Here is a 144,179-nt window from a genome sequence, read left to right on the forward strand (position 1 = left end):
CTTATACCCTGAATCTCTACACTTTCAAATCCAAACTCAAGACATATCTTCTTTCCAAACATCTGTGATGTTTGTTTCTGTAAGCGTTCGATGTGAAAATGCGCTAAATAAATTGAATTATTATTAGCATAAAAATAACATCAGACAATGTAGAATGATACAATCTGACAAATTGTGCGTTTCCACCTAATCAACAGTATGGACAATGTAAAACGTGGACAAGGCAATCCATTCAGTCAGCTACACGAATAAACTTTGGGATAGACAGGTTTCTCACCCTCTTTTCTCACTACCTTTTTATGTACTTCTATGCACATAACAATTGCATCTGCATGTTGTTTTATATTGAATGCGCACTATACCAGTAGTAACATGTGTTCCTTTTATTATTTCAGTCTTTTTATGGCGTAATGGTAGGGCTGCGCAATATAACCGGTTTACCGGTATTTACCGGTTCAGACATGAAAACGATACGTATTGCGATACGCTGATCGAAACCGGTATTTTGACATGCATTCGGAAAACGTCGTAACACTCGGAATTTTCGGATATTTCCTTGTTTCATTTGTGCCAAATATTATTCACATTTTTATTTTATCATGATTAAAATTTGTTATTAAAGCTTAATCAAGCATAGTGATTTTGTTGTGTTTTTGCTCTATAAATCAAGCAGTAACTCGATTATAAGTAGTTTTTAGTTTAAAAATACTTCATGCAATATATTGCAATGCATATCGCAATACATGCTTTTGCATCGCAATATATCGCAATATGTATATTCTCTGCAATACCCACCCCTACGTAATGGTGTCACTCGTACCCTCTTCCATCACTCTTGTTCACTTGGCTGTATTCACGACAAATTAAGTACTATGACATTGGATGATAAGTAGACTCGTGGTGATCTATTTGATATTAGGGACACTCGGGGGAGATTCTCTATTTATCGTAATAAAATGGAAATATAATGCATCTGATACTTGCGGATATGAATTATGCTTCTTCTTCTTTTACGTATCGTGCCATTCGAACCTGAGCCTTAAACTGTACGAACATCTGTGCAGTCCAGTGTATTTATCATAATAAAATGGAAGTATAATACGCCTGATAGGTTAGGATATTATTTATGCTTCGTGTATATGGATGTATGCGTTTCGGCCGATGTGTTCATATTTCCCTTGGCGTTTCCAATTAATGACTTGCTGCTTATCATTGAGAGAGTGTGGGATGTTGTCCTTTTATACCATGCTTTTGGCGTCATGTCCCACAAAAGTTTGTTTAATATTACCACGATGTATTACATCTTTGTATTAATGCGTATTTACATATGTGAATATGCACCTTTGAATTGTTGAAATTGTCGTGTCCTCGGGCGAGCCACAGCTGCAATTTCCTTCAGTGAAGGTCATTCTCCTTCGTTTACTTTCTAACAAAACAAATAACGTTAGGTCAATATTTAAAGAAAAATGTATATCAATTCTTGACTTTATTTATTAAGTTAAATAAAGAACATCCAGCTCGATGTAAATAACAATGACATCTGCATGTTGTTTTATATTGAATGCATACTTTACCAGTAGTAACATTCGTTCCTTCTGTTATTTCAGTCTTCCTGATATAACTGAGAATATCGTGGATGTAAGTTAGAATATTCATCTCATCTTACTGCAAATGTTCTTCTATCGTGTGAAGTATGTTTCATTGTAAACTATGAGAATATAACGCGCCTTTTCCAGGCTAGATATCCTGCTAAAAGCGCACAATCTGATTATTATTACCCCGGATAACCCAAGCTGGCTGTGAGGCGCTAGAAGGTTAATAGTCTCTCGGCTTATTTCACCGGGTACCCATTTTCTGCTAGGTGAACAGAGGCAATTTTGAACAAACTCACTCGTCTAAGATGAGACCACATGTATCACCTGTGCTTCGTTGTGGGGCAGGACTGAAATCGTAGAAACTCTCAAGAGTCAAGCTGCCAAACACGGTCACCCATCCAAGGACTCTCCGCACCCAACGTTGCTTAACTTCAACTGAATGTGACCTGAGCGTTCTACAGGGACCGTTGTGAGAACAACAATCTACTCAACAACGTAAATTCCGATTGTATTACGTTTCCATGCATTTGTATGTGCCCTTAATAGGTATATCCCAGCATAGTTACTGAACTGACGCATCAAAATGTAACATTTGGCATCTGCAATAATCTATATATATGCAGATACACACACATGCATATATATTATAACTTGTAATTTTAGGACTAGGTAGCTGGAGACGACAGCAGTGTCAACTGCAACATGGCGCAGACGACAGCTTCGTATGACTACGTACGGTTCACATTTCCCGATATCCACGGACGGTCGAGAGGTAGAGTTGTCCCTAGTCGTCACGTCGAGCGTTGTCTGAAGACTGGTGTTACTATTGGAGTTGGTAAGTGCACAGACATCTTTCCCTAATGTCCGCGTCGCTGTATCAGAGATATAGCTTGATGAGGTGTTCTTGTTGTTAACGCTGCAGTCAGTAATCTTCTCTCTGACGTTGGTCTGTAAATAATTGAAATAGCTTGATGGGGTGTTCTTCTTGTTAACGCTGCAGTCAGTAATCTTCTCTCTGACGTTGGTCTGTAAATAATTGATATACTGACTGACTGACTGAGTTTGGTTTTACGCCGCTTTTAGCAATATTCCAGCAACATCACGGCGGGGGACACCAGAAATGGGCTTCACACATTGTACCCATGTGGGGATTCGAACCCGGGTCTTCGGCGTGACGAGCCAACGCTTTAACCATTAGGCTACCCCACCGCCCCCAATAATTGATATAGCTTGATGAGGTGTTCTTGTTGTTAACGCTGCAGTCAGTAATCTTCTCTCTGACGTTGGTCTGTAAATAATTGATATAGCTTGATGAGGTGTTCTTCTTGTTAACGCTGCAGTCAGTAATCTTCTCTCTGACGTTGGTCTGTAAATAATTGATATAGCTTGATGAGGTGTTCTTGTTGTTAACGCTGTTAACGCTGCAGTCAGTAATCTTCTCTCTGACGTTGGTCTGTAAATAATTGATATAGCTTGATGGGGTGTTCTTGTTGTTAACGCTGCAGTCAGTAATCTTCTCTCTGACGTTGGTCTGTAAATAATTGATATAGCTTGATGAGGTGTTCTTGTTGTTAACGCTGCAGTCAGTAATCTTCTCTCTGACGTTGGTCTGTAAATAATTGATATAGCTTGATGAGGTGCTCTTGTTGTTAACGCTGCAGTCAGTAATCTTCTCTCTGACGTTGGTCTGTAAATAATTGATATAGCTTGATGAGGTGTGTTCTTGTTGCTTAATCTTCTCTCTGCGTTGCAGATATAGCTTGATGAGGTAACGCTTCTCTTCTGACGTTGGTCTGTAAATAATTGATATAGCTTGATGAGGTGCTCTTGTTGTTAACGCTGCAGTCAGTAATCTTCTCTCTGACGTTGGTCTGTAAATAATTGATATAGCTTGATGAGGTGTTCTTGTTGTTAACGCTGCAGTCAGTAATCTTCTCTCTGACGTTGGTCTGTAAATAATTGATATAGCTTGATGAGGTGCTCTTGTTGTTAACGCTGCAGTCAGTAATCTTCTCTCTGACGTTGGTCTGTAAATAATTGATATAGCTTGATGAGGTGTTCTTGTTGTTAACGCTGCAGTCAGTAATCTTCTCTCTGACGTTGGTCTGTAAATAATTGATATAGCTTGATGAGGTGCTCTTGTTGTTAACGCTGCAGTCAGTAATCTTCTCTCTGACGTTGGTCTGTAAATAATTGATATAGCTTGATGAGTCAGTGCTCTTGTTGTTAACGCTGCAGTCAGTAATCTTCTCTCTGACGTTGGTCTGTAAATAATTGATATAGCTTGATGAGGTGTTCTTGTTGTTAACGCTGCAGTCAGTAATCTTCTCTCTGACGTTGGTCTGTAAATAATTGATATAGCTTGATGGGGTGTTCTTGTTGTTAACGCTGCAGTCAGTAATCTTCTCTCTGACGTTGGTCTGTAAATAATTGATATAGCTTGATGAGGTGTTCTTGTTGTTAACGCTGCAGTCAGTAATCTTCTCTGGTCTGTAAATAATTGACGTTGGTCTGTAAATAATAATCTTCTCTGATTGGTCTGTAAATAATTCACATAGCTTGATGAGGTGTTCTTGTTGTTAACGCTGCAGTCAGTAATCTTCTCTCTGACGTTGGTCTGTAAATAATTGATATAGCTTGATGAGGTGTTCTTGTTGTTAACGCTGCAGTCAGTAATCTTCTCTCTGACGTTGGTCTGTAAATAATTGGCCATACAATCCCGTTATAGATATCATTGGATTCGATCTACGCATTTGTGATACAATGATGGCATCAACCAAGCCAGCGAGCTTGACAACCCGATCCCGTTTGTCGCATCTTACGACAAGCATGGGTTGCTGGTGACCAGTTCTAACCCGGATTTTCATGTCTTTTTAGTAAATTAAGAAGTGTATGTGTTCAATCACTTTCCGATATTTAACTGTAAAATACAGATAACACTGATGATGTTAAAAGAAACGATAAAAGCCTTTCCACTTTCGTAAGATGTATCTGCTAATATGTATTGTGAAGAATGGGTGGTTGGTACCAAATGTTCCAAATCGCCACATTGTGTCTGTTAGAGATGGGTATAATACGTGCATGTAGTTAACAAGTATCCACAAAATTACGTGGGTGTTTAAGTAGTAAACGTTATGCTTAACACACAGTTACATTCCAAACATAGCGATATCGTAATATCGATGTAGCAAGCACGACAAATATTGCCAAGAAGATGAATAGTACGTGTACTCAGTATGTGGAGATTTAAGAACCAGATCGCATTGGCCACTCAAGATACACCCACGAATATTTGCTAAAAGGTGAGGATCCTCCGTTTTGCATCCCTTGTGATGAGAGAATTACGGTCAAGCATGTCCTGCTTGACTGCATTGATTTTTCCATCACAAGGGATAAATATTTCAATGTTAAAACTGTGAAGGATCTTTTTAGTAAAATTAATTATCATTTAATCATTGAGTTTTTAAAAGAAACAGAATTGATTGATAAATTTTGATTCATATGTTTTGTGAATAGATAAATGATATTTTATAATCGGTAGAATAAATCAGCAGCTAAGATAGTTAAATTATTGTCCTGAGAGAGGGTACGTAAGTCCCAAAACTTCCCAAGTCAATTTAGTTCTACACACCTTTTTAATCGTAGAATATTTGTTATTTTATTATGGCTACATATCAGTACAATCGCCAGTGGCTGAAGGGACGATATAAATCCAGCTAGGGTCCATGCAGGTAGCCAAAGTACTGTAAGTCCCCATGGTCCCTAGAGTGGTGATCTACCTTCAGTTGTTGGCGATCCTAGCCTTATTCTATATTGTATTGTCCTAATTTGAAATCCTATTTTAGAGATATACGCTAGTTGTATTTCCTATTACTATTACTATTACTATATATATTACTGTCCTTCGTCGGCAGAGTTTTTAAATTTGCGCATTTGTCATGAATTTATAACTGTCTTAAATCACGATATGGCTGAAATACTGCCGCTGTGACTATAAACTTTAACTCACTCACTCACTCACTCACTCACTCACTCACTAAGAACCAGATACTTAACCTTTCTTACGAGTACATACAAAGAAACTATGTACAGTTAATGAACAGCATCATTTTCAACCTTCTTCACAGACATGCATTTTTTTGTCAGTATAATATTTGAAAGAATATTAAAAATACTAATAAAACGGCGAGAGTGACTGCATTCACGAAATAAAACTTTTTAAAAGAAGTCATATTTTCTTTATCTGCTACTCACCTACTTATAAAACGCCATTCAAACAGTTCGTGACTCGGCTGTCTCTAAATATATTGTAAACATTATTCCGAAGTGAGATTGTAGCATCTTCCATGCACAGCAAACAGGTTGGGGTAGAGATGAAGCCCTTGGCCGAGGCCTGTACAAACAAGATGGTTGATGTAGTGTTCTGTTATGGTGTGTTGCCATAGTGTATTATTCTTCTGAAGAGGAGGTGGTAAGTTGATGGGATGCAGTAACCAAGGTTACTGTTAACGGGGTCACTATAAAGTACTGATTCTTTACAATACCTGTTTCAGATGTGCTCATGCTTGGAGAATGGCTTGGAAAGGTGCAAACAAAACTGATCGATAGAAACAACATATGCATAATTGGTATCCCTGACCTTTCAACTTTGAACGCCGTCACGTGGGATGGTGATGAGAAGTTCAAGGTTGCTGAGGTCATCTGTGAAGGCTACTGGTTAAAGGACAGAACGCCGTTTAATGTTTGTCCTCGGTATGTGGCCAAGAAGCAACTTCAACGTTTGTCGGACCACGGATACAAAATGCTGTCAGGTTTTGAAATGGAATATATGTTGTATGATGTTAACAACAGTCCCATGTCAGGCCTCAACCATATGAGTCACAGACTTCACTCAAAACACAGCCGCTTTCTCTTTGCTCTTGAAAATGGAATGCATCATGCTGACGTGGATATTGAAAATTTCCACTGTGAATGGAATGCTGGTCTCTTTGAGGCTGTCATCAACGCCTCCTTTGGCATCAAAGCTGCAGATTCGGCATTTAAATTTCGAAACTGCATTCACGAAATTGCCGATAAGGAGGACTATCGAGTAGACATGACGTCCAAGCAGCCAACAGGGGAAGTTGGAATGCATTTAAACCATTCTATTTGGTCTGTCAGAAAAGGTGAGAATGTTTTTAGTGATCCGAACTGCCCAAATGGATTGTCAGATTTTGGAAGATGCTGGCTTGCTGGACTGATGGAACATGCAAGAGCATTAACCGCCTTTTGGTGCCCTACAGAGAACTGTTACAAACGGCTACATCTTCCTAGGAAACCAGGGACAATTGACTGGGACTTTGACAACCGTCTGTCTTCTGTGAAAGTCAAGGTAGATAATGAAAACCGCGGGGTCTACCTGGAGAACCGCATCCCAAGTGGCATGACCAATCCTTACCTGACACTAGCAGCCACTATAGCTGCTGGCTTGGACGGCGTCCTCAAAGGACTAGAGTGTCCTCCTCCTCGTCCTGAACTAACATCTGACAATCTACCCTCAGCTACAGCTCTACCGTCCTCTCTGTCAGAGGCACTGCATGCTCTAGAAGCAGATAATGATATGGTAAACATCTTGGGAAAGGATCTTGTCGATTGGTTTGTTCTCCTAAAATCTCAGGAAGTCAATATGAGAAAGGAACCAAGTAATGGCTGACAAGTGGCATTGACGTACAGTGCATCTTTCCTGTGGGGCGCACATCTCGCCAAGTTCCAAAGGTTCTGACTGTATATATTATAAAATATTATTCAGAACCAACCTCTTCCGTTGTAATATTTCTGGAGATTATCAAGCACTCTGTTCACGCATCTTTATATACAAGTGAGAAAGTATGGATTTACGCTGTTTCCAGCAATACTCCAGCAATATCATGGCTGTCGACACCAGGAATGGCACATATATGAAGACATCAGCACTAAACAGTATGTTAGGCTGTGATATGAACTCATTTGGAACGAAAGTAAACATGGTCAACATCAATGCATTGAGTTTCCCGCATCCAAAAGACTACGGTCAAATTATATTTAGCAACAGAGGTGCGATGTTCTTTGACTCGGGTGTTGATGGGTCGGGATGTTTCACCTATGTAGCATTGTCCACAATCACAGTCTATTTTGTAAATAACACATTTCGGGTTGTTGTTGTTGACGGTGGGTTGTTTTCTTCCGTTGGCATGGAGGAGGTTGTTGAGGCTGGAGGACGCTGAGAAGGTAGTGTCTATTCCTGCCTGTTGTTTCAGGAGTCGGCTGATTTGGTGTGATGGTTTTACCAATGTAGGGAATGGATATCTTGATGGGGGCTGATTCTAGTTTAGACCTTTTGGCAGGAGGTGAAAGCGTTGCTTCGATGGTTCTATTGACTATTTCAGGTGGGTAGTGGTTGCGTTCCACAAAGACTTTCCTCAGGTGTTCAATTTCTTCCTGTAGGTTTGTTGAGCAGATGTTTTTGGCTCTTCTGGTCAATGTAGAGATGACGCCGGTCTTGACTTTAGGTGGGTGGTTGGAGTTGTAGTGGATGTATTGATCCGTATGAGTTGGTTTTCTGTACACGGAGGTCTGGAGTTGGTTGCAGGAGGTGCGGGACACAAGGACATCAAGGAAAGGTAGTTGGTTGTTCTGCTCTGTTTCAATGGTGAATTTGATGCGGGGATGTTGGCTGTTGAGATGGGCGAGGAGCTGCTTTGGATCTTGCTGAGGTTGGAGGACGACGAAGGTGCCATGCCAACGGAAGAAAACAACCCACCGTCAACAACAACAACCCGAAATGTGTTATTTACAAAACAGACTGTGATTGTGGACAATGCTACATAGGTGAAACATCCCGACCCATCAACACCCGAGTCAAAGAACATCGCACCTCTGTTGCTAATTCCGACACCAAATCAGCTATCTCTGACCACATCAAAGCCAACCCCAATCATCAAATAGAGTGGTCCGACATTACCATTCTCGCCAACAACCAAACGGACTTCACTAAACGCAAGCTCACAGAAGCCATTCACATCAAACGCCACAAGCCTACCATCAACCGTGACCAAGGATACTTCATTCCATCTGCTTATGATCCACTCCTCCACCAAGCCCAGTCTATTGTATAAACATCGCATCCATTGTATAAACATCTCATTGTAACTACATCTCTGGCTTCCTCTCACTATCCTTTATGTACTTACTGGCTTCATCAGCTTACTGCTTAGCCAATCATGGCAATTATGTTGTTTCCTTTGTCTATTATGTTGTTTCATTGTTATATACAGTATATATATGCAGCTCCTACACTTCATGTATCACTCTTGCTTGACAACGGTACAAGAATCTGTATCGAAACGTCGCACTCACGAAAATAAAGAAGTTGTTATCCATAAAACTTGTTATATATTGTCAAATTATATACTTTCCCAAAAAGGAAACGCCGACGTTCCTAATCATTAACGAGTAGCTGCAGTTCGAGCAAGAAGACCCTAGTTTGGCCCTGTGCTGCGACGACTAAAACGACGTCAACGGGTCCAGAGGTGCAATAACATTCAATCCTGAAATCTACACAATTGGCGACGTGTATGGTTCAGTGAGAAACGCGCTTTCTGCTTCAGTGCCGTGACGGAATAGTACGTGTGTCCAACGTTGCGCGCCTTCAGAGCAATTTAACTGCTATTCGGTACAGAATCTTTCACATGGTTCCGATCACTGACCGCCAGGGGGAGTTGCTCCAGCAAGATAATGTCAGGCCTCACACAGCACATGCCACTTATCTCTCTTCAGAATGAGAACATTACATTGCTTCCATAGCCTTCCAAATCGCCCGAACTCAAACCCAATCGAGCATTTGTGGGATGATCTCGACCGAAGCGTACGCGTACGTGAACGTCAACCGGCGCCCCAGACATGAGATTCCACACGGTCGAATTCAAAGGCTTATTCCGTCCATGCCGAGACAGTGCAGAGCAGTTTTAGGGGCTTATGGTGGCCACAACAGATATTGAAGACAACGCCCAATCGGGAACGGAAGCCTTCACCTATTGAACTTGTTATAGGCTATACATATTAACAGACACTTGATATTTCATACTGTGAAATTCGGCTGCCACTGATCCATGACCCAGAGTTACATGTGTTATCTCACTTTCAAGTTAGCAGATTATATGTGTGAAAATACACCTATGCGTTTCTTTTTGGGGAGAGTATACTATTCATTTGTTACCTTTCCTTCAGAAATCATTGAGACTGTGCAAAGTAAGAAGAAGACTGTACTCTGAGATAGTGAAAGAAATTAAACGACTCCAAAGACGTTCGCTCATATGTGGATCTGCAGACGAATAGCGCCCACAGTATCAACTTGATAGTAATGGTCTTAATATTGCTTTGACACGTTTAACCAAACCAGAAACAAACTCAACTTACTTAGACTTACTGAATTTGACATTTTCAGACAAGGAAACTAATGTTTACAAACTTTATGGACAACTTTCGATACAGATTCTTGTACCGTTGTCAAGCACTCACACTCACGACGTTGTCGCACTCACGAAATAATGAAATTGTGATCCATAAAGTTTGTCAATAGTGGACTTCACAACCTGTTCAATATCACTCGAAAGAGGTTATGGGAAGTGATGATTGAAATTGAAGTAACATTCTGAGACAAAAAACAATTTCCCCAAATGTCCAACAATATATAAAACAAGAGGAATTCGAGTATTATGTGTTATTTTCATTATAACAATCGGAATGACAATTATTTTTCTCGTTCTTGTGAGAATTTATCATGGATCACGGCAGACTCAGACCCTTTGCTATTTCTAAGGTAGTATCTGGCATTTGTGATCAACAACGTCACCCGTCTCGGTAGTGGTTAATTGCCAACATTGAGGTGTCTGTGCATTGTTCTCATCATGAACACAAACACATATCATACGAATCGCAAATCCCTTCTACTTAAGAAATACACTTCGCTCTACCACCATGTAAAGTGTAATAAAACACACTTTTGCCCTGAACTAAACTGAGGGGCAAAAGAAACGTCCCCAAAGTAAAATTGTAAAAAACATTTCTTCTGTTTTCGTTATGACGGAAATTTATTTAGGAACACATCTCCCGAACGCATCCCCACGTCTCACAGAAAGGAAATCCACGTGGAGTTTTTTGTAAGCATGAAAATTGCTTTTATTCACGTTTTTTGCATGCTTCTGTGGAAACATACCCGTATGAAAGTACAGTATAAAAATTATGCTCGACTGTTCGAATTCATCACTTCAATACGTTGGACACAAAGAACATGCCTCTGACTCACGGCAGAACAGAGAGAACGAGCTATTGGGATGTGCTGCAGCTGCGTGCTTCTCACAGTCACGTTGCAAGAATCATGGGTTGCAGCAAGAAAACCATCACCAGACTGATGACACGCTTCAGAACAAAGCAGGTCGGACTGCAGACAGGCCTAGGACAGGGGAGACCACCCGTAACCACCCCTCAGGAAGACCGCCATTTACGGGTGCTTCAATTTGCGCAACAGATTCCTGACTGTGACAGACGTCATCAGCAACAACCAGCCTTACCCATCCAGTCAGTAGAAGGACCATATCCAGACGACTCCGCCGATTCGGTATCAGAGCCTACAGACCATTCCGGGCGTGACGTTAACGCGTGAACATCGACGTCGTCGATTGGCTTGGGCACGTAGAGTTCGGCAGTGGCAGCCGCGGAACTGGCGCCAGGTACTCTTCAGTGACGAGCCGCTTCCAGTTGAACAAAGCTGATGGTCGGGTACGAGTCTACAGACGTCGGAACGAACGTACAGCACGTTGTTTGCGTTCAGGAAGTTGAGACGTTTGGCGGCGGTAGTGTGATGGTGTGGGGGGGATTTGTGGCGAGAGGAAGACTGACTTGTTGGTGATAGAGGGAAACCTGAATGCCCGTCGATACATTGATGTTGTTTTACGACCTGTCGTGTTACCCTTCCTCCAGCAGAATCGAGGCGTGTTGTTTCAGCAGGATAACGCTACTCCCCACACCGCACGTGTTGTTACCCGGAACTTCCTGAACAACAACAACGTAAACGTCATTCCTTGGCCGCAAGATCCCCGATTTATCACCTATTGAGCACCTATGGGATCATCTCGGCCGTCAGGTTAAGCAACGTCAACATCCCCACAGACAAGAAACGCTTTGGCTCAAGCTCTACAGGAAGAATGGCGTCGCATCCCATCACGTGATCAGACGTCTTGTGCACTCTGCACGACGTCGTGTGGCAGCATGTATCGCTGCAAGAGGTGGACACACTCGCTACTGAGGAGTTGACACTCAAAGACACTCTGTCAGTACTGATGTGCATGTGTTGTCAAGATCGAAAACCGGACATTTGAACCTCCTGTGAAAAACGTCACAAAACTCTACTTACAGCAAATTGTTTCAATTGTTCTGTAATGACAGTCTGCATAATATGTTCAAAAATTATATCAAACATTTCAACATTGAATTGCACGTGTTTGTATCATTTTATGATACAAAAATGATCGGGGGCGTTTCTTTTGCCCCTCAGTTTATTATAGTTAAAGCACGAGGACGCTTGCGTCCGAGTGCTTTAACGTTATAATAGTTCAGGGCGAAAGTGTGTTTTATTACACTATACATGGTGGTAGGGCGAAGTGTATTTCTTTTCTAAGATGCCAAATTTTAATACTTTCTAAAGATAATTACGATTAATTTAAGGCAGAAAACAAACGACGGTGTCGGTGACCTAAATTAAGAATCCTCGCACAGGGCTAACTGGCGCGCTGTTCTATTGATGTGTCTGCCCCCTACGTTAAGACGAACGTTACCAGAAAAAAACAAATGATAACAGTTTGATGACGGTTTACGTTCGGATTAAATATCTTCTCTTCAGTGACGAGAGCCGCTTCCAGTTGAACAAAGCTGATGGTCGGGTACGAGTCTACAGACGTCGGAACGAACGCACAGCACGTTGTTGCGTTCAGGAAGTTGAGACGTTTGGCGGCGGTAGTGTGATGGTGTGGGGGGGGATTTGTGGCGAGAGGAAGACTGACTTGTTGGTGATAGAGGGAAACCTGAATGCCCGTCGATACATTGATGTTGTTTTACGACCTGTCGTGTTACCCTTCCTCCAGCAGAATCGAGGCGTGTTGTTTCAGCAGGATAACGCTACTCCCCACACTGCTGTTGTTACCCGGAACTTCCTGAACAACAACAACGTAAACGTCATTCCTTGGCCAGCAAGATCCCCCGATTTATCACCTATTGAGCACCTATGGGATCATCTCGGCCGTCAGGTTAAGCAACGTCAACATCCCCCACAGACAAGAAACGCTTTGGCTCAAGCTCTACAGGAAGAATGGCGTCGCATCCCACATCACGTGATCAGACGTCTTGTGCACTCTGCACGACGTCGTGTGGCAGCATGTATCGCTGCAAGAGGTGGACACACTCGCTACTGAGGAGTTGGACACTCAAAGACACTCTGTCAGTACTGATGTGCATGTGTTGTCATGATCGAAAACCGGACATTTGAACCTCCTGTGAAAAACGTCACAAAACTCTACTTACAGCAAATTGTTTCAATTGTTCTGTAATGACAGTCTGCATAATATGTTCAAAAATTATATCAAACATTTCAACATTGAATTGCACGTGTTTGTATCATTTTATGATACAAAAATGATCGGGGACGTTTCTTTTGCCCCTCAGTTTATACATTACGAACGTTACCGTGTCGCTGAAAACTTGTGAGTCGAAATGACACATTTTAACCGTCGTAAAACATAAACGTAATGTTTCCACCAGTGATGTTAGCTGCGTGAAGCAACAGCAAACCCAGAAACTGGATGCAACGGTGTAGTTTACTGTAGGAAGCCGTACGAGGCGATGACAACTGACATGCATCGTGACGTCGCTTACATTGTGACGTAATGTAAAATGGTTCGATTACGAGGGGGCACACTAGAATGGCGCAGTGACGGGAAAACGTCATTCAATTGTTACGTCATCAAAAAACTATACCTTTATTGTCTGATAATGTATTTTTTTTTCGATTGTTCTAACCGCTAGGCATCTTAGAAAATCAATTAACCCCCTGGATGCCACAGGGACATATATGTCCTTCCCCTTCAACCCTCAATTTGAAGTCGAATAAAACTCAAAGTATCCCACGCACACAAATACACTTCACAGTTTCGAATTCTGCGGGAAATGTCCTGTTTCTTGATACCATCCACCATTATTTTAGACAAAGCTCAAGTGCTGAAAATGACCTTTCAAAATAGGCTTCATCGAAAATGGCGACATTTTTGACACAGTATGAAATCGCGATTCACAGCGTTATTTGCTGTATGTTTTGAAATGTGAAAATCGGATAATTACTGTGAGTATTGAATTTCAAAAATAACATATTTATGATCACTGATATCAGTTTTACATGATTTCGCTAATTATAATTCTGAAACGTTGCCGATGAATCTAGAATCGGTTGGGATGTTTTCGAAAATGCACTTACACGAACACCGTAGAGCGCTTTCCGCCATATTGGATAGTGTTTACAAAATCACGTTTCGCGAAGGCCGGTATTGAGACGCCTATTACATCACGTATATTTGATATTCAGCTTCGAAAAATGCATCACTGAATTCCCCATACATTTTAGAATCAATCTGAAACTGGTCTGTGTCACCAATACCAACTGTCCAGATAAAATGAGACGAAACATATTTGGGAGTGAAAACGAACGCTGTGCTCGAAAGACTGCGCTGGTTCGAAATGTAAACAAAGACAAATTCCGATTTTACACTGCGTAGCATTTTCTGAAATTTTTCAACATTCATCCGTCTATTCATTGCTTGCAATGGCTCAATACCTTTAGAATATACATGGAAAGAGTATCGTAGCAAGAAATAGGAAATTATAAATAGATACAATGCAATGATTTGATAATTCATAAGAAATTGTCAAAGTTTCCGTGCAGCGTGACGCCATGACTGACGCAGAACGACAACGGTAATTATCTGCATTTCTGTCCTTTTCTCTTACGTGTAGTGAAAACGATAAAAACATATAACAATACACAGATAGTCAGAATCATTCTGATTACTTACATCTCATATTTATGTACAAACGATCCCTGAATCAGTGGAAGGGTCCTCGCAAAATCCTGTGTACCCTTGTCAGCAAAGCCGCCATTTTGTAAGAAATCGGTCAGCGGTAGTGATGTCATACGTCAACATTGTTCTACATATTAGGCAATTTCTTTGAGGTGAAGGTCGGTTGAACAAGAGTAAACACAATCGCCATATCCTTCCGATTACACTGTCAGTATTATGATGTATATTTTGCGGATAGTTCGGATACTTTTTCATGAAACTGACTTCAGTATCTACATTTAGCCTTGTTCAATATCATATCATACGTGCATATAGGGTTTACGGTGTTTTATTCTTTGAAAGTTTTTGATTGTTTGAATCATATTTACATAAGAAATTGACATATTTATTGCAATACACCATACTCTAAATCTTTACACAAGTGTTAGAAGATCAAATGTAGCCATAACTGCAACTACTTTAGTTCTTATGATGTACAATATTCAATTTATTTGGACTAATATTGCAATTTCATATGGACAGGTTAATGAACAGTGATATAATTCAACCTTATATGCAAAACTGATAATATTAATGACAATGATTTATATATGGTATGAAATGTACATGCACACATATTTAAAGGAATTGTCTTGTTCATTGCATAATTTTGTGTCGTTTTATAGACAAAGAATGATGCATATATTAGATCGGCAAGGTGCGCGTTTGTTGAAAACGTTTTATGATTCTCTATCATTGTTTTCGATAATATATTCAATTCATATTCGATTAAATAATATTGTGATGACAGGATATCAAACTCTAACTACTTATAGGAAAATTGTTGAAAAATATATATACCATCTCATGTGTTAATTCGGACAAATCTTATATCCATATTCTAATATATAGTTCCATATATAAAAGCTATCTTTTGCATCTTTCATTGCATACGTATGAAGAGAAATAGCTTCATAATCATAAACAAACAAAATATTCTTATCCCAAACAAAATATTCGGGTGTTGTGAAATATTATTTTTATTTACGTTTAATTGATGCCAAACAGGTGCGCGTGTTGTTCACAATAAGATACACTGTCAAACCGTGTAATTGTTGATATATTCAGGACACTATTTAAATGGAAAAATCAGTCATTTTATGTTTTGTCTAAAGAGTGTTAAATTCTGACATAGAAGTCTAGACCTTTTATACAATTAATGGAAATTAAGTGAGATATATACTAATCAGCATACCAATGTCGTCTTTTTCCGACGTCGCAAAATGCATAAAACAAGCGATGACGTCAACTAAAATGTTGTATTATTTTCAGCAATTTCGTTACATTTGAAGATATGGCTAGTACTCTGGTAATAACGATGCAAAATTAGTCAAATTACATCTACACAAACGGGAGAATATGGGAATCTAAGAACTAACTTATATATCGGATAGGGCCATTCAAATCGCTATTACGTGCTTTCACATGTAATACGTTGTCATCTTTTCTTATAAATTGTGAAACTACCAAAGCGCATCCGTTCACATTGGGGAATTTTGAATTGGAATAGTGTTGTTCATCATGAATATAAAATAACGAAAATATAGCGTCCGTATCCACGACAAATTCTCTCCAAGTGATCTGGGTTACATTGACCTAGTGTTACGCATAACGGAGTTATGCCCCCTTATCATTATACGTGTATGACCTCTCTGTCGTCGTTTGACGTCATAGAAGAAAATACATTTTTGACATTTATTGCGAGTCATTTTTAATCTTGAGCGTATAACGTTATGCACAAGCACATAAACCCAATTCATATACACTTATGTCGTTCAGATCTCAGGCTGTATTTTCTTCGCTCACACTTTCCGTAAAGATGCCCCATTAAAAAATTCGTAGCACAGTGCTTTTATCGGTGCGCGATAAAAAGCGGAGAAATTTACTGTTTTTTAACGCATAACAAAAATTTGGACAACATTTAGCAATGTCTATTTCTCAAACCGCCAAGGTAGTTGCACTTATATTTATACCAACGGATAGGAAATTTAATATTCCACATTTCTGTGTAATTTTATAGCCTTACGTAGATCCAGGACCACGCGAGAGCAATTCTCGCACAACGTTCACTTTTCAAAGCGTATGAAAATGTGCGCCTGAAAAAAAACTCGGCAGCCAGGGGGTTAAAGCAGGCTATTTCACTATTGGAGTGGATGTATATGTCCCCGATCTTCTCCAATGCTACAAATGTCAACAGTTCGGCCATGGTTCCAACTCTTGTCGCAACTTTGAGATTTGTCACCATTGTGGTGACAGCCAAGAGGCCACTCGCTGTAAGAAAGATTTCGAGTGCAGGAACTGATGGCACACATCCTGTATAATCCAAATCTTGATTAGGGGCAAAAGGAATCCAAAATAATAAAACTGAAATGCAAAAAAACACGTCTTACCTAGAGGCAAAGAAACTATATACATCTCAGACCATCACAACTCCAAACACTATATCCCTCTCTCAACCATCAGCATCCATATCGTGTCAAAGGGACGTGATATAGGCCTAGTCAAACAACATTTTAATACAATGTTAAATATTTTTAATGCGATACAATTAGTAGTCTGCTTATTTGATGAGAGGTCTTGCCAATGTAGGGTAGGGTAATTCTGATGGTGACAGGTCAGTTTGGGTTTGAACTGGTGGGGTTCCGAGATGGTCTTGCAAATCCTCCGTCAGCGCATCTCCAGCCTGGATCAACCTAGAATCCATACTATGTTAATGTGCTGTTTGTCAAAATATACTATGTACATATTCTTCTCATCACTTGGTTGTAGTCACTTTTAGCTTGATAACGATGTAAGAATCTACATCGAAACGTCGCTCTGTGCAATAAACAAGAAGTTGTCATCCATAAAGTCGTATGTTTCATTTTGACTAACCAACAACTAGATTACTAATCAAGCAATTATTGTCCAAATATATTCTATTACCTTATACTTTTACATCCTCTATCCATTTATGTTACATCATTGTTAGAACCGGCAGAATCATTCTCAGCGACCGGACAAGCGACTCTGGGAGATTATTAAATGCTTGGTCCCTGTTTTTGTGTCCCAAACACACGACGCTTATCGGCTTAGGGACTTTGACGCTCTAGTCACGGCTGGCTAAACCACAACGATTAACAAAGGAAATGAACACGAACTGTAACAACTGCAGCATTTATGATCGGCTGTTAATTAACCTTTTTCTTTCCTTGGTTATCCAACCTTATCACACTTGCATAATATCCAACTTGCATGATCAAACTTGTATAGTATGACCAGCATGGGGCCTAAGGTATAAACACAGGGGTAACTCGCCACTTAGTTATTCCTGCTTTGCCTGAGATGCTCTCTGTTTGGTTTTGAAGGTAAGACACTTTTATTGTTACCTTGTCATTTCGTTAAAATTTGCTTAAAACCCGCCTAACTGTGCTGCTCTATTTGAACAATGAAATCATCTTACTTTAATTTAAAATGCTATTCGAATTTACCGTCCAGTCGCTGTACGTTTATTATCAAATTTGCATAATATTCAAGGTACTTTCAATCAAGATTTCGTTTTCATTGAGATGTGATTGTTTATATACACACACAATTACGATAACTTGTATTTTTAGGTTGACACAGTGTCAACAGCAACATGGCGAAGACGACAGCTTCGTACGACTACGTGCGGTTCACATTTCCCGATATCCACGGGCGGTCGAGAGGTAGAGTTGTCCCTCGTCGTCATGTGCAGCGTTGTCTGAAGACTGGTGTTACTATTGGAGTTGGTGAGTGCACAGACATTTTTCCTCAATTTTCCCGTCGCTGTATTAGAAATATAGCTTGATGAGGTGTTCTTGTTGCTAACGCCGCATTCGTCAATAGTCAAGCTATATGACTGTGATATGTAAACAATTCAATCTGGACCAGGCAATCCCGTGATTGATATTATTGACATCGATCTACGCATTTCGGATACAAACCAACTCGGCAAACCGTCTGTCGCATCTTACGAGTGAGTGAATATAGTTTTACGCCGCTTTTAGCAATATTCCGCAATATCACGGCGGGGGACACCAGAATTTGGCTTCACACATTGTACCCATGTGTGGAATCGAACCCAGGTCTTCAGCGTGACGAGCGAACGCTTTACCCACTAGGCGACCCCAACATTCCCACATCTTACGACAAGAATGGGTTACTGGAGGCCTGTTCTAATCAGGATCTTCATGGGCGTTTAGTAAATTGAGAAGTTCATATGTCAAATCACTTTCGGATATTTAACTTAAAATACAGACAATACCGATGTAAATAGAAACGATAAAACCCTCTTTACTGTCGTAAGATAGCTCTGCTAACTTGTATTGTCACGAATGGTTGGTTGGTACCAAATGTTCACAATCGCCACATACCAGTTCCCTGTTAGAGATGGGTGTCCAGTCTATATGTTTACGTGAGTGTTACATAAGTTCAAATGAGGAAAACGTTAGCCTTAATACACAGTTACATAGACATTCCAAACACAGTTAGATAGACATTCCAAACACAGTTACATAGACATTCCAAACACAGAGATATTGTTACATCAGTGCAGCAACACTGCAACTATTACCACGTAGATGAATAGCATGTGTATTCAGTACATGGAGATTGAAGAACCAGATACCGACCTAACTTTTATTACACACAAATAAAATATCTACAGCCAATGAACAGCAAAATTGGCCACCTTCTTCTCAAACGTGCAAGTTTTCTTGTTAGTAAAATATTTAAAGGAATATTTAAAATATCAATAAAACGGTGAGAGTGATTACACTCACAAAATGAAAGAAGTTGGTATACATGAAATTTATCTGCTACTCACCAACTTACAAAACGCCAATCAAACAGTTCGTGAAATGTATTGTAAATATTATTCCGAAGTGCGACTGTAGCATCTTCCATGCACAGCAAACAGGTTGGGGTAGGGATGAAGCCCTTGGCCGAGGCCTGTACAAACAAGATGGTTGATGTAGTGTTCTGTTATGGTGTGTTGCCATAGTGTATTATTCTACTGAGGTGAAGGTGATAGGTTGATGGGATGCAGTAACCAAGGTTACTGTTAACGGGGTCACTATAAAGTACTGATTCTTTACAATACCTGTTTCAGATGCGCTCATGCTTGGAGAATGGCTTGGAAAGGTGCATACAAACCTGATCGATAGAAACAACATATGCATAATTGGTATCCCTGACCTTTCAACTTTGAACGCCGTCACGTGGGATGGTGATGAGAAGTTCAAGGTTGCTGAGGTCATCTGTGAAGGCTACTGGTTAAAGGACAGAACGCCGTTTAATGTTTGTCCTCGGTATGTGGCCAAGAAGCAACTTCAACGTTTGTCGGACCACGGATACAAAATGCTGTCAGGTTTTGAAATGGAATATATGTTGTATGATGTACACAACAGTCCCGTGTCAGGCCTCAACCATATGAGTCACAGACTTCACTCAAAACACAGCCGCTTTCTCTTTGCTCTTGAAAATGGAATGCATCATGCTGACGTGGATATTGAAAACTTCCACTGTGAATGGAATGCTGGTCTCTTTGAGGCTGTCATCAAAGCCTCCTTTGGCATCAAAGCTGCAGATTCGGCATTTAAATTTCGAAATTGCATTCACGAAATTGCCGATAAGGAGGACTATCGAGTGGACATGACGTCCAAGCAGCCAACAGGGGAAGTTGGAATGCATTTAAACCATTCTGTTTGGTCTGTCCAAAAAGGTGAGAATGTTTTTAGTGATCCGAACTTGCCCAAATGGATTGTCAGATTTTGGAAGATGCTGGCTTGCTGGACTGATGAAACATGCAAGAGCATTAACCGCCTTTTGGTGCCCTACAGAGAACTGTTACAAACGGCTACATCTTCCTAGGAAACCAGGGACAATTGACTGGGACTTTGACAACCGTCTGTCTTCTGTGAAAGTCAAGGTAGATAATGAAAACCGCGGGGTCTACCTGGAGAACCGCATCCCAAGTGGCATGACCAATCCTTACCTGACACTAGCAGCCACTATAGCTGCTGGCTTGGACGGCGTCCTCAAAGGACTAGATTGTCCTCCTCCTCGTCCTGAACTAACATCTGACAATCTACCCTCAGCTACAGCTCTACCGTCCTCTCTGTCAGAGGCACTGCATGCTCTAGAAGCAGATAATGATATGGTAAACATCTTGGGAAAGGATCTTGTCGATTGGTTTGTTCTCCTAAAATCTCAGGAAGTCAATATGAGAAAGGAATCAAGTAATGGCTGACAAGTGGCATTGACGTACAATGCATCTTTCCTGTGTTGCACACATCACGCCAAGTTCCAAAGCTTCTGACTGTATATAATAAAACATTATTTAGAACCAACATCTCCGTTGTAATATTTGTGTAGATTGTCAAGCAAGTCTGTTCATGCATCTTTATATACAAGTGAGTAAGTATGGATTTACGCTGTTTTCAGCAATACTCCATCAATATCATGGTTGGCGACAACAGGAACGGCACATATATGAAAGACATCAGCACAAAGACAGTGCGTTACGCTGTGATATGAATTCATTTGGTTCGACAATAAAAACGCCAACGTCTATGCCAAATTATACTATTCATTTGTTACCCCTCAATCAGAAATCACAGGGACTGTGCAAAGTAAGAACAAGACTGTACTCTGTGTCAGTGCAAGACATTAAACCAATTGGAGACCAACGACGTATGCTGAGAAGTGGATCTTCAGAAAGCGCCATCAGTATCAACTTCACAGTAATGTTCTTGGTGTTGCTTTGAAACGTTTGGCGAAACCAGAAACAAACTCCACTGACTTAAATGTTACTGAATTTGAAATTTGCAAACAAGGGAACTGATACCTGAATTTGAAGTAAACTTCTGAGACAAGAATCAATTTACCCAAATGTAAATCTTAAAGGAAGCACTAACAAGACGCTTTCATGTAAACGTGTAGCACAACTGACTGACAATACATGATGTTTAGTGTATTACTTTCGTGGGGTCGTAGTTGTGACCGCCATCAGATTACAGATATCAACTTCCAACCGGAAGGTCATATAATCAAAATTTATCAAGGGACAGACAATTTCAAGTCCAAGTGTTCCACCCCCCAGAGTATTACAATCAGGATCAATTGTTGTTTGATTAGAACAATCTCATCAGTGCAAATATTGATCAAAATATTAGGAAAACACAACTAAAAGTTCCGACATATATGCCAAAAATGGTCAAATATTGATATCAAAATATACTGGTCAACAATGTTATAATATTCATTCTTAATATTGTCGAAATACATATTTGGATGACCAAAATGGTCGAATCATGAAACCGAAGGCTTCTGCCGAACATATAGATTAATCTTATTTACACGGACCCAGAACAAAAAAATAAAAGTCTTGAGGAAGCCACGTTTGTTTTTCGACATTTATATCACCTGATTCATACCAGCAGGAAATACAAATAATAATCTTGATTATGAACCTCGTGCATAATATGGCTAGAGAGGGGGATTTTTCTTGGGAGGCAGGGGAAATCAATTTTGTACATTAATATTAAAGTTGCTTAAAAATTATGGAAAGGGAAGGGATGTCATCGATTTTGTACAAATAATACAATTTGTGCGTAAAGTTTAATCACATTGTACATGCTTCTCCATGAAAATTCATCATGTTATGATCAGACCCTTTAGACTTTCCTTGGCAAGTAGTTCCAAAGGTATTTTTACTTCCATAAGTGCATACCAGTTATATTTCAGCAAATATATCCAATTAAGATCGCAATCATTTCAAATCACTGATGGATCCTACAGGCACTGAAAACTATGAATTACCCACTGATTTGTTTTATGTATTTGTAGAATCATACAATATCATTTCTTGCCACTTGCCAACACGACATCGTCTATTGCCGGTTACCTTGTCATGTTGCTACTGCAGGGAATACAATGATAATTGTTTTCTCCCTGTAAATGTCAATACAGCGATATATCACCCTACTGAAGTCTCGAAGATGTTCAGAACAGTAGTAGCAGTGATATGGTTACATTTCTGTCGTTTAAACATCACATCTGAAGAATAGAATACTTGATAGTTAGTGGTAATGCTGTATAGCAAATTGGATGACGAGTTTAGGTTGACCGTAAATCGTTCAGCAACAGAAAATGAAATCGTTCACTATGACCAATTGTCTGGGTTCTTAAATCGTTCACTAACAGTTTGATGGTGATGGTCTTTCGAGGATGAAAGTTAAAAAAAGGCTTAACTATAAGCATTCAAATTTGGCATAAAGACAGTTCGATAATTACTCTAAATGTTGGTGTATTTTGTTTTTCGTTTATACAGTAATGATACCTTAAATTTTGATATGTTTATGATCTTTACGGAAACGTAGCCGAAGCTGGACAATGTTTTATGGGCTCATGGGCTTGTATGATGACGGAAATGGAAAGATATTTGGTGGAATTACGCACATGTGTCTTCTATTTCACAGCATGAATTTTGGGGACAGTGTGGCCTATACAAAGATAGATATTGACATTTTTCCTACCTACAAAATAGAACCTGCTCTCCTCTCGCGTGATAAATCGTTCACTTCCTGCTATGAAATATTTCCTGCCGTTCACCGCTCCTACGGTGTGTAGTTTAAAGCACACACAAATCAAAAGCGGGAATCAACCAAATACGCAAGAGAACGGTTAAACTCCACAAACAATCTCTGTCCAGGTGAAGCTTTATATAGTGTCTGCTATCATTCTGAAAGCTGTTAAGCATCTCAATTTTATATATTTAAATATTTTTTAAAATAAACAGAATTTATTTCCCACGGCAGAAGACAACAATGTCATCGTTGGAGGCTTTCGAGGTGGGAATCTCAGTGGCGACGCACGTTTTTCGTCAAATTGTTCCAACATTAGAGTCAACGATAGAAACAAAAGTGATTTCGGGTCTTTGCGATTTGGTGTTCAACACGTGATTTAGGCAGTCAAGTCTCAAAAGCAGAGTAACCGTGGTTTGATGAGATGATCACGATTAACTAAAACGGATGTAAAATATTCAAATACACTATTACATATTTCAAGGAACTGCCAATCTCTTCGAGCTTTGTCTGCCTTTAACACAAATAGCTAGAATTAATCAAGTGACAAAGTGCTTACAGAGCATTAGCCTGTATTTAGAAAGTTGAGAGTTGAAATTCGAAAAATAACCGTGTACACTCCAATAACTTTATAATTAATTTGCGCCAGGCTTTCAATACAATGGATTGTAATTCTCACTTTCCTTTAGAGAACCGTAATGCTATTAATTTACTCTTGAGTAAACATACCAGTATATTGAAGATGGGTCAGGCGATAACATGAGCATCTGACTAATCCACTGGAGTGTCGGTGACATATATCAGCCCGGTCACACAACCGACCCCCAGGATTCCATTTTATGACTGTTGTGACAAAGACTGGAATATCGTCTGTAAAGACAGCTGTAATAGCCTCTAAGATAACCGCGTTTTCTGAACACATGCGATTTATGGATATTTGTGTCTCACAAAGACTATATTTTATTTTACTTTATTGAAAGGAACAGAAGCGGATACCGTTGTTTTCAAACAGTCCTGATTTTTTTCTGCAACATATATTATATTTGGCATTACACTTTCTCAGTAAAGTACAGCTTCTAGAAGGTTTAGGCGGCTGAGTCAGAATCTTTACTTACTTAGAAAGTGTAATCCCATATATACCTAATTAGCTGCTAATCAATTTCCTTTCATCACCTACTCCCCATATGGGTTGTTCCATTAGCAAAATAGGTATTATCACTTTCTTCCGGGAGTTTATACAGCAGTTTTGAGATGTAGAAGTTTGGGGAGGGACACCTATTTCCTGTTCAGTTCACGAGACAAGAATACTTGGTAATCTTCATCCCTCTGTATACAACAATGCCCAGCTCCAGTGAAGTTTAGCCGCAAATTTGTAGACAAAGTCGTTTTTCTCTTGTTCGTTCACCTGAAGCGATACGACGTTGTATATTCAGCAGCAGGAAACTAGTTTGGTGATAGTGTAACTTTCACATAATATCCCTTCATAATGAATCTGTATTCTTGTTCAGAAATACGACGTATCTACAGTCACATACAGTAGATATGGAGAAAGAGTACAATGAATACAAGAAATCAAGGAAATTAAGTACTTTGAAGTATATTTATATTATGCTGTTGCTTGCGGTTAATGGTAGTCCGGTTTCATCTATGCCTGTTCTGCCCGGGTCTTAATAACAAAGTCTCGCGAGATTTCATGTTGCCGTGGGGACAGCGGAAGTGTCAATATGGCGCCGATAATTTGTAAACATGAAATGATGCTATAGATGCAGGTTCTCGTTGGCGTCTTAGACACGTGTTCTTAAGTAATTGTTAGTGATGTGAATTATTAAAATATATTAGGGGCTAATTAAAAATATAGGTATTAAACGGTCCCAAACTCTTATCGGCTGTAGTCGGAGATACTAAACAAGATGCCGACTGATCTGAAGATGGCAGAAACTAGAGCAATTCGCGTTGTGCCAAGCGGAAAGGTTTACCGTCAGATGTTTGATGCTCAGGTAAGATTAGTTTCCCAATAAAATTATTGGGTTTTTTTTAGTACCGAGTAAACTGTTCCAAATAGTTATAGAAGTTTCTATCCTCGTGATATGTGCTACCAATAAATTCTAAATATTAGCTAGTTCTGCTGAGGTCATTCATTTACTTATTGTTTTGGTCAGTTTGTATAACATTTGAATAAGATGTGTGAATAGTTAAGGACTTCCTATTATATATAGCTGACATTTACATACTGATGCTGTTATGTTCTCAATCCCATCTATTAGATATAATAACATGACGCACAGAAACAATTCTAAGAAATTCAGGAAATGATTTATCATGGGACCCTCTATTATCGCGGTAGTTAATGTTGTCGCCATCGGGATTATGAACGGCTACTGACATTTAGCTTTTTATATATATTTTCAGTTGACTGATGTTTAATCTTCATTTTTGTCACAAATAATGTGACACATAGTCGCAACTCGTTTAATACCATTGCGGCAATTCCGATTCTCTCGTTTCACCCGGGAAATTGAAGCAACTCTCTATTATCGCGGTATTGCTATTTTCTTACTATGGCACGCGGTACAAGCAGATGACACTGTGAAACGTTTACTAAGACAAGTAACAAATCTAAATAGTTTGATCATTAAAAAATATTTAGGAATTTCATTCACATTAATAATATCATCATGTTTTTAACCCAAACATCTGAGACTTCTATTCATTTGGATACAAGGTAACAATAACATTACAAGATATTGTTTTTCCGCCTTAAAACGTAGGATACAAGTTGCTGCTGTGTGGAGAGTGAAGTTGCATAATACGTCACTTCCTGTTATATTTTTAGCACAGAAAATATGCAAATGACCTTATAGTTGTCACAGGATTACTCTTGACAAAGTTTGTTTTGATTCATGCTAGATGTAATGGCAGTAGGGGTCATACTAGTTTCAAAATGTTCTAGAACTTACTGAAAAGATGAATGCTTTACTATTTCTACGATTAGACATGACATTCCAAATGAAATAAATGACTTTTTCAAGAGCGATGAATATATTTACGTAATTTGCATATGTAAACAGCCGATGCGGGCCGTGGTGTTTCTGCTTTCCCGATGTTTTCGCGTGCCGCAATAACAGAGGGCCCGCGATAATAGAGAGTCCCAGTATACAATCAAAACATGTCTCAGAAAATAGTCCTTAATCTAGATTGTTCAAACTGTTGGTGATGAGTATCTGAAATGTCTGACACCTGTATCTGAAGATTTATTGAATAAAATTTATGTTCGACCCAACTTTATCTAGGTACACATTAAGATCAAAATCTCATCCATAAATTTATCAAAGCTGAATTATACATATATGTGCATTCATCAGTCATAATATTTAAATTCTCAGATCTGTATCATAACTTTTAATATGGATGATGAGCAAATGATCTTGGAGTACTCTTAGTTTGATGACATCAAAACCCAGAAAGCATGACAAATAACAGTATTGTATAACAGGCAATGATTTTAACATGTTTATCAGTGGTGTCAAAAAGTAAGCATGGTGACAGACAGCTGTCTACATTCATAAACCAGTACTAAGCAGAATTTTACACGTTTTGTGAAATGCTTGACTTAGCATACGTATATGTATAAAAAGAGTAAAAAAAACTACATTCTTCATCATTTTCATTGAGAATAGTATATAATGTTTTGTTAAAGTTGAAAACAAATTCATGTGATTAACTGCCTTACGTAACTTGTAACTTAGTTGTATATTATGATGTATATTCATGAATACTTTTCCATGGTTATGTGTAGGCGGGTATATTTTCCTTTGTTTTGTGGGGCATTTTTATGGCTTTTCACTCAATCAACCATGATAACCTGTATTGTATTTGAATCTAGGAAGTCACTCATTATTTAGCTGTTAACTTTACAGTTACATAAGACTTGGTTTCAGTTCAGGTCAAGGGCACCAAGTCTCTCAGATTTGTACTTAAACACTAATTACATCATGATAAAAAATTTCACATATCTGTTTGCTGTCCCCAGGTACAACTTAACAAGAGTCTGAGCAGTGTTCAGAGGAAAGAGCGTATACCGCATCCCCCGAGAGAGGGCACAGGAATCCCTACAGTGCACTTGAGTCGTGATGAAACACAACACGGTATACTTGCAGATCGACAGAAGACCTGGGTGGAGAGCTTCCCAAATGATCCACATATGGAAAACCCTGTTCTTTACAAGTGAGGAAATGACTTTTCAACATTGAACTGGTGTTTGCTTCAGACATCAAAACTTTTGACAGGACAAAGAAGTAACTGGATAATAGATACATGCAGTCTTGAGTCATTCATTGTGATGCTCTGGTAACTGTAAATACTTTATGTATACTGACACCATTAGTCCAGCTAGTCTGCAGATTTTACAGACTAGTGCTGTGTGTAAATTCACTAGATTTGGGAATAACACAACCAGAACATACTAGTCTTGGAAACTTGTATCCATGTTACCTCTAATGCATTTGGCCAGTTTGTTGGTATTCAATTTCTTGTCATGTAAATGAAACTTCCAGCGATGTAGGAAATATTGTTTTTAATTTCAGACAATTCACAGAGTTTGTAAATGCTCGCCGTAAGGAAACAGATGGAAGCTTGGCCAGTAAAGAAGTCCGAGGATTACCAGATGTTGTCGGTGAGATTGCCTCTCAGTAGTACTTTGGTAATAGGTAAAGCTGTTTTTCAGCTACATTTACACTTTCAGCACTGACTACATGTTACACATAAAAAAACCAACCAGTTTAATCCTTCTTCGAAAGTGCCATTTTGAAGTTGGAGTCCAGTTTAATCCTGAACGTGTCATCATTTGTAAACACATTTCTATCAACATGATATTTGTTCCATCAGTGCCAGCGAAGGAGGAGTCTGACATCATTGAAAGAATATCAGCCAGCAGGAAGGAGAGGTGAGACTGAAGCCATGCTGTGTGCTGAGGCAATAGAAAGTTTGAAAAGACAGTGCAGTGGACAGCTTAATGTTTTCATATACTGTCTAATTAAAACTTTGCTGAAGTTTTAACTTGGTTTCTGGAGCATCAATGCCTGTATGGACCGAACAGGAATGTTTTTCTGACACTGTGAGATAAATACTGTGGTGTTTTAGTGCATGGTTAAATCTGTATTTGAAGGACTAGCTTGTACTCGCTGCAGGTTGTAGATATATGGTAAGTTGTTTGTTCTGATATCGACTGATGTATTGCAGACATGAAGCAGCTGTGGAGGACATGCGCCAGGAGCTGAGCGTCATCAGCGCTGTAAGTACCATCACTAGTACTGCAGCAGTATTTGGATAGACCGCTTGTCAGTGATAACATTTAGATATCTGAAGCAGGGTTTTACCTTGACTCACAAACATGGTGGTCCCAGGGACCCCAATTATTAGTTTTAAGGGTCCTTGCAGGCATTATGAGGGTCCTATGAAGTAACAGTGAAGAGGACTGTACGTTTGGATAATTTATTTAGAGTCTTGAGAGATCATTGATCTTGTGGATAATAGTCATGACTGATGATTGAAATGATGCCACGTAACTGCTCTAAAAGAAACAACCAAACAATTAGCAAAGTCATCGATGTGTTGTGGGTACAATAAATAATATTGTGCATCCCTCTGGAGACAGTGAAATTGTATTCTGTGTCCATTCTCTACATCTGTGTGTACTGGACACACACTTGTGGGTCGCATCAAACCCTGCAGTAGTGATTTCTTGTGCTGGTTATTGCTTACACTATGCAGATCGATAATCGGAGCTCATAATCAATCAATAATCAACTGTAATTGTAAGCCCCACCACAAAACTCATGTGGGCAATAACATGACATGATCATAGCACTGTGAAAACAGGCACCAAGTAATATCATATCATGATCAAGAATCAAGATGATTGAGGATACATCAGGTTGAGAAATGTGCGCAAGTATGTTGTTTTCATTGCAGCTTTACAAGTCAGGAAACTGTATCAGTTGTTTATGTCTTGATGTAACAAACATAACAACAAGAAAAAATTTTACTTTCTAAAGTTAATTTGATGGTTTATTTTGAATGAATATCAAACTCTTCGATAATCGCTGATGCAAGGACTAGTGATTTTACTGTCCATGTATGACACATGGGATACATCCCTACTTAGATGTTGTCCACATTCCATCGGACCTTCCCCAATGTACAGACTTCTCAAAGTTATTTGTTGAATGGAAATCTGCTGTAATGTCTGGTATTAGAATGTTGAAATGTTTCATTTCTGTATCCAATTTAGTGTTAATGTTCTTTTAGAACTATGTCGATTTTACTAAAGACTCTTTCTATCTCTGCTTCTTCACCAAGCTCGTTTTCGTCCCTACATGGGTTTATTTATTTTGGGGGTTTGGATGATGGCAGAGAACTCCTTTTGTTTCAGTCTACTTGATATGGACCATCAATTGCTGATTGCAAACTCCAGCATTCATAAATTGAGTCTGCTGATACCTATTTCATATTTCTACGACAGATTATTACCTCAGTTTCTCTTCCATATCAGGAGCTGGAGCCTCGTGTCCTTGAGCTGAGTGACATAACCTTGGCCAGACTGGAAGAGGATGATGGAGAAGTTGCCAAACTGTTAGCTACTATTGAGAAGGATGAGGTTTGTTATGTGTCCTGGTATTGCTTGCAATGTAACATAATAATGGGTTAAAGTAATGCTGCAATTGGAAATCTTTACCCTGAAGACAAATTTGCCAGTGCCTCACGATGGTTGTCAGGGCTGAGTGAGTGATTGAGTGAGAGAGGGATTTAAGGCCACTTTGAAATGTATTCCATTGTCACTATTCTGTACAAGATTTACCAGATACATAAGTTGACATACCTAAGAATCATTAAGTAAGGGACATGAGCCTCTGGTATTATTGTAATTCGGTATGATATCTGTTGTGTGTTGGCAACATGTACAGGATGTTTTTGACCTATAAGTCACAATCAAAATGCTTTTCAAAATATGTACCGGTACATTGTTTATTTTAAATAATCCCCCCAAACCATTTTTGTACATCACTTTACAGCATTAGACAATTTTACATATCTCCGCCATGATATTGCTGGAATATTGCTAAGAGCGACTTAAAACTCACTAACTAACTAACTAACTAAATATCTCCTGTATATTTTGATGTTTGCATTGCCATATCACTTCCCTGATCACTGATTGGTCAACAGACATGGGCATTGTCGTTAGATATGCATGGACAAATATAACCAAAGCTATCTTACTTTAGACAGTATTTTACTTTAAAAAAGCAATTTAGGTTGAACAATGTCACCAAATAACCATCCAAGTAGTAATCTCTTTGTGGTAAACCCGAGTCAGTGTGAGTGAAAACATTCCAGCGATGTGGCAACATTGTATTTTTCAGGATTTAAAACTCTTCAGCCTGGAGGACCTGTTCAAGCTGTGGGAAGATGTCCAGCATCACACCCCAGTCAGACAGACCTGGATCACGGAGCTTGACCACATGCTGCAGAAGATAGAGGATGACAGGATGGACATGGTGTGTATCTCGTGTTGTAGCTCAGGTTATGGCTCACTTTATATGTAGCTCAGGTTATAGCTCACTTTATATGTAGCTCAGGTTATAGCTCACTTTATATGTAGCTCAGGTTATAGCTCACTTTATATGTAGCTCAGGTTATAGCTCACTTTATATGTAGCTCAGGTTATAGCTAACTTTTATATTAGCTCAGGTTATAGCCAACTTTATGTGTAGCTCAGGTTATAGCTCACTTTATATGTAGCTCAGGTTATAGCTCACTTTATATGTAGCTCAGGTTATAGCTCACTTTATATGTAGCTCAGGTTATAGCTAACTTTATATGTAGCTCAGGTTATAGCTCACTTTATATGTAGCTCAGGTTATAGCTCACTTTATATGTAGCTCAGGTTATAGCTCACTTTATATGTAGCTCAGGTTATAGCTCACTTTATATGTAGCTGAGGTTATAGCTCACTTTATATGTAGCTCAGGTTATAGCTCACTTTATATGTAGCTCAGGTTATAGCCTCACTTATAGCTCAGGGTTATAGCTCACTTTATATGTAGCTCAGGTTATAGCTCACTTTATATGTAGCTCAGGTTATAGCTCACTTTATATGTAGCTCAGGTTATAGCTCACTTTATATGTAGCTCAGGTTATAGCTCACTTTATATGTAGCTCAGGTTATAGCTCACTTTATATGTAGCTCAGGTTATAGCTCACTTTATATGTAGCTCAAGTTACAGCTCACTTTATAGCTCATTTTACATGTAGCTCAGGTTATAGCTCACTTTATATGTAGCTCAGGTTATAGCTCACTTTATGTGTAGCTCAGGTTATAGCTCACTTTATATGTAGCTCAGGTTATAGCTCACTTTATATGTAGCTGAGGTTATAGCTCACTTTATATGTAGCTGAGGTTATAGCTCACTTTATATGTAGCTGAGGTTATAGCTCACTATATATGTAGCTCAGGTTGTATGTAGCTGAGGTTATAGCTCACTTTATATGTAGCTCAGTTTATTGCTTAGTTTATATGTAGCGCAGGTTATGGGTTACTTTATATGTAGCACTGGTTATAGCTCACTTTATATGTAGCTCAGGTTATAGCTAATTTTATTTGTAGCTCAGGTTATAGCTCACTTCATATGTGGCTCAGGTTCCAGCTCACTTTATATGTAGCTCAGGTTATGGCTCAATTTGTATGTAGCTCAGGTTATAGCTCACTTTATATGTAGCTCTGGTTATAGCTCACTTTATATGTACCTCAAGTTATAGCTAACTTTGTATATAGCTGAGGTTATAGCTTACTTCATGTGTAGCTCATGTTCTAACTCACTTTATATGTAGCTGAGGTTATAGCTTTACATGAGAATAGCTCACTTCTCTAAGCTCTGTCTGTATAGATAACTGAAACATGCAGAAACTCAATCTTATAGCTCACTTTATATGTAGCTCACGCTATAGCTAGGTTTTAAGAATTGTGTAGATTGATGTGACAGTTTCCTTGATATGGGTAAGAAACGTCTCAGTGTTCAGTGTGTCATAACTGAACAATGCTGGAATATGGTCGCATGTATGGTACTTTTTAGTTTGTGAAACGGTAGCTGTTGTTCAGCCTGATTCACATTCCACATAGACACCTTAACGCTACCATTGTCGTAACTCCTAATTATTATCCTAGATTATAATTTTGGTATCTCTAAGACTGAATGCATGCAATGGTCCCTGTTTGTAATGCAAGCCATGGTAACAGTGTTGTTCCTTGTATTCACAGATTCAGAGTGTGTTCCAGTCATATTCCAAGAGTCTGGAAAAAATAGCTCACCTAATGTCCCCAGACCTGCAGAGGTTTCTGGACAAGGAATCACAGGTAATAGGATGTCTCAAGTGTACCCAGTCTTCAGTAAGGCCGAAAAAATCCAGTCTCATTAAAATCAGATCTTTTACTGATGCCTCTCTCCTCTCTGCATGAACTGAACTTTCTTGAAAGTCTGTCAGCATTGATCTAAATCTTTGGTAAGAGTGAGTGAGTTTAGTTTTACGCTGCTTTTAGCAATATTCCAGCAATATCTTAGCGGGGGGCACCAGAAATGGGCTTCACCCATTTACCTCATGTGGGTCTGTGGTAAGAGTGGGTGAAGCATTACGAGCAGTGAATGTGATATCTGTATCTTGAAAGCTAACAAAAGATGTTGAATGTTTGAATGTCAATAACACAGTCACACAATAATATAGTTCTAGATATTATGTACACTGTGTTGTTGCTGAAATCTGTGACAACCTCGCCCAATGGGCATTCCCATCAACACAATATCTTCGGTATGTATCGTTTCCTTGTGTTGAAATCAAAATGTTTGAAACAGTTACAAGGCCTAAAAAAATATGTTGTGGTTCCGATTACCCGACCGACCCTTGAATTCTGGTGCAGACCCTAATTTTTAAGCGGTATGAATAACATAAGCTTTTAGATACCATTGTTTTTTCCCGGCACCGACAGACATCGGTCATTCTGATAGAGAAAGTCGACATGATGGCCGCAAGCTTGATTAAATAAACAATTACACATTGATAAATGTGTTATTAGTTTGTACTTTACGTCTAAATAAATATGTGCAAAAAAATATTCCTACCTACCTACACTAAATTAAAAAAATCGGAACCACAACAATTTTTTTATTTGGCCTAAAGAAGAAAAGCTAAATGATTTTAGAAATTGACATCTCATCGGCTCAAGAAGCCAACGTCCTTCATTTTCATTAGGTGATATGGAGGCTGTCAAATTCACTTTGGGTTCACAAAACACCAACTTCTTTGAAGTGGTTATCATACATATCCAGGGTAGATTGGTCATTGGTTTCATTCAAAGATTCACTTCTACTCTCTGAATATTTCCTTCAGACGATCAACCAGACCATGCTGAGCAACAAGCGAGCATATGCAGATCTGAATGTCCGTCTCCTTTCTTCCGACATTGAGCGAGAGAAGATGCAACATTCAACATGGCGGAGACGTGTTGAGGACTGGAAGAGGCTCAACATTGATCTTGCTGTCGCCAAATTTCAGTGAGTTGTGTGATTGTATCATAGTCCAACCTCTAAGGCTGTGCAATATTACCGGTAAACCAATAAATACCGGTACAGTATCTCACAATACGATTATTGCGATTTGGTTCAGATTCTGCAATATATTGGGTCATCCAGAATTAGCTCCCTTTGAATTATCTGCCCTTGATTGCCACAGCAACAAAATGTGCTCTAAAAGTATCAAATATGCATTTATTTCTGTTGGTTTCATGCAACATTTTACAAGTGGAAGTGTCTTTATATTGTATAATGACACTCTAGTCAAGAATCTTACTAATATATTGGATGTCACATAAGATTTTAAGCTCAAGTAGTTCACCTAAATCATTTTTTTGTTTTCATTTTGCAATAGCTCATGTAAACACATGTTTATATTGGAGTTGAATCTGAATGAATCACTGACATACAGTAGCAATAATTACATACTGCTTTGAAATGCATTCTGTTAAAGAAAACAACGCTGATAATGAAAATCATGTTATACTATTAAATTTATCATTATGTTCGCAAAACTTTGTTGCAGTGCAGTACTTCAATTAAACATTCTACACTAATGCTCTATTTCATTTACATTTATCTGTAAACCATTGGCATACAGCCATACACAATGGGGATGGGGAGCCTGAAAGTATGGTGTAACAGCAACTAAGAAGACGATGTCGCACACAGAGAGCTATTATGAATTAATGATGTACACGCTTTGGCAGAAACCTTCCAGTGAATATATCACAATATGTATTGCAATATCTCTTACATTATTGCAATATATCGCAATATGAGAATCAGGGCAATATCCAGCCCTACCAACCTCGTTACAAGAAGTGTCAAAATCTGTAAAATATCACTTGTATCAAATACACTTGTATCCAGGGATCTGGGAGCCCTGTCATCTAAGGTGCCACAATTCACTGTACAAACCTATCCTCCTGGTTTGAATCCCAGTTTTCCAGATTGTGTTTCTAGGTTTGTGAGCGCCCTACCTGTGATTGTGGGTTATCTCGGGAACATCTGAAACATGCATCACTTTAGCTTCCCTCTCACACTAAGCTGATACACCGAGACATGGCTGGAATGTTGTGAAATCATACTATCTATCCCCTGATACAGCGGTTTAAACATTGCTGATTGTGTCTGTGGATAGAGAATTCTGGACATAAGTACTTGAATCATAGCTCCCATTGAAACTGTATTTGGGAGTTAACTGTGTTCACTGTTTTCATGATGGCAAATTCATTGTTGGAGATGAATTATTGATCAAATACATGATTCTCAATGATTCATGAATAATCTTCAACAATCATCTGATAAGGTTACCTGTGAAGGTCCGGGTTAGAATATTGATCTTCAGTAACCCATGCTTGTCGTAAGAGGCGACTAACGGGATCAGGTGGTCAGGCTCGCTGATTTGGTTGACACGTCATCGGTTCCTAATTGCGCAGATCGATGCTCATGCTGTTGATCACTGGATTGTCTGGCCCAGACTCGATTGTTTACAGACTGCCGCCATATGGCTGGAATATTGCTGAGTGTGGCATAAAACTCAGCTCACTCACTCACTCATCTGAAAAGGCCACCTAACATAATTCTTGGATATTCTTCCACATTTTCAAAGACAGAGTTGTGAGCATTTTATCATCAATATATATTTCTTCTAACAAACTGTTACGGCTCTCTCTGTGATGTATTAACTGTTGAAGGGTTAGATTCCCATGAAGCATGAGTGCTGGTAGGACCATGTCTATGGTGTATTTCATCAAATATAGAAAACTGAATGCACATGGTGACATTGTTTGACTGCAGCAATAACAGCTGATGACTAGGAATAGCAAGTAGTTATGGATGATCAACTTCTGTATTGTACAAAACCGACATTTCGGTGTGGACACTTTTACTGTTTTCAAGCATGCTATACCGAATGTCACTTTTGTACAATAAAGAAGTTGATCATCCATAAAGACTTGTCATTCCTATTACTTACAACTTCAAAAATACCTCATAAACAGTCCAAAGGATGACTAGTTTCCCAGTAACACGATGCTGATGAAAATCTCATGATCAAATTCTTTTGGCCCAACAGTTCATACTTAATCAAGCCAGTTGTGTCCACATCACATTTCTATTATTTTCAACAGCATTTTATACTTCAGTTCAGTTAATTATTACTCAGCAGTCATTATTTTGTATTTGTCTTTGCCTGTGTCAGTTACTCATGCATGTGTTTATGTTTCACAGATCTTGTCCCTAAATTCTAAATTTATATCAAATACCCTTTGTGTTATGTTATACCAAAGCTCTTATTTTACAAACCCGTGAAGATCCGTGTTTGAATTGATCTTCAGTAACCCATGCTTGTCGTAAGAGGCAACTAACGGCATCGGCTCCCAATTGCGCAGATCAATGCTCAAGCTGTTGCACTTAATCACTTGATTGTCAGGTCCAGACTCGATTATTTACAGACTGCCGCCATGTAGCTGGAATATTGCTGAGTGCGGCGTAAAAGTAAACTCACTCACTCTTATTTTACACTTTAGATAATGTTAGTGTCAGTGCTGGCACATGTCTCAAGAGGTCAGATCAGTTACATTTCTTATTTCTTAATGTGGACAATGATTTCATGAGAAACACATGGCATGAAGAATTTTTATGTTCTTTTTATCCGTAGATAGAGGGGCCGTACCATAGAGGGGCAAAATAATGGCACTCATCTCATCATGGTTGATTCCAGGATAATTAAGTGGGATGTCTGTTTCTAACATTCCTGTCTTATAAGTTGTTGCGTGTTAAAGTCGGAGGTCAGTTTCTAATATTGCTGTCTTATAAGTTGTTGCATGTTAAAGTCGGAGGTCAGTTTCTAATACAGCTGTCTCATAAGTTTGTAATTTAGCTGTCTCATCAGTTCTCTTGTGTAAAAGTCGGAGGTCAGCTTGTAATTATGTCATAAGTTGGCATGTGTTAAAGTCAGAGGTCAGCATGTAATGTAGCTGTCTCATAAGTTGGTGTGTGTTAAAGTCGGAGGTCAGCTTGTAATGTAGTTATCTCATAATTTGGTACGTGTTAAAGTCAGAGGTCAGCTTGTAATGTAGCTGTCTCATCAGTTGTCGTGTGTTAAAGTCAGAGGTCAGCTTGTAATGTAGCTGTCTCATCAGTTGTCGTGTGTTAAAATCAGAGGTCAGCTTGTAATGTAGCTGTCTCATCAGTTGTCGCGTGTTAAAGTCAGAGGTCAGCTTGTAATGTAGCTGTCTCATCAGTTGGCGTGTGTTAAAGTCAGAGGTCAGCTTGTAATGTAGCTGTCTCATCAGTTGGCGTGTGTTAAAGTCGGAGGTCAGCTTGTAATGTAGCTGTCTCATCAGTTGGCGTGTGTTAAAGTCAGAGGTCAGCTTGTAATGTAGCTGTCTCATCAGTTGTCGTGTGTTAAAGTCAGAGGTCAGCTTGTAATGTAGCTGTCCCATCAGTTCAGTTGTCGTAATGTTAAAGTCAGAGGTCAGCTTGTAATGTAGCTGTCTCATTAGTTGTCGTGGTGTTAAAGTCAGAGGTCAGCTTGTAATGTAGCTGTCTCATCAGTTGTCGCGTGTGTTAAAGTCAGAGGTCAGCTTGTAATGTAGCTGTCTCATCAGTTGGCGTGTGTTAAAGTCAGAGGTCAGCTTGTAATGTAGCTGTCTCATCAGTTGGCGTGTGTTAAAGTCAGAGGTCAGCTTGTAATGTAGCTGTCTCATCAGTTGGCATGTGTTAAAGTCAGAGGTCAGCTTGTAATGTAGCTGTCTCATCAGTTGTCGTGTGTTAAAATCAGAGGTCAGCTTGTAATGTAGCTGTCTCATCAGTTGTCGTTGTGTTAAAGTCAGAGGTCAGCTTGTAATGTAGCTTGTCTCATTAGTTGGCGCTTGTAATGTGTTAAAATCGGTGTTAAAGTCAGAGGTCAGCTTGTAATGTAGCTGTCTCATCAGTTGGCGTGGTTAAAGTCAGAGGTCAGCTTGTAATGTAGCTGTCTCATCAGTTGTCGGTGTTAAAGTCAGAGGTCAGCTTGTAATGTAGCTGTCTCATCAGTTGTCGTATCAAGTCAGGGTCAGCTTTGTAATGTAGCTGTCCAAGTCGCAGTGTTAAAGTCAGAGGTCAGCTTGTAATGTAGCTGTCTCATCAGTTGGCGTGTGTTAAAGTCAGAGGTCAGCTTGTAATGTAGCTGTCTCATCAGTTGGCGTGTGTTAAAATCAGAGGTCAGCTTGTAATGTAGCTGTCTCATCAGTTGTCGTGTGTTAAAATCAGAGGTCAGCTTGTAATGTAGCTGTCTCATCAGTTGTCGGTGGTGTTAAAATCAGCTTGTAGGTCAGCTTTGTAATGTAGCTTGTCTCTCATTGGTTGTGCGTGTTAAAATCATGAGGTCAGCTTGTAATGTAGCTGTCTCATCAGTTGGCGTGTTAAAGTCAGAGGTGTTGTAGCTGTCGTATCTCATAGTTGGCGCGTGTTAAAGTGTTCCAGGTCAGCTTGTAATGTAGCTGTCTCATTAGTTGGCGTGGTGTTAAATCAGAGGTCAGCTTGTAATGTAGCTGTCTCATCAGTTGTAATGTGTTAAAATCAGAGGTCAGCTTGTAATGTAGCTGTCTCATCAGTTGTCGTAGGTGTTCAAAGTCAGAGGTCAGCTTGTAATGTAGCTGTCTCATCAGTTGTCGTGTGTTAAAATCAGAGGTCAGCTTGTAATGTAGCTGTCTCATCAGTTGGCGTGTTAAAGTCAGAGGTCAGCTTGTAATGTAGCTGTCTCATCTCAGGTCAGTTGTAATGTAGCTGTCTCATCAGTTGTCGTGTTAAAGTCAGAGGTCAGCTTGTAATGTAGCTGTCTCATCAGTTGTCGTGTGTTAAAAATCAGAGGTCAGCTTGTAATGTAGCTGTCTCATCAGTTGTCGCGGTGTTTAAAATCAGAGGTCAGCTTGTAATGTAGCTGTCTCATCAGTTGTCGCGTGTGAGTCAGCATTGTAAATGTAGCCAGAGGTCAGCTTGTAATGAGGTCAGCTTGTCTGTATCAGTTGGCGGTGTTAAAGTCAGAGGTCAGCTTGTAATGTAGCTGTCTCATCAGTTGGCGTGTGTTAAAAGAGGTCAGTAGGTCATCTTGTAAATAAAGCTGTCTCAGGTCAGTTGTAATGTAGCTGTCATCAGTTGTAGTGTGTTAAAGTCAGAGGTCAGCTTGTAATGTAGCTGTCTCATTAGTTGGCGTGTGTTAAAGTCAGAGGTCAGCTTGTAATGTAGCTGTCTCATCAGTTGTCGTGTGTTAAAGTCAGAGGTCAGCTTGTAATGTAGCTGTCTCATCAGTTGGCGTGTGTTAAAGTCAGAGGTCAGCTTGTAATGTAGCTGTCTCATTAGTTGGCGTGTGTTAAAGTCAGAGGTCAGCTTGTAATGTAGCTGTCTCATCAGTTGTAAATGTAGGCATCAGTTCGTGGTGTTAAAGTCAGAGGTCAGCTTGTAATGTAGCTGTCTCATTAGTTGGCGTGTGTTAAAGTCTCAGCTTTCTCTGTCTCATCAGTTGTCGTTAAAGTCAGAGGTCAGCTTGTAAGCTGTCTCATTAGTTGTCGTAATTAAAGTCAGAGGTCAGCTTGTAATGTTGGTCTCATCAGTTGTCGGTGTTCAAAGTCAGAGGTCAGCTTGTAATGTAGCTGTCTCATCAGTTGGCGGTGTTAAAATCAGAGGTCAGCTTGTAATGTGTCTCATCAGCTGTCTCATCAGTTGCTGCTCATAAGCTTGGCTTGTTAAAGTTGGAGGTCAGTTTCTAATATTGCTGTTTCATAAGCTGTCATGTGTCAAAGTAGGAGGTCAGTTTCTAATATTGCTGTCTCATCAATCTGACCGGTCCCTCTGGTCATGCCTGTGTCTTATTGTGTCTTCAATTTCCTGGCTACAACCAGTGACGTATTACCTTGTCACGACTAGAGAGGCAAAGTGATTGATCAGGTGTCATTGGCTAATTTAGACACATTTGAGACACATTATTTTGATTCTATAATCAGTAGTTTTTTCATTTTTCAATCAGATATAAACTTGTAAACAAAACAAACATATTGTTTGTCTGACCATTACATTCTCTTTATTTCCAATAATATTGACAAGTGCATGTTCAGCATGATCACCAGAGATTGAACACCATATGATTTCCTTGTGAGTTTCTGAAATCCACGTCACTTGTTTGCTGTACAAGACTCGTACATTGCATGTCAGCTGTCTATGTACATCACCACAGCATGGATCACAGCACACAATGTCATCACCAGGTGAGTCCTTATTTTTACAACATATTTATCCTGTATTCATTAAAAACACAGACACTGTTATGCACGGTATTAAGATAAAGTCACAATTTAATTTTGATTTCATGCACAGTTTGGCTAAAACTTGATGTACATAGTTGTCTTGGAGAAGTGAAACTGACATTGTGCATATCATGTCTATTTCAGTTTTCCAGAGACGATTGACAGAGACACCTGGAGACTTTCTGAATACAACCACATCCTACAAAATCTGGAGGAGGACTTGGCAGAAGCAAATGACGAAGAAGAGGAGGAGGAGGATGATAAAGAAGAGGAAGAAGAAGAGACAAACTTTGAAACAGAGAACTAGGAGAAATATATATCCAGCCCTTGTGATAGTTGTACTCTTCACCACAGATGTTGTAGAATAAATTAGATTCCCAAATGTCTTTGTGTTCTTTCTTACTGCAAAATACATCGTGCTTCTCATTGTATGCTGGGGCGGTAGGGTAGCCTAGTGGTTAAAGCGTTGGCTCGTCACGCCAAAGACCCGGGTTCGATTCCCCACATGGGCACAATGTGTTAAGCCCATTTCTGGTGTCCCCCGCCGTGATATTGCTGGAATATTGCTAAAAGCGGCGTAAAACTAAACTCAGTCAGTCAGTCATTGTATGCTAATTAACCCTTTTTTTAAATAGGGTCAGTAGGTTGGAATGAAGTTTGAGATAAACCATTACTTGTCTCACTTGCCTGGTTAATGATAAACATTTGATTTGATTATAGAATTCATCATTTAGAGATGATTCTTTTCAATACATATTTCATTCCAAAGAAAATTTGCATTCAATGAAATAGGAGAAAGGTGTTCAGTTTATTTATTAAGTCCTTCAGTGCTCTTCAGTAAGAGTTTTGTGATGATATCAAGATTTGGTCAAGAAATATGCATGCTACAGCCTTTGCCTTGACTTAGAAAAATGTGATTGGAAAAGTTGGAAGATCAACATCTTCAAAGAAGATAACTACAATGGCTTATAATGTGCATGGGATTAATCATGGCTAAATACATTTGGTCAAGAAATATGCATGCTACAGCCTTTTTTCCTTGACTTAAGAAAAACATGTGATCGGAAATGTTGGAAGATCTCCATCTTCCAAGAAGATAACTACATTGACTTAAGAAAAAAAACATGTGATCGCAGAAAAGCCCACATGTTGGAAGATCAACATCTTCAAAGAAGATAACTACAATGGTTTCATAATGTGCATGGGACTGCACATTTTCCAGCAAGGACTAAAGTACATTCCTTTTAAAGAAATTGCATATATCATCATGATACTTGTCTTTCCATTCGTGATGAAACAATTGAAGAAATATTTTTTTTGGCGAGGCGATTCCGGTGTCGAAGTGGAAAGAAGCCGGATCGTATCTCCATGTAGAGTCAAAGCTCAAGATGAAACTATTAAAATGTTGCAGTTTCATAGTTTTTCGTGCATGGTTTTACTGTTTCAGTGTAGCGAGGTAATGTGTTTATGTTATATTCTGCGTTTTTCTGCACAGTGGGAAAGTTTTCTTTGGTAGGCCTGATAATGTGCATGGGATTAATCATGGCTAAATATTTCTGTTGATGTTTGTATGTTGTTCTATGCTATATAGTTATATTCCCTACTTGAGGATGATGTGTACCTCTTGCTTCAGGAAGTACATGAACAGTGATGCTGTGGCCAATCCTCCCGGAGTAGAGAAGGTGTTCGAGTTCATGGTTGCAGAGCAGTCAATCATAAGCGCCAAGAGACTTGAACTCATCGAGTCGATCGGGTCAGTGAAAACAACTTGCCAAACTTTCTCTGGACTAATGTTCACTTACAAAATGATCATGGTAGTGTTCAATATACAGTCATGTCAACAATTACAATTATAGTGGAGTCATTACAATATTTTGAACCATGTCTTGTACATATGATGACCAGGTGGGTATGTTTTGTTATAAAGTAGTGAAAAAATCCAAATGTGCCAGTTATGTTAACTGGTAGTATTTGCAGAAAATGTTTGTTTGGGGAGAACAGGAGGGGTATTTAACTTGTAATACTAAAATAATTACTGGTTTCAGCATGAAGGTTAAGATAATTTGAGGGTGATATATTTTAACCTCAACTTGTAGTTAGCATCACTGAGCAGGGGGTTACAGGATGCAAATTCCTGCATCCTATACGGGTAAAAGTTTACAACGGAATCAATGAAATTGATTAGCGGGTCCACAAGGATGCAGAAAAAGTCCAAATACTTTTTGTAAAAATTTCGATCAAGTAACAATAAGTTATCATTGAGTCTGGAACGACCCGGGTCATGGTATCATTTGCAGTTTAATTACTGTAACAATGTGATGATCATGATACATGATACAACAACAGTAACTGAATTACAACAATATTACAACATAGTATTAATAATAATAATTAAGTGTCTGGGACCCCCATTTTGTAGTCCAGGACCCCTGAAAATTAAGAGTATGAGTCCCAGGTACCCTCAAATACAGGAATAAAGGTAAATCCCTGGTCTTGATGCTCAAACATATTCTTTGACTTAACAGAATTTGAATTAGATTTACACAAATATATGACATGATAGTCAATTTTCTACACATAAAATATATTCCGGACGTTTAATGGTACATTAAATCTATTTTCACATTGAAACTTTGTAATATGTGTGAACTTTGTGGAGGCTAGGTTATGGCTCCTGCTATGGCTCCAGTTATGGCTCTAGCCCTGGCAGGGGTGGTGGGGTAGCCTAGTGGTTAAAGCGTTGGCTCGTCACGCCGAGGACCCGGGTTCGATTCCCCACATGGGCACAATGTGTTAAGCCCATTTCTGGTGTCCCCCGCCGTGATATTGCTGGAATATTGCTAACAGCGGCGTAAAACTCAACTCAGTCAGTCAGTCTAGCCCTGGCCATTGGTATGGATCCTGCTATAGCTCCCGCTATTGCTATTTGTTTCTGTTACAGGGAGGTGATGTAGCCATATATTGTAAACCAAAAGTCACTGTGTTTTTTCATCTGATTGGCTGAAAAACATGATTGAATGGTATTCGATTCCCAGAAATTGGAAGACTATTCACTGCGTATTGACACATACAAATATCGCACATAATTGTATTGTTGTGTCGTCACCAGTGGTGACGTCATTCAAATCATATTGTGACGTAAAGTCGGAATGACGGCTAAAATGAGCAGTTCCAGATGCTACCATGGGAACCAGCTGAAACGGCCAGCTGATGACACTTCACTGCTGTACCCATACTCGATGTCAATGAGTGCAAACAGCAAAACCCATGTGGGCCTTTTGGTTTACTTTTGTGATTACAATGTCGATAAACATCATGTATTGGCCAATTTACGGGTGTTATTGAGTACTTGAAGCACGGGAATATGAATATCCGTGCTTCAAATAGTCAATAACACACAGAAATTAGCCAACACATGATGTTTATCTCCTAATTGTCTGTTACAGTGAGATGCGGCCTCCCGCTTCCACCAAGACAGCTGTGTATAAGTGGAACCAACAGCTGCAGATAGTTACAGTGGAAATAGGTGGGAGTTCCATGTTTGTTCCTGCCAATGTTGTAGTGGTCATTCTGTCAATGCATCCATTGTTGTGTCAGTAACAGTTGCCTTGCTCCGGCCATTGCTTGTCTTGATCAGTTTAAGTTCATGTTTCTTAGCCTATGGTCAAATTGTCAACATGAAATTGATGATTGTGACTTTTATGATTACCATTCCCTAGATGCTGTCAACCAGATGTGTTTCTTAGCCTATGGTCAAATTGTCAACATGAATTTGATTTTTGTACATTTTATGATGACCATATTGTAGATGCTGTCAACCAGATGCACATGAGCAAGCTTTTATGATGACCATGAGGAGTATGGTCAGAATGTGATGATTGTGCATTTTATGATGACCATATTGTAGATGCCAACCAGATGGAGCACGGAGTATGAGTCAGTCAAGGTATGCTGGAAACACACAAACACAAACAAACACAAACAAACACATAACAAACACCATACTTTTGGCTGGGGAATATTATTGTATGTGTCAGTTAATTTTATATTTTACTGATGACAGATGACAATTTGGGAAAAAAGGCTTTTATCATATCATTATGAAATGTTAGGCTAACAATGCTGTAATTATTTCAGTCATTAAAATATAATAACTGTACTGGTATCAAGGTCAGAATACAAAGTAATATCACCAAATATACCATGAAAAGTACTACTGGGAAGGAAGAAGGGTCATCTTCAGACCCTTTATTATCAGGCACATATTGATAGTTCTGCATATTATCCTTAGCTCAACCAGTGAACTTTTTACAGGGACTGACTAGATTGTATTTGAGGATTAAAAGAGTCCAGACTCATCTGTCAGGATGCAACACAGAATGTTTTTGTTCCTTTTCTGCTGAAGTTTCAGTTGAGAAACCAAGACATGTTAATTATTTAAAATTCTGTTATCTAGATACAAGCTATGCAGTGTGCTACTCTTAGAGTGAGTGAATGAGTTTTATGCCGCTTTTAGCAATATTCCAGTAATATAACGCTGGTGGACACCAGAAATGGGAAATCAAACCTGGGTCTTCGGCGTGACAAGCCAACGCTTTAACCACTAGGGTACCCCACCGCCCCGCTACTTCTAGAGCCGAAACAGGCAATGTTTATAAGACACACTCAATATAATGTCCCAATATTGTTTCTCAGAGTTTCAGTGGCTGACAAAATACAAATGGATGAGTGAACAGCATCAGTCAGTTGTCACATATCCGGCTGATGGATGGTAAAGTACATCACTTGTTTGTTTTTCTTGTCAGAAATCCCTGATAGAATCTGGAGTGTGCACTGAAGCCAAAGCAAAGCAGGTGGTTGAGACCAAAATGTTACCGCTGGTGGGCGACCGACAGAGAGTCCTGGAATCCAACCTGGAAACAATGGAGGTACATTGTGCATGTTCTGACATCACTATGTTAACAGACGATGAGATGTTTCACTACAAGTGTAGAGCGGCACAAGTTCGAGGAAGGATAACAATATATGGATGAACAGCTTCTTTATTACAGTGGGAGCACATTCGTAACTACTCGTCCCTTTCTGTAACCTGAAAGAAAAAATCGGAGCCATGTCCGGGACAAATATTCCCCCAGCCAATCAGAATGTGCGTATGTCGAGAAGAAATTGGGTCAAAATAGTTAGTTGAAATAAGTTTCATTTCGACTTGCATGATTTTTTCCAAGACTCTTCAAGTTTATTTTAATTATTGCATAGGGTTTCGTGAACTTTTATAACCAGGATATACTAACATTATGGCGTAGGAAAGTATTTCTGCATGTTAAACATACCCTTTGGGGTAATTTCCTCGGCATGGATGCCATGTTTGTTTTCCAAGTAAACTAGAGTTAGATGCCCTTGAAAATAGTTCGGTGACTAGACTATTTCTTTCTCTCTGCGCTTTTGCGCTACGCTCAGACAGGGTCAAGTTCTGTAAAATGGCTACGAGAGTTGTACAAGTCTTATGGAAAGGGACGAGAAGTTATGAACGAGTGGGAGCAATGTTTTGGTGTAGGTTCTAACACTGTTATCAAGCACTTTCTTCACTTGTTCATTCATATGTTGTTTTCCTCCCTTATAGTTGAGTTTTTATGACTTAGATTGTTGTCACAAGTAATTGTCACGAGTTAAACCTCAACCAAGGACAGACAAATGTATATGACATCTCCTTTGAAATGTGAATAGATTGGTGATATGATTATTGGAAGAAGTATTTTTGGAGTTTTCATTCCATTGTGTAAGCTCCTACTCATAAAGTTAGAATTGTACTGACAGAAAGCCATGGAGAATCACAACATCAAGTTAGAAGAGAAGACCAAGTCCCTGTTCAAGTTTGCCCAGGGTGCAGCCCACATGTGGGATGTCCATGAGATCGGACTGGCCAAGCAGGAGAGGGCACTACAGGAGAAGCTGGAGGCTTGCCGCCATCAACACGACAACCATAACCAGGTCGGTGGGCAGCAGCAGCAGCATCATACTGCAGCAATAAATGTCCCCACTCTAAGTATACCCATAATACTAATCCTTGACCAGGTCACCAGACACTTTATGTGATGTAAGTGATGAGTGTTGGAGGTTAGCGCAGTGATTACATTGTTGACTCATTCATTACAGACCCAGATGCTCTATGTCTAGTTGACACCACCACATGATGGTTTGAGTGGTCCGACTACATGACCTGGGTGATTACATATCATCACGTCTTGATGTTTTGGGATGTTGCTCATAACATCAACCATTTGTTCATATGGCCAGGGCTCCATTATTTGGCTGGAATATTCCTGACTTTAATGACAGCTACATATTTAAATATCATACAGTGGAAATAGTGAATGAGTGAGTTTAGTTTTACGCCACTTTTAGCAATATTCCAGCAATATCAAAGCGGGTGATACCAGGAATGGGCTTCACACATTGTTCTCATGTAGGGAATCAAACCCGGGTCTTCGGCTTGACGAGTGAACGCTTTAACCACTGGGCTAACCCACCGCCCCTTCACTGGAAATGAGGATCTATGTAACAGATATGTCCTGTAATTTGTATCTGTTTGTTTTCATTGACAGAAGGGAAATATTTTCTTATGTCCAGATTGATGGGTGGTTGATTTTTACTAAAGAAAACAACAAACCTTTACAAAATTATTTTGGGGAAAAGAATACTCAGTGACCAAACAACTCTTGCAGGAGCGGGAAGCCAACCTGGACATTGTGATGGACAGAATGCGTCAAGACTCGTCGGAGGACTCGCTCAGAGCCAGCCTGGCAAAGTCCTTGGAGATGCTGGAGAGAATCAGGCTCTCGTAAGTGTATCTTGGTGTCCATGTCATAATAGTGCCATATCACTGAAGAAGATCCGCGTTAGAATTGATCTTCAGTAACCAATGCTTGTCATAAGAGGTGACTAACGGGATCGGATGGTCAGGCTCGGTGACTTGGTAGACACATGTCATCAGTGCCCAATTGTGTAGATCGATGCTCATGCCGTTGATCACTGGATTGTCTGGTCCAGACTCGATTATTTACAGACTGCCGCCATATAGCTGGAATATACCCAGATCTTCACAGGTCTGTGATGGTCTACACACACAACATGATCACCACTACCTTGTCATTCCCACAGTAGAAATAAACTATCTGATGTTTGTGTATAAAGCTCCATATATACTCTAATACATGCAGTTAGATTAAAATTATGCCATTTTGGATAGTTTGGGGCAAGCAAAGAATGTTATATATTCTTAGTTAAATAAGTTAAATATTTTATAAAACAACATATAGATATACCCCAATAAGTGGATTGTGAAACTGATGTAAGTAATATATTGATGTATACATAAATTCAGGTATGAGATATTCCACAACCAGCAGACAGACATTGTCAAGTCCTACCCAGAACAGGTGAACACGGAACTGGAGACCTACGACCAGTCTGTCCTCAAGTTCTTTGGTGTGGACAGGTCTCATCCAAAGGTAAGCTGTCAGTATATCATAACCTCCATGGGATTCCAGTTAAGAGAATAAAGTGACCTTCCTCCATGAACTGACCCATGAGGATCCGGGTTAGAATTGATCTTCAGTAACCCATGCTTGTCGTAAGAGGCAACTTAACGGGATTTGGTGGTCAGCCTCGCTGACTTGGTTGACACATGTCATCGTATCCCAGTTGTGTAGATTGATACTCATGCTGTTGATCACTGGATTGTCTGGTCCAGACTCGATTATTTACAGACCACCGCTATCGCTGGATATTGCTGAGTGCTGCGTAAAACTAAACTCACTCACTCACCAGTTAAGAGAGTTTGCCGAGGAAACTATGAATGTCATAAGACACAGCTTAATGGATTCTTAAAATGTCAATCAGTGGTTTGTCTTGTCCAGACAAGACCACTGTGATATAGCTTGAATATTCCCAAACACACTGGTGAACAACAAAGAATCAATGTTGTTTGAAACAACATGATGTAGAGACGTAGGTTGTTGTTTTTTCATTTATTATATTTCTGTAAAAAAAGCTAACCATAAGTTTTAAAAAATAGTTTGATCAATGTGATCTATTGTTTTGGTGTTGGTGAGTTTAGTTGTGAGAAAATAAATAGTAAATCTGCTTTAGTTGCAGAATGTTAACTATTTCCATGGACCATTTTAACTATTTCTCTGCTAATCAATGATTCTATATGTGTCTGTTGTAGGATAAGGACTCCACATCCAGGGAGTCTAGTTTCCTGCAGCCTGATGATAAGAAGGAAGACTCTGACCTGTCCACACCCAAGTCCAAGAAGAAGAAGAAGGGCAAAGAGGAAGCGGTGGAGGTGAGTCACTTTGTCCGTTCCATCCATATTCTTTCCATTTTTGCTGAAGCATACCGTTTCCATGTGTTACCGGTATATGGATGACTGAAGTCAGCCTAAATGTGTTGTATGGATGACTGAAGTCAGCCTGAAATGTGTTGTATGGATGACTGAAGTCAGCCTAAATGTGTTGTATGGATGACTGAAGTCAGCCTAAATGTGTTGTATGGATGACTGAAGTCAGCCTAAATGTGTTGTATGGATGACTGAAGTCAGCCTAAATGTGTTGTATTGTAGTATGTCAGGCAGATATAACACATAGATATAACTTGAGTCAGTTGATGTTTCACTGCTTTTCTATGGTTGGATTTTCTTGTATGTAAGCATTATGTATCAGTGTTGTACGTTTCATAAGTAGTGTCCAGTCGTAAGCAATAATCAGTTACCCAGAGAATTTAATCAGGACAGGAATAGATCTGAATGGAATATTAGAGAAGTGAAAATTCTCTTGTAAAATTGGTTCCAAAACAAAACTATATGAAATATAGTTAAGGAGTAACCAATTGTCCAGAGGCTGGAACCCATTATACATCCACACATAAATCTCTAGGATCTGGCTTTGCCACAAATGATTAAATTTAGCATGTGTGCCTTTTGACTTATGTCAGTATACCATACTATTGGCAATGAAATATCTCTTTGGCATTTAATGATGAGATAAGCTTGTCACCCCCCAAGTTTGTCATTCTGATGCCTGTAAACCAGGTTATCCTCCAAAACTGTGTTCCACAGGAGATATCGTTTTGACAGTAGATTTTGTACAATGCCCTGACAATGCTATGATGTCATGAACTTGATGACATCACAATGCTTTGACATCGCCGAACTGCAAGTCTAATGGCAGTACCGTGTTCAGAGATATATATTTGTCATTGAAAACTACTGAAGAGTGTCTTTTGATATCAAATAATGAAATATATCAACACTTGTTGATAAAAGTAAAAATATCCTCGACAAGTCTCAGATAGTTTTAACTTTTATCAACTCGTGGTGATATATTTGATATCAAAAGACACTCGGGTGAGATTCTATTTCTCATCCAGGATATGCAGGTTGGCCTTGTGGTCAATGATCTCGGTTATTATGCTGGTATCTCAAGGTCGAATTATGCAACTGTGTTTAGTGTGTGATGACCTTCTGCGATGTCCCTCAATTAAAGTAGCATAAACCTCTGAAAATTCCCTCCTCCAGGTTACTTAGTCTTTCTTCTTGTTTATATGGGAAATATGATGACAAGGGAGACAACTCTTAGCATCTTGTCACCATTAGTGCATTTCATGATAGATCTTTTACATTGTGTTTATAATTCATGGAAACACAAATAATAACTCTGTATCAAATAAACCAAGTGGTATTTTACATGATTAATTATTTGGAATTGATTTTGGATTTAGGTTGCTTCAATATAAGTTTGAATATATTAACCTGATGTATTGTTTACATAAATTTGATAAAAGCACAATTGAAGTTTGGTAGAGTTGGATTGCATTTGAAAAGAAGTGTAAATGAGGTTGATCCTTTTTAATAGAACTCACTTTTAATTATTTTACATTAAAAGTTTCAAATATTTCCTTTATTTGTGTATGGAATATATGAACTGATAAACAGCAGCATATTTTGATTTTAAAAGTCTATGACTGAATGTGTTGATATTGAACTCATTAAAGGAATTGATTATGTCAGTGCTTTGTAAAAGAGGACAAGCGACAAGGCAATACGTGGATGGTGACCTCCTCCAAACGGCATTATGCATCTTTATGACATTGAAAAACATAAATTATTGATTGCATGTCTTCAACTACCATTTACACCCAAACATGGTGATAGAAGTGCCACTTGACTCTTTATGAGTCAAACTTCGTCCCATATAACACCTTGCAGTAAGCGAGAAACTGACCTGAATCTCAACCACAGTTACATGAATAATTCATTGCCTGTCTACTTGCAACTCTCTGTAAGTAATTCTGATGCCTAGCTTGCATGTGAAGTTCCTGGCAATCTATTCAATGTGAATATTTCATGGAGATTCCAAGATTAATCTACACTCCTTAATTGCCATGCATGTGCACTGGCTTGGTCCTTCATTGTTTGATCTGAGGGAAACGTGAAAAAACTGGGCGGAGAAGCAACTCAAGTTTACAAGCCACAGTTACAGTAGGAATGTCTTAACAGCTATGCTCTATGCTTATATATAGCGATGCGTCATTTACTCTGCAGAATGGCATTCCAGTAAGCATGGTTCGAATCACAGGTGGTCCTGATTTTGTTTAAGGTTTGTCAGCTCCATGCCTACTCTCATTGGTTTTTATATACCGTTGTGGTAAATGTCCCAGACCGACACAACTTTAGGCTATTTTTTCACACAGAACTTACACACTGTGATATAGCTGACATACACTTTCAGTGGAGCTTTACCTTGTCACTTATTACAAGGTATCCTTTAAGTGACTTGCAGTAGTAACTAGGTAAATTCCACACTTTGAATAAAGGAGGTATACAACAGGAATTTGGAATCTGAATTTCAGTGTTATTTTTCATCTTGAACTTGGTTCCATTAGACAAGTTCTTATATTGTGTTTGTTTTATGGTTCCATGATGATGAGTGTGGCCCAGAAGTCAGTCCCTGAAATAGAAGTATCCCCAAACTCCTTCACAAGTCTTGAGTACCGGTACTTTGAAAATGAATAGTCTCTAGGGTCCTTTCTGTTATGTATTACTAGACTATTTTACTCACATCAAACAGTCACAATGTAACACACTGAACATCGGACACCACAAACAGAACCCATCTCACATGATACAACACACACCACACGTTACACACCACATGCTACACACCACGCATCACACACTACACACATACAACACATATCTGGTCTCCTTTCTATTGAATATCCAAAGTAAATTTAATAGTTTGATATCAGAGAGTCAGTGTTAGTAGAGACAGATTGGCCCAGTGGGAAGACAGATACAAATAATGCCCCCAGTATAATCATCAGCCACATCAAGTGATTATCACTGGCTGCTTCTGAAACTGACTAATCAGCAAGGTTCTCAGAAAATGTACCACCTGGGAGGTGACCATAAATCTCGCCACTTCCTTGTAGTGAGGAGGTATGTAGGGAGATGTAGTCTCTAAATTACTTTTGAAAAAATTATGCAGGCAACCATCCATGAGGTTAGAATAGAAGCCCAGGGTCCTGTTCCACACTGTGATGTTAAGGCTGTAACAGTCATAAGGCTATGTTAAATTATGGGAGTTATGATCTCAGTGCTAAGATCACTCAGTGAAACAAAGCCCTACAATCTATTGTACAGTCGAACCCGAGTGTCTCGAACTCAGTTGAGATGAATTCTCGGTTGTGTCGAACTCATCTCTCGGTCCCTGCCAATTTCCTTATAACTGTCATCATTTCTACGATGACAGATGTGTTGAACACTCGGATAAGTCGAACTTTTCCCTTGGTCCAGACGAGTTCAACACAATGGGGTTTGACTGTAATGCCGTTACTGAAAGACCTCCATTGGTTCCATGTAGCTCCTTGCATAGGCTTCAAAATTCTTCTGACTGCTTACAAGTGTTACCTTGATCTGGCTCCATCTTACCTGTTAATATCTAGACTTGCCTCTTCGAAGGATATAGGGGCAGTGGGGTAGCCTAGTGGTTAAAGCGTTGGCTCGTCACGCCGAAAACCCGGGTTCGAATCCCCACATGGGTACAATGTGTGAAGCCCGGTTCTGATGTCCCCGCCATGATGTTGCTGGAATATTGCTAAAAGCGGCGTAAAACCAAACTCAGTCAGTCAGTCAGTCGAAGGATAGAATTACTGTACATCCATGGGCTCAGCATTCAGTACAGCTTTGGAGCAAGGCTACATTGTTACTTACATTACTTGCTAAACATTGCCACCAATAGATGATTTAACACATGCTATATTTGGCACAGCTCCTATGGTCAAAACTTAGCCTCAATACACAATTCCTTTCAGAAAGAGGTCAGATACACCACCACAACCATTTGTAAAGTACATATTCTAGAACTTTTTGTGGTTGATTCCCATCCAGGATAGTCAGAGATCTAACCTACTTGAACCACCATATCTTCCACAAAAATGTAAGTCTGACAATTGGGAGTTTAGACCACATGTGTATAGCTCTGACAAGTGTAAATTGGTGTAGCTACTATTATAAAAATAATCCCGGGCTTACACATGATTTTTGCTAAAATGAAAAAATCTAAATCTGCCCTAAAATACCTCAAATACTATAAATCTAAAGCTTTGCAACCTATCGGACTTACATGGGAAAAATAGCTTCCCAGATAGCATTGATATGTTGGCCCATAGTTGGCCCATAATCACCGGTTTGGTTGGCCATGGTTGTCAAACTGACGATGGACCCACTTGGATATGCTCATCGGCTCCACAGTGGCCCATCATGTTGGCTCATTGTTGGGCCAACGAATGAAAATTCAAACAAAACCATGGCCCATAGTTGGCCTAACGATGTGATTTTGTTGGCCTTACGTTGGCACCTCCATGTTACAACATTTAGCTCTTTCTTGACCTTTGTACAACCATGGCCCATATTTCCTTATGTTGGCACAACTTATTTCAACATTCAGCTCTTTCCTGACCTCTGCAATCAGAAACATATATAAACAACACAACAAGTTAATCAAGTGAACTATTTAATTCTTTTTTTCATTGTTATTTGAACCTAATTGTATTTCTTGAAAATATTCTTGTCTTAGGTCTTTTTGGCTGTCGCTGCTGACACGTTTGTCGAACTGCTTCTGAAAAAAACAACCCCAAAATTTCATGAAACTGTCACATATCATAATTTTAGACATGAGATCTATCGTAAAAGGACATGGTATTTGTCCTTATGTTTGATTTGAGACATACAACTTAATGATTGAAAACTTCTTGTTTATTTCACAGAGTGACGATCGGATGTAGATTCTTATACTGTTATCAAGCTAAAACCAAATGATGAGAAGTATGTACGTGGTATGTTTTGACAATCAGCAGATTGACATTAACAACAACATGTAATTGAATAACAACTGGTACATTATTGGGAGAGGCCAGATGGGGACTAAGAACAACAAATGGAATGGTGATGAAGCCAATAAACAAGGGGGGATTCAGTTGTAACAACAAGCTGATAGGGTGCTTTGATAGAGTCTATAGTTTGATTAGTTCTTCATTGGTCTGTCGTTTTCATGTGACTGCAAAATTTGGTTTTGTTGCAATTATTAGATTTTGTGTTAGTGAGCAATTCATTGGTCTCAAATGAAATCAAACAGACTATGAGTTGGTGGGTTACTGGTTGAGGCTTGTGAAGACATGTTGTAGGTGGTTCCGCTCATGTTCTAGGTCATGGCTGCTGGAGCATGTTCTTGATCAGAGGTTGAGATGAAAAGAGTTTTAGGGTCAGGTTTGACAAATTCAAAATCTTATCCACCAAGAATCAGGACTTCACAAAAGAAAACTTTTGGAAGTCATCAAAATCAGCCACCACCACAAACCTTTGATCAATAGAGACCAAGGATACTACATACCATTGGGATATGAAGAACTAATCAAACTATAGACTCTATCAAATCACCCTATCAGGTTGTAACAACCTAATACCCCACCCCCCCCTCCCTTCCTTGTTAATTGGTTTCATCACTAGATCTATTTGTTGTTCTTAGTCCCCAACTGGCTGCTCCCAATTATGTTTATTTGACAAAACATACTATGTACATGTATATATACTTCTCATCATTTGGTTGTAGTCACTTTTAGCTTGATAACGGTGTAAGAAGAATCGAACGTCGCTCTATACAATAAACAAGAAGTTGTCATCCATAGAGTTGTATGTTTCATTATTGACTCCCCAACTTCTAGAATGCTGTTCAAACAATGTTTTATTTGGATATGGCGTGTAACAAATATAACTGTGACACATATATCTGATATGATGATGTTTAGCAATTATTGGTTGTAAAGATGAATGATAGAGAGAATTGTATGTGGAAACAGGAGTGTAACTGACAAACACATAATGTTAATAAAGTAAACACAATAAATTTAAATAATTTAAAGTGAAATAAGATTATCAAAGTGGTTAAAACAGGCTACCTAAAGAAAAGTGTCAATTAAATCTTTTATCTACTCAATCAATTGCCTTTTAATAAAATATGTGTCAGTTTCTTTAGCCTAAATGATGATTCAAACAAATTATTTCACAATATATTCGCAATTCAGTATCACAGAAATAACAATGCATATTTACCAGTTGAAGGCCTCCAGAAATGTAGTGTCGTCTGCTCTTTGAATATCAGGTAAAGCTATCAATGATGACAAGTTTGGTACTCAATTTGGCGAAAACAACGCTGTAAATTTCACTGCATCATAGTTGAAAGACAGGGAAATGGATTCTTTCTTTTTGTCTGTGTAATTATTTCAACTTTCATCAAAATCTTTATAAGAAAACATGGCTAAAAATGGCCGTGTGCTCACTCTTTTATTCACAATGTTGGGCCAACGGTGGCCCAACTTTGTGAAATAGATGTAAGATCAGGAAAATAGGCAGAGTTTTTCAAATGTTGGCCTACTGTTGGACCAACATGTCAAAAGCCACCGTTACTTTTAAGTCATTAAGATAACGTTGGGCCAATGTTGTCAAACTGTTGGCCAACCAACCAACCATATACCAACATTGGCCCAACACACCTTTGCTATCTGGGTTGCTACATGCCTGGCTCTGATGGCAGAAGCACGATTAGATAATTGTCATGAAAATGTTTCATAGAAAAAGTATTTTGGGCAATGACAATATGGCTGAAATGTGCTGAAAGACCTTCAAGGGTTTTGTAATGTTGGTCCTGGGAAATCCAGGAACTAGGCTTTACAGTAAATGTGGGTGTAACAACTCATGGAATATAGTGGTTTTAAAGTAGGTTGTTCTCCAGTCACATTGTGGATCAGCAAGTACCTGCAGGGTCAAGACAGCCTGTAACGTAAACCTCTGTGCTGTCTAATGATACATTTGTTAGGCCAGTGTCGTTAGTGTGGTGTATGGTCATCAAAGATGTGATACAATGTCATCTTACTTATTAGTTTCTAGTACGCTGTAGGTTCCAAGGTAGTCTCTCGTACAGACCCTGAAGCAAACATATCCAAGAAAGCCCACACAAGTCTAGAAAATGTGGCAAGTCTAGATTTCCTCAGCTTCTGAAAATAAAGAAAGTCTCAGGGCTCCTTTTCATTATATATTTATTTTTTTTACTATGAACTTTTTTCAGTAAAATATGTTCATTTCAGAGCCTAGTTATTAGTCTAGTTCCAAGGTAACTTGTTGGCATCAGATACTCAATAAAACCATCACATCTGAAGTACGTTTTGTTAGTCTCAGAGTGATACAGTCTTGTTTGGGAAAAGGTAATCTGTATTTCAAATAATTTGACGAAATCTCTTGTGATCATTACATGATGGATCACAGGAAAACTGTAGCGCAAATAGGGCTGCACAACAGAGAGAAAAATTACCAGTCTTTCTATATGCGAGCAAAGCGAGCAAAGGTTGGCAACGTGCTTCCCTCGCTTCGGTTTGAAAAATATTTTTAATAAAAAAAATATTGCCACCATCAAAGGTAGACACCCATTTCCTAACACGATTGTGCTCTCAGATTTCCAACCTCATAATTAGTAATTACTCATGTATTTATACAATATAATTAATTCAACATGTTAAGCGCCACTCGTGGCATGTCAAATCATTCTTCGCCTCCATTACCCCTGCTGGCTTCCGGTTCCACGAAGTGAAGGAACAAGAATATTCAAAAATTAAAAAAGATATTAATAAAAAAAATTAATATCATATTGCCTAATTTCACCATTAAATTGATGGAGATTACTTTTCTTATCTGCTGTCGTTATTGTTAGACTTTTCATAACATTTATTCTACAAAAAAGCGCGTCGGGCTTTGTGGGTAAATGAAGCAAGGGAGGTAACTCCACAAGTATTCCATATGGCGGACATGTGATTCAACAAGTATATTTAGATTTAACTCCCCCTGTTCCTCGACTCAGCTGAACCGGAAGCTGGCAGGGGTGATGGAGGCAAGAAACGATTTGATGTACCACGAGTGGCACTTAAAATGTTGAAACAAATATATTTTACGTGAGAAGTTATTAAATATGAGCTTGGAAATCAGAGAGCACAAACCTGTGAGGAAATGAGAGTCTACCTTTGATGGTGGCGATATTTTATTTGGCTATTAAAAATATTTTGGAAACCGAAGCGAGGGAAGTACGTTGCTAACCTTTGCTCGCTTCGCTCACATATAGGAAGACTGGTCATTTTCTCTTTGTTGTGCAAAGAGTGCCATGTCCCTTTGATTTAGTTTTAAAAATGGCAGAAAAGTGGTATGCAGATTGGCAAAAAAGGAATATTGAAATGGATCTGGCCTGATGAAAACATCAGACTGAGCATGTCAAGCTCCTTTCATAAAAATTCAGTCAACTCTGATCAGGTGTCAGATTCTCTTATGTCCTTTTTGTGTCTTCAAATAGGACCTATTACAGGTCAAATCATTAACAAAAAGCATCATTTGACAGGGCTTTCACACATTATTTGCTGATGACATGTAGACATGCAACCTCTTCGCTTGAAATCAGTGCTTGTGGAAGAGGTCTCTACTTACCTCAGCTTACACCTGCAGCTCACTGACAGCCCCCTGCATGTATGGTTGACCCAGATCATTGTCATCAGGAACTGGTTGGTGTTGTGAATGAATTGTATGAACATGGAGTTTAGAAAGTGCAAGCATAAGTATCTTTCATATTTCAGATTCACACCATATAATCAGTGTAATCATCTTTTGTAATGGCTAAGTACAAAAACATGTGTTAACGTTGTACTTTCTTGTTTGGTGCCATGTGCTAGAGTCTCATATAGAAAAACAATAGGAGACAAACAGCTTTATTGTGAATATAGGGATCCTGTGTTTGCTAATGAGATCCTTTGTTCAGGCTCACTTTTTCGATGAGGTATATAAATTAGCAGCTATTTTAAATTTTTTGCAAGGGAGTACCTTATAATTGTAACTTTATAGAAAACAATATGTGTATTTGTGAAAAGTAATATTCCAAAAATTCTGGATGATATAAACCATATTTTCAATTGTACTCCATTGTTTGTTTGTTAGCAAAAGGAGATATTTGTAAACAAAAACAAAAGTGGCTGGCTTTAAAGGATGAGAACGACAATCTAAAGTCTGATGACACCAGGGTTATTTTACTATAGCTCAAGTACCACCATGACAACTTCACAGTTAAATCAAGTGGCTAGGTACTCATCCATTATTAACAAATTTGAAACTATCTCATGGACAACTGAATGACAGTCAGTGCCTTAGAAAAGAACTGTTTGTAACTCTGACCTCAAAACCCAGCTAGTCGTCTTCACTGTATATATCGCATATTTAGACCACACTTGGATTTTCTTTGTGTTCTTCCAGCCCACTAAGCTGGACAGACTAAACTTGTGTGTGTATATAAATTAGCTGTCATAAAACAGCAAGGAATTTTTGGTATGTGAAGAAAACAGTATTGTCATCTCATCTCATCCTTTAGTACACCTTCCTTTGTGTACTGAGTATGTATGTACCTGCTCCACAACACGGCTCAGACCTAACTAGGACTTGGTTTGAAGTCGGATAAAGCACATGACGAGTCTTTTCAACCTTTATATGATGGCCTAATTTGCCTTGGGAACAATGGTCATGTTGGGTGGAGTTGGATGAGACCCATGCTTCAGTGGACTCATTCAGACACTGACACAGGTATATACAGCAGTTGGTGATGTCTATCTACAGTGATATACACTGACGTAATACTGCTGTTGTATTGAGCAATTCTCTCGGTTGGTTGATCTCAGACAGAGTGGGAAATTGAGCAATGTCGTATCGTTTTCTTGTCAGGCCAGAGATTGTAATTGCCTGTGGGGTTTCTGGGTTGGAATATGTCGTGTGGTGAGTTTCAGTGACTCGGGTTTCCCCAGATAGGCTGAGATGCTGCTTGTGATATCAATCACTGGTTTGTCTGGCCCAAACTGTACGGGCTGTAGTGATATAGGACCTCACAAGACAGTCATGACCAAGTATTTATGTAATCATGCTTCTTTGAGATAAAAGGGTCTTGGGGTAGCCTAGTGGTTAAAGTGTTCGCTCGTAATGGGGTGCAATTCCCTACATGGCTACAATGTGTGAAGCCCATTTCTTTTGTCCCCACCATGATATTGCTGTAATATTGCTTAAATCGGCTTAAAACTCACTCACTCACTCACTCACTCACTCACTCACTCACTCACTCACTCACTCACTCACTCACTCACTCACTCACTCACTTTGCTGAGATAAAAAATTTGCAAGAAGCAATTATTTCTTCTGAAAGATTTACCTTCTTTTCCACATGGCTACAGAAAGGGAAGATGAATCCGAAAAACAAATATGTAAACCGGTCTGGCCAAATTCTAGCATTGTCCTGACTGACTGACTGAGTTTGGCTTTACGCCGCTTTTAGCAATATTCCAGCAACATCACGGCGGGGGACACCAGAAATGGGCTTCACACATTGTACCCATGTGGGGATTCGAACCCGGGTCTTCGTCGTGACGAGCCAACGCTTTAACCACTAGACTACCCCACCGCCCCGCATTGTCCTGAACATCTGAAACATCATCAGAGGCAACTCAAAATAGAAATAATACTACAACTCTAACCATTCATCTCAACTAACAGAGGATACAGCAGCATAGGTATCATTTATACTCATGAATGGCATATCCTTACCTAATCAACATTATGAATAATAATAGACAACATCATGAAAAAAACATTTCATTAATAAACAGATATTGTGATCCTTCTTTGAGAGGCATTTAGAAGTTGTAAAGATGAAGGAAAACCAAGTTCTATGGATGGTCAACTTCTTTATTGCAATGAGTGCGATGTTTCGGTGTAGGTACCAACACCGTTATCAAGCAAGTGATGATTTTGTGATGACAGTCTGAGACCAATCACCGGATTGTGTACAAGTCTGGCAGTTTTCAGATAGGGTTATAGGATGGTGGGACAGAATGCATATAAAGCTGTATTTTGGGACTGAAGTATTTTGCATTTCAATACATGACAGTTACAGTAATGTACCCAAGAGGAGTTACAGTATAACACTTCCCGATGGATCTCTGAATTCATTCCCTGACATCAACAAGTTAGGGTTTTTTTCCTTTAGGTGTATTTAATGAAAAAAACAAATATATAGTTCATTTTACTTTAACTTTTGGGGGCCATTATTTCGTAGTGTGTTGCACTCAATATTACAAAAAACTATTGATGTTAATGGTGTGTTATGGTTTTAAGGAATACATCATGAAGATGGGTATTCATCTCGAGATGAAACTAATCTGGTATCTCACTCATCTTCTGTATGATGTAATTCCAGTGTGTGACTTTAGCGACATTTAGTTCGAGGTGAGGTGAGGTGAAATTGGGTTTAACGTCGTGCTTGAGAATATTTCGCTCATATGACAACGTGCATGCGTGTGTATGTGTATGTGCGGCTGCTTGTACGGGCCCAGACTTAAGCTGGTTTTATAGTGCTAGCTCACTGAGATACCATGCCGCAGTGAAGCATGAATACCCCACTCAGACACAGTATACTGACTCCGAGTCGACCAGTCCTTGATGTACCCATTAATGCCGAGCGCCAGGCAGGGACCAACAAGTACCATATTTTAACACCTTATGGCATGACGCGGTCAGGGATCGAACCCGCGACCTTCCGCTCTCCGGGCGGACGCTCTAACCACTACACACGGAGGCGTGGTCAGATTTCTTCTGGTAAGATCACACAACACTAGTCCATGAACTAAGACTAAGACTAAAATATATTGAAAATAATACTAAAACACATTTTTCAGCTAATAGACACTGAAGTATGTAGCCCAGAGGGCAACTCATAGTTTTTGGTTATCAAAATTTGTAATTCTTAGGTGCTCCAAGATCCAATGAGTGTATCTATTAAGATTTTCAAGTTTAAGTCTGAGGCTGTTCAGCAAATACCTGAAGACGTACAGTAAGATGGCATCACAAGTTCCACAGCCATGCTGGACAGGTAATTAGTTTGTCAAAGCCCAGGGGAAATAGGCGTACCTGACAAAGTGCCACGTTTCACTTTCAGTTTACGTCTAAACATTGACAGAAAGTAAATATGAGTAATTGGCATCACAATGGTGACTCCTCTAAGACGTAGGCGTAAGTTCTTCTCAGGGGGTTTTTGATCCCTTGAATAAATATATTATTAGAGTAATGAGGGTTAGAGGCTCTTGTTCACAGATTCAGGGATGAGACGAATCAAGTACTGCTTAGTGCTAGGACTTTGTTAGACGAATGCTTTGTCTCTGAAAATATATAACTCTGAAACTTCATTTAGATTGAAAAGGAGACTGCATTGTAAAATTGAACTTAGGCAGAAAGGGCTAGGACTTTGTTAGACGAATGCTTTGTCTCTGAAAATATATATAATTTGGACAGAGGCAAATTACGTCATTTAAATTGAAAAGGAGCCCCAGTGCAAGACTGTGGAAATCCTAGACTTGCCATATTGCAGAAAGGGCATGGAGGAAGGGAAAATACAATGCTTCAGGGATTGAGAAACAGACAAGACATTCATTTAATGTTTTGATCAGTTCTCTATTCCAGTAAACAACCACTCATTATGTTAAATTATGATTTTGTTATTTTAATTTTCTGTTTTATTAAAATGTAACTGATAGGTAGTATGTCTATGTTTAACCATGTGTAGACTTCATGAATAGTAGTGACAAAGCATTTTTCTAAATAGTTGATTACCAATAATACATATTGATTTAGTTATGCCTTGTGAACAATCAGCTATGATTAATCATTGATTTTTGGAACATCATTAGTAAACCAGATTGAGAAAACTGAGTTAATGACAGTTTTGTTCATTGATTATGGTGATGATATATTTGTTAGCATCCATTACAGTGTTTGGTCATGCCAGATTCTGGTATTTTTCGAATATGGGTTATTCTTCATGATAAGGGGCGGTGGGGTAGCCTAGTGGTTAAAGCGTTCGCTCGTTACGCTGAAGACCCAGGTTCGATTCCACACATGGGCACAATGTGTGAAGCCCATTTCTGGTGTCCCCCGCCGTGATATTGCTGGCATATTGCTAAAAGCGGCGTAAAACCATACTCACTCACTCACTCTTCATGATAACCACTTCGATGTATTTTCGGTATTTAAGAAGAATAACAGCATGTTTACCATTTTGAATTTCTTTTGTATTGGATATTTAAATTCAGAAATCCCCTGTAAGTAGACATAGACTATACTCTTTATCATAATACAGATAAAGCAAAAATAATGTACTCCAACAGTCTCGTCAATTGCGTGTCAATTTCACGTCCATTTCATGTTGTGGTAGGTAATGATCAGCAAGTAGGGGTGCATCTTCATTGTTTATGAGATAGGTTGAGCTAGGCAAACAGTACGCAGGCTACAATATTGATTTTATCTACTAGGGAGCTTCACGCCCTAGGGAAGGGAACAGCTATCTTGTTTCTGGTAAAGATAACGATGTCTGTATCAGTGTGTGCACGTAACCGGTCCAAGACATCGACACTCCTTCAGTATTATGTCCATTTCAGTGTACTATGCTGCATACATTTACACTGGAATGTTTCTGTTTGGAATGTGTGTTGTGATAGTTTGTATCAAACATGGTTTGGAAGGAACGTTGTTTATAGTTTAATCCTTGCCATGCTGTTGTTTGTCCGTCCCACCATACACAGATACCCTTAACAGCTATGGGAGTAAGACTTTCTTAGATGTCTCCACTGTAAAAGATACACAGTGACTTTGAAAATCTGTTGTTTTTAAGAGCGGCCATATGATTGTTTTGTTGGATCTGGCAACCATATTTTCAGAAAAAATAGTAATTCTCACATCTTTGCTTCACCAACACATCACATATGCAGGTATTGGGAAAGACAGGGCCATGGGACATTTGCACATTAGAATATAAAATGGCCCGTTAAAATTTTGAAGTTTACTATTGATACAAGGGCATTGGCCCATTCTAAATTCAGAAAATGGTTAATAATCCTGAAAAAGGCCCATTGTCAAAGTTCTCTATCCCAATCCCTGCACATGCAAAATAATTTTTTTTATGATACATAGAGTTTTTAAGAAAGATCCAGACGTTGTATCTGCTCAGAGGTCGATATTGAGCCCCAAGCTAGTCTACAGCCAGTGGCAGAACAAAGTCTCAAATAGGACTGGACAAATGTCTCTGTATTACTGGAAGTTAAAGTTATAGCCAATGATAACCAGTGGAGCAATAAATCCAATGATGAAGGATAAAAAGGTTTCAATGATTAGTTTTACACGGATGCACTGAATTCAACGCAAATTATCTGCTAGTTTGAGAGAATAAAAACATTTTCAATTAATCTGAATGATGATATTTTCCCAGTTTTCCTGCAAAGGGCACTTAGTTTAAAAATCCTAGATAAATCCTTGAGGTCATCTGCACATCTTAATCAGACAGTGAATCCTCCCGTGTGGACCCCTCGTTGGAACAGCTCCAGACACAACTCAACCAATCAAGTAGTTAGGCTGGGAATTTGGTTGATAACCATCATACTCGACAGAATTGTTGTTCTGATATCAACCATTAGCATGTTACAGGCATGACATGGCTGAAATATTACCCCTGTGCAACGCCGCTTTTAGCAATATTCCATCAATATCACCCATGTGGGGAAACGAACCCGCATGACAACGAACGCTTTAACCACTAGGCTACCTCCACCGCCCCATTTAAACAAGAAATAATCCCATATTCATGTTTTGTATTCATTAAAAAGTGGCTGTCTCTCTATCACTTAGTGTATACATTCTGAAACCATAGGGATTGAGGAGATATTTGCCATGTTAAATGCCATGAAATCTAGTACATGCAGAATAATACAATTAGTGAGTGCAGGGTGCAGTCATCCGAACAGTCACTGCTGCATGTAAGGTATTGATAACAAATTATACCTTGGACGGTAATCGGTTTCCGGTTTTTAAATTATTACAGAGTATGCATTTCAAAAGCATGTATTTAATAGGTCAGGTCAGGTTGACACAGACACGCACGGGTAATTCTGAATCCTGCAAATAACAAGTACCGATGTCCAGCAAAAGAACAACTTATAACTTAAAAAGGTAAAATAATCTTTATGTCTAGTGATGTTTACAGCTTGAGCGTTTTGATTTAATTCGCAATCAGTGTTTCCTTCGAGTATTAAATGTGTTAGTAGTTTTCTAGTTAGATTGCAATTCATTGGGTCCGATTTTGAGCTTTCAAATGGACTGGCGTTACAAATAGTGTCTAGTGCTACAGGCCGATGGAATTCGCTTAGTTGTGCCAAAAGTATTCTTCAATGCCCAACAAGATTGTGCGCTATGTCACTAATTTGAGTATTAATCACTGGTCAGGTTGGATTATTCTACTGGTAACTGGACATATAGCTGATTGTTGCTTCAGTGAGCCGAATTCCTCAAGAAAGGAATAAATAAAGCATACAGATGTTAAGAACCAAATATAACATTTGAGGAAATACAGCATCCTACTTTTGGTACCCTTTCAACAAGTCCGATCCTTGTAATGACATTGACTTAACACATGATATCACCTTAATTTGTAGGTACATGGTTTACTATAGCTTTACATGTCACAGTTTAACAAGGAGTGGTAGTTCCGCTCTATGATGTCCCTCTCTAGAACAATACTCTGTAAATATTGAATGAGGATCTTACTGAATGGCTAAAAACGTTCATAACCTACACACATGCATGTAATACGGGAAGGATAGCCGGTTGTTATGAAGATAGAATCTTTGCTTTGGGACAGCTTTCACTTTAAAGCACCAGGCACCATTCGGATCGTTTCTATGATATATGTCTTTTATTTCTCCTGTGGGGTTCCAGGTAAGGGTTCAGGATGCTGCTAGTATTAAAACAACCTTAGCGCTAAGACTACCTTAAGTCTATGTTAAGGTATGGGAGTTACGGTCACCTTAGCGTCAAGACTACCTTAAGTCCATGTTAAGGTATGGAGTTACGGGCCACCTTAGCACTAAGACTATCATAAGTCCATGTTAAGGTATGGGAGTTACGGCCACCTTAATGCTAAGACTATCTTAAGTCTATGTTAAGGCATGGTAGTTACAGTCACCTTTTAGTGCTAAGACTATCTTAAGTCTATGTTAAGGTATGGGAGTTACAGTCAATTCTTAGCACTAAGACTACTCATAAGTCTATGTTAAGGTTTGGGAGTTACGGGTCACCTTAGAACTGAGATTCGGAAAGTTTTGTACAACGGCACCCAGGTCCCCAACTGGCTTGCCGTAACAATTGACAACATGATCAAGCAATCAGGTGGATTATTTTGGTGTATTCATGTCCCAGTTATATGGGGATTTCTTCATTATTAAACTTTGTCCATAATATTTAAAAAATGAGAAGCATGAGGAATCTAATTTTATATCAGACTATGTCTATACCTAAAAATATGTTTATAACAAACTGACTGGATGAAGTGAAATGTGTTTTGGTCGTGGCCACTTGCAGGATATGAATATCTCCATGAAGCCGAGCCAATAAACTGATATTATTGAAGGTGGTATCTTTGTAAAAATCTTTTAAATCCATAGTTTACTTAGTTTTAAGCTTGTAGGCGTACCCAACTATTATTATCTATGGGCTATTAATGTAACTCATGCTGGAGCATGGATGTTTGATTGGATTATGTGGTGACCATTCAGAAGTTATGGAGACGCCCAACTTCAAATCATTAAGCAGTTAATTTGGTTATGTGCAGGATTCTGAACTTTTTAAGTTGTATTATGTTCCAGAAGAAACAAATAAAGTATTTTACTTATGGTCAATAAAAGGGTGTGGGATGGTGTGATTATTAAACCATTTCTGAATTTAGAAGGAGCTGAGTTTAGTTTTGCGCGCACGCAGCAATATTCCAAGCTATATGGCCTTTTATCTGTAACGTGCCCGAATGTCTTGACCATGCCTTCCAGTGATCAAAAGCTTGCGCATCGTATTCAAGCCTAGTGGGAACCGATGACATGTGTCAATCCAAGTTGTATGAGCCTGACCACCCGATGAATAAGTTATGAGGCAAGTAGTTCACTGTGATGTCCCTGAACAATACTTGTAAATATTGACAGATCTTGAATGGCGAAAACATTCATAACCTACACATGCATAATGGAGGATAGTTTGTTGTAAGATGATCTTTGTTTGGACAGCTTTTACTTTAAAGCACTAGGCACGGGTTGATCGTTTTCCATGATATATGTTTTATTTCTCCCTGTGGGGTTCCAGGTGAGGGTTCAGGATGCCGTTGTACAAAACAACCTTAGCGCTAAGACTACCTTAAGTCTATGTTAAGGTATGGGAGTTACGGTCACCTTAGCGCTAAGACTACCTTAAGTCTATGTTAAGGTATGGGAGTTACAGGTCACCTTAGCGCTAAGACTACCTTAAGTCTATGTTAAGGTATGGTAGTTACGGTCACCTTAGCACTAAAATCGCTTTGTACAACGGAAACCTAGGTCCCCAACCGCTTGTCGTAATAATTGACAACATGATCAAGTGATCAGGTGGATTTCGTGTAATCATGTCCCAGTTATATGGATTTCTTCATTATTAAACTTTGTCCATAATATTTAAGAAATGAGAAGCAGGGGGAATTCATTTTCATCAAACTATGTTCATACCAAAAATATGCTTATAATGAACTGACTGATACAGTGAAATGTGTTTTGGTCGTGGCCACTTGCAGTCTATCTTAGCTGAGCTAACAAACTGATATTAAAGGTCTCTTTAAGTTCTTTTTAACCATAGTTTACTGAGTTTGTTTGTATACACAAACTATTATCTGTGGCTATTAATGTAACTCACATGGAGCATGGATGTTTGATAGGATTATGTAGACCATTCAAAAGTTATGGAGACGCCCAGCTTCAAATTACTACATTTAATTTGTCATGTGCAGTGATCTGGAACTTCTTTTAAGTTGTATTATGTTCCAGAAGAAAACAACCAAGTATTTTACTTATGGTCAATGAAAGGGTGTGGGATTGTGTGATTAGTAATGAGTGAGTTTAGTTTACGCCGCATTCAGCAATATTCCAGCTATATAGCGGCGGTCTGTAAATAATCGAGTCTGGACCATACAATCCAGTGATCAACAGCGTGAGCATCGATCTGCGCAATTGGGAACCGATGACATGTGTCAACCAAGTCAGCGAGCCTGCCCACCCAATGTGATTAGTTATGAGGCAAGCAGGGTGAAAATCTCATAATTAATTCATTTTACCTTTGGGTGGTTGTTTAATTTGACACACACAAAGTTCATAATGTGTCGTGTCAGGGTGAGGTTAACCATAGATAAGACATTTATAACAGAGAGAAACATGTAATACTATCAATAAACCTGTAACTACCCACTGATCGAGACTGTTGATATAGGTGTGGCCCCATTAAGAACGAACAAAGGATTTACTTCGGGTAGGACTTACTGACAGAACCCTGCCCCTTGATGTCAGTGAATCTAGAGCTAATAGATTCCCACAACATTTGGATTACCCTACCACACCCAGCTGTGGGGTCTTTGTCATTGTCAATGTCATGTCAGATAGGACTGGGTGCATGATGTGGGTGGAGTGTCTCAAGTTTATCATCACACAGTTAGGTCTGGCTCCCAGGGTGTGCTTTATCACTGTAGACAAGCCCGATTTGGACCACCAGAAATGTGATTCTGTAGAAAGGGGTCATCTTGTATAGGTTACACTTTCAGAAAACTAGTTTTATATTTTCGATTTTGTTATTTTGTATATGGTTCCTTGTTAAAAACCTACATTGTATCACTTCTGGTAATGACAAACTTTGTCAAATGAAAATGTGAAATTAAGGATTAAACATCAGTAGACATTTATTGTTTCATTTGTATTTTTGGAATGGATCAGTATGCCACTTGGCAGAATAGAGATGAAGAATATTGGTGGGGTCTCTCATTTCTTTCTCTTCTTTTGAAATAAACATGTTTAAATATCTCTGTTTTTGTTGGATGCAACAGTATAGAAGAGTTTTTGTTCTTAATTAATCATAACCCAAATTACACCATGGATGCTAGAATATCCATGTTAGGTGGCCATGTAGTTCAAGTGTTTGCCAGGTAAGGCCTGGGTTTGATTCCCTCAGTGGTTACAAACTGTGAAGTAAGGTCTTGCATGTCCCCCACTATAATTATAATATTGATCATGTGGGGCTTCCAGGGGGAGATCCTGTAAACGATGCTGGTCATTAGAGATGAATAATTGGATCAGGTGGTTGTAGCTGGTTGTGAGAGGTGACAAATTGTAGAAGCTGGGCGGTCAGTTTGGAAGTCAGTTGTCAGAAGGAGTGTAATCATGCTCTGTTTTGCACTAGAAGTCAGTCAGTGGTTTAGTTATCATTTACAGGCTACTGTTATATAAACAGAATAATTATGGTGTTGGCATTACACAAAACTAACAAAATGCTGCTAAGTTGCACTCACTCACTCACTCACTAACTCAGTATGACAATATGGTACTCCAGGTGATTTAAATATTGACTGAATCACACTAATAGCGTCATTTTTCAAGGTCATTTTGTAAAGCAGTCCCACACACAAAGTGACATATGTCCTGGTGGAGCCAGCATTGATGCAGGCTTGTCGGATATCGATCCACTTTAATTTCATTTCACATTCCATTCAAGCCCCCTAGCAGCTGGGGTATGCCTGTCAACAATATACCGACACATGGCCAGAAACTATGACCTTGGTCTTGGTTGAAATTTCTTCAATCCTGCAGAATTTCATGCTTTATAATAAGAATAATTGGCCGCTTATATAGAGCTGAACTCCACACTGCAGGGACATGCTCTAAGCACATACAACATGATTGACATTATTATCCTGATAACCCAAGCTGCCTGTGAGGCAATAGAAGGTTACGTGACTTAAACCACCAGGTACCCATTTTCTGCTGGATGAACAGAGGCAATTTTAAACAACATTATACAGTCAAATCCCGATGAGTCGAATCGCTGGGGACCAAGTAAAAGATTCGGCTTATCGATGTATTCGAGACATAGGGATGTCTATGAGGGTAGAAAAAAAAGATGATTCAATATTCAACAATTCCTTTATTCCGCACATCATATCTAAATATAGCACAACAATACATTAGGTGACATAGATAATGGATAATGGAAACAAACATTATACATATGAGAACACATTTCAATACTAGCACAATAAAATAGAAAATACATTTACCTCTTAAAATCCATGAACAAACTCTATCGGCAATCGATAGATATACTAGTACATGCCGCCATCTTGAATCTTATTAATATACAAAAAGATGAACTCACTTCTGAAAAAAGTCTGACATTAACGTTTGTTTCTGTGAATTTCCCTTACATTTATCCACAAATTCACGGACGCTTGCCAAGTGGGAAAAATGTTCGTTGTTTGTGCCTGGAACCGACTCGAGAAATTCCTCCAGTCCTTCACAGAACTTTATCGCTTCCGATACGGATGGTGGTGGTTTGACGGCAGGGTGTGTCTCGTCTTCATCATCAGACGAGTCGTCGTTGTGACAGGTCCTGGGACCAAGCAATGACTCGATGATGTCGGCATCAGATGAAGGGGCACATGTTTCAATGTTGTCATCGACACTTACATAGTCGGCCAAAGTCACATCACCTGGAAGTAATCTGGCTAGGGGGATGTCATCTTCATCGTCAGATTCACATGGGGCGTCGGGAGATGCGGCTTCTGTCAGAACGAATCCAGCGTGGCGGTAGCAGTTGGAGATTGTTACTGGCTTTACTTTCTGCCAAGCATGTCGTAACATACGCATGGCATCAAGCACTGTGATTACACATTGTTTACTGTCGTTGATGGCTTCTATGTAACGGTCAAGAGCTGCATTCCTGTAGTGGACCTTCAGCTTATTGATGACACCTTGGTCCATTGGCTGCGTTTTAGAAGTTGTGTTTGGTGGAAGGAACACAAGAGTAATGTTTGTGAGACCTTTGACTTTCGGGTGAGCAGGGCAGTTGTCTAAAATGAGAGCAATCTTCTTCTTTCGTCTAATCATTTGTTTATCTAATGATTTTACCCAATCACAAAATAAAAAATAAACCAGACGTCATCCAGGCAGACTTGTTGTTACAATATGAAGTCGGCAGAGATTTGACGTTCTTAAAGCAACGCGGCTTAGCAGATTTCCCTATGACTAATAAGGGCACCTTATCAGTTCCAGTCTGATTAGCACAGACAAGCACAGTTAGGCGTTCCTTTGATTGTTTACCACCGTGACATTTGACACCTCTGAACTCAAGAGTTTTGTTAGGCAAAAGACGGTAGAACATTCCTGTCTCATCAGCATTGTAAATGCAATCTGGCTCAAACTTCTGTAACACTTGTTGTAAGGATTTTGCCCAGTCATTCATAGCTTGAGAATCATTATCTACAGATTTTGATTCCCCACAAACAGCTTTGAAAAGAATGTCATTTCTCTCTTTAAACAGATTCAGCCATCCGGTACTGGCAACAAAATCTGTTATACCAAGTTGCGTTGCTAGTTCTATTGCTTTTCGGCATAGACATGGACCATTAATTGGGACATTTTGGTCCCGCGCTATCTTGAACCATTTGAGTAGTGCTTCCTCAAGTTCAGGAAACTTAGCCTCCTTTAACCTACGACGTTTTGCACCTGACTGTAACATGGATTCTTTAATCTTATCTGCCATTTTCAACCAAGTAGAAAGAGTGTTAGGCGGAATTTCAAACTCTCTCGCAATTTCACTTTTAGATTTGGTACCTGCCTCCACTGCAGTGATCGCTGCAAACTTCTTGTCAATAGTGTGCACTTTTAGAATGCGCTTCCGTTTTGGAGTTGATGTTTCCGATCGGTTTATCCCCCCAGATTGCTGGGAACATTGTAACTCCGCCATGATGTACAGATCATGAATAGTAATAACCGAATGAAAGCTGCTATATAACGCAACCGATTTGATTGAGTTAACTCAATGTCATGTGCTAATTCTTCCGCTTCCGTAAAATCACTAATCTGCCTTTTGAACTCACCCGACAATAGCGGAAAGGTGCGAGCCGCGCTGGTTTGTTAATTGGATCAGTTACATGTAGTTGGATCACCAATTAACTTCTCATTGACTGACTTCGGCTTATGTATACAAGATTACTATTGTTTGAATCTCAAGGGACCAAATTTCCATTTCGAGTCATCGTGTGTATTTATGAGACGAATTCGTGTAACCGGAACTCAAAGGATGACAAAAACAGCAGGGAATGGTCGGGACCGACAGGTACTTCGTGTTATGCATTATATTCGAGACACCGGCATTCGACTCATCGGGATTTGACTGTATATTGTACTTTAAGTCCATCACAACATTCAGCGTTATGTGTACACTAGAGTCAGGAGTATCAATAGTCTTCTTGTTTGGAGGATCAGGTCATAATATGACGGTGGGATAATCTGTTGTTCATGCTATCAACCACTGGTTTGCCGTGACAGGACTTATGTACAGACCATCATGATACAGCTGGAATATTGCTAACTGGCCAAAACAATGTACATTCTAAAATTCAGTAGTCCTTTGTAATGGGCACACCATGACGGATGATTGTCAGAGTGAATGAATGTTTCAATGGTATCTCTCTCTCTCTCTCTCTCTCTCTCTCTCTCTCTCCCCTGACAACTGCCCCTAGGGGGCAATTAGCCTAAAGAGCAGTTATCCAAGGGGCAGTTGGACAATGTTTTTGAATAGGTCACATTAACACTATTAGTTCACATCTGAACTGGCATGGACTTCGATTAAAAGATGACAAATACATACTTTGCTTTTAAGCTGGGATTTGAGATGAAGTGTGTTTAGATTAATCTGGTGGCTGTTTTAGTTAATCTAGTCTTTGACAGGGAACCCATGTCCATGCACACACAGAGAAACTGACAATAGCCTAGTATAAATATTGCTGTCAATCTCACATTACCTGACTGTCTATCAAGTCTATATAACTAGGACAAGCCAGTTCACTATCTGTGAGACATGTGTACATAGCGCGTCAATATCACTCCTGGGCTTGTCTACAGCACATGTACAGCCGAGATGTGTACCATATATAACCTACATAGATCTCTGGCTACATCAGATTTGTATTTAATGTCGTATCAGTAACATGAAGAGACACAATCTGTCATTTATGATTTCATAATGATTGTCATATATTATTGTTTTATGTTTAGTTTGATGGATAATGGGGCTATTAGGGGTCGTTTCTTCCTCACAATCGTTTTATGGGTTGTAGATTATTGTTGAAAGGACCGACACCATGGATCTGCTTGATGTGTTGACAAAAATAATATTATCAAAATAAATTGACAGTGAGTGAGTAGTGAGTGAGTGAGTGAGTCTGGGTTAGTTCTGCTTTGAGCACTATTTCAATTTGACCAGTATGTGTATGTTCCATGTAGGAGAACACCCAGATATGATGCTAAGGTGTTCACCATTTGTCGGTAGTGTTCACAAGCCAAAAAACAACGAGGCAGTTCTGGGATTCAGACCAAAGGTTTTTTTATATTCTTTAAGAATGCAACTGGACCACAGTTCTCCCTCAAAAAGTGAGTGAGTGAGTTTAGTTTTACCCCACACTCAGCAATATTCCAGCTATATGGTGTCGGTCTGTAAATAATCGAGTCTGACCAGACAATCCAGTGATCAACAGTATGAACATCAATCTACACAATTGGGAACCGATGACATGTGTCTACAAAGTCAGCGTGCCTTACCACCCGATCTCTGTTAGTCGCCTCTTACGACAAGCATGGCTTACTGAAGATCAATTCTAATCCGGACCTTCACGGGTCCCCTCAAAAAGATTTTATATGATGAAAAATATGTAGCTTACAGACTTTGGTTCTGAAACATCATCAGTAAGGTTACTAATATGTGTATAGAAAAACAATTATGATGCCCAAATTTACAATTGGTCAATCTGGACATCAACCTAATCCAGATATTTTTGTATCAGGGATGAATAACATTAAAAAATGTATATGCATATATTTCAGGACACATCATTTTTTCATGTTGATTTTGTAAAATGAATGGTTGTGTATGCTGCAGTATGTTTGGTTGAATTTGAAACTAAGAATTTTAATTCACTTGATTACATATGAAAGTATTTTTTATAAGAATCTCTTTTTTCTCAATCACAAATTTGAAAAAACAAACATGGTTTGACACAATGTTCAATCCAATTTGCAAGTTAGCCCACAGATCTGCAGTTGTTGTTTTCTTTGGGATGAAACAATATATTTTTGTTTTACTTCACCAGTTCTGCAACATATGACTCCGGCTCTGTGACAGCATCTCACCTGACACGCCTTGTACAATTTACTACTACAACAATGCCTAGTTCAATGCCAACATATTTGTATATATTGAATATTTTAATGCAAACATTTACTTAGAAATAACATTTACAAAATGATAGAGGTGAACACATTCTTGTGTGCAACAGTTGAGCTGGCTATTGATTGTCATACATTGTTATAAGTGTGTGTGCTTGTGAAGACCCAGGTTAGAATTGATCTTCAGTAACCCATGCTTGTCATAAGAGGCGACTAACAGAGGTCGGGTGGTCAGGCACGCTGACTTGGTAGACACATGTCATCGGTTCCCAATTGCATAGATCAATGCTCATGCTGTTGATCACTGGATTGTCTGGTCCAGATTCTATTATTTACAGACTGCCGCCATATAGCTGGAATATTGCTGAGTGCAGCATTAAACAACAAACTAAACCCTGAGCAATATCCCAATATCCCACATGGAGATCCCCAGGCCCAGTTAACTGTGACAATAACTGTCCTCAGTCGATGTGGATGCTACTTGAGTCTTCATCTCACTTCCATCAGCAGCGTTAAAGATGGTATCTGAGAGCTTAACATCAGTGTGACATATGGTGTCTTGAATGTCATTTTTGTAATTGACAAAATATAATCAATCATGCACAGCTGTGTCAATGTTAAACCCAGCACAAATACACATTTAACCTTCATACAAGACTTGCACAAGTCTCTAAGGTAATAATTAATAGTTTAAATGATAATTTCTCAAAAATATAAATATCCCCCTAACAAACTGGCGTACTGTCATCTTATCTAGACTTGCCTCTTAAGAGGATGGAATTACTATACATCCATGGGCTCAGCCTTCAGTAGAGCCTTGGAGCAAGGCTGCCTTCATACAGTTTGGCTGCTTTCTGCTGAACAGTAAGAGATGAGGTGAGGTGAAATGGGTTTTAACGTCGTGCTTGAGAATATTTTGCTCATATGACGATGTGCATGCGTGTGTATGTGTATATGCGGCTGCTTGTACTAGCCTAGACTTAAGCTGGTTTTATGAGCTAGCTCACTGAGATACCATGCCACAGTTAAGCATGAATACCCCACTCAGACACATTATACTGACTCCGAACCGACTAGTCCTTGTTGTACCCATTAATGCCGAGCGCCAGGCAGGGACCAACAAGTACCATATTTTAACGTCTTTAGGTATGACGTGGCAGGGGATCGAATCCGTGACTTTCCGCTCTCCGGGCGGACGCTCTAACCACTACACTACGGAGGTAGTTGAACAGTAAGAAGTGACTGTGTCCGACATTCACAATTGCAAGAGCATGTCTGATTGTCTGCCCTGGGATACAGTTGCTATGATGTGTAATATAATCTGATTCAAGAACATTTCAAGGTGTGCTTCCTTCCATACGTTATTGCTGTGGGCTGTTGTTACAGAGTTGGAGATAAGAAGCTCTCAACTCTCATAAATACCCACACTCATCTTCAGAAAGTCTGGATAAACAAAATATATTAGTTATCTATTAAATCTTGTCTAGTGTATTATTGACGATTGTCACATTATAGTGGAATATTGTCTTGACTGTCCTCAGAAACAGATTACATTTGGTTTAAAGGACAAAATAGCTGAGAAACTTGTGTGCATAGACTGCTTAAAATTAGTGACGACTCAAGGTGTTCATGAAAAGGGAGGCACATCCTGCCTTACCGCTAGTGCCCATTAAATAAAATATCTGTGGCCTACATGAGTTGATGATGGAAGTTGGTATCAAGAAATAATCCTACTGTCAGGTCGGTTAATGTCAGCAGCCGAAACAGTGACATCTCTCTGCCTGACCTGTGAGATACAGTTTACAATGACTGTCCCTGGTCTCACTTATCTGATGAAACTATTGCATGAAATATGTATTCAAGTTGATTACTTTAATGACTTGCACAGTGTTTTGCACAATGAAAAGTAAGAAAAGACTAATTACCTAAAACCACATTATAATGTTTTAATTGTTTATTTATTTTTTATGTTCTGTGTTGGCGTGTTTCATCATCTATTCCTAATTTAGATCTGTAATCATGTTTAAATAACCCCATGAAAATTCACTAGCCAGTCAAGCCAATGACTGTGGAGATTTACTGTCCCGACTGGATTTTTACTCATCATGGGCAAGCAGGTCAGTGGTTATTTCGTGCACAAATGATGACCAATCTGCCCATTAAAATGTCATTATGTTGATGCAACATATTTCTTGCCTAAAGCAAATGCTGATAACTTGTGTTTTTGGCAATCATATTACAGTTTTAGTCAGTACGTGATTTATCATGTTAATGTTGATGTCAATGTGTCATTTCTCATCAAACAAAGGGGATGGTGGGGAAGCCTAGTGGTTAAAGCGTTCGTTCCTCATGCCGAATGCCCGGGTTCTATTTCATACATGGGCACAAAGTGTGAAGCCCATTTCTGGTGTCCCCCGTCGTGATATTACTGGAATATTGCTAAAAGCAGCCTAAAGCCCAACTCAATCACTCACTAATCATACAAAAGGGCAGTAACATAATAATCTTGTTTTTGTTTACTTCAAGAAAATCGTGTAATTTTAATGGCCAATTCAAAGCCACTAAATCCGACAATTTATATGAACATGTATACGTAATTCCCCTAATTACACCGCGATATATACAGCCTCAGAGACGTGAAAGTTGTAATACATAATGGCCAAGGTACACATTAAGGTGAATTCTGCACTACAACAGGCTACAAAAAGTGCATTGTGAATAATGGTACTATAGTCATCAATGTCACCTGCTCCAGTGGACGTAAACAACATGAAATAAGGCACCTGTGTTCTCAAATTGTTCCCACATAGCTCGGTGACGTGTCAGCTTACATTAATGACATGCTAGTGGTCACATGCGTACATTGCTGTCAGTCAAGGTACACCACACGTCAATAGCAAACCCCCAAACCTGCTTTCTCAACAGATATTGTATTGTTGGGTTGAACTGTTAATGTTTTTATTTGTTTTTTATCCTGATTATGGAAGAAAAACCTGTGACATTAAGGTAGAGGCATCAGTATTGTTCAGCTTCTCTGTAAATTGTTGTTGAACTGTTGTATGTATATACATGTGTTCTGGTATGTCATCAAAGATGATCAAAAATACTTTAAGCAGTGTTCAAAATTTAAGGGGTCTTGAAATGGTATTGTAATATGTATTGTGATATATTGGGAGCTAAAGTGTTTGACAGTGACATTAATTGTACATACAGATCATATTTTCTACATACTACAGCCCTATACTATATGTTATTGGGCTCAAAATTAGCCTCGATAGTTTTGGACTTTTTACAGTATGTAAAGTAGGTTATTTTGCCAAGCAATTACAAAGGGAAACATCCATTGTGAATTAATTTCTGTGTAGATTTTAACTTAAACCATAGAGATAATCACAAAACTTGTATTTGTACCCAAAATAATGGTACTCTGAAATACATGTAAAAGCATATTCCGACCCGTGAAAATCCAGGTTGGAATTGATCTTCAGTAAAAGCGAAAATGCTTGTCATTAAAAGCGAATTACAGGATCAGGTGGTCAGTCTCGCTGACTTGGTTGACACATGTCATCGTATCCCAATTGCGTAGATTGATGCTCGTGCTATTGATCACTGGATTGTCTGGTCCAGTCTTCATTATTTACAGACTGCCAACATATAGCTGTAATATTGCTGAGTGCGGCATTAAACAACAACCAAAACAACCAAACTAAAAGTATATTGCAGTCCTGGGCCTGGAAGTTCCTGAATTTGGCTGCGTAAATATTGAAACTAGGAGCCCCACTCAATCTTCAATTGTTTTACATAAATAAGGTTAGGAAAAGGGCACCGTGACTTTCATACTTATTTTCAAACTATGGTTGTACATTTTCTTCCACCTCTCTGTAATCATTATGCTTAAGCTAAAGGTTGAATGACTTTATCGACATATTGATGGCATAGATATATATTGTTGGTAATGGTATTGATAATCCACTGACCCACAACAACGACACTGTGCAGTGATGCAGTACAATGCACAATCTCACAGCTGTCACGCATAATGCAAGCTCTTTGGTTGAAAGAAAAGTAGAAAAATGAATCTGCAAGTGAAGAATGACCTGATTGGGCAATTTGTGCAATACTGAACTGAAATATACAGGTATTCTGAATGTTATATCCTGCTTGATTCTCCGTCCTCCTGCATGACTGATTTCTCAAACCTCTACTTCCTGGTTCAGCCAAATCACATGACATTTCATAAGGTTTTATAAGTTGTAAGAACTTGGTCCAGATCCATTTCACATAAGTGGATAGAACCAAGTTAATGACACTATTGTTATCATCATTGAAACAATTAGTTTGAGTGAGTGAGTGAGTTTTGTTTTACGTCACACACTCAGCAATATTCCAGCTATATGGCGGCAGTCTGTAAATAATCAAGACTGGACCAGACAATCCAGTGATCAACAGCATTAGCATCGATCTGCGCAATTGGGAACCGATGACATGTGTCAGCCAAGTCAGCGAGCCTGACCACCCGATCCTGTTAGTCAGCCTCGTACGACAAGCATGGATTACTGAAGATCAATATTCTAACCCAGATCTTCACGGGTCTAATTAATAATTACTGTGATATATTGATGCTATTCAAATTAGTCAATATACTGTTGACATAATAGTATATAATGTCCCTATTTGCTGTGAATGTACTTAGGCTGACAAGCAGTGAAAGCACTGTGGAAGGATTTTATTTTCCATTGTAGGACATGATGGAAAGTTTACTATAAAGTTACTGCTAAATAAGCAACAGTGTGTCACGATGTCCCTGCCTTAGGTGTGACTTCATATCACAGTACTTTGGTCTCGGTACACTGATTGAACTGTTCTGTGACATTCTCCGTGTTCCATCCAACTAACAAGAAGTTGTTGCTGTCAACCAGTTTGGGTTGAACCTGCCTGACTGGTTTATCCAGGCTTGAGTTAGGAAATCAGATCTAACATTTGCTTTTGTGACAGGCAGGAATGTAATATAGTGATCAGGTGGTTTATGGCCAATGGGAATATCGATACAGAATTAAAACCCTGAATCAATACATGGGGAGACTGTCATGAAACATTCACAGATTGAATCAATATGATGTACCACACTGCTTAAATATTTGTTCAGGCCTCTCTTTTTTTTTACTACTTGGTTTACGGATCCACTGACCCGAAATGTGAAGAAAGTGAGGAAAAAATAAAAATTGTTTTGACAAAAAAAAATTGCCATTATATGCCGCCGACATGATAAAAAAACAAACAAAGAAAGTGGGAAATAATTTAATAAAAAAAAAGTAGCAAATTATACCTTTCAAATATTCCCTGAAACATAGTGGAACAGAGAAAAAGGTAATGCCACAGACTGCTCAGCTGGCATGCTGCACCTGGCATATATGATGTACTCAAGTGTGAAAATAACATCTCCATATTCCCCTTTGTTTTTTCCCTCCCTACCGACCTGAAAAAAAAATTAAAATTTGTACCAATTTTAAAAAAAGGGCCTTAGTGACAGACAGCAGTATTTAGATTGCACCATGTTATGTTGTCAGGAACCAGACAAAATCAGGACACATGGAAGCATTATCTCTTGACAGTTTGAATCCTCATTGGAGCATTTACTATGTGCTAATTCACATAGTCCAAGTGATAAAAAATCAACCTCAAGTAATATCCTTTTACACATCTTTATTTTCTTCTTCAATATCAAATCTATTTTTTGTACAAATGTAGTGATTTCAGCATTTGTCACTGACAGAAAATGTGCCTCAGTCAAATATATTACAGATCACTGATGTGAACTTACAAGCTGCATGGAAACAAAATATTTGTGTTTAGACAATATGGCATGGTTGGATCTGTGGGACAGTTTTACATGCACAGTAAGTCCTACATATATAGAATATAGAATAGAATAGAATAATACTTTAATGCCTTTTCAGGAATTTGAAATGGAGACTGATGAAGTTCTGAAGTAATGCTTGCAGTACATGTACTGAATATAAGAGTGACTGATTAAAGTTTAAGCCGTTTTTGGCAATAGTCCAGCAATATCGCAGTGGGGGACACCAGAAATGGGCTTCACACATTGTTCTCATGTGGGGAATCGAACCCGGGTCTTCAGCGTGACGTGAGGACACTTTAACCACTATGCTACTCCACCGTCCCACTGAACATAAGAAGAAATGCTCCATCAATGGTATATGTGTACATTATACTTCCCACTTGTATCTGTTTTACAGTATTTTTACAGTTGATAAAAGGAAACATTATTTCAAGAATCTTGAATGTTGACAGAAATCTGAGTGTCTCATTTGGTTTAAAATAAATAAGCATGTGTAACAAAACACTGGCATATTGCTCAACCAAACTGAATCTACATGTACAAGGTACAAACTTGGAAAGGTGTTGAGGATGTTTGTTTTTTAAAAATGCCTTGGTTTCCTGTGATCTATTTCACAGACAAGGATTTACTACAATATTTATTTCTTTTTAATTACTGTTTTCACTGACAAGATTGAGCAATTTTACAACTGGCTTCCGACAATTGATATCTGCACTATAAAAGGACTGACTGAAGTTTATTTTAGGTGCATAGTTTCAACTGGGCAACACATTGTGCCCATGTGGGGAATCTAACCGGGTCTTGTAAGCATGAAATATAGAAGGAAGTATCATGATAAAACAACTTTCATTGGTCTATTTTTAAGCATGAAATGTCCATGAAAACAGATTATTTTTTTCAATGGGCTTGAATGTTTATGTCAAAGATCAGTATGAACACTGAAGTGTATCATTGTGGTATTACATATCAAATGCTTAAAAACAATAACAAACTCTGTTTTGTAGTTTTAAAATCTCTTTAAAGCTGACAATTATGAAATAAATGCATGATTAATTGAACATATAATATTATTTTGTAAAATTCTGCATTAACATTTGATTCCAATAGTGACAAATGACAGTAAAATAGTATTTTATACATATATATACTAGCCCCTAATGATACTATGTAAGTATGTCCATTGCACTTGATAGTCACTGGGTAATATATATTCCTGTACACAGGCTAATCCATTTCAGTGATATTTACAACACACACTTGACAAGGAACTGTCAAAGTATGTACATGAAATTGATATGTGATTGTTCCAAGAAGCTCATCAATGTCAGTGAGGTGTCTCTGATTGACAGGTGCATATTCCTTGTTAATAGCAAGAATGTCTTTGTGGATTTCTCTTAGGATGATTCATGGATAAAAATCAATTTCAAATTATTTGGTAAGTTATTGTTGTAAAATAACAGTAAAACTACAGTGGACATCTTCAATTCTCAAACCAGTTCTTATCTACAAATTTGCATAGAATAAATATTTTGACCAGTGGCAACCCAAAACAGAATATATTTATGTATTTACTAGTACTTTCTAGGACCGTCTTCATAATTTGGTGTTCTCGATGATCTCTGGTGGCTCCTCTGGAGCGTTCCTCATCCCAGCGTGACCACCACGATTCATGAAGGAATTATGACGAAACAGAGGATTGTTGATGACGCTCCTGTCATCGCTCCGAAGCTCAGGTGGTACTCCCCCATGCCAGTCATTGACCGTGTCACGTTCGTCGAACCCATTACCTACATTGTCCAGTACAATCCCCTTCATTTTCACTGTCCATTGACTATTGATGTTGTTATTTGGCTTCTCTTGTTTCGGAATTTCCAACCCGGCTGGGTGAGCTCCAATCAGGAGAGGAGCTTCCAGTTTCACCTCAACTCCTCCTGTCAACTCCACCCGAAACTGGAAAAGATACGACAAGTCGATAATATCGCAGTATTCCAAGTTCGATTCGGGGATGTATGGCGGAACGGTGAGACGAACATATGACCATCGCCTTCCGTCATTGTAGGTTAGGTCATACTCATCACGTTTCTTGTTGACTATCTGTCGAAAGTTCGTGGTGTACTTCTTGGCATTGTATGTACTATGCATGATGATCGATGCCTGGACAGCTGTGATCGTACGCCGACTTTTGTTTTTCACTTCCGCGTGAACAAACAAATCTTCTCCAGGCACACCACCTTGCTTGTTGAGTCCTGCGCGAACATAAACATTCCCAAAAGTGCACGAAGCCCAGAAACACTGATTCCGTTCTAACTCCAATGGTGTTTCTATGGAATCTGGCAACGGACTCCTCCTTAAACACAGAAACGGCTCACTTGTAATAGCTTGATCAATAGACTTATCTCCCTTGACCGTTGCTTTCATTAGGTATGTTACACTCCCATATTTTCCGATGTACGAAGATGGGAGGTTTTCGGGAAGCTGGTACGCGAAAGGGAAGTCATTGTTGCCGACATGAATCCCTTTTGGTCGTCCTCCCCGAGCATCGATGACAACCTTAGATGCATTGATGTATGTCTCATTGGCGGTGTACGTCTCTCCAGTACTCTCATCGTCCCAGCCAACTGAGCCCTCCCCGACTATCGTGATGAATATTGTCCTGATGAAGGTGGGTCTGGTTGATTTGATGCAGATGGAGCCACGCACCACCTCGCCAGGTTGGTACTGATACTGCTCGTCAATGTCATGCTCCAGAGTGATTGACAACTGCTCAATTGCAGACATGTTGTATGTGTCTGGTTTAATCCGGTTGGTTGGATGCGGAGTTCAGGCTTGCTGTTTGAGCTGCTTCAACTACATCACAGCATCCGGTTCCAGATCTGAAACAGATATATCATTATCAAGTATTTTGTTGATGAAATGTTCAGTTTTGCTGTTAAAATATGGCACATTGTAATATTCTAATGACAACTTGCAGATGTACCTTTTACAATATTATGCAACTTTTTATCAAACCATAACTTGCCACCATAATATTGAACTTTATGGATAATAAATTCTTTTATTTCGTGAGTGCAATGTTTCGATACAGATTCCTATACCATTGTCAAGCAGGAATGACAACGGTATAGTAACTGTATCAAATCATCGCACTCCCAAAATAAAAGTTGTTATCCATAAAGTTTGTTAAATATTGTACGTCCCAACTTCTAAAATGCCTCTCAAGGAAGTTGCCACCATAAATTTCAAGTTTGCAAAAACAATGTATTCACTGTTATACAGTCAAAATCAGACTTTTACATTAGTAAGTGATTACTGGAATTCTCAAGTCAAACGGGAACGATTGCTGAAAGTATGTGGCGGTGTTCTGACTATTGTTCAAAACACATGAAAATTAATCCCTCTTCAAAAGTGATGTGATATATTCAGTACCCTCACAAACAACAAACTGAACATGTTTCAACCTCTTTCCAGACGGAAGTCTGTTCGGAGCCAGCTCGTTTACCTGATATGTTCTGTGTACCTGAGAGTCGGCAGTGATGGACATGAATAATACATACATTGATCCTTCACTAATTAATACCGACTTTCTCCCTCCCTGGATTAAACGAAACGAAGTAGACTAGGTTAAATTGGGGCCTCTCAATCAATAAATGTAATGTAATGACCTCCTAACGGGGACCTCGAGACAAAATTGCATACTAATCTGAATAACAAAGGGACAAAAGTTAGAACTGGTTTTGTTGCTGATGCTGTTTCTGTTTGTTGACGTTGCTGATGAACAAATGGGTTGCCTCAAATGGGTGACTGTTTCAATCAATATCGATTGTATAGTCCTCTTTAAATACGAATGCATCTTTATCAAAGAAATAGCAATTTTAAGTTAATAAAAATAAATACCTTCTTAATTTAGGGTCAGTGTAGACTAACTAAAAGATTAATACAAGGAGAAATCAAAATTTTGTCAAACAGTTATGGCGGAATTACTTCTCACCTTTTAACTTTAAAATGATTAATATTCAAGTTTTCATCTTTGGCAAGATGTAGTTTAAGAACTTTTGGAAAAAACTGTGTTATGTTAAGTTATAATATGTAAAGTTAAGATAAATATTAAGGGTAAAAGAGCATGAGAAATATTTCGAAATTGTAAAACCTTTAGAAAGTCTGTCCATGTAACCTGTAAATCATAACTTGAAGAAGGCTGTTTAGTGTTGACCAATTGTGTTGGTTTGTGCATTGTGCTCGGTCTAGTGGGCTCATGACAATAGGCTACAGGTTACCTGGCGCTGTTTTCCCAGGTAAACTCAATCAACAGGTAGTTCAGACTTAAGATTGAATATGTAATATCTTTACTTGTATCAACTTCCAAAAACTTTATTAACATGTCTGCTTTCAATCTGACACATTGGAAACTTGTAACCATGTTTACAAAACGAACCATACAAAACTGACACTGATTAGAAGGGTGGGGATGGGGTTTGCAATATGTAAAAGTAGTTTTCTTTGAAAATGATAGTGAATAATCATGTGGATTATGGTCACTATCTGTAGAATGGATTGGCACAGAGTGAGTATGGTTTTACGCCGCTTTTAGCAATATTCCAGCAATATCAAGGCGGGGTACACCGGAAATGGGCTTCACACATTGTACCCATGTGGGGAATCGAACCCGGGTCTTCGGCGAGACGAGCCAATGGTTAAACCATTAGGCTACCCCACCGCCCCGGATTGGCACAGAACCCATATGATATAGTCCTGCTGTAATAATACTAAATATCCAAATGAAGCAAGTCTAGATTTCCTCTGGTTCTGAATCTTCCATCCCTTTTTACTTTAAAAGGAGTTGCTTCTATCAAAATCATATATGTATATTCAGACACAAAACATCAGTCTACCATTGTTGGGGCTACTCTATTTTATAAACTTTTTTTATTTAATTTGTGTCAAAACATGGGCAGATGTTTGATTTTTGTTGTCACAGGCACAAAAATGTCCGAAATTATGTTGATTTAATAACACCTTCATCTTGTACATTAAATTAAAAAATCATGCTGGGGGGTTGTTTTCGCTCTGACTTTAGTGTATTTAACAGATTTCTATCTGAATTTAGCTTTAGAACTTGTCTGTTGTATCAAGTAGATCAACAAATATGGCCTCATCTGTAACATGTCTTCATTCAAGCTAAATAAGTGCAATCTTGCAGAATTTCTTTTCATGCCCCATCTGTGTGATCGGAATACAATGTTATCAACACCTTTCATTGTCCGTGAATATCAATTAACACAAGGACAGCCTTAGGGGAAATGTTGCATCACTGCAGGGTGTTGAAGTATATTGTGATAACCTGACTGGGATCAGCTCCATCACTTGTCCATCAGGTGTACATTGCACATTGTCAATATCTAACCACTAGCTATTGCAGTCTACAATCGACGAAATGTCGATGGAAATGTAATCATTCGTGCTGAAGGAATGGTTCTTTTATATGCTGCCTGCATCAAATTCACTAAGAAACTTGTCAGTCCTGGTGTTGATTGATGACTATGAAAGTGTTGACTGTCGTTTATCCCAGTAAAGATTATAGGTACTGGATGATGATAGTGGTCTAATGCCGACATGTCTGTCAGTATTGACACTGTTACACGTACATTGCAGCAAATATTGTCATAGCTCCGACATATACTGAATAAATATTTCAACACCTCCCTATTGACATAATATTGTTTATATAATGTTTGGTTAAAAATTGCATGTAGGGTATTGTGCAGATTGATTACAGTGTTCAGGCTGTACAACTGGGATCTGTGTGAAATATGAAATATACAATGACAGGTCTCAGGGGCTTGAAGTTAGCACAGCTGTTCATGTACTAAGTAAATGGACGGTTTTAGACTCAAGGCACAATGATAAGTCAGTAGCTCTGTACACTGTCTAGACTTAGGGTTAGGCAAGGCAATAGTTTTATTCGGTTCCTCCTCCACCACCATCATCATCATCATCAGGGACGGTGGGGTAGCCTGGTGGGTTAAAGTGTTCGCTTGTTACGCCAGACCCGGGTTCGATTCCCCACATGGGTACAATGTGTGAAGCCCATTTCTGGTGTCCCCCGCTGTGATATTGCTGGAATATTGCTAAAAGCGGCGCAAAACAATACTCACTCACACATCATCATCATCATCATCATCATCATCACTTCCAACTTGATGCAATGGATTATTTTCTTGATTTTAGTACCCATATGAATCCCCAAACTTCTGGACTAATATCACATTTTTACCCAGGCTGTTTAACAAATCAGATTGTGTTAGCCTTGTACAATGAATAATGAATGTTAACGAACAAGGCATATTATGTTCCTGTTCAGCCTGATGTCAGTAGTTGTAAATGACTCAGACACATGCAAGAAAGCTAACATTAAGAAACAAGTCTTTGTCTGTACTGAAGGTGAAAGCTCTCTAATTAATTTGTAATGAATCCAGGCCATCTTTACATTTCAACCAAACAATTAGTCTTTCATTTGTCCTTTCCAAGAGCCTCCCTCACAGCTGCCAAATTATAATGTAAGCCAGTTAATTATGTTGAGGGTATGTTGTAGGGGCAAGTTGAGGACAGTGAGGTGGTATGCAAATTTAGCAATATTCAAACAATATGATAGCAGGAGACACCAGAAATGGGTGTAATGTGTTTTTCCCGAGGCCAAAATCCAAACAAGGATGGTTAGTAAATGGACCAAGTTGTGTTATCAGCTGACTGGGCCACATCTTCAAACACAACTTGAGAATGTGTGTTGAAATACACCACCGTTACCTATGTTACGTGTCTCAACTCTGTGTCATGTACACATTACATATTTAACATACCTGTCATGTAAATTATGCTAGATTTCAAAAAGATTATTCACATGACTTGATAATTAAGTTCCTTGAGGCAAGAAAACACAATGCTTCATAAAAGTTGCACAGTGTAAATATATTGTGACTTAAGCTTGTTTGTGCAATCTAACCTGTTATACGAGTTCCTAAAATGTAGATGATGTCAGGTTTTACTACATCATGTCAGCACGATTTGCCTTCCATTTTAACATGTTTGTTACCTATTCCTGTTTTCGTATCTCCAAGATGGGAAGGAATTCTGATCGTTCCTGACATATTGGTGTGTGGATAGATCTATTAGGGTTAGGGTTGTGGTTACCTAACCCTATATAATTCATAAACTAATTCGATTTCATATTAATAAAACAAATCATTAATTAACAAACACTACATATAATGTTATTTATTTAAGTGGTTGGTATTATCAGAGATCCTACCAAAAGATATATTGGAAAAAGTGGAAAATCAGTTCATTTGAAAACAAACCTCCCTCACATTATGGCCCAGCCATATCTATAATGTTATAAAATTATATTGAAATGAAATTATTTTTTCTAGATACAAAATATATTTGAATATATTTTCAACTTTTGGAAGGACATTCTTTCTATTCCAATATCAAATTTTCATAAATATTCAAACATTTTTGATTACAATGAATCATGATCAGTGTCCCAGAAAATAGACTGATTTGAAATCCTGTATTGTGTTGAACATTAATAAACAGTAGTTTGAAACACCTGATTTGTCATCAAAATGAGGTTGTCATCATTGATTACACAGTGGAACAGTTTCCTTTGTACTTTGATGAAATGAAATTCACAATATCCTGGTATGGCAACCAGCATTAAGTGTCGTCTATATACCTGGGCCTCCTTTCACAAAGCACTAAGGTGATCGTAAGTCACTAAGGTAACCTTAGTGCAATGTTAAAGAATGGGAGTTAAGGTTAACCTTAGTAGAGGTTGCTTCGTGAAAGGAGCCTCTGGTTGTCAACTTCGCTATACCATATATATAAGTACATTGTATTTCAGCAGTAAGACTAATGACATTTAACATTCTTACAATTATTGTAACATTAGGACATGAAATACATTTCACTTGATCTGAAATGAACGACTCACCTACCCGACAGTCTGAGCCGGTACGTATCAGTACAGCATGAGTTGTCAAGTTTTCTATTCAATAAGGGGTGGGGTGACATCTACCCACTACCTGCCATGTCTTCTGTGAAATAAACACTTGTACCTATCACTCGTCAATTTCACATACACAACGTACCTCAACAAGTGTATTCTCTCCAGAAACTTGTCTTTGGTGGTGGTTATATTTCACAAGGTGTTGATCACTACGTGGTGGGTTTCATTCTAATCTCTGCTACCCCATCCTTACTGGGTCAGTCTGCATTATGAGGACTTGGTCGTCAGTCAAGCAAGGAAGACCGTATAGTCTGCCCACGCTATTTCGGGATCATAAAACCTGTTTTTCCAACTCAGTGAAGAAAGATCTCTGACTGGATGAATAGCTGTGCACACCTGATCTCGTTAGAGCCGTAGCCTCGGCGCAAGATCAACCGTCCTTCACAAGCACTTCAGCTGCTATGACAATGCTGAAAAAGCTTCAAATACAAACTATCATTTTCAGACTTGGTGCTTCTGTCATAGCCATTCATTCGTTAGTTGACGTGTTGTCAAGGAACCTACCTGTTTGGTACAAGTGTATCGAGGCCCCTGATTGGAGGAGACTAGACTATATGTGGCTTGTGGAGGAGTGACTCCAAGCCTGACTGATGTTGTTGTAGTGCTGGCTTGGGATATAAGCTGTCTTTAAGGAGACCTCTCTAATGAGGTTACATAATAGTTGCTTTAATTGGTGACTGAGCCATGTTCACAGGCTTAAATCTGTATGTTTGTCATTAAGAGGTTGATGCATTTCAGAAAACTTACTTAAATTTTGAAGAGTTATTTATAGGTAAATTAATTATATTTGTGAACTTGTCTGCAAATTTAATTTGTTTCTTTTCAAATATTTACATCACTGACTATTCTAGATCTGTCAGGTTGTCATCAGTTCTATAGCAGCTTCAGTGCAGTAGTATCAACCTTTAACATTATGGGTTTCACAAGTGGGTTCACATCAAATTGCATGTTTCACTAATTAACAACAAACATAAATTTCATAAAATCAGCTAATCTTTGATGGATAGTAATTTCATGTGTTTTTAACTTCTGCTATTAATCCCTGTCTTTATGAACCTTGTTCACTCTGCAAAATGGTTGAGAAAAGGAATAATCATGGTAACAATATCAAGGAGCAATGCTGGGTTTCTACTAGTGTTTGCTCTAGAAACAATTATGTATTCCATGCAAGTCAAGGGCTCCTTATCCTAACCTAATGTATAATGTACAGGTTTAAGACATCCCCAGATTCAATACTTCTGCATCAGACTGGAAGGACCCAAGGACCCTATAATTTCAACACTGGCCGGACCTTGCAGGACTTTGGGGATGATACATGATCAATACTCAAACTAATAAACATTTCAAGTTATTTTCTTCCTCCAGATTATAACTGATAAGCTAGTCATATGTCTGTACCTGTCTGTCTGTCATATGTCTATAATATGTGGCAAGTCTAGATTACCACAGTTTCTTTTCATTATATTTTATTATTATAATTTAGAAACCGATTTTTCTGTAAAATATGTTCATTTCCGAGATTAAGTGTTAGTCTAGGTTTCTACACATGTATCTGTCCTGGACTGCAGGATGTGTGAAGGACTTACACTGCTCTACAAGCTGATATCTCTTGTGATTTATGAGAAGCAGCTACTGGAACAGACATATGACTGGCTTATCAGCTGTAATATGGAGCAAGAAAATAACTTGAAATATCAGTTGTAATATGGAGGAAGAAAATAACTTGAAATATCAGTTGTAATGTGGAGGAAGAAAATAACTTGAAATATCAGTTGTAATGTGGAGGAAGAATTTAACTTGAAATATCAGTTGTAATGTGGAGGAAGAAAATAACTTGAAATATCAGTTGTAATGTGGAGGAAGAAAATAACTTGAAATATCAGTTGTAATGTGGAGGAAGAAAATAACTTGAAATATCAGTTGTAATGTGGAGGAAGAATATAACTTGAAATATCAGTTGTAATGAAGAATATAGGAAATAAAATAACTTGAAATATCAGTTGTAATGTGGAGGAAGAAAATAACTTGAAATATCAGTTGTAATGTGGAGGAAGAAAATAACTTGAAATATCAGTTGTAATGTGGAGGAAGAAAATAACTTGAAATATCAGTTGTAATGTGGAGGAAGAAAATAACTTGAAATATCAGTTGTAATGTGGAGGAAGAAAATAACTTGAAATATCAGTTGTAATGTGGAGGAAGAAAATAACTTGAAATATCAGTTGTAATGTGGAGGAAGAAAATAACTCTTGAAATATCAGTTGTAATGTGGAGGAAGAAAGAAAATAACTTGAAATATCAGTTGTAATGTGGAGGAAGAAAATAACTTGAAATATCAGTAGTAATGTGGAGGAAGAATATAACTTGAAATATCAGTTGTAATGTGGAGGAAGAAAATAACTTGAAATATCAGTTGTAATGTGGAGGAAGAAAATAACTTGAAATGTGTGTTAGTTTGAGTATTGATCATGTATCATCCCCCAGTGTTGGAAATTACAGGGTCCTTGAGTCCTTCCAGTCTGATGCAGAAGTATTTGAATCTGGGGATGTCTTAAACCTGTACATTATACATTAGGTTAGGATAAGGAGCCCTTGGCTTTCTTGCATAATTACAGTGTTCATGAATGGTCCTGTAAGTTTCAGATGTCTGTCTGACCAATTGAAAATTTGCGGGACCCATAAATTAAAAATTAAACACACTTTTCAGATCTAACATTTCTTATAATAATTATATCATAATTGGCATCGAAATTATTAACAAACATAAAATTTATAGACAGCAAACAAGTGTCACATCTCACACATAACATCTTCAGTCAGTCATTGTGAAATATACAGTCAGACACTTGGGCCGGCAGGTTGTAGACTTCCATCAGACCGTCGGCGAATCTGCCAGATTTGTCCGAGGGTCAGACGCTATTTGTGAACACTGTTGATTTGAACTCTCCCTGGGATACATTTTGCCTTAAACAGACTGAATCAGACTAACAGCAATAAGCTCTATTTTCTATCCCTTAATTATTGTCTGAACAAATTATTTTCGTCCTTGAAAAGACCCTTTGCAATGAAACAAAATATTTGAATTCTTTTATTCACATTTCGTTTTGAGCATAGGTGATGTGAACAAACTTCTACACCTTACCCCTAGACAAGTGGTGTGATCCTCCTGGATATAGTAGACATGATGATCTGGGACTGTTTGTAATTCCTTCTGTACAACAATTAGCGTTAGATAATGACCTGCCTCCACCCTCAGTCTGACTAGGTCTCTAAGCAGTGCTGGTATTATTGCTGCCTCCACAACTACCTCAGGGAGGAGGGTCCAGGAGGCTTTGCTGTCAGTAATAATTACACAGTCCAGGACTTCTGACACTGTCATTGCTGAACTCCAGTAGAGTGAGTGAGTGAGTTTTGGATTACGCTGCTCTCAGCAATATTCAGCTATATAGGGCGACGGTCTGTAAATGATCGAGTCTGGACCAGACAATCCAGTTATCAACAGCATGAGCATCAATCTGCGCAATTGGGATATGATGACATTTATTAACCAAGTCAGCAAGCCTGACCACCCGATCCCGTTAGTCACCTTTTATGACAAGCGTGGGTTACAGAAGATCAGTTCTAACCAAGTTCTTCACGGGTGAACCTCAGTACAACCCTACTGACCTCCTTCATTTACATACATAGTACTGTAAGAAGCAGTGGAATATTTCAGAAATAAATATGTCCAAGCACTATCTGTGGTGTGTAAGAAGAGTGAGTTTGGTGTTCAACCACAGTAGCAGTATTCCAGCAATATCACTGCCGGGGCGCCAGAAACAGGCTTCATACATCGTATCAGTGTGAGAAGCTAACCCGGACCCTCAGCATGACTTGTCAGTTGTTATTGTTACATCAAGGAGGTGAAGGTTGTGTGTCTTACATCAAATTCACTTGAATAATAGGTGTGAATAGTACATGGGTGTTCCAGGTGGTAAATGCCACATAGGTGTTACAGGGTAAATGGTAGATTTATGTGTTACAGAGGGTAAATGCCAGGTAGGTGTGTTATAGGGTAAATTGTACATGGTTGTGTTATAGGGTAAATGGTAAATTCATGTGTTACAGGTGGTAATGCCAGGTAGGTGTGTTATAGGGTAAATGGTATGTGGGTATGTTACAGTGGGTAAATGCCACATAGGTGTGTTATAGGGTAAATGGTATGTGGGTGTGTTACAGTGGGTAAATACCAGGTAGGTGTGTTACAGAGATGGTGGTACGTGGGTATGTTACAAAATGCCAATAGGTGTGTTACAGGGTAAATGGTTAATTCGTGTGTTACAGGTGGTAAATGCCAGGTAGGTGTGTTATAGGGTAAATGGTATGTGGGTATGTTACAGTGGGTAAATACCAGGTAGGTGTGTTACAGGGTAAATGGTATGTGGGTATGTTACAGTGGGTAAATGCCACATAGGTGTGTTATAGGGTAAATGGTATGTGGGTGTGTTACAGTGGGTAAATAAATGGTGTGTTATAGGTGTGTTACAGGTGTGTTACAGTGGGTAAATACCAGTAAATTCGGGTGTTACAGAGGGTAAATACCAGGTAGGTGTGTTATAGGGCAAATGGGACTTGGGATATGTTACAGTGGGTAAATACCAGGTAGGTGTGTTATAGGGTAAATGGTACGTGGGTATGTTACAGTGGGTAAATGCCAGGTAGGTGTGTTACAGGGTAAATGGTATGTGGGTATGTTACAGTGGGTAAATACCAGGTAGGTGTGTTACAGGGTAAGGCAAATGGTATGTGGGTATGTTACAGTGGGTAAATACCAGGTAGGTGTGTTATAGGGCAAATGGTATGTGGGTATGTTACAGTGGGTAAATACCAGGTAGGTGTGTTATAGGGTAAATGGTATGTGGGTATGTTACAGTGGGTAAATACCAGGTAGGTGTGTTATAGGGTAAATGGTATGTGGGTATGTTACAGTGGGTAAATACCAGGTAGGTGTGTTACAGGGTAAATGGTACGTGGGTGTGTTACAGGGCAAATGGTATGTGGGTGTGTTACAGTGGGTAAATACCAGGTAGGTGTGTTACAGGGCAAATGGTACGTGGGTATGTTACAGTGGGTAAATGCCAGGTAGGTGTGTTATAGGGCAAATGGTACGTGGGTGTGTTACAGGCGTTTTTGAGAGTAAGATTTGTCTTGTAAGTCTTCATTGTCCAGGGCTCCTCAGCAAACATGACTGTGTCACTATCTTGTCATCTGAGTAACCACACTTTGTTTGTTTTATATAACTTGTTCTGACTAACGCCTACATGATGTATGCTTCATACTTGTTATGTCAGGAGTGCTGCCTGTGTTCAGATTTCTTTTGGTCTCTGTAATTGTGTTTATTTGAAGAGATTTGTCCCCGTGATATGCATCTGGTCAACATTACATATGTTAGGGTACACAGATTCTACAAAAAGTTATTGACTTGTACCAAAATATCTCATTATAAGAGCTCGCTCACACACTCACTCACTCACTGTTGTCAAGAAAATATATATTTACAACTAAGCAGTCAAATTACCTAAATGTGGAAAAAGTTTACCATATATTTTGCTATGCCACCCCGGCCAAAACAGCACCCACACAATAATGTCCTAATAAGGGCATGTGTCACAGTACAGCTTGTCCTTGAATGACAGGAGTGGACATGAATGATGTTTGTTTGCCAGCAGGTCAGCCAGGGATTATCAGTTCACAATGTTTGCATGTTAACAGATCAGAGAGATCTGCCCAACAGGTGTATAAACCGGGCAGTGACCTGTGGTTCTGTACAGAGTCTACAGACACACACAGATCAGAGAGATCTGCCCAACAGGTGTATAAACCGGGCAGTGACCTGTGGTTCTGTACAGAGTCTACAGACACACACAGATCAGAGAGATCTGCCCAACAGGTGTATAAACTGGCAGTGACCTGTGGTTCTGTACAGAGTCTACAGACACACAGATCAGAGAGATCTGCCCAACAGGTGTATAAACCGGGCAGTGACCTGTGGTTCTGTACAGAGTCTACAGACACACACAGATCAGAGAGATCTGCCCAACAGGTGTATAAACCGGGCAGTGACCTGTGGTTCTGTACAGAGTCTACAGACACACACAGATCAGAGAGATCTGCCCAACAGGTGTATAAACCGGGCAGTGACCTGTGGTTCTGTACAGAGTCTACAGACACACACAGATCAGAGAGATCTGCCCAACAGGTGTATAAACCGGGCAGTGACCTGTGGTTCTGTACAGAGTCTACAGACACACACAGATCAGAGAGATCTGCCCAACAGGTGTATAAACCGGGCAGTGACCTGTGGTTCTGTACAGAGTCTACAGACACACACAGATCAGAGAGATCTGCCCAACAGGTGTATAAACCGGCAGTGAGATCTACAGACACACACAGATCAGCCCAACAGGTGTATAAACCGGGCAGTGACCTGTGGTTCTGTACAGAGTCTACAGACACACACAGATCAGAGAGATCTGCCCAACAAGTGTATAAACCGGCAGTGACCTGTGGTTCTGTACAGAGTCTACAGACACACACAGATCAGAGAGATCTGCCCAACAGGTGTATAAACCGGGCAGTGACCTGTGGTTCTGTACAGAGTCTACAGACACACACAGATCAGAGAGATCTGCCCAACAGGTGTATAAACCGGGCAGTGACCTGTGGTTCTGTACAGAGTCTACAGACACACACACAGATCAGAGAGATCTGCCCAACAAGTGTATAAACCGGGCAGTGACCTGTGGTTCTGTACAGAGTCTACAGACACACACAGATCAGAGAGATCTGCCCAACAAGTGTATAAACCGGGCAGTGACCTGTGGTTCTGTACAGAGTCTACAGACACACACAGATCAGAGAGATCTGCCCAACAAGTGTATAAACCGGGCAGTGACCTGTGGTTCTGTACAGAGTCTACAGACACACAGCTATAGAAACTTAGTTCCCATCGTCCTCTTGAGCTCAGTTCCTGTGATCACAAAATATCAGCACCAGTTTTCCATTTACATTTTACAAACTTATCAAACACTGACATTGGGGAAAGGGAGATAACTTGTATGGCTTAGAAATCAAGCAGTTATGTTTTTAGATAGAAACATTTTTTGCAGCAAAAGGTTTTTTTCAGGTTTTGCTTGGCTGTCAGTGAGATTTTCATTACTGAATTTCTCGTTAACTTGTTAATAATCAGTGGGAACAGCTGCCATGTTGTTGATATTGCAAATGCAACATTGAAGCTGGTTTGAGACTCACATTCTGATTGGTGTCAGTTGTGTAACCAGTCAAACTGGCAAGTTAAAATCAAGGGCGGGTAATTTGAGTGAGTGAGTGAGTTTAGTTTTACGCCCCACTCAGCAATATTCCATCTATATGATGGTGGTCTGTAAATAATCGAGTCTGGACCAGACAATCCAGTGATCAACAGCATGAACATCGATCTACGCAATTGGGATATGATGACATGTGTCAACCCAGTCAGTGAGCCTGACCACCCGATCCCTTTAGTCACCTTTTACAACAAGCATGGGTTGCTGAATATCGATTCTAACGCAGATCTTCACAGGTAGCAGTTAATTTGAGATTGCTGGAGTTAGTGTAGGTTTACAAAAATGCAAGCACTGGAAATATAGAGGGTAGCACTTGTCAAGATTTGTGATTAGTGATGTAGTATCTGAAACAGTATCCATGTGTAATTACAGTAATGGTCAATAAGTAGTGGTGATGGTGTGTGGTGATGGTGTGTGGTTCTGTGAATAGAGCCAAGGTCACAAATGAGTTGAAGTCAGGTGCGTAGCATGTCAAGTTTTTCGGGTAAGCCCGATAGGTTGCAAAGCTTTAAATTTCGATAGTATTTGAGGTGTTTTGGGCAAGAATTAGGAAAAAAACGTTTTTTAGCAAAATTCATGTGTAAGCCCGGCCTTTTTTTATAATGGTAGCTACACCCCTAGAAGTTAAGCAACTTTGGTCGCGGACAGTCCTTGGATGGGTGGCTGTGTTTGGCATCTTGATTCCTGAGAGTTTCTAGGACTTCAGTCCTGCCCCACAACGAAGCACACCTGACACATGTGGTTTCACCTTAGGCAAATGAGTTTGTTCATGAATTGCCTCTGTTCACCCAGCAGTGAATGGGTACCCGGTGGGATGGGTCATATGACTGTTAACCTTTTAGCGCCTCACAGGCAGCTTGGGTTATCCGGGGTAATAATGCGTCAGCCCCTTGAACATGCACAAGTGTGTGGAAACAGGCACTTTATAAATGGCCATTATTATTATAATATTATTATTATTAAATGTCACCCTTCCTCCTGAATTCCACTCATCTCACATAGCAGACATGTACATTCACACCCTACTGTTTAGCCCCATACATTATCCTCCAGATGAAAGGATCTCTGGACACTGGTTACACTGAGTCATCATCAGTATCGCAGGTGTCATACAGTCATCAGTATAGCCATGAATATACATTGTCTTGCAGGGAAATGAGTCTGTGTGTAACTTGTGGGAGTCAGATGAGCACTATAAGGAGTAAGGAATGTGAAGTTTGTGCAAACCTTACCATTGCTTCACATTGAAGCAATGTGTAGATTACAATTCCGAAACGCTGTGACACATTGCACAATAATCTTACTGTTTGTGTGATGTATGTTGAGCATTGATTGGTTTGAGGACACATTCATTTCCCATATGCTGAATCCAGGCCGTGGTTTGATTTGTTGGTTAAAATTCCGACACTGGAAGGCACTGTCGCATAGTGCATACAAACCTGTTGGGCATTGCGACTACCAGGTTGAGTTTTACTGGGAATTAGAGTGTTTGATGGCTGATGTTTCATCGATTATGTTGTCAGTGATGTTTGCTATCTTATTGAAAATTAAATATGCATTAAGTCAACACTGGACTTGATGGAGCCTGGGTGTGCTGTCGAGCAGGTTATTGATTGTAAAACTTGGCTTACTTAGTACGAGTAAGTAAAAGTCAACATTGACATGCGAAGAAACTGCTGCCCACTCTCATTATCACAAACCTGAAAGACATCACATGGGAACTTTCATTTGACAGGAACAGTTTCAAAAGATTAAACTGCATATCAACAAATACTTAATAAACCAAACATTTGACTGATAGTGATTATCTCCTAAAAGCTGGTATCCATGGGTAGAAACAGTGTGGGTGTTTCAGTTCATAGTTTGAGGTGATCTAAGTCTACTATTGAAATCACTAGTCTGAAACCAAAGTAAAATTCTGTCAGGTCCAGCTCAAAATTGTCCACATAATAACACTAAAGTCTGTTGAATATGGTGAGAGCCGTAAATAGTCTAGTTGACAAAGAAGTCTTTTACACAGACTTCTAAAGAACCATTTCAAGGTGTACCTCGCTGTCATAGGCCAGTTGTACAGGTAGCTGGACTGTATTGCAAGGCAGATGGCAAGTAGTAGAAGGTAACAGTAATTCTGTTCTTACCTTGTATACAATAAAATAATCAAATATAATACAGGAATCTGTTATCAAATAACCAACCAAAACATATTATGCATTGCAGTCATTTCTGTAGATTATAATGTGAATGTATGGACTATGATTTGTTTTTCATACCACAGTTTTACAGGAATCAAACTATATGTCTTAGGATTAACAATGTTCCCACTGCATGCCCCCTTGGGCTTAAAGAGTGGATGTCAGAATGATTTTACATTTATTTAGTTGAAGTACAGGTCTACATATGTTTTATATGATAGTAATTGTTCTGGTAAGAAAAACAGTCAAAACAGTTAGAACTGTTCATAAAAGCTTCACTAGCCCAAGTTAAGATAAAATACCTTGTAATGTTTAAACAATGGTTAAATCATGAAATATGTACATGGTAACTTCTTTGAGAGGCATTTTAGAAGTTGTATAGGCAGGGTATGAAACTCCAAAGATATTAAGCCAGACCACAGCGCTGGTTAGCAGTACCATGCAGTACTCGTACCCCATGGGACTCAGTAGTTGTACTGCTGTCAATCACTATCATTATGTGAATGATATAAACCATTATTACTCACCCGTTGAAGATATCACTGTTTAACAATTTTACAATGTTATTACACATTGTGTAATACCATCGCGTGATGTCGTACGTATGACGCCAAAGTGGTTTACAGTTATGATGTCACAATGCTAATACCTCTGTCACAATAGTATTAGACCTTGCTTGACTCGCGGAAAGCTGAGAGTCATCACACTCGTTGAATTCTTAGGAAAAAGGTACTTTGCTCGATATTATTTTGCTAATGTTGGGTGAGTAATAAATAAAATACTAAACTATATCCCGTATTGCAATACAATACTATATCTCGCTTTCGCTCGTTAGATACCAAATCATTCACTCATTTCATAAATATGGTATTACACGGGACATCGTTTAGTATTCTCTATTCCTTCAATGCCATACAGTTATTTTTATCATGCACATATCAGAAGTATTTTAGGCTCAAAACTGTTTGATAGCCCCTTGTACTAACAGTCTGGATTGGTTGACAAGGTGCTACATGCTGATGATAATGTCTTTGCATAGGGGGAAACATAACAAACTCACTGAAGAAATGTTTTCTGCCCACCTGCATCTAAATAGCTGTATCTTTAAAGATACTCAAGAAAATACCTATGTAACAAGAATTTATTCAAGACAAAAGAAATGGGGATTGTTTTGGTCTAGTGTAGTCCATGGGAGCTGTGTGCTGGGATGAGTGTTTTTGAATCCTAACGTTTAGTTCAAGTTTGATGTGGTAACTGGCTAGGTTATGATAACTGGAGCTTGTAGCTGTTATGTATGTCCTTGTTTAGTGATGCAAAGACTTACAGACAGTTGGGGGACATGGCCAGAATATCTTTCAGTTTTATGTTTGTAACTATTTCGGTTTGTGTGCCCCTTTTGAAGCATAGTAGTACAAACTGTTAGTCCATACATGGCGTTTGTGTATGTTGGCCGATATTGTTGACTAGTTGTTTAAGATTATTTACCGTCATTTTCAGAAGTCTTCAAGTCAGCTGCCTCTGGCTGTCAGTGAGGTACTGTCAACAGAACGGGGAACGACCTTCTACGTGCTGACAGTCGCTGGGGAACATGGGATACCTCTGAGCAGTGAGGCCAGCCCAAAGTCAGTGCCGGCCACGCCCACTAAGAGGTCGCTAACCCCAGCCTTCATGACAGAAGAACAGACCAATGATGACAACATGCCAGAATACATCAAGAATGTCGACATTTCCTCCTCGCTCCTCATAGAAATCAGAAAAAAAGTAAGAATATTTTGTAAACTCACCGATTCTGAATAAATCAGCTAACTCATGTATTTGACATTTTTTTCCAAAACAGAATAATAAACTCGAAAATTTAAATTTTGGCAGGGTACCTTTGCACCCCTTGACATCCAATCAGGGATCATGTTATACCTGGCCGTGACATCCCTCGTTATATCAATCACTGTTTTGTCTGGTCCAGACATGTTTATTTTAGGCTGCCATGATATGATGAGTACAAAGTTAAAAAATCAACCATAAAACGAAGAACAAATGAATGATGGAGACCTGACTGGGGCCTCCAGCCACGAACCCTCTCTTGGGTTTATGATTTAGAAGCCTTTCCAATATTCTGAGAGTATTTTACATTTCTTACTCTAATTACTTTATAACTACTCACAAACTTGAAAATATCCAGAACTGGTTCTTTTGTTCTTTCCTTAAAAAGCTGATTGGTTCAGTCCCCCCTGATGCATTGCGTGATGTTGCTGCAATACTGTAAACATGATATAGGTCAGGCGATGTTCTTACTTCGAGTTTGGGCACTTTTGACTTTCGACATAATAATAAGGTCACTTATATAGTGCTGAATTCCAAGCGGCAGGGACATACTCTAAGCGCATACAGCATAAATAGAGATTATTAACCTCGTGTGTTTCTGTATCATTAATATCATATATTATGAATAAAAATTGTATTAAGCGAGCCTTTGGCGAGCATAATACATAATTTTTATTCCTAATATATGATTTTAATGATACGGAAACACACGAGGTTAATAATCTCTTTATCATGTAATGTCATTCTTAAAATTACTCTAAAAATAGAAGCAAATCGTACGTGAATTTATATGAAGAGAATCGAGCATTCGCGTAAGAATACTTAGCGGTACACCAAGGTGAAGGTCGTTCATGACTGTGGCATATAGTTGTGACTAGTCGCTAATACAGTGCAAACATAACTCATGCTTAAAATGAGATCTTTCTGTCTAAAAAGAACAACAAAATTGGGCAGGGTTTTCCTGGCAGTGTTTCTATTTTCACTGCGGGTAATCACCTCATCAATATCAGTTTCTGATACCTGACGGAACGGATCCGTCATCAGTATTGTGATCGATAGATCAAAATCCTTGGTTGGTACCTATCTTAGACGATTGCCTTTCAGTCGTACCTCATAATCCGTACCTTCAATTTGAACGAAGTACTCCGTTTCATGTTTTCCAAAGTCAATTACTGCAGTAACGACTGCAGAACCTCGGTCATCAATTCTTACAGAATCACCAATTTTGAGAATGGGGGCAGCCATGTTTGTTTACAAACAATGTAAACTCGCGACGACGTCATCAATGAAACGTTTTAAGATTCGCATTGCGTGTATGGAGTTTTGTGAAAGTAGTTCGTGGATTGACCTTATTTGCATAGTTATCAGATTTGGATACCAAGTTTATCAGATTGCTTTATTGCACCGATAACACCCTGCATTAGATGATAATGGACATTATTACCCCAGATAACCCAAGCTTCCTATGCGGCACAAGAATAATCGGATTACTTATTCCACCAGGTACCCATTTTTTCCTGATTGAACAGGGGCAACTTAAGCCTGTCATTTGACTTTATTGTCAGTAGATCCTAGTGTTAAGGTATGGACATGTGGCTGTAGTCACAGACTGTACTAAATTCATAGGTTAGTATGGTTCATTTCATTAGAGTACCAATTCAAACGCAGCTTTGCTGCATGGTTGAAGGGAGACAACTCTTACCTCTAAACGGTAAGGTTCACTTTTGTTTGAAGCTGCATAAAAGTTTTGTCAGGCTTTTAGTAAAACAGTTCATGTTTCTAAAATTTGGGTTTATGATGATCTAGATTCTTAGAAATTATTCAACTTTATTACATTTTCAAACACTTTGGGAATTGATAAACATATGCATTGTTCAGCATATCTGAATATGTGAATATTTTCAGCGTTTGTTTTTAGGATGCAACAATTATCTGATACAGCTTTTCGTGATTAACATCTTCATTGCATTCTCACAGAAAGACTGTTTTTTGTCAACTAGAATGAATCTTGTTTGATGAATGATTAAACATGGAGATCTGTCATGTCTGCACACCAGTTTTCCATTTGTGTCCTCACCGTACAGTGGTTTCTTGCAGGATGAGGATGAGCTTCCTCAACCACCTGGAGGACTGGATGACTCAGGCTGCGGAGCGAGCCAGCAGCGTCGTCGTGGCCAAGGTACACCATAGTCACAAAGTTTAATGTGCTCTGGATCTGTTCAGCCATAACAGAGTCTTGTTTCCCTCATGATGTTATGGAATATTGCTTAAAGCGGCATAAAACCACACTAACTCAAGATAGTCAGGACATTACATTTAGTGATTTTTGTTGTAGTCTTTTGTCTTTTGAAGGTTGAAATATGTTCCCGATACCTTATGCTTGGCATCAGAGTAAATAGGTCTTGAATGTCTGTTTTCATACTCTTACATATACTACCCATCAAAAGTTAGACTTTAGCACTCACTATATGTTATGTTTATATATATATATATACGGTTACATCGAAGATGAATTTCTCCACTAACTTAAGGGCAACCATCTGCAAACTGTATGCAGATGAATTGCAGTACCCTTAAACATTATGGAATATTTAGCAAAATCTAGATTTTGTCCTTATCCTGACTCATGATCTTTTGCTTATCTCTTTCTTCTATCAAAATTTTGAATGTTAGTGGAACACTTGAATCCCTTTGTAGTTCCCTAAAAGCGGAAACAGTACCCTAAAACATTCACTCACCCACAAGTTACCTCCCTTTTCCCCACTTCTTCTACGTGAATGTTACAGTCCTGTGACCAGCCATACTTGCCACTATCTCCTTCATCGCCCAAGCAGATGGTTGGACGAGCACTGGAGTCCCGTATGCGGTATTATATCCTTTACATTTAGATCCTATATCAAAATTACGCTGTGTATGGTTTTTCGGTAGTAACTAGCTTGCATATATGTAAAAAAAATTGAAGAAATTATTTTGTCTTTTGTGACATATTTCATCGTTATGTAGTTGTTTACATTTGATGAAATCTTGCAGTGTTTGCAGGTTCCGGCTGTCAGTGGCTGATCCTCACCCCCAATGCCCGTCATGCATTAATCCATGTTCTTCCACCTTGCGTTGTAGATATTGCATTGATTTATCAAATTTGCAATTTAATCAATATTTGTCTTACATCTATAGACGTGCGATGGATCGGGTGAGGAAGTCATCACAAGTCACTGTTGATAAATCCGGAGATCAAGCCGGTAACCGTATGTTGTTTGCTACTGCCGAAATACATAATTCAGGTGCTTTGCCGAGTACGTTGCAGGGGCAGTTGTCTGTTACTGGGTCTAAGAAGAGGTCTGCTACGACCGAGTTGACGACATCGCAGAATAAGAAGAAGACGTCTTCATCATCTGCGACGCAGAAGAAGTCATCTGCAACTAGATCTTTGTCGAAATCAATTCATCCCAGTAAGACAACACATCAGAGGTCTTTTAATGAAGAGATTGTCCTGCCTGACGAAGCAGACGTGTTGCTGACCCTCCGATACTTCTACCTGAAGTACCTATTAGACCTGCCAGAACGGCAACGCAACTACAACAGCTGCTCAGCTGTTTGATGACCAACCACCAACTACGTAGACGTCAGTCATCGGAGACAACATCAGCGAAGTAGACGCACAAAACACCTCAGCGTTCGCGAACGCTTCGTCCACGGTCGGAAGAGGATAGGATGATCCTATCAGCTCTACTAACTCAGGAAAAGGACCAACACTTCATGTCGGATCACTTGGCCTCAACGTCGGCGGGTCTCACCTTATTATGTAGACAGGGTCTACTAGCATCTTGTTCCTGGAGTAACAGATTTACCCAACCGCTACTAAGAGCTCCTTGGGCGGCGCCTACTATCTTCGGATGGGGGATTGATGAAGCTGCTAAGGAAGCTACTCACGACTTAAAGAAGTCATGATGATCAAGTCTATAGACACTTTGGCCAACGTCATTCGACCATACTTCAGAGAAGTACAGCAACAAGTCCAAGTTTTCCAGTATTCAGAAGGCAAAGGAGAAGAAATACTCCAGCTTCAGGGGCGGGAAGAGCTCTTTTTGTCGCCCATCCGGAAACTACAGAGGGAACCCTGGGAGAAGACGTAATCCCAGAGGTTCTAGAAGAGCTAGACGCTGAAAATGGGTTTTGGAACAACGACACTTCCATCCCCAGCCGTTCCTGTACAACCATCGACAGTGGGTGGACGTCTACAAAGGTACTGAGAAAATTGGGGAATATTGGAGGACGACTTCATCTCACAAGTACTGTGAGAAGGGTACAGAGTGCAGCTCAAGGCCCCACCACCGTTAACCCACAGACCAATAGTATTGGACTATGCAGACGAGCAAGCAGACAAGTTAGAAGAAGCCATCAACTCGCTTCTAACCAAGAACGCGGGTAGAAAGAATATATCAACATCACCTCACACCAGGCTTTTACTCCCCAATTTTCCTAGTACCCAAGAAGAATTCCAAAGAGAAATTCAGGTTGATTTACAACATGAGGAAATTCAACCAAGACTATCTACTCAAACCAGACAGGTTCCAAATGATCCACCTACCTCAACTCAGACAACTTGTCCGTCCAGCAGATTACATGACCAGCATAGACCTTCAGGATGCATATCTGCACATCCCAATACATCTGGAATCAAGAAAATATCTAAGATTCCTATTCAGAGGTCAGCACTTCCAATGGAACGTCCTACCGTTTGGAAGATCGTCAGCTCCGTGGTTATTCACATGAATAACCAAGCCTATCGTCACTTATCTACATCATCAAGGTCTACGCAGTGCCTTTTATCTGGATGACGGGATACAGGTTCATCAAAATGCCAGTCAACTCAGACAGCAGCTAAACTTCACAATCAAATTGCTCACACAACTGGGATGGCTAGTGAACCTGATGAAGTCAGAGTTGGAACCAAAACAAGATCTTCAATTTTTGGGAATAAGATTTATCACAACACAGAATCGAATTGTGGTCCCAGAAGATCGTTGGGTCATGATACAAGCCATGATTCCAGAAGCAGCCATCTCTCCGTTACCACTATGAACATGGCAGTGTCTACTTGGTCTACTAAGCTCAGCACAGGACTTGACTCACACAGGAAGATTACAACTACGCCCGTTGCAGCGTTTCCTGGCAAAACATCAGGACAGCATCGACCTGATCTCGCTACCAGACAATCTCAAGACGTACCTGCTATGGTGGACTCACAGGTCGAATGTCTGCGGAGGGACCTATTTACAAGAGCCAGTCTTTGACACACACCTTTACGTAGATGCATCACTACAAGGATGGGGTGCTCATCTCAACAACCAAGTAGCATCAGGAAAGTGGTCGAAACTAGAACAGCATCTTCACATCAATCTGCTGGAAATGAAAGCCGTGATAAATGCTTTAGAACTTTGGTCGAGCTCACTGATCAACAGAAGGCTGATGGTCCACACAGACAACTCAACAATGGCATTCTCCATAAATCGGCAAGGATCAACGACATCACCAAGCCTACTTCAACTCACATTCCAGTTGTTCAACATCACGGAGGAAGCAAACATCTGGCTAAAGGCGTGTCACATACAAGGAGCCAAGAACGTACTAGCAGACACTCTATCTCGTCCACTTCATCCGTCACCCACGGAATGGATGCTCCACCCAGAGGCATTTCGGCTCATCATAAGGGAAATAGGATCCCCATGCATAGACCTGTTTGCCACGAGGTTCAACAAACAACTTCAGACATTCGTCTCCCCAGTACCAGATCCTCAAGCCTGGGCAATTGATGCACTGAGCATATCATGGGAAGGACTAACTGCATACGTGTTTCCGCAAACAGACCCAAGTGCTACTGACTTTGGTCGCGCCTTATTGGCCAGCGAGAGTCTGGTTCCTAGATCTAGTACGAGAACTCGGAAGTCCAACCCTCAAACTACCAGAATGGCCGAACCTGCTCATACATCCGCACACCAAGCAAGTCCACGGGAACCCACTGATGTTCCAGTTACACGTGTGGACCGTATCATAACTTGTCTAAAGAAAAGAGAATACTCCGCCAGAGCAGCGAAAGCAGTAACCGTAGTGTTACGCAGATCAACTCGCAATGTGTACGACGACAAATGGCAGAAATTTGAACAATATGCAAGGTGGAAAGGCTTCACAGCTATGAAAGCATCTCATCCTCAAGTGGCGGAATATCTATGTCACCTTAGAAATACAAGGCATTTAAAAGGTTCGACATTATCTACATATCTGGCAGCGATTAGTACAGTCGTCACTATAAAGACAGGCATCAAATTGACGAAAGTACCTGAATTACTTGCTCTGCTATGCTCTTTTAAACTGGAAGACCAGCAAAAGAAATTCAGAGCACCAGCTTGGGATCTGAACGGAATTCTACGACATCTCATGAGTGATGCCTACGAACCTCTAGAACAGACTACCTTCGAGCTACTTACACAGAAAGTTCTGTTCCTCCTTGCCCTAGCTTTGGCAGCTCGAATGTCAGAGATACATGCGCTGGATTTTGGACAAACTAGATTCTACACGAGACATCGTGCTGCAGTACATCTAGGACTTAGATGGGATTTTATTTCAAAGAATCAACTACCTGGTCAACCATGAAGTCAGAGCACTGGTGTCTACACTAGCTCTGCATGGAAATTGCTCAATATCATCAATAATGGAGGGCTGCTTTTGGAGTCGGATACGGGGGTTTGCCAACCACTACCTCAGAGACATAGCCACCATAGACGTCTCAGGCATTCACCAGTTTGGGCCTCTTGTTGTAGCACAACAACTAACAGTTCCACAAAGGCGCTGAGTTGGAAATCTCACCCTTTATCACGTTGACTTGTTGATAACTTTTACTACGAAAAAGTATTAGTTTGAAAGTCCATGCGCACAGTCTAGACTAGACTGGCATGAGTGATTTAGACTCTGTACGGGTAACGATCTTACCTGTACCTTAAGGGGTCGCATCTCATTTATGATAGCGATCTTATCATAATCTATGGTTTGTTATAGATAACTAGTAAAAAGAAGATAGTAGTATATCTAAAATCCACACAAATCTAGAAGATTCACTTGCCTGAGAGAGAAGTAAGACAAGATTATGGTCCCCCCGAGTTATAACGGAAGTTGGAAGAATAGGATCTAGGAAATGCTGTTACACAGTTCCCATGGGGGGGATACAGGACGTATCTAAGGACAGCTGATGAATGCACGAAGTGGCTTGACCCACCACCAATCCATCGGATTCTATAAGCAAAAGATCATGAGTCAGGATAAGGAAAAATATGTAATTTTTAAAGTAAAATAGATATTTTATACTTATCCTGACTCATGAGGTCAAGCCCTCCCAACCTCCCCACTGAAGACACTTCGGATTTCACAGTAGATCCAAGTGCATGGGCTATATTTAGGAGAGAGTGGCAAGTATGGCTGGTCACATGACTGTTTGCATGGGAAAAGGGAGGTAACTCGTGGGTGAGTGAATTTTTACGTCCGCTTTAGGGAACTACAAGGGATTCAAGTGTTCCACTAACATTCGCATAGAGGAAGGCAATAAGCAAAAGATTATGAGCCAGGATAAGTTTAAAATATCAATTTTACTTAAAAAAGAGTTGACTGAGGTAAGTGGCTACATTTACACTAGTGAGTCTAAACTTTTGATGAGTAGTATAGTATCAACAGTTGCTTTGTCTGGTCCTGAACAGAATATTGTAATTACTGGAATGTTGCCGAGTGTTGAATCCAAACCAGGGCCTAAATTTTTGAAGCTCTCTTAGCGCTAAGATAGTCGTAAGTTAATGTTAATGTATGGCACTTACAACTATCTTAGCGCTAAGAGAGCTTCGAAAATCTAGGCCCTGATCTGTTGATTTTACTCCTTATGTATTGGCTGTCTTTTCTAATGGAAAGTATCTATGACCAAAAGAATTTCACAGACAACAGATCTCTATGAAACCTTCATCTACTGCTGTTTCACTATCACTAGTCCTATATATGTTGGGGTTCTGTCTGACATTTGTTGGGTATTATATTGCTGTCCTTGTCTCCATCAGTGTGAGGAGCTGAACAGTGAGCTTGATCTCCGCCTCCATCTGCACCAGCCCCGAGCCCGGCGGGCCGAGTTCGACGTCCACAATGTCAGAGGAGGTATGTTCTGTAGGATACACATATCTACAGCGTTTGGAATTATGCATTAATGTCAAGGGGTCCTAGAAACAGCCTTAATGTTAAAAAACAAAGATTTAGGGGTCCCTAGATTCAAATAACAGGCCCAGGACTGACCCTTATCCCCATATTGTCAATGTGCTCAGTATCTGTCAATTGTCATGACCATTTATCATAACCTCCATTGTATGTGTGGTCATCAGAACAATCATTGTCTCTATAGTTGTCATAACCTCCATTGTATGTGTGGTCATTAGAACAATCATTGTCTCTATAGTTGTCATAACCTCCATTGTATGTGTGGTCATTAGAACAATCATTGTCTCTATAGTTGTCATAACCTCCATTGTATGTGTGGTCATTAGAACAATCATTGTCTCTATAGTTGTCATAACCTCCATTGTATGTGTGGTCATCAGAACAATGACTGTTTCTATAGTTGTCATAACCTCCATTGTATGTGTGTCATTAGAACAATCATTGTTTGTGTAGCTGTCAGAACAATCATTGTCTCTGTAGTTGTCATAACCTCCATTGTATGTGTGGTCATTAGAACAATCATTGTCTCTATAGTTGTCATAACCTCCATTGTATGTGTGGTCATCAGAACAATGACTGTTTCTGTAGTTGTCAGGAGAACCATTGTTTGTGTAGCTGTCAGAACAATCATTGTCTCTGTAGTTGTAAGAAGAACCATAGTTTGTGTAGTTGTCAGAACAATAATTGTCTCTGTAGTTGTCAGAAGAACCATTGTTTATGTAACTGTCAGAACAATCATTGTCTCTGTAGTTGTCAGAACAATCATTGTCTCTGTAGTTGTCAGAACAATCATTCTCTCTGTAGTTGTCAGAACAATAATTGTCTCTGTAGTTATCAGGAGAACCTTTGTTTGTGTAGCTGTCAGAACAATAATTGTCTCTGTAGTTGTCAGAAGAACCATTGTTTGTGTAGCTGTCAGAACAATAATTGTCTCTGTAGTTATCAGGAGAACCATTGTTTGTGTAGCTGTCAGAACAATCATTGTCTCTGTAGTTGTCAGAAGAACCATTGTTTGTGTAGCTGTCAGAACAATAATTGTCTCTGTAGTTGTAAGAAGAACCATTGTTTATGTAGTTGTCAGAACAATCATTGTCGCTGTAGTTATCAGGAGAACCATTGTTTGTGTAGCTATCAGAACAATAATTTTCTCTGTAGTTGTCAGAAGAACCATTGTTTGTGTAGCTGTCAGAACAATAATTGTCTCTGTAGTTGTCAGGAGAACCATTGTTTGTGTAGCTGTCAGAACAATAATTGTCTCTGTAGTTGTCAGAAGAACCATTGTTTGTGTAGTTGTCAGAACAATCATTGTCTCTGTAGTTGTCAGAAGAACCATTGTTTGTTTAGCTGTCAGAACAATCATTGTTTCTGTAGTTGTAAGAAGAACCATAGTTTGTGTAGTTGTCAGAACAATAATTGTCTCTGTAGTTGTCAGAAGAACCATTGTTTGTTTAGTTGTCAGAATAATTATTGTCTCTGTAGTTGTCAGAAGAACCATCGTTTGTTTAGTTGTAACAACAATCATTGTCTCCATGGTTGTCATAGAAACTCTTTCTGTGTAGTTACAGAAGAGTAGGTAGCCAGTAAAGTCATCCCTTCTGTATTGCAGCTGAGCTAGTGATGCACTCTGAACGTGTCGCCCGTCACTGTAAGGGTATCCAGCAGGCTCTCTCTGAGCTCCGCCATCGATTCAACGGCATGAGTCATGAACACAACAAGCTTGCTCAGAAGTTCCGTGAAGATATCGAAGCTCTGGAAATCATCTTTATCAATGCGACAAAATCTTCAAGGTAGTATGGAATAATTGAGTACCATCATAGGAATATGATGGTACTCATATTATCCTTATGGATAATTGGTGTAAAGTACACTCTAAAAGCTAGCACCATTAATTGACTCTGGACAGGTAATCTGTACGTCCTTGGAATGTGGTAGCAGTTACATCAAGTATCTTAAAACAAATCTGTGAAATCTTCAGGAGAAACTCCATGTCACAACTAATTTTAACCTCTTAAACTAACTCTCTTTCTCTTCAGGCTGGTGGCTCTGCAGAACCAGCTGAGTGTGGAGCTGGACAAGTTCATGTCTGTGATTCGCACATCACTCCGGCAGTTCCGCCAGCACCTTGACGAGACACTCCAGATGCTCCGCGAGTCTAATGCCAGGTTCATCAAGTCCTTTAAGTGAGTAGATCCAAGTAGACATTGTCACTGGATGAACCTACAGAATGTAGAGAAGAATAGGAGTGTTTTCTTTCCTTGTTCTGATGTGCTCATTCCTTGATCTGTGTTCCATGTCATTCTTGGGTGTTTTCATTCCTTGATCTGATGTTCTCATTCCTTGATTTGATGTCCTCATTCCTTGATCTACATTCCCTGTCACTGCAGGGTGCTTTCATTCCTTGATCCATGTTTTGTGTGTTAATGCAGGGTGTTCTCAGATGGAGGTAATTTCTGCCCTGATGAGATCGAGGAGTATCGGAAGAAACTGGAGAAGATGTCACAGAAGATTGACACGTCAGAAGGTTCCATCATGTCTGACCTGGAAGGAATGGAGTCCAAGAGACTGGAGCAGGCCACTAAAGTTGCCATAGAGTTTGAGGACAGGTTGGAACTGCAACCAGTGACTGATAATATGAGCATTTCACCTCACCTGACCACACAATCTACTAAGCTGCCTTATATTACAGCATAGGTTGCTTGAAATTAATTGTAAACCAGAGCCCGTCTGCATACTGTATTTATTACAGTGTAAAGACATATTCAGAAATAAGCATGAGAATATTGTCCCCCCTTTTAATCTGTGCAAGATATAAAGAGTAATTAATATTGCGTATGTTTCCTTTCCATTTTAAGGATACAATGTAGAGATATTATCCTTCATGACTCTGGCTCTGATCTGTAGTGTTTTAGGAAAGAGGTCTCCAACAGAATGAGTACAAATTAACATAAGGATCAGGTGGTCATAAGGATTGCTTTTTGAATGACAGATAGCGAACTACCCTGCCAGTTGTCCTTAGCCACAGGTCATATTCTGATTGAGTCATTGTGTATTGATTACGCACTTGATGTCCACAGGTTTAAGAGTCACATGTTTGACCTGATCTTCATGGAGAAGATCGCAAGATGGCTGACTAACACTCAGTGAAAATCAAGGCTGAAGTTGCTAACAGTAACTCCCAGGCTCAGCGACTGATGCAGCACCTTAATGATCTTGACCGCAGGATAGATGCCTGTGAGAAACCCAACCTTGACAAGGAGGTGAGTCTGAATTATACGAATGAACTTGACCTCAGGGAAGATGAATGCAGGTAACCTAACAAGACCGGTGTAATACCTTACTTCACCTGGGAGGTTAGTGGGACTAACCTTGACCTTGACTTTGACCTCTGGATAGCCCTACAAGGAATTAGGATTGCTGATCCCTGATCTCAGATTCAGATTTCAATTTTGCAGAAAAGTATATTTCATTTGCACTGTACTAGAAAATAAAATAAATACATCACCTTTGTAAAGGTCCAAAAGTGAAAATACATTGACTATCTGACCAAAACTATCAATAGCTAATGTGAATGATAATATGTGATTAAACACTGTGGCAGTGGCAGAAAGCGTATCATGAGCCTTGATAAACGGATCAAGTTTCCATCTTCTGTTTTCCAGGGTCGGTAGGGTAGCCTCGTGGTTAAGGTGTTCGCTCGTCACGCCGAAGACCCGGGTTTGATTCTCCACATGGGCACAGTGTGTGAAGCCCATTTCTGGTGTCCCCTGCAGTGATATTGCTGGAATATGGCAAAAACGGTGTAAACCTAAACTCAGTCACTCTCTTTTCCAGCAAATCTCATCCAGTCAGCTGAATGACAGCCTTAAAGCCCTAATGGATGCCTTCCATGCACGCTGTGTGTACTTGAACTGTATGAAGGAGGGGACCGCCCGACCCCCATCAGTTTCACTGCAGGGTAATCCAGCCACCGGTGAGTGTAGAGTGACGAAGGGGTGAGGGAACAATGAGTGGAGTGATAGATGCATCCATTGGATCAGCTCTGGGTGAAGTCTTATTAAGAAGGTCGACCTTTACCATAGCAACCTCTGCTTGTCATGAGACGACTATATTGACTGGAGAGACATGACATGGCTGATTGCATGCCATATGACCCCAACAGCCTGGGCTGTGCTCATAATATCATCCACTGGTTCGTCTGGTCCAGATTTGATTATTTACATGCTGTCAGTATAAAGGTTGAATATTGCCAAGTCTTTGGCAGCAAACAAACACAGAATGTTACTTCCGAAAGCATCCATGAAGATTTATTGGGCTTTCATTCACTTTAAAACAATCCCATCCATTCAAGGTTTCAAACTTTAAAACAATGCTCAGTTTACAGTTTAAATATTTATCTTATTGACCAATCCAAAATCAAGACCAAACTTGTGAGTTTTATACTTCTTCTGTGTATTTCTAACTCATTTTTTTCTTTAGGTATTTATGAGCTTGTTTTTCCTTTTTTGTTGATGTCAGGATTTCACAGAAAAAAGCGTCGTCTATCATTTGCCTCGTCAACTGCAGTAGTAGTGATTGGTATATTTGTGCTTTCTGTAACACTTTTTTGTTCTTCATATTCTTTTGTTTGCTTTTTGTTTATTTGTTTCTGTTTTGTTTTGGCAACTGAGGCCAATTTATTTTGTTTGTATTTGGAAAATATGGACAGTTTTGTTATGTAAACTTAATAGCTCTGGGGATTCCATGTGAGAAGATGTCCCATACGCGGATCCACCCCTGCACCCCCCTTTTGTCCTGAAAGTTTATTAAATGACCATTTGAAACTCTCGTGAAAGTGGGTGAAAATTAAGTGTGCACCCACCCCCTTTCTCGAAAGTTTGGAGAAAAAACCTCTCTTTCCTCTCTTCCCCACCCCCTTTCTCATAAAGTGGTCAGTGGTCGTACTCAGTGGTTTAGATTGTTGCTCATGATATCAATCACTGGATTTCAGCATCATATAGCTGTAATATTGCTGACTGGGATGTTAAGTAATAAACCAAACAGGCTAAAGGTTTGGCAATGTTTCTGTGGGAGATTCACAGGCATAGCCATTGTGTCATAAGGGCTGACTATATCAAGAATCATTTGGTCTTAAATTTACCACTTTGGTGATGCTCATGGTATTGACCTCTGGTTTGTGTGAGCTTCTTGCAGGCTGCCATGATTTAGCTGTAATAGTGACAACATATTAGTTAACTGCAACCAATATTACACAAGACATGCCACAATGTATTTCAGTTACATTTAAGAATAACTTCTCTGTACGGTAATGAAGCTGGAGAATAAACATTTCACATTGAAACTTGGGGCAGTGGCATAGCCTTGTGGTTAAAGCATCCACTCGTCACACTGAAGACACGGGTTTGATTCCCCACATTGGTACAATGTGTGAAACCCATTTCTGGTGTCCCCCGCCGTGATGTTGCTGGAATATTGCTAAAAGCAGCGTCAAACCACACTCACTCACTCATTGAAAACTCAGCTATGGATGCTTGTTGTAGTAGGTGATGGATCCAGGGTCAGACTTGGTCACCTTGCTGATAACATGTCCTCATGGCGTTGATGGTTGACATGATATCAGCCACTAGTTTGTCTGATGTTGACTAGGTTATTTACAGGCTGTTGGTATACAGCTGGAATAATGTTGAACTTGCATAAAACAACACTCACTCACTTTCTACTACGTTCATGAGTGTTTATGTGTCCTGTTGCAGCTGCTCGAGTCGGCTTCTCATACGATGTGACGGCAGTCAGCAAACCTGGCAAACAGCCATCGGAAGATCCCTCTGTCGGAGTCATCAAGAGCATTCTCAAGTCAGTAGTTCGTTTTGGCTGTTTGTCGTTTATGTCCTTACAGTGCAGTATAAGATCACATGATAGACAGACATGTTAGGACAAGACTAAGTACTTGATTATCCAGACACCTTTCATATCTGGCTGGATAACTGACTGTCGATATATGAGTCTGGCTGGATAACCGACTGTCTGGATATCCGAGTCTGGTTAGATAACTGACTGTCTGGATATCTCAGTCTGGCTGGATAACTGACTGTCTGGATATCTCCGTCTTGCTTGATAACTGACTGTCTGGATATCTGAGTCTGACTGGATAACTGACTGTCTGGATATCTCAGTCTGGCTGGATAACTGACTGTCTGGATATCTCAGTCTGGCTGGATAACTCACTGTCGATATATGAGTCCTGCTGGATAACTGACTGTCTGGATATCTGAGTCTGGCTGGATATCTCAGTCTGGCTGGATAACTGACTGTCTGGATATCTCAGTCTGACTGGATAACTGACTGTCTGGATATCTCCATCTTGCTGGATAACTCACTGTCGATATATGAGTCCTGCTGGATAACTGACTGTCTGGATATCTGAGTCTGACTGGGTACTGACTGGCTGGATATCTGAGTCTGGCTGGATAACTGACTGTCTGGATATCTCCATCTTGCTAAAATAATTTGACAAAAGAAGTGGAACAAGTTGTTAATGCTTTACTGATGTCTTCGACAGAAGCCAGGAAAAGCAATAACTTGATGCGTTTAGGAGGATAGTCTGGTTAGATAACTGATAACTGTCTGGATATCTCTGGCTGTCTGGCTGGATAACTGACTGTCTGGATATCTCAGTCTGGATAACTCTGCTGGATAACTGACTGTCTGGATATCTGAGTCTGACTGGATAATATCTGACTGTGGATAACTGACTGTCTGGATATCTCAGTCTGGGATAACTGACTGTCTGGATATCTCAGTCTGGCTGGATAACTGACTGTCTGGATATCTCCATCTTGCTGGATAACTCACTGTCGATATATGAGTCCTGCTGGATAACTGACTGTCTGGATATCTGAGTCTGACTGGATACTGACTGTCTGGATATCTGAGTCTGGCTGGATAACTGACTGTCTGGATATCTCCATCCTGCTGGATAACTCACTGTCGATATATGAGTCCTGATGGATAACTGACTGTCTGGATATCTGAGTCTTGCTGGATAACTGACTGGCTGGATATCTGAGTCTGGCTGGATAACTGACTGTCTGGATATCTGAGTCTGACTGGATAACTGACTGTCTGGATATCTGAGTCTGGCTGGATATCTGACTGTCTGGATATCTCCATCTTGCTGGATAACTGACTGTCTGGATATCTGAGTCTGGCTGGATAACTGACTGTCTGGATATCTCCATCTTGCTGGATAACTCACTGTCGATATATGAGTCCTGCTGGATAACTGACTGTCTGGATATCTGAGTGTGACTGAGTACTGACTGTCTGGATATCTGAGTCTGGCTGGATAACTGACCGCCTGGCTGCAGAGTCCCTGCATTAATTGATAACAACTTATTTGAGTTTAAAACCTGAGCAAGTGAAATGTCATTGTACAAATGTGTAAACCTAAACTGTCAGTGTCACGCATTTTGATTGTTTTTACTGCCATAATTGATTACTTGAATTATCTCCACAATCTACATTGCCAAACACACCGCCTCATATCATTTTTTTTATTCCTGTACAAGAAGAAACTTGTATTGAATTTAATTGGGACCTATTAAAAAACATCTGTGTTATGTACAGCAAGGAGGTCTCTTAACCAGATTTCATTAAAAATGAACAGTGTGGTATATCAAAGTGTTTGATTGTGTTGATTATAGCTTGGTTATCAGAGTCTGTGAAAGTCATTGTCTATATATCACCAAAAACAGGTACAGTAAATAAGAGTTGTGACAGAACGAGAGTAATGTGATATTTCTATGTAACAATTACAATCTCTTAATCCATTTAGAGTTTTCTATGTATGCAATGTTTACAAGTTCTACACTTAGTCTGGGCACCAAACGTGGAGAGTAATCTCTCTTTAACAAAACTTTATGGTATAAAATAATTTGACAAAAGAAGTGGAACAAGTTGTTAATGCTTTACTGATGTCTTCGACAGAAGCCAGAAAAGCAAGATGCGTTTTGGAGGGGATGCTGAGCTGGATGGTGACACGATGACGCCATCCACGACAATGATTCCACCTACTTCCACTAGCGTCACCCAGGACTTGGCCAGAGATAAGCAGAAGTCATCCATGTCCCAGAGTTCCAACAAGCTCAGCACCATCGGTGAGAAGAAGGCGGGGAGTCGACGTGGAACTCTGGGATCCATCGTCATGGAGCAGATTGTTCCAGTCAAGAGAATTCACTCAGCGTGAGTCATGTTGACACGGAACCAATATTGTAGTCAGCTGTTAACTTGAGTCTGTAATTCGTATTGGACAATATGGATAGATTGTTCATGTGAGGAAAATTTAATGTCTTAAAACTTCATGTTGTGATGAATGTAAATGGCTCCCCCAAAATGTAATTATGATTTACTAAGTATTTGGCCTTTTATAAACATTGACTGATGGTTACCTTGAAGACATGTGTCAGTCTGTCTTGTCTTCTTGATCAGGATCTTGGCAATCCTTCATTAGTTCCAAATGTAGGGAACTATATAAATGAAATGTTCAAGGATCTATTCAGCATAGTGGTTGTAGATCTATGGATATCTTTGCTCCCATACTACATAATGGACATGGATTGATCAGCAATATGAACTGGAAGAACAGGGCCTGCAATATTTCATTGTACTTTCCTGTCAGACAATTTTGAATTCTATATTGTTTTGCCGTAGAGGGTTTCAGACATACTTTCCTGTGATTGAGTTGTGTCAGTTGCCTATCTGGAGCTGAAGCCATACGTCATTTAGTCCTCCATGGTCATACCAGCCACGTTGTCCACTGGGTCTTATTCTGCCCCTACCTGTAACAGATGCTCTCAGTGCTATTTGCATGTCCTGCTACAGGTTGAGACGCAGCAGCAAGTCCAACAAGTTTGACAAGAAGTACCTGGTGTTCGGGGAGAAGGAAGAGGAGATAGAGCTCACCAACATCATGGACATCATCCGGCACACGCTGAGGGAGGCACTTGATGGGCTGCTCACTACAGCAGAGGTAGGAGCGCTGTCAGGAGGGTGGTGGGGAGGGCGAAAGTCAAATGTGAATTTTAATAGCAGAATTGCAACAGAATGTACAGACTGTGTGTTTTAGTGAAGATCGTCAGATTTATAATTATTTATAGCAAGAAGGGACTTTCCAGTTTCGTAACTTATAAAATGATATACCCAAGACCTATACCTGATTTGACCTCAAGACTGACTGAATGATATGTTGTATATTTTGCAGTTGGCATTAAATGAAATTTGGGATTCTTGTCTAATCTTACTTTAGGACACCTCTTGATTTGTTTCTAACACTGGTTAGTATTTCATATACAGTTAAAACATAGGCATTTGAATCAATGAATGTCCAAAGCAGGTGACAGAAAGAAAGCCAGTGATCAGCGTTGGGTATCATTCAACCTTCTGTCCTTGATTATCCAATTTCACAATTCTGAAATTGGATACCAGGTACCCTTCTGCCACTATAGCTTTGCATTGGAAATGATCCAAAGCTTCATCTTTCTCATCACTAACTTAACACAGGATTTTCTCGCACATGAGCTTGAAATAAACAATCATCATGTCCCAATTGCATGGATCACAGCTCATGTCAATCATTTGATTGTCTGGTCCCAACTCCATTTGTAGATTGCTGTCACATACGTAGCTTGAATAGTGCTAAATGTGAAGTTAAAAAACAAATATACAGTCGAGCTCTGTTGTGTCTAACTCTGATCTCTCGATATCTCGGTTGTCTCGATATAACATCTCAGTCCCGGCAAAACCCTTAATAATTTATCATTATTCAAGCTCTTTTAACACGATACGGATGTCTCGATATTTCGGATGTCGATATAATTTCATGGTCCCAACAAGCAAAATTACCCTTTTAACTCGATATTTCCAAAGAAACTCGATATTCACCTACCTTTCATGGGCAAGTATCCCTCTGAACTGAGGTTGTTTCCACACGTTTACACGGTGCGGCATGAATCAAAGGGATGCGTTAGTGTAAACTAATTAGGGCTAATTGAGCTGAAGGTGTCACTTGTTTGTTATTTCATTAGGATTAATTAAGAAGGAATTAATTAGGAAGTACTCACTGTTACAACTAAACACTACTGCCAATGTCAAGTTGGCATGGATTTATGTGATGATATGCCCTGGTCGGACGTCTCGAAGTTCGGATAACTCGATATTTTTCTTGGTCCCAAATATCGAGACAACGGTGCTCGACTGTATCTGGAAGCTGAATGAATGTTTGTACAGCTAGGACTGTTGCTATATTGTCCTCTATTGTTATCTATAGTGATGTTCACACTGGTTTCAGCTGTACTACCGCCAGAAGGGGAACCGCATGGTGACTCGGCCACAGGCCCTGCAGGAGACATTCGAGCAGTGTGCCGACACCCTGGTACAGAAACTCCAGTCTTACTTCAAGCAGACGGCAGAGTACCACAACCAGTGCCTTCAGGGTAGGGCAACAGTTTCTTCTTGGATATCTTAGGTGTTGTTTGAAGCATATGGACAGAAGTAAAGAAATGGCTGAATTAATATTTTGTTAATGTTTTAAGTTCTGAATAAGGTCATCATATATATTTTCTGTGTTGTTGATTGAGTGACTTACATGATCCTTTGAACAATATGCCAGACATACCCTTGGTAATGGAGTGTATGGTATGGGCAGATATAGACAAGTGTAGACAAACAAACATAGACATTGTTTGTTGATTAAACCTTTGACAAAATGTTGCCCAGAAATGATCAACCAGCAGAAAGGTAATTTATTTTTTTTGTGATTGCAATGTTTCAGAGTTTCGTAGCCAGCTGGAGCAGCTTGAGGAGAGTATTTCTCATGTACCAGGACTGGTCATCTCTGACATTGTGAAGGAGGAGATACAGGTGGCCGAGGATGCCCACACGCAAAGGAATGGTCAGTTCCTGGACAAGCTAGATGCCTTCACCAAGAGACAGGTGAGTTGTACTGACATGTACCTGAAGGCAGGAGACTGATAGTATCACTTGATATTAAGACTGTTTCACTGATGGTCAGTTTCGGCCAGAGTGATCCTTGACATTCTGACTCTTTCACTGATAGTCAGTTTTGGCCAGAGTGATCCTTGACATTCTGACTCCTTCACTGATGGTCAGTTTCAGCCAGAGTGATCCTTGACATTTTATTTCACTGATGGTCAGTTTCTTCCAGTGTGATCCTTGACATTCAGACTGTTTCACTGATGGACAGTTTCGGCCAGAGTGATCCTTGACATTTTATTTCACTGACCGTCAGTTTCTTCCAGTGTCATCCTTGACATTCAGACTGTTTCACTGATGGTCAGTTTCAGCCAGAGTGATCCATGACATTTTATTTCACTGATGGTCAGTTTCTTCCAGAGATCCTTGACATCCTTGACATTCAGACTTGTTTCACTGATGGTCAGTTTCTTCCAGAGTGATCCTTGACATTCAGACTGTTTCACTGATGGTCAGTTTCTTCCAGAGTGATCCTTGACATTCTGACTTTCACAGATTGATCCTTGACATTCTGACTTTCACTAATGGTCAGTTTCTTCCAGAGTGATCCTTGACATTCTAACTGTTTCACTGATGGTCAGTTTCTTCCAGAGTGATCCTTGACATTCTAACTGTTTCACTGATGGTCAGTTTCTTCCAGAGTGATCCTTGACATTCTGACTGTTTCACTGATGGTCTGAGTGATCCTTGACATTCTGAGTGTTTCACTGATGGTCCTTCCAGAGTGATCCTTGACATTCTGACTGTTTCACTGATGGTCAGTTTCTTCCAGAGTGATCCTTGACATTCTGACTGTTTCACTGATGGTCAGTTTCTTCCAGAGTGATCCTTGACATTCTGACTGTTTCACTGATGGTCAGTTTCTTCCAGAGTGATCCTTGACATTCTGACTGTTTCACTGATGGTCAGTTTCTTCCAGAGTGATCCTTGACATTCTGACTGTTTCACTGATGGTCAGTTTCTTCCAGAGTGATCCTTGACATTGATCCTTGTCATTCTTCCAGAGTGTTCTCACTGATGGTCAGTTTCTTCCAGAGTGATCCACATTCTGACTGTTTCACTGATGGTCTTTGGTTTCTGCCAGAGTGATCCTGACATTCTGACTGTTTCACTGATGGTCAGTTTCTTCCAGAGTGATCCTTGACATTCTGACTGTTTCACTGATGGTCACTTCTTCCAGAGTGATCCTTGACATTCTGACTGTTTCACTGATGGTCAGTTTCTGACTGTTTCACTGATGAGTGATCCTTGACATTCTGACTGTTTCACTGATGGTCAGTTTCTTCCAGAGTGATGTTATACAGTGGAAACTCGATTTAATTTTAAGTGACTCGTCAAAATTGTTTACTTATCAGGTATTTTACTTATCCAAACTTATCGAAACCTGCAAATGACAACCATTTGCATGTATATGTATACAGCAGAATAACAGACAACATTTGTAAGTAATATGGCATGTCTTATTCCATAAAATTTCATTGAGTTAAGTAATACATTTATAATACAAAGTAATAAAAATGAAACAGAATCAAACAAAATATTTATAGAGCACTGTCATACAGATTGAGCTGCGAGGCAACCTGGTAGAAAGAGTGTTGACTGATGACACTGCTGATGACTCCACTGATACCATTACCCTTCTCTGTACAATGAGTCTCACCTTTTCTGCTGTACCTCCAACATGATATTGCTGGCATATTGCTAAAAGCATCATAAAGCCAAACTCACTTGTTCATAAAGTTTGAATGTTGCTGAGAGGTGCTAACAACAAGCAGGGTGGTGGGTTAGCCTGGAGGTTAAAGCGTTCGCTTGTCAGGCCGAAGACCGGGTTCGATTCCCCACATGGGTACAATGTGTGAAGCCCATTTCCAGTGTACCCCGCCGTGATATTGCTGGAATATTGCTAAAAGTGGCGTAAAACCAAACTCACTCACTCACTCACAAACAACAAGCAAAAATCATAATGATGGGTTGGCATGTTAATCGAAGCAGCAGTAAAATAACCTTGTGGGTGCTTTACAACAACCTGTGTGAGCTGTCTCCAGTTACTGGTTTATCAATGTCGGAATAGAATCATGAAACATCGAGATTTTTATTGAATAAAAATAGCAACATGTGTGCTAACACTAATTTGAGGCTATATTTTGTTAGTGTGCGTACATTACAAGCACAAACTGAAAAATGATAAAATATATGTATGTATTTATACTGCACTGAATTCCAAAGCACTACAGTATCAAGAAGAAACTAAATATACAAATAATTAGAAACAGTTTTCAGTGTATTAATGAATAATGTGGCCAGAGATTTTGATTAGACATAAAAGTTTTTGAAGAGGAATGTTGTTATAGAACTTTTGAAAGCTTTCCTCTGGAAAACCTGTGAATTTATTAACTATTTAAAAGATATAGCATACTGTTTTCCATTTGTACTGTATTTGAAGTATTTTACATCTTGTAAGTTCTCACATCCTTAACCTTCCTTACACCCATGCAGATTCCACAAATTTAACAAAAGCATGATGATGATGGCCTATAAACATGAATTCATAGTTGCAAATGCTCATGTAGAAATGTTCAAAATTTATGAGCTTCTTTCACTCTTGAGGTTAGTACCAAAAGTAGCTGTGTGTATTATATATCCCTTTTGTTTTCACCTACCTTGCCACTCTCACTGATGCTAAGTATAGTGTTGAGAAACACACTCTCATCTGATTTGTCAGTCCCAGCCAAAGCATCATCAGTCATCCCCCATCAGGAGTTATCTCCCCTTTGACAAGTATTGAAGTTGTCCACTTCCGCTTGCAGTTGGCTTGATTCTTGTTATCTGTCACCAGGAAGAGCACAAGAACCAGCTACGTCCAGCTTTAGGTCACCCCCACCATGTGGCAGCATTGCAGGCCCTGTGTGAGAAAGAGGCTGCTCGTCACGCTGACTATCTTGCTGCCGTGGAGGAACAGACTGCAGATCTTCAGGTTTGTTTCAGTCGTGTCATTTAAATGATTAAAGAATCCTCTCACATATATTTCGAAAATGAAGACTCTTGTACTGTAAAATTTTATCACTATGTATTTGTTACATATTCCTCATATGTTATAAACTGGTCCCATAGATTTATAACAATAAATTACAACACAGATATCTCACAGATAGCTTTAGATGGGAGTTAGTCCTTCATCTGATTGACATTATCAACTGTTAACTCAATGAGAATAAATATGTGCTCCACCTAGAGTTACCTCCCCCTTGACCACAGTTTTCAATTGACCACCCCTGCCTTGAAAACTTTCTTTCTAATCTCAAATATACATCCAGTCTGAAAATTAAACCAGAACAAATGTGTCTTGTCTGCATTTCGAGTATTTAAGTTCACTATGATAGACATTCATAAAATATTGATGATTTAAGCATAATTTTCCAAATGATCAATCAACGGGACATACTTATAGCTTGTCCTATGAAGATCCAGGTTACAGTTGGTCTTTAGCCACCCATGCAACCAGTCAACTAACGGAATCGAATGGTCAGGCTGCCTGCTCTCGTTGCATGTCATTGTATCCCAGTAGTGCAGTTTGATGCTCATGATGTCAATCACTGGACCATCTGGTCCAGACTGGATTACTTACAAAACTCTGTGATATAACTGTAAAATTGTTGAGTGCTGCATTACACAACAAACAAACATACAAACTACCCTAAACATATCACACTTCCCTATCGAAACTGAAAACATAAACAGTATTAAACTTTCAATAGTGTTACCACATACCGATAAAATGTTGATCTTTAAGAAAACATAAACTCTTATGTTAGTGTTTAATGTTTACCATCCCATTTCACAGTAGTTCAAGTTGTGCAATAAACAATAACCCGTCCTAGTAGACATATTTAACTTCATTTATCCCCTTCAGAAGGGATGTCACTGAAAGCTTGTGAAGATGTAGTTACCTCCCCTTTGACCAAGTGTGCGTTGTTTTCTAGGCCTGTGCTGTGGAACATGGCCAACAGTTCCTGGAGCGATTGGCTAGCATGGGAGAAGGACAACTGCTACAGTTTGATAACCTGCTGGTCGTGGACGATGTGGAGAAAGGAAGTAAGTGTTGTTTTGTTTGAGGTTTGAGGAGAGATTGTTGACAATTAGACTGAGCTTGTCTGAGAGCATGCCAGCTACCTTTGTTGATGAAATAAGCAATTTGAAATCGCCAGTGGAACCTGAAAGTGATACAGGGAGAGAAAACACTGTGAGATCTTGTACCCCATACATACCCCTTTAAACCACTATGCCTAGGTACAGAAACACACCTTAGTCACCACAATACATATGTTAAATTAGTGATTGATCTTGTTTCAGGCATGAACACACTTTATGTCAATATAAGGCGGACTGATAACAGTTCATATATACATACGATTTATATGTGTAAGGGTTAGTGGTGTTCTGATTAATTGAAATAATCGAAGATTGGTCGCAGTGACCAAACGACCAAGCAATCGATCACATTTTCTCATAATCGAACATAAACGATTTTGGAACTACTGTTTTAGTCTTTGAAATACTTGACAATGGAACATATCTAAGAAGTTGTCAGGGCCTGAAAACATGTTTATTTCTTACAAAACTCACTCCACTGACTGAAAAGTCATGACTGAATATTTCTCTAAGACTCCAGGAAGTTTATGTTCATGATATATTAGTCATCACTTTAATGTAGCAATTTGCAGGCCGCCTCCGTGGTGTAGTGGTTAGAGCGTCCGCCCGGAGAGCGGAAGGTCGCGGGTTCGATCCCCGACCGCGTCATACCAAAAGACGTTAAAATATGGTACTTGTTGGTCCCTGCCTGGCGCTCGGCATTAATGGGTACAACAAGGACTGGTCGGCTCGGAGTCAGTATACTGTGTCTGAGTGGGGTATTCATGCTTCACTGCGGCATGGTATCTCAGTGGGCTAGCACTATAAAACCAGCTTAAGTCTGGGCTAGTACAAGCAGCCGCACATACACATACACACGCATGCACGTCGTCATATGAGCGAAATATTCTCAAGCACGACGTTAAACCCAATTTCACCTCACCTCACCAGCAAGTTGCAACATGTTATACTTTTCTGCAGTAACAACCTGGATAGGAAAATCTGAAAAATGACACTAACGAATTTTTTTCGATGATTGCTTGTTGGTAATGAAGCAATCATCAATTGTGAGATTTCAACCAATTCCCAACACTAGTAAGGGTCACTGTGTAGTGATTCCATGTGAGAGTTGGTCCCCAGGATTCTACGGTGGGCATTATGGGGGACCTAATGGATCCACTGGTCCCACTCAGTGACTTGGTGGAACCATCAAACCCTGATTGTGTTGATGTTTGTCATAATATCAATCACTGGGTTATCTGGTCAACACTCATTATTTAGTGTTAGCAATCTTTTAGTTGTAATATGACCAAGTGTGTCAGTAAAGAATGTTAGATTTAACTGTTATACATATTCAGGATTGTCATGTCTTGGTTAAACAGGGCGGTGGGGTAGCCTAATGATTAAAGCGTTGTCTCGTCACGCCGAAGACCCGGGTTCGAATCCCCACATGGGCACAATGTGTGAAGCTCATTTCTGGTGTCCCCCGCCGTGATGTTGCTGGAATATTGCTAAAAGCGGTGTAAAACCAAACTCAGTCAGTCAGTCTTGGTTAAACTTATTCCCCTTACAAATCCTGAGATCTTCTTCTACTACAGAGGTAGAAGCTACAAGGCACCCAACAAGTGAGCTGATCCGCCGCAAGAATGCCGGACAGAACCTGTTTGATACAGAGGACAAGAATGCCCTACCCAGAGGAAAAGGAATCTGGACAGGTTAGGCATTGCTATAAGTTCACAGAGAAATTGGAACAGACCTTACCATTTACAAACCAGCAAGGAACATTTTGTTTGAAAAACAATTTCTTGAAACTGCACCTAGATTCAGAATAGTTTTCTGCGCTGACTTTGAAACTCATGAGACATATTTGTACATTTGTTTTTCTATGTTTATTATCAACAATTTTGGATTACTGTATAAAGTAGGGATAAAGCCACAACACAACCTGTATACTCCCCTCCAAGTTGACTGATGTTCATCTCCCTCATTCCCTCAACCTCTTCAGTAGGTACTGGCGTTGTTCACAGTCTTTGTTTTGGAAATAAATATGGCGTAGTTTGATAACAGTGAAAAGCAAATCAAACAGATTTAAACTGGTTTGAATACAAGCAGAGGGTATGTTTAACAGGTATTCCAAGCAACGAGCTTGTTGTGGGCATATCAAACCAGCTAAAGGTGAGAAGACAGCTTCAGTAACAACAGCGAAGACCACCCTTGGACACAAGGCTACCGTCACCGCTAGGGACCAGGTTTACAAGGTAGGTGTTGCTGCAGACCATCAACAGGTGCTCTACCACACACGTTCAGCAGTGTGTACATTGGCAGAGCCTATGTCATTGTTACGTAGGAAATGATATTCGGCTATGTCTGTATTCTAGGATGTGTCTCCCACATGTCTTTCATATCAGGGTTATAGAGCTTTTGTCAGATTATTTGCTCTTCGTTCTTCACTCTTGTCCAAAACAACAATGATAATAACAATACATAGAATAGAAAATACAGAATAGTTTAAGACACCAAAGACAAATCCAAAGGTCATTTCTCTGACAATGTCTGGAAGGGCAAGACTAGTGTGTGTTGGCTCATCTTTTTGTGAAAAAATACTGCACAAAACATAGTTGTTCCTCTCCTGGTGAATAGGAGCCGAACTAGAGCTGAGCACTTGGCCTAGTTTTGCAAAGTGTTCTTAATGCTGCAAATGTTGCAAATATGTGTTAAAATATGGGAGTTTTGATAATGGTGTAAAACTATAGGCCTCCTCCCAGCTGAAACTGACCTGACTGGACACACATCCATATGAAGGATTTGTATACTGACACATATAGAATAGATATGTTTCAATAGAAGAATTTGTATTCAAGACATACAAACTTGATGATCCTCATTTTAGTGCATGTCATAGAGAAAAACATAGTCGGGCTCTGTGACATTTTTCTTTGTTTCCGAATTTTTTAGGTTATTTTTTCTTTCTCCAGGAGTACAAGGCCAAGTTCGAACACACCTTGGTGTTGATCAAAGCAGAGAAGGCGCGACTACTTCGAGCTGAGCAGCGATGGGTTGACAGCTGGAACATGTCCGTGGAGAAAGTCAAACAGCTCTACTAGACAACAGTCACAAGTCAAACACCATGCTGTCATTTGATGAACACTGATGTTTTGATCTGTATTCCTTGAGATCATATTTTGTAATCTTTCAGTTCCATCGTTTTATGTGGTCGAGGTTTAAATGAGAAACACACAGGTTATCTGAGTATAACCACCATACTTGAACAGGTAAGGGTTTATTTTTGTAACATGTCTTTTATAAAGTTAAACTTTTCCTCAAGGTTGATCACAAGATTGCTATACAATGATATTTCTTCCAAGTATTATTCATTTGGGTTTATTGATTGAATTAAGTAAAACAGTATACAATATATTTGTGTGTTGATAAGTTTCTCTATAAAGTTGATATCAATTGGTAAGAGACGAGTGGAAATTATCAAGCAGACAGAAATAATTAACTCCCTAATGTCATTATGTATCTGCTGTAAATATGTATTTCTTCCATTTGCCAACTCTGTGTGATTTAACAGTGGTCACAGGATGGCCCCAACTGGTTAGACATCAGGTTAGACAATAGTTGTGTCCCCTTGTGATCTCATTCCATGCTCTGTTGCTAGAGGTTGACTTCAGACTTTAAAATACTAAGAAATACAACAGAAATTTTCTGGCTCAGAGTATAGCTTAGACTAACAACTAGTCTCTGAAATGAACATATTTTTACTGAAAAAAGTTCATAGTAAAATAGAAATATACATAATGAATAGGAGCCCTGAGACTTTCTTCATTTTCAGACTGAGACTTGCCACATTTTCTAGACTTGTGTGGGGTTTCATTGATATATTTGCTTCAGGGTCTGTACGACAGACTAAGTATAGCACAGAATCGATACATTTTAACAGATGTATTTTCCAGTATATATTTCCCAACATAAACTTTGTGAATTGTTTTGCCCAACAGATTCATATTACTGTGATATATGATATATTCCTAATTTGTACATATATGTTGCTGAAGCTCATTTGTAACGAACTGCTAGTGTTGGTCCGTCCATTCTTGTTTTCTTTTTTATATACTTCTTTTTAGTGCACAAATGTACATTTTACTGAAAGCAAATAAGCTGTAAATGTGTGTGACAATGAACTGTGATATCCATGTTTGACCTGTTGACTGACAGTTTACATGAATAAAGAGTCTTGAGGTTGGACCAAACGATTAGTTTGTTGGTCACTTACATGGACATTGAGGGCCAGTGGGGTGGTCATAAATAACGGTCATTCATTATTCTGGAAGACTGGTCTTCAGATGGGTACTCCCAGTTATCATCAGTTGTGTTTCTAGGTTTGTCAGCAACATACCCGTGCTGGTGAGTTTCACCACAGTGGCAAAGGTCAGGGACATGCATCACTTCAAGCTTTCTTCCCCCATCAGGGGCGGTGGGATAGCCTACTTGTTAAAGCGTTTGCTCATCACGCCGAAGACCCGGTTCAATTCCCCACATGGGTACAATGTGTGAAGCCCGTTTCTGGTGTACCCTGCCGTGATATAGCTGGAATATTGTTAAAAGCCGTGTAAAACCAAACTCACTCACTCACTCATCCCCTATCACCAGATTACTGGCATACTGTTCAAAGCAGTATTAAACCCAACATACTAACTTAAGCTCACTTACATGGATACATTTGTGGAAAAAACAACCCTTAATAGTGTGGAAATATTTTTTTATAAACATACTTCACTCACTCATAGTCTTTATTACAGAAACCGCCTCCTTGGTGTAGTGGTTAGAGCGTCCGCCCGGAGAGCGGAAGGTCGCGGGTTCGATCCCCGACCGCGTCATACCAAAAGACGTTAAAATATGGTACTTGTTGGTCCCTGCCTGGCGCCCGGCATTAATGGTTACAACAAGGACTGGTTGGCTCAGAGTCAGTATAATGTGTCTGAGTGGGGTATTCATGCTTCACTGCGGCATGGTATCTCAGTGGGCTAGCACTATAAAACCAGCTTCAGTCTGGGCTAGTACAAGCAGCCGCACATACACATACACACGCATGCACGTCGTCATATGAGCGAAATATTCTCAAGCACGACGTTAAACCCAATTTCACCTCACCTCACCTCACCTCATTACAGAAACTGTTCATTGGCATTTCAGTGCACCTTATTCTGTTCCTATTTTATCAAGGTTTCAGAAAACTATATTAATCTGGTTTCATATTTTGTGTAATAGATTTTTAGAGTAACAGCCATTTGCTGTAAAATGTAAAGGCTCTGAAACACAGGTTTAGGCAGACTAAACCAAAAGCAAGGCATATGATAAAATACTGACAGAACTTCTTCATAAACAAATCCAGTGCAACCATGGGAGTTCCAGAGAGATCAAATGTTCACAGAAAATCAAAACTGGAATTTGAAAGATTGAATGCGTCTATCATGATCATTTGTGAGGACAAGTCAGATGACTATGTGTCTGAAATCAAGTACACAAAATCCACAAAAATCCTGCCTTATCTCTGTTCATGTCTTACTTGAAATGTAAAGAATACTAGTCTAGTCTCCGTCACACAATTAATGTATCGCCACCTGTCAATCAAACAAATGACCTGACCAATGAGGAACGTCAAATTATTAAATCCGTATCCCGCTGCAATCAGGTGACAGCCGACCACCATTTTGTCCGACATCAGCCGTCTGGCGGACTTTTCAAAAGTAAATCAACGTTTACCGTCAACTTTTTTATCATGATGAAAGGTGCAGCTGGGGTACTTGCAACTCGGACACGCGGTACCCGGAACGACTTGCTCGTGGTATCACCTGTATTCCATTTCCCAAGCCTGCCAGAAATTTTGCCAAAGAATACTAGTCTCCGACTCTGAGTCCCAACTTGTTCTGACTGTTCACCTTGATAGCTAGCTCCTTTAATAAAGTAAGGGGGTTGTGGGGTAGCCTAGAAGCGTTCGCATTTCATGTGGAAGACCGGGTTCGAATCCACACATGGGTTCAATGTGTGAAGCCCATTTCTCTGGTGTTCCCCACCGTGATGTTGCTGGAATATTGCTAAAAGCGGCGTAAAACCAAACTCACTCACTCATTTCAGAGGAACAGATAAGCTGCGTATCTGCGTAAATTACGCAAATGTTTATGTGAAAACTCAATTCCTATTAAGTCTATTGTGTACAAGTACGCTTGAATTTTGGTAAATACTCAATAAATTTGATCTCATATGCGTACACACAAAAATGTCAAGTCTAAGCTTGCGTACCGGTGGATAGATAGAATAACTGAGGTATATTGAGAGGTTCTATTTCAACACATGAAGTGGGCAACTTGCAGTCTTTCTTATCGTTCCTCAGGTTTAGTCTCTATTCTCCTACATCTCAATTCGCCTATATCCCATTTCGCATACAATAACACTGTAGGCTAATTGGGGTTAGAAAATGCACCCCTACTCTTATAATGAACCTGACTCACTGGTCAGTGCCATACTAATTAGGTAAATCTTCCAAATTATCCTTACTCATGTCTAAATTACTTTTTAACGACACACATTTTGGAAAAAGTAAGCATAGATGGATAATAATATTAAATATTTTTTTTGACGAAATTGGACTTAGTTATATCTGGAATTCCCAAAATTTTGAATGTAAACTAGAAGAGGCGTATAAGCAAGTGTGGTTGTCTAAGGTAGAACATTCATCAAAAGGTATCTTACATAGATTTAATATCTAACTTAGATTTAAGGTTGAGTAAATATTTGGATATTTTAAATGATAATTGTTCAAAGGCAGTGTTACGTTATAAAACAGCAAATCATAACTTACCCATTAAAACAGGCCGCTGGAACAATATTCAACAACGTGATAGAATATGTAAACTTTGTAATGGTAACGACATTGGCGATGAATTTCATTATTTATTTATTTGTTCTCACTTTATAAATGCAAGAGTTAAATATTTAAAGCCATATTTTCATTCCAAACCAAATTTTCATAAAATGTATACATTATTCAATAACAAATAGAAATGTATTCTTAGAAAACTCTGTTTTATCTGTAATATTATTATCACAAATGTTTTTTAAGAATCTTCGGTAAAAATACTCCATCTAAATATTTCTATTATCTTTATGCAATCTATTTGCAGATAGATTTGCAATCTATCTATCTATCTATCTATGTATCTGTCTATCTATATAATGTCTATGTAATGCATTACTTTTTCATCTGTATATATGAAATACTCGACTGCACACACTATGTGAACATATTTAAATGTAACATATATGTAACCTCATATGCCGTTGTCTGTGGCCTGAGTTGAAATAAAGTTCAGTTCAGTTCAGTTAAAATAATGTTGTTTTAAGACTGTAGGCGAATTGGGATGTAGGCGAAATGAGAACATGCCGCTGAAATATCAGTCTGGAATGCTATGAAACGTCATTTCCTGATTAAATGGTCTGTGGTTATCGACATACCAACTAAAAACCGGTTTGCAAAAACACTGATCAGCGTAGAAAGTAGTGCGCGCTTGACGGAAATCTCATTGATCTTTTGCCGAGTCGTAGTATTAAAATTCTCAAACTTTTTACTTCAGACTACATTTCCCATGGGTCTCTTCTGGCTGGGTCAAATATACAGGTGTAAATATATACAGGTGTAAATCGGCACCATCTTGATTTGCAAGGATAATGTCTTATCTCCCACCTTACCTATTACCATGTTGGACTGCAGAAACTGTCACAGTGAATTAACTAATGACTTACTGTTGATTGTGACAAGTGCTCACTGATATATGCAGCGAGGTGAATCACAAAGTAACACGGTTAAAGAACGGCTTTCGTACAAGGAGATACCAGCTGCTGATTACTGTGAGACTTAAATAGGGAGCAGGACCAGGGACCGTGGTCGTTGTGCAGCAGTGGCTGGCCGTTCCTGATGGAAACCTTGGCTTGTTTGACTGTATATTTGCATTCCAAGGCAGACTGTTTAAGAATTTTGGATCTTATGGAACTCTGAACAGTGTATGGCGGTGCGTTGGGGAATCACTGAGCCAGTGAGCTGCGTGTTTGTTGATCGGTTCTGTGGGGCCACGGATAGCTCAGTGATTCCTCTAACGGACGCTAACGCTCAGATGAGATCCATATCTCTGACCCGTAAGAAGCGACTAAAGGGATCGGGTGGTCAGGTTCGCTGACTTGGTTGATATTTGTCATCGTATCCCAATTGCGTACATCGATGCTCATGCTGTTGATCTCTGGATTGTCTGGTCCAGACTCGATTATTTACAGGCCGTCGCCATATAGCTGGAATATTGCAGAGTGCTGTTTTAAACAACAAACCAAACCAAATCCATACCTCTGACATGCCAATATAACACGCCAGGGCAAGAAGATAATAATGGTGCAACAATCCTGCTGTGAAGAGTTAACTCCCTTAGCCGTGCCAGGATCCACTGATCCTGTTTGCTTCCATAGTTCTCTTCATAGTGATGCTTTGTGGGTTCATCATAGGGTTCATTATAGGTTTGATTAACTTAGTAATTATCTGCAACCTGTGTGACTTGTGTGTGCCTTTCTATTACACAATGGATATTTGGTACGTGGACTGAAAAAATATTCACAGCTGTGTCAAGTAATTCTAAAAACCTATTCCTATTACGTCATTCATGTCAGTGTACAGTAACAAACCTAATTTGAAATAATGTTTGTCGAGTATGTGTGAAACAATTGACGTGAACGATGTTGTCTTGACAGTGAGGTAAATCTGAATTTACGGAAAACTCGTTATTTCTCATGATTTATGCTTGTTGAAAACCTTTTCTTTTACCAAACATCGTTCATAAGGGACCACAGTATTTCCTAGCGATTTGCTTACTCATAAATACACCATTTCTTTACAGAGGAATGTGATCATTGTTGTAAAAAAATAAAACATCTTTATGAAAGTCCCAGCATAAAAAAGGCGATAGTTCTTTATTATTTATCTTCCAATTCCTGTCGCCAATTACCGAGACGTGGCATATTTGATTAACAAGGCTGGGACGCACAGTGACTAGCGGCAAATGACTTTTTAATGACGTATGGGGTTTCTTCTTTTGACATTTCACATTACCCTGCAAATGAGGCGGCCAGTGTGCCCCCTAAACAAGACAAAGGCCCCGGTGTCACTGACTAGATTAGCTTCATCAAATAGTTCATTCTAGTGGGAGTTCTATATATATTGGATGTTTTGGGGGCTTTTTTCATATAAAACAAACTGAGTATGAACTTCACGGTAGAGCATAGGTACACTGTTGTATCTGTACAATTCACAGTTAGTGTAATGATCTGTTTACAGTTAGAGTGACCGATAACCTTAACAAACGTTAGCCTAGTGGTTAAAGCGTCGCAGGCCGAATACACGGGTTCGATTCCCAACTTGGATACAATGTGTGAAGCCATTTCTGGTGTCCCCGGCGGCGATATTGCTGGAATATTGCTAAAAGCGGCGTAAAACTAAACTCATTCATTCATTAAGAAACGTTATAATATTTAGTATGCATTTTAAAAAAATAACTGCAAACCAATAATTGCATTGAAAATATAAATAATCTCAATGTAGTTTTTTAGCCTCGGGTATATTGGTAGGATGGTGCTGCTTGAATGAGTGAGTATTTTCATTCGTGAATAGCTAATGAAACATGTCTCGCACGTACTTGCAAATCACATCTTTGTGTCAGTCAAATTATATATTCTTTCTTCATCATGCGATGGCGTTACTGTTAATTTGAAGGACAAGTTTCTGGTGCCTGATGTCTCGGCAAACACGTGCACAAATAACACGACATGCACGACCTCGTCTAGAGCACGTGCACATTGATTGGCGTGTCACAAGAAGCATCTCCTGCGAGCGTAATAATAAGAATGTAAATATCACATATGATAATGGAAATTAACCAAATAAGGAACCAACGACAGTTGCTTCTTGTAAAATCCAGTTCCAGTGCGTGAAACTCGAAATGAATGAAACAGTATACAAATATTCATGCACATGCTAAAGCAAGAATTAATGATCTTTGTTCGTGTCATTTGGTATAATTTTTCAACACAAAGGAAAAAAGTATAATTCAGTTTTGAACAAACATGTCAACGTTGTATAAATTAGAGTTATTTGGACAGAAATATTACAATGCCTCTATATATTACAATCACCCGTCAATATGACAAGATAATACAGCCACACGGAGCACTGTGTAGTCAGGCGACTGTAACTCTTGACAGTTATTCCCTGTTTCTACAGCTGTTCCAGCTATATATGAATAAAGCAGAATAGTTTTGAATACCATTAACTCTTATTGTCAATATAAGCATAACACACGCAGGAACTATATACAGCGTTCTTTCATATAATATTCGTTGAAGCCGTTATTCTTTTGAACATGTATGGCAGCTGGGGTATATGACAGTCCGAATAATCATAAATTTATTATATTCTTTAAATTCATTTTATTAGCACATTTTTGCTGTTTTGAGTTAATGTCCATAAATGATAAATTCATATTATGTTTAATCGGCGCCCCGTACAGCTTGACAATTCCACATGTACACAATACATGAATAATCCATCAACGAATGTAACAGGCATGGAAATGTGAACATAAACGTCGGAAGTCTCTGAACAGTTATGCCTGCGAGGAATATGTGCTATAAAGACTGACTCACTGTAGGCTTGTAAAATAAACATTAAACATTGTATGTGTACATTCTGTGAAGAATATGACATTTTCCCATTGATTCCATGTGGGCCTGGTGGTTAACGCGTTCACTCGTCACGCCTAAGACAAGGTTCTAATCGTTACATAGGTACAATATTTCAAACTAATAAATAATTCCAAATTTTATAAACATAAAAATGCAGTTTGACGAGGGCGCCTGAATGTAATATAGCCGGACTAGGTCTGAAGGATGAAATCATGATCAATGTCCGACGCCCATGGAAATATTATAAACACCCGATGCCCATTTCAGTCGTCACTAAACGGGGTACTTGCGACGTGGCCCAGTGCCTCTGTTGATGCCATGAAGTCTAAATAAATCACGAAGCCTCAGATTGCTGACAAAATGATTTCAATCTCAGTCCTTTCCTCCTGCGCCACGCCCCAGAGATTAAACGGCATTTTCAGCTTCCGTTGCCAGATTCATGTTTCGCCACAGCACAATATTTATGTATTTCTAGTTTACTCAAGGCGCGTGTGTTGCCCATTTAGCGCAACACACAAGGAACTGTAGTCGGCTGCGCTCGCCTACAGTACAGGGGCAGGGTGTCATTGCGTTGTGTCGGTTCTCCTATTGATGTGTCCAACGACCCGTGTAAAGCCCCTTCAATGGGGAGTCTGTGAAGGACTTAACGCTAAGGTGTCAATGTAACTGCATGAGTAGGCATGCCATCCGGGGTGACTTAATGGATTTGGGATGGAACGTTGTTGGACAATGGCTCCCGTAATAAGCATGATAATTCCAGATATTTGTGACAATGACACCAGTGAAAGAGTTTAATTAGTACAAATTCTTCTTAGGAGTGTTGTAATATTTTAGGCTATTTAGAGGTATCAAATTACACTGACATTCTCTAATTGTATGACCTATGATGTCGGTGGGGTACCCTAGCGGTGAAAGCGTTCGCTCGTCACCCCGGACCCGGGTTCGATTCCCCACATGGGTACAATGTGTTAAGCCCATTTCTGGTGTCCCCCGCCGTGATATTGCTGGAATACTGTTATTGCTAAAAGCGGCGTAAAGCCATACTCACTCACTATGATGTCGGTACAAGACAAAGTTCTTTTTTTCTTGACAATCATGTTAACCTATCAACCGTTTTACATTTGTAGGTTCGCTAAAAATATCAAGTTTTCCCGCAAGTTTGAGAAAATAGAGTCAGTTTGTGGGATGATATGAAGGCGCACCTGAGAGTCACCTGTTCGTTGACATGTGTCAAAACATTTCCAAATATGGAACATTGTTTCAAGAAATGCACGAAGAAGTTGTGTTCGCCACGTGTTGCACGATCTGTCAATCAGATGTATGGTATGCTTGTAAGTATCACTTGGGTAAATCGTAAATACGGGTATTTGCTGGACGAGTGTGATTACTCAGTGGAATAGTGAGTTTGGAACGCGAATCAAGACAACCATTTCTTCTGCTAATTCAGGTTTTGTGATCTTCGTCTATTTGACGAAAACTGCCGTTGTTTGTTGTTTAACGCCCCACAAAGCGATATCCCAGACACATGACGACAGTCTGTAAATAAGGGAGTCTGTCCCAGACAATCCGGTGATGGACGTTCTGCGAATCGATCCACGCAAGTGGAATACGATGAAACCAAATCCCGGGCACACAAGCGATCAATGCTCTACGAATGTCGTAAGTCTATGTTGAAATATACCCTGACAACCCGATCCCGTTAGTCGCTTTTTACAACAAGCTAGAGAAACAATTTTAACCCAAATCTTCACGGATCTTGACAACAACTAAATGATAAAACTGTACACTACATGTTTGTCAAAAGGTCCAGCCTTTAAACTGGAACATAGAGTACTGTCAACTGTTGTACAGAAATGGTCTGGGAGATGGTCTCCCCAGGCTACTGGAACATGTCGGATCTGATCTTTCTTAGGTTGTTGTTGAAAGCCGCACTCAGCAGCATTCCAGCTATATAGCGACGGTCTGTAAATAATCGAAACTGGACCAGACAATACAGAGATCAACAACATAAGCACCGATCTACGCAATTGGGATACGATGACATGTGTCAACCAAGTCAGTGCGTCTGACCACCCTATTCCGTTAGTCGCCTCTCACGACAAGCATGGGTTACTGCAGGCAAATTCTAACCCGGATCTGCACGGGATCTGAACACGAGACAAGCCAAAGAAAGATTTGAGGTCGCAAAGACATCACCAAGGACTTCATTACACGTTCTTACATCAGTTTTTTTCAGAAGATAGAGTAAGCCATATATATTAACCCTACGATTTGAATGGTCTTATGTAGAAAGCACGCCCATGCTTGGAAACATGGTCGATGGCCGAGGCTACTTCAAGAAGGTAAATGAGAGAATGCTGCATTTCCTACAGGTAAAGTACAACTATATTTCCTACAGGTAAACACAACTTATAATATCCTGGGCAACAACCTCACTGGAAGGCTGCATTTCCGACAGGTAAATTACAACTATAATATCCTGCAACAACCTCACTGAAGCGACATATCAAACGTTTTCACGAATGAGTCAATTTCCTTGTTCATGCAAAATTTATTCTGATAATCTATTCTCTTCTCTTGTCCAGATTAAATGTACACTACTGTTTTTAACATGGAATTACTCGACAGGTGTTATTTTCAAAAGGCTGGAGCTGTGTTAGGTCAAGTGGAGATGAGAATGATTGATTTATGTTGCAATCCAGCCTGACTGCAAGAAATGACATGACTAGCTGTGAATGGAGTACAACAACGATAATAGTCACTGTATACGCATGTAAAGGTCACCCCGTTTCCCAATGTGGAAATCTGAAATGTTTTCTACACGCGAGTGGAAGAGAAACACCAAATCACGCGAAGGTGTGTGACCTGGGCTGTGACGTTGACGATATCCAATCAGGGACCAGTTATGTTGTTCGAACCCCCCTTGAAAATGACTTAAGATCACATTGAAGAATCTTTTTTGCGTTGATCAGGGGTTCGTACCCCTGAACCCCTCCTTTCAAAATTCCTGGATCCGCCCATGTCAGACATGGACATTTTCCTACATATAGTACCCATGGTACTCGTGTCTTCATTTCTGGTTTATTGTCTATAAAAATAAGAAATGTGATGACTGTGATCGTTTGACAATGAAGGACTGATGGTGCGTGTGCATGCCTCCGTTCACTGGAATCATCCTGTGAACATTCGTGAACTCGGCAAACGCTGGCAAAGGTAGGGAAATGTTGTGCCTCATCTATGCGAAGCTCGGCTAAACAGTTCTCAACCTAATTATGGTGGTCTGCTTTGATGTAGTTTGTTGCTGATCATTTTTCAACATACTTCCCTCCGCGGTCCACCTGCTTGTGTCAATGATGTGCTGGAGTGCCTGGGTCACACTGGTGTACAAGGCTCCCTCCACAGAAGATCTGACGTCATTCCTCACAACTCTGTCTCTCATTAGGGATGCCAACTGTATGGACTATATGAGTCGTCATAATGGTATCATGTATATTATCCATATGTCCTTAGAGGTGGCAGTTGAAGGTTCTCCTGATCTGGGAACATCTTCGTGGGGCAGCGTCTTCCCCTCATGAACACAGCTGCTTGCCACTTAACCGTGGTAAAGGACTGACTGACTGAGTTTAGTTTTACGTCGCTTTTAGCAATATTCCAGCAATATCACGGCGGGGGACACCAGAAATGGGCTTAACACATTGTGCCCATGTGGGGAATCGAACCCGGGCCTTCGGCGTGACGAGCCAACGCTTTAACCACTAGGCTACCCCATCGCCCCCCCGTGGTAAAGGAAGCAGCATCATTGTCCAAACTGAACACTCATGGCTGTTGATCTTTCATGGTCCATGGTGACAGCCAGCTTTGTCTATTTTCGCTGTTTCTTTCAAATGCAGACCATAAGCCTAAGAGGTAATTTAGTCATACATGCGGACAATTAAGGTTGCACTGTCCATCCTTCGTATTTAGGCTCAGAACTCAGACACACTTGTACCAACATTACATCTTTCAAAATTTGCTTGTTCACCATGTCACACTCTCGTTTTATATGCAAAATAATGAATCGTAAATAGTTTTACAGGATAAGATCAAAATAGCATTTATATTTCCATATCATATTCAGCATCCAGGTTGAAAAAAACGTGTTCAGAAACATAAAAGAAATTGGAAGAGGTTTCACTTACCAAGTAATTTGGAATTCTTCATCACATTAAATCTGAATTAATCCATAATAAAATGAATAATGTGTGTCTTTATATTGCGCTCACTTCCATGCACAAGGTCAAATGCTCAAAGTGCCAGCAGTCTTTCTCTTGTCAATGGATCAGTGTAACTACAACCCAAGCATCATGCGAAAGGCTTAAAGGTTGACACCGGGTACTCATTCACTGCTAAGCTAACGCAGTCACTTGCCTAAGGTGAGTTGTCATGTGTTACATGTTATTCGTATTTTCATACCGCTGATAGTTAAGTCAGTCTGTATACGGGTGCTTCACACAAAACGCATGATACACACTGATTGGTCATTTAGATGTGATTGCTGAATAAATGTTATAAGCATTTGGGAACTGGTTGGTTTTCAACTCTTTTCGAAATGGTGATTTGATGTCGTGAAAGGACGTTCTAACTTAGCTCGCTTATAGACGCTTTACATGCATGGAGGCTTTTGCAGAAGCTCTTGATCTTGTGAACGCAGTACTCTGGTTGGTGACAATGGGATCTCGAGATATTCAGGTGTGGCATGATGTATTTGGAACAGAGGTGAGGTGAGGTGAAATTGGGTTTAACGTCGTGCTTGAGAACATTTCTCATATGACGACGTGCATGCGTGTGTATGTGTATGTGCGGCTGCTTGTACTAGCCCAGACTTAAGCTGGTTTTATAGTGCTAGCTCACTGAGATACCATGCCGCAGTGAAGCATGAATATCCCACTCAGACACAGTATACTGACTCCGAGCCGACCAGTCCTTGTTGTACCCATTAATGCCGAGCGCCAGGCAGGGACCAACAAGTACCATATTTTAACGTCTTTTGGTATGACGCGGTCGGGGCTCGAACCCGCGATCTTCCGCTCTCCGGGCGGACGCTCTAACCACTACACCACGGAGGCGGTCCTGTAGATAAGGAGAGTGATCCCCAAATTTGAAAACAATCCTTTCAACTGTGTAATTCTTAATGGAGGAAACATGAAGCCAGTAAAGTTGCATGAAAACTGGTGTGATATGGTGTTAGCTTTACCTGTAAGGACGCAAGCTGTAGACGATGAAAATACATATATTTGGTTAGATATCTGGTTTGTTGTTTTACGCCTATCTGCAATATTCCAACTATATGTCTGTAAACAATCGAGTCTGTACCAGACGATACAGTGATCAACAGCATGAGCATCAATCTACGCAAGTGGGATACGATGACATGTGTCAACCAAGTCGGCGAGCCTGACCAACCGATCCCTTTAGTCGAGATAAAAAGGCTTATTGTATGTTTCTATCAGCACATCTGAATTTGATTCGGTTCGAGTTTGTATTGTGCGCGCTAATAATGTGCCAATGTGCTGAACGAGCTACCTTATTACTCGGTCAGTGGATAGGTGTGCACTCGATTTGCATTCTCCAACTTCTTGAGGAGTATACAACCTATGTTGCCTGCGAAGGACTTGAAGGATAAGACAACATTATTTGCATTTGAGTGGTGAAAAGTATGACAATGTGAAATATCTACATCCTATCTTTTTCATCTAAATTAAAAAACGTAATGAATCTTGATTACTATAATAAAATAGAAAACCCACGCCAATACCAAATGGTAGACGTTTTGCAAATATGTTTAAAGTTTACTTTATCAACACTGACACCTCCGCCGAGATTGTGTAACTTACTTTCAACACAGGTTGATCTGTCTCCCAAACAAGGCTTTATTACGGGGTGTCGTCTGCGGCTGTGAAATAAACAACGCCATGTGACCTGTCACGCGGCAGACTTGAAGAGAGGCTGAGCTCGTGCTTCTCGTACACTGTTTGAAGTACAAACATTTACGAGAAACCTCTGCGGTAATGTGTAAGTGTATTTGCTAATCAAAATTGTATGATCAAAATTATGTGGAATTTTAGAATAAGGAGAGTCTATGTGCCCCTTTGATCAAAGAAGAAATGTCCGAATAGGCAACACGAACAGCCAGTCGGCCTTTGATATGGCGATTCTGATGTCACTAACGTACACCTTGGTTGCAAATTGTTAATCTTTTAGTACATAAATCGATATGTTTGCATGACAATAAATCAAACGAGCTTCACACAATCCAGTTCAAAGGAACTGTAACATTGTGAATAAAATGTACGGTATATAATTCGAAATACTTTGCCCAGACTTGTTCCTCCCATTCAAACGTCTGGAAACCGGAATTAAATTAACCGAACTCTAAACCTATAAAATCGTTTCGTGAGAAAATAAACTGTTGGGTTGTATTCCAACTAGGCAGGTTATATTGATCGAGACGAAATTGTAAACTTTTATTTCCGAAATGCGTTTACTTCCGTGCTGGTTAATTGAATAAAAACAAACAAGGGTAGCTACGCCGTACAGTTAGATCTAATCTCTAAATGACATCCTGTCTATTCCTTTGCTTCATTTCTTGAAGCATGCGATTATAGTCCTTTATGCTTCGTCTTAGGCGATAGAACTACAGGCAGTCATTAACATCGCTAACGATCCTGACAAATAGGATCGCGAATGGGTTGTAAAAATGTCACAATTTTCCCAGTATGGTTATTGGCAGGATGTTTAGCTAATCTTTGTTGACTTTTTCCAGAAACTATATCGACTGGCAAGATGTAATGGGGTAAAGGGGTATTTTGTAACATGTAATGGACGATGAGAAAACATTGTAAAATTGAATCCGGTGTGGATTGCATGTGATGGTTTTCAGAAAGGACACGATTTGTTTTGAAAATAAATGCAGTTTGTTTGTGTTTACCCATTTCAGCTAACATGGTGACTGTGTTGTTTCAATATCCCCATGCGTGTTGTCATTTCACTGAGTTGAGAGTGGATTGGAGAAATACACATATAGACCCACAGAATAAACAGATCGTATTAACACAAAGACGACGCTAATGTGGGTGTCCGGGTAATACTGTAGCGGGTAGACGTGATTGTGTGTCTGTTGTTTAACGCCGCACTCGCATATAAACACACACACACACTCACACACACCACCACCAACAACAACAAAACACACACACACACACACAGTTTCTCTAAAATCTGTATCCGCCCCTGACTCGGCAGGATGACGACGGCTTGAAATTCAAATCTGGACTAAACAATCAGGTGATTGATATTGTGAAGACCGATCTATACACGACAGGGTACGTCGTTAGCAGTCACCGAGTCTGACCACCAGCTCCATTCCGTCGCCTCTTGAGACATGAGTTAGTGAGTTTAGTTTTACGCCGCAATCGGCAATATTCCAGCTATATGACGGCGGCCTGTATATGTTCGAGTTTGGACCAGACAATCCAGTGATCAGCATCATGAACATCGATCTACGCAGTTTGGATACGATGACGTGTCAACCAAGTCAGCAAACCTGACCACCCGATCCCGTTAGTCGCCTTTTACAACAAGCATGGGTTCTACCTGAATCTTCACGGGTATAAGGGTTGCTATGGATCAATGATGACCCGGTACGCTAGTCGTGTGGTGCCGGGGACACCTTCTACCAAGAGGTGTGGGTGGCGGACCCCACACAGAGATTCCATCTCCAATATATCAGTCTTTGACACAGCTGTGACTGTGATAAATAAACCTTTAATAAAAATACGAATTCAACTGGCCAGCACTGTTGACGTAATGCATGAGATTCTATCATTGACACAATGAACAGTGTCACTGTTGGTGAATATTATTTAACGCCGCAGCGTTTGTCGAGTCTTGCTTAGAGAAACCAAAGACCGACAGCATGAGCAATTGCAAAACGTCACGCAGTTTACTCAGCAATGTTTCCGTGGCCACCCGATCCACCTAGATGACGGGGTTCTAACTAAGACTGTTCAAGGGGTCAGTGTATGCAATGACGTTGCATTTGCTATGTTCTGGTGAGGCTGATTTTGGGGCACGGTGGGGTAGTCTAATGGTTAAAGCATTCGCCGAAGACCCGGCTTCGATTCCCCACATGGGTAAAATGTGTGAACGCCATTTCTGGTGTCCCCCGCCGTGATATTGCTGGAATATTGCTAAAAGCAGCATAAAACCATACTCACGCGCTGACATCGGAATAGTTCTAAGTCCTGTGCATAGAGCTCAGGTCACAAATCAGTTGAAGTTACGCAACGTTGGGCGCGGAAACTCCTTGGATGGGTGAGCGCGTTTGGCATCTTAACTCCTGAAAGACTCCTGCCCCGCAACGAAGTGCATATAATACATGTTTTCTCAACTTAGGCAAGTAAGTTTGTTCAAGATTGCCTCTGTTCGCCCAGCAGAAAATGGGTACCCGGTGGGTATCATGTGTTTATTAACCTTCTAGCGCCTCACGTTTGGGTTATCCGGGGTAATAATTATAGCGCTTTGAGCAAGATATTTGTCCTGGATTGGCGCAATAGAAGTGGAAACAAGCAAATGTAGCTAATCATATTCCATAAACAGACATCAGAAATGTATCATGCCCTGATTGGTTTATAGGTAATATAATGCTGGTCAACGTTCCCTTGGATTAGGGTGAGTGAGTTTAGTTTTACGCCGCACTCAGCAATATTCCAGCTATATGGTGGCGGTCTGTAAATAATCGGATCTGGACCAGACAACCCAGTGATCAACAGCATGTACATCGATTTACGCGATTGGGATACAATGACACGTGTCTAACCAGTCAGCGAGCCTGACCACCCGATCCTGATAGTCGCCTCTTACTACATGCATGGGTTACTGAAGATCAATTCTAACCCGGATCTTCACGGGTCCCTTGGATTAGGGAGGATTAAGACTGCCGAATATTCAAGCCACTTAAATTAATTAAGTTATATTTCTTAATTAAAACATACATTAAGAAGCTATATGAAAGTGATTACCCTGGAATTATATCAGGGTTAGGTAACCCCAACCGTTACCCTGTCCACAAAACATTTGGCAGGACCAATCGGAATTCTTTGATAAGGATTTTGGTGGTAACAGGGACAGAGACTGTGAAGTAAGCTAGGATGTTAAAGGTTCTGTGGGATGCGCCATACACGTCATAATGTTCCGAGTAATAATGACACAGCACACCCTGGTCAGCTAATCATTTGCACGTGCTTGGCTGTAACCAGTTCATGTTCAACCTTACAAACCAAGAATGAGAAACAAAACGCTATTGCAAAATGTTATCAAGGTGTTTTCTGCAGAAAGAATATCTATCATATATTTCACCGTAAGCACAAAGGCGCATCGTTGCATAAACAGCATGGCCACATTGACGACATAGTAGCATTCTAACCTCCCTACAATTACATGGCGTTCTGAACGTTATACACGACGAGAATACGACACAACATACAATCTTAACAGCTTATGTGAAGGGGAAAACATATGCACATACATATATGGTGTTAAGCATATGTCAAGGTCAGATGAAATGTTGTGGATTTAACATAAAATCTCTAACCTGACGTAGGGGCAAGGAAAAGCCCAGAACGCTGTGTATACAAAGAAGAAGTTGACATCCATAATAGTTTGTCTTAATAAAATTTCTAATGCCATATTCAGATCTGCGATTCGTGATATGTGTTTTCATGAGTTTTAATTCACGATGAAAGCAGACAAACAGTTTCCCATGAGATATTTCATTATGAACATCGTATCCCATTCATAGCTGAGTCATGTAGACTGTCTATGGAGGTTCCAATTCTGTACCTCAAATGGCTATGCCATCCACTGTTATAGACACACCCCAGTCGTTTGTACAAGCCCAGCTACCTTCTCGACTGGTTTTCAAACCCTCCACGGGTGAATGTACACAAAATGTTAAGTGCTATTTAATAATAACTTGAAATTTGAACATTTAGCGTTTAAAGAGACCTTGAAGTGGCGCTTGCACTGATGGTGGCCATGTTAAACTCGGGATGACACGCATATCAAATCACCCCATGTTATAATGGACTCCGAACGAGAAAATTAACGCAGGCGATGTAGCATAACATTCGAGGGCCATAAAATACTTGCTCTAAAGCTCGTATTTCTTGCCGTAGCCGTGGGCGAACTCCAGTCAACCGCGCCCTCTTCACCCGAGCGCTGTTCATGCGTGAAACCCGTGCGTAAAACGGTCAAAGGTCAAGTAACCACACAGAGGACGGGTATTGATTTTTTGGTGCGAAATGAATACTCGGGGAATCTTCAACAAAGTGTCGAATGCATGCAATGCAATTTTCTCCTTCCAAGCGTTTCTAAATTAGCCAGCTTGGACAGCAGATGCCTCTTTTTTCCCGCCCAACGGCCTCTCCGAATTGAAATGGCTTCAGCAAGAGACGACAGTGTCTGCCAGCGAGCGGGTCTTCCTTTCGTGGCGCGTCTGTATGTTCATGTCAATCACGCGCTGTAATTTCTCGTCTGCCGCCAGGATGACTGGGGCCTGTAGTCCTTGTGATGTAAAATGCAAGAAAAAAACCGTTTTGAGTCTGAACATAAAAAAAGCAAATTTCTCGTAAATTAATCAACGGTTGGTAATTCAGTCTTTCCTTGCAGTCTTTCAGCTTGCCCCAGCTCCTGACGACTCGTTCGGCTTTTGGCTTCTGTCAACTATCAGCATCGCCCACAGACTGTTGGCAGGCAGCGGACACCCTTGATCAGGACCTCCTCATCATCAGCTACATCACAGAAGCTTCGGATATATGCAGAGGCAAAACCCAATATCGCGGACATGGACACATCAAAGGTCACATATCACGCAGACATACGAAAAACTCAATAACTAGCGCGCGCGCACGCATGCACGCACACACACACACATACACACACACACACACACTCGATCCCCTCGCTCTCTCTCGGCTAAATTAAACTAACTACATGTATAGGAGCCCAATCAGCAATAGACATGGACACATCAAAGGTCACATGTCACGCAGACTCACGAAAAAAACCTCAATGACTATCACGCACGCGCGCGCGCGCGCACACACACACACTAACTAACTAACTATGGGAGCCCAAATAGCAATAAATATTCCTCACAAAACAAAATAGGAAAGGGAATAAAGCACCCTTAATGTGTTATACACGCATCTGTTGCTGTGCCGGAACAGGAAGCTTTATGTAAAACGTACATCGTGATGCTAATTATGAACGCAATAATGTTTCAGAAATATTCTGCCTAGTCCTACTTTTGACATTTTCGTTGATTTATTATACCGATAAATTATTTTGGTGTTAATTTTGA

At 39.6% G+C, this 144,179-nt stretch overlaps 6 protein-coding genes across 11 annotated transcripts; 4 read left to right on the plus strand and 2 right to left on the minus strand.

Moving 5' to 3' along the window:
• Window positions 1–6,525: 6,525 nt before the first annotated feature.
• On the plus strand, window positions 6,526–7,287 carry LOC124290027 (lengsin-like). The gene has a single exon (XM_046726709.1). It carries the CDS (start codon window positions 6,526–6,528, stop codon window positions 7,285–7,287), a length of 762 nt encoding a protein of 253 aa, XP_046582665.1.
• An 11,105-nt stretch (window positions 7,288–18,392) lies between these two features.
• On the plus strand, window positions 18,393–21,313 carry LOC124290028 (lengsin-like). Its single transcript, XM_046726711.1, has 4 exons — window positions 18,393–18,525; window positions 19,887–20,498; window positions 20,617–20,936; window positions 21,221–21,313. The coding sequence occupies exons 1-4, from the start codon at window positions 18,393–18,395 to the stop codon at window positions 21,311–21,313; spliced, it is 1,158 nt and encodes a 385-aa protein (XP_046582667.1).
• Window positions 21,314–25,069: 3,756 nt separating this feature from the next.
• On the plus strand, window positions 25,070–44,147 carry LOC124290012 (coiled-coil domain-containing protein 180-like). 2 transcript variants are annotated; one of them, XM_046726690.1, is made up of 12 exons: window positions 25,070–25,358; window positions 27,392–27,585; window positions 27,945–28,033; window positions 28,246–28,303; window positions 28,600–28,651; window positions 29,912–30,016; window positions 30,783–30,917; window positions 32,678–32,773; window positions 33,802–33,965; window positions 41,907–42,026; window positions 43,720–43,799; window positions 44,082–44,147. In XM_046726690.1, exons 1-12 carry the CDS (start codon window positions 25,272–25,274, stop codon window positions 44,117–44,119), a joined length of 1,218 nt encoding a protein of 405 aa, XP_046582646.1. In that variant the 5' UTR covers window positions 25,070–25,271; the 3' UTR covers window positions 44,120–44,147. The 2 variants fall into 2 exon arrangements, with proteins under 2 accessions (XP_046582646.1, XP_046582647.1); XM_046726691.1 differs by lacking the exons at window positions 41,907–42,026; window positions 43,720–43,799; window positions 44,082–44,147 and adding an exon at window positions 40,418–40,691.
• Window positions 44,148–44,180: 33 nt separating this feature from the next.
• On the plus strand, window positions 44,181–110,792 carry LOC124290011 (coiled-coil domain-containing protein 180-like). The gene is made up of 14 exons (XM_046726689.1): window positions 44,181–44,219; window positions 45,079–45,201; window positions 46,088–46,261; window positions 46,996–47,111; window positions 47,655–47,781; window positions 48,501–48,620; window positions 98,258–98,520; window positions 100,679–100,760; window positions 106,675–106,768; window positions 108,432–108,612; window positions 108,859–109,005; window positions 109,252–109,428; window positions 109,900–110,082; window positions 110,657–110,792. The coding sequence occupies exons 1-13, from the start codon at window positions 44,181–44,183 to the stop codon at window positions 109,967–109,969; spliced, it is 1,713 nt and encodes a 570-aa protein (XP_046582645.1). The 3' UTR covers window positions 109,970–110,082; window positions 110,657–110,792.
• LOC124290015 (tigger transposable element-derived protein 4-like) lies at window positions 69,197–70,979 on the minus strand. 2 transcript variants are annotated; one of them, XM_046726697.1, is made up of 2 exons: window positions 70,867–70,979; window positions 69,197–69,891 (listed from the first exon to the last, which is right to left on the minus strand). In XM_046726697.1, the coding sequence occupies exon 2, from the start codon at window positions 69,812–69,814 to the stop codon at window positions 69,206–69,208; it is 609 nt and encodes a 202-aa protein (XP_046582653.1). In that variant the 5' UTR covers window positions 69,815–69,891; window positions 70,867–70,979; the 3' UTR covers window positions 69,197–69,205. The 2 variants fall into 2 exon arrangements, with proteins under 2 accessions (XP_046582653.1, XP_046582652.1); XM_046726696.1 differs by having other exon boundaries at window positions 69,197–69,887; window positions 70,863–70,979.
• On the minus strand, window positions 80,136–87,791 carry LOC124290013 (arrestin domain-containing protein 4-like). Of its 4 annotated transcripts, none has more exons than XM_046726693.1 (2): window positions 87,709–87,791; window positions 80,136–82,012 (listed from the first exon to the last, which is right to left on the minus strand). In XM_046726693.1, the coding sequence occupies exon 2, from the start codon at window positions 81,915–81,917 to the stop codon at window positions 80,733–80,735; it is 1,185 nt and encodes a 394-aa protein (XP_046582649.1). In that variant the 5' UTR covers window positions 81,918–82,012; window positions 87,709–87,791; the 3' UTR covers window positions 80,136–80,732. The 4 variants fall into 4 exon arrangements, with proteins under 4 accessions (XP_046582649.1, XP_046582648.1, XP_046582650.1 ...); XM_046726692.1 differs by lacking the exon at window positions 87,709–87,791 and adding an exon at window positions 87,287–87,676; XM_046726694.1 differs by lacking the exon at window positions 87,709–87,791 and adding an exon at window positions 87,134–87,238.
• Window positions 110,793–144,179: the final 33,387 nt, after the last annotated feature.

This window comes from Haliotis rubra, unplaced genomic scaffold, assembly GCF_003918875.1.
Source record: "Haliotis rubra isolate DU_JTF1 unplaced genomic scaffold, ASM391887v1 Scf455, whole genome shotgun sequence".
Lineage (NCBI taxonomy): Eukaryota > Metazoa > Mollusca > Gastropoda > Lepetellida > Haliotidae > Haliotis > Haliotis rubra.

Coding starts and splice junctions, on each gene's coding strand:
- LOC124290027 (XM_046726709.1), top strand. CDS start 6,526: ATGCATCATGCTGACGTGGATATTGAAAATTTCCACTGTGAATGGAAT.
- LOC124290028 (XM_046726711.1), top strand. CDS start 18,393: ATGGCGAAGACGACAGCTTCGTACGACTACGTGCGGTTCACATTTCCC. Junction 18,526..19,886: donor TGGTGTTACTATTGGAGTTG/GTGAGTGCACAG, acceptor TACCTGTTTCAG/ATGCGCTCATGCTTGGAGAA. Junction 20,499..20,616: donor TGTTTGGTCTGTCCAAAAAG/GTGAGAATGTTT, acceptor GGTGCCCTACAG/AGAACTGTTACAAACGGCTA.
- LOC124290012 (XM_046726690.1), top strand. CDS start 25,272: ATGCCGACTGATCTGAAGATGGCAGAAACTAGAGCAATTCGCGTTGTG. Junction 28,304..28,599: donor TCAGCCAGCAGGAAGGAGAG/GTGAGACTGAAG, acceptor GATGTATTGCAG/ACATGAAGCAGCTGTGGAGG. Junction 43,800..44,081: donor GATAGTTACAGTGGAAATAG/GTGGGAGTTCCA, acceptor ACCATATTGTAG/ATGCTGTCAACCAGATGCAC.
- LOC124290013 (XM_046726693.1), bottom strand. CDS start 81,917: ATGTCTGCAATTGAGCAGTTGTCAATCACTCTGGAGCATGACATTGAC.
- LOC124290011 (XM_046726689.1), top strand. CDS start 44,181: ATGCCAACCAGATGGAGCACGGAGTATGAGTCAGTCAAG. Junction 100,761..106,674: donor GCAGCGTCGTCGTGGCCAAG/GTACACCATAGT, acceptor TGTCTCCATCAG/TGTGAGGAGCTGAACAGTGA. Junction 109,429..109,899: donor GCCATAGAGTTTGAGGACAG/GTTGGAACTGCA, acceptor TGATGTCCACAG/GTTTAAGAGTCACATGTTTG.
- LOC124290015 (XM_046726697.1), bottom strand. CDS start 69,814: ATGGACCAAGGTGTCATCAATAAGCTGAAGGTCCACTACAGGAATGCA.